This window comes from Canis lupus, chromosome 15 (assembly GCF_048164855.1).
Source record: "Canis lupus baileyi chromosome 15, mCanLup2.hap1, whole genome shotgun sequence".
Taxonomy (NCBI): domain Eukaryota; kingdom Metazoa; phylum Chordata; class Mammalia; order Carnivora; family Canidae; genus Canis; species Canis lupus.
In genome coordinates this window covers 59,785,981-59,896,793 of record NC_132852.1, presented here as the reverse complement: position 1 = coordinate 59,896,793, position 110,813 = coordinate 59,785,981, and the positions used below count along the sequence as shown (strand labels likewise).

The 110,813-nt window shown below is 43.1% G+C and overlaps 1 protein-coding gene and 1 non-coding gene across 14 annotated transcripts; one reads left to right on the top strand and one right to left on the bottom strand.

Annotated features, from left to right (window-relative positions):
• Positions 1-3,619: 3,619 nt before the first annotated feature.
• On the bottom strand, positions 3,620-3,726 carry LOC140605559 (U6 spliceosomal RNA). The gene has a single exon (XR_012008200.1). It is a non-coding gene; the product is annotated as a U6 spliceosomal RNA (small nuclear RNA).
• A 40,743-nt stretch (positions 3,727-44,469) lies between these two features.
• On the top strand, positions 44,470-110,536 carry EZH2 (enhancer of zeste 2 polycomb repressive complex 2 subunit). 13 transcript variants are annotated; one of them, XM_072777594.1, is made up of 22 exons: positions 44,470-44,543; positions 70,678-70,801; positions 71,401-71,502; positions 79,821-79,929; positions 80,026-80,204; positions 83,663-83,779; positions 87,229-87,349; positions 88,158-88,298; positions 89,276-89,378; positions 89,890-90,068; positions 98,602-98,693; positions 100,120-100,360; positions 101,068-101,237; positions 101,605-101,699; positions 102,932-102,972; positions 103,345-103,470; positions 104,185-104,363; positions 105,827-105,922; positions 106,524-106,605; positions 107,229-107,309; positions 107,468-107,552; positions 110,208-110,536. In XM_072777594.1, exons 2-22 carry the CDS (start codon positions 70,685-70,687, stop codon positions 110,266-110,268), a joined length of 2,517 nt encoding a protein of 838 aa, XP_072633695.1. In that variant the 5' UTR covers positions 44,470-44,543; positions 70,678-70,684; the 3' UTR covers positions 110,269-110,536. The 13 variants fall into 13 exon arrangements, with proteins under 13 accessions (XP_072633695.1, XP_072633694.1, XP_072633691.1 ...); XM_072777593.1 differs by having other exon boundaries at positions 71,401-71,529; positions 89,890-90,053; XM_072777590.1 differs by having other exon boundaries at positions 71,401-71,529.
• Positions 110,537-110,813: the final 277 nt, after the last annotated feature.

Below are 110,813 nucleotides of genomic sequence, written 5' to 3'. Positions count from 1 at the left end.
AGGTCAGAGTTCAGTGTCGTCAGTGCCTGGAAGGGGGAGGCCGGCAGGGCAGGTGAGGGCATGCAGGGCAGGTGAGGGCAGGCTCTCCATGCTGTGGCATGAGGGAACCATTTTAGGGGTTTCTCTTCAATAACCTTTTCTAAAAAAAAGAGGATACCTTTCATGTAGAAAAATTAGAAAAAAGAAAAGAGAGAGGTCCAAAGAAGAAGTTATAATCTTGTTTTTTAGAGCCATTTGCGGTCACTTCCTTTTTATTTATTTATTTTTATTATTTTGGTGGGGGGCGAGGAGATACATTATCCAAGTGATATTTTTAGGAGTTCACATGAGTTCACAATTTAAAATATACCAAGGGAAGGGCTAAGGCAGGGAGACGATTTAGGAGGCTAATTCATGGGTCACTGGGCAAAATAAAAATGGTGGTGGTAGCAGTGACCAAGGGGAGGAAGGGGCAGAGCTGAGGCCAGTGAGTCTGGATGAACTTAGATGTGGCCAGAGACTGAGATAAAGTTACAGGTGACATGGAGAGTCCCACTGGATGGCAGCAGAATGCATCATTCATTCATTCAGCAGAAATGGATTGAGTTCCTACTATCCTCATGGAATTTGTAGCTCAATGGAGGGAGGCAGACAATAAAAGAAAAATAAATAACTGGAAGACATAGCATGTTAGGAAGTGTTATGGGGAAAAATGAAGCAAATTGAAAACAACCTGCTAATAAAAAGCCAAGGTCATAACCAGGAACCATAGGTCAACCACAGCATTTCCCCAAGAAGCCTTGACTCTACAGGGGCATCCTCATCTTGCGATCTACCCTGATCCTTCTGAAGGACAGTTTATGGTCCTGTCCTGTTACCTTTATTTTTTATTTTTTAAAGATTATTTTTAAGTAATCCATACACCCAATATGGGGCTCAGATTTACAATCCTGAGGTCAAGAGTTGCCTGCTCTACTGACTGAGCCAGCCAGGCGCCCCCCGCCCCCCACATCCCCACCTTTATTGTAATGGATGAATGAATGAGTGGCCAAATTAAATCTGACCTTTGACCAGTGTTGACATTCAGAAGATAGTCTAATATTTAAAGGTTCTTATACCCTTTTTTGTGGAGTCAAGAATGCCCTTGGGAATGTGGTGGAAATGTATGGATCTCCTTCCCCATAAAACTAGACTTAACTCTCATTACATGCAATTCCCAGGGATTCACAGATGGAGAGTCAGCCGGGCCATGAGGAAGGGACCCACTGAGCACCTGAAGGTAAGGCCACATTTTTCTCATGACAACTAGTTGGAACCTCAAATCTTTACCCCAGAAAACTGTCCAGCCCACTTCACCTCCTATAGCATGAAAAAAATTTGGGCCTGGAAGTTATCAAGGACACTAGAGTGCCAGACGGCTTAGAGCAGGGAAGTCCGAGCCAGGCAGTCTGGTCGGGAGATGGCATGCATGCGTGATCCATTGCAGCTCTGGGGAAGGTCAAAGCCAACACATGTTCAGAAAGGGCGTAGGCAGTGGGCTGCCTGCAGAGAGTGAAGGGTAAAGGATATAAAAAAGACACTGGGGGTGCGCTTGGTTGGCTCAGTTTCTGGAACATTTGACTCTCAATCTCAGGGTTATGAGTTCAAGTCCCATGTTGGTCATGGAGTCTACTTAAAAAAAAGGAGGGGGGCTTGCAAGCCCAGAACAAGCAAAAGAGGCCCCGTGTCCTAAGACAAAGAAGGGAACAGTTTTCATGGTAGGTTCCATTTGTTGCTCATAGAATGTTCATAAAGCCCATATTCAGTTTGGAAACTTTTTGCCCTAGTCCCTGAACTTGTAGACATGATCGAAATAATAGACTGCATTCATAAGCACTTTCAACTTTTCTCTCATGGCAAACATGGACTTCATTGCTCTTAGCTTCAGAGGTATGGCTCACCTCTTGTCTACAACATCTGTTTTCATTTGTCCTGGGACCTGCATTATAGTGCACATAGTTGTGTAATGAGAATGCCCTAGAGTTAAATGAAAATTGCTTTTATTTTTAATTTTATTTATTTTTTTAAAAGATTTATTTATTTGAGGGATCCCTGGGTGGCGCAGCGGTTTGGCGCCTGCCTTTGGCCCAGGGCGCGATCCTGGAGACCCGGCATCGAATCCCACGTCGGGCTCCCGGTGCATGGAGCCTGCTTCTCCCTCTGCCTGTGTCTCTGCCTCTCTCTCTCTCACTGTGTGCCTATCATAAATAAATAAAAAACTTAAAAAAAAAAGATTTATTTATTTGAGAGAGAGCAAGCAAGAGCAAGAGCAAGGGAGAGTAGGGGCAGAGGCAGAGGGAGAAGCAGACTCCCCGCTGAGCAGGAAGCCCGATGTGGGGCTCGATCCCAGGACCCTGAGATCATGGCCCGAGATGATGGCAGATGCCTCACCAACTGAGCCACCCAGGCGCCCTGCAAATTGCTTTTATTTATTTATTTTAAATTTTATTTATTCATGAGAGACAGAGAGAGAGAGAGAGGCAGAGACATAGAGGGAGAAGCGGGCTCTATGCAGGGAGCCCAATGTGGGACTCGATCCTGGCTCTCCAGGATCACGCCCTGAGCCACCCAGGCGTCCCTGCAAATTGCTTTTAAAGGATAGTTTCTTTCTTTTTTCTTTAATTTTTATTTATTTATGATAGTCACAGAGAGAGAGAGAGAGAGAGAGGCAGAGACACAGGCAGAGGGAGAAGCAGGCTCCATGCACCGGGAGCCCGACGTGGGACTCGATCCCGGGTCTCCAGGATGGCGCCCTGGGCCAAAGGCAGGCGCCAAACCGCCGCGCCACCCAGGGATCCCTACAAATAGTTTCTAATGCATCCCCTGCCTAAATCATAACAGCTCGAAATTCTAAGAGCATAATGTGAAGATCTTACCCTGTGATAAAGTTCAGATTGAATATATAGGCCGGGGATCCCTGGGTGGCGCAGCGGTTTGGTGCCTGCCTTTGGCCCAGGGCGAGATCCTAAAGACCCAGAATCGAGTGCCCACGTCGAGCTCCCGGTGCATGGAGCCTGCTTCTCCCTCTGCCTGTGTCTCTGCGCCACTCTCTCTCTCACTGTGTGCCTATCATAAAATAAAATTAAAAAAATTTTGAATATATAGGCTGTGTTTGGGAGGAAGGACAACCTATAGGCTTTTGGAGGGGTAGGTTTAGAAAGAGAGTGATATTTTACATACTCTCTGTGTGCTTATGAACATGTGTGAGTGTGGAAATGCACAGGGAAAGCTCTCAACAGGCCAGACCTGTGGCTAACAGGGGCCACCCCTGGGGAGGAGGGTGGGAATGGGGTGAAGGGAGGGGATTTTCACCTTTTCTCCCACAAGCTCTAGTATCCTCTGAATCTTTTATTTATTTAAAGATTTTATGGACTTATTTGAGAGAGAGAGAGAGAGAGAGAGAGAACATGAGCAGGGTTCGTTGCACAGGGAGAAGCAGACAACTGGACGGGGAGCCAAATGTGGGGCTCGATCTCGGGACCCTGGGATCATGATACAAGGCAGACGCTTAACTGACTGAGCCACCCAGGTGCCCCCATTTGAATCTTTTAAATGGAGAATATGTTTACAAATTACTTGTGAAATTTATTTTATTTTATTTTTAAATATGGAACTCTTCATGAATTTGCATGTCATCCTTGCGCAGGGGCCACGCTAATCTTTTCTGTATCGTTCCAGTTTTAGTATATGTGCTGCCGAAGTGAGCACTCCTTGCGAAATTTAAAGCAAAGATAGATGGAGGCAAAATCTCAAGGTCAATGCAGTTGGTGTAAACAGACACCTAGATCTTCTAGAAAGTGGTAAAGGTCAAATTACCTTCAGAATACTGTAGGTAGACTCACCTTTTTTTTATTTTTAAGATTTTATTTATTTATTCATGAGAGACACAGAGAGGGAGGCAGAAACATAGGCAGAGGGAGAAGAGGCTCCTCACGGGGAGCCTAATATGGGACTCGATCCCAGGACCCTGGGATCAAGCCCTGAACCAAAGGCAGACATTCAACCACTGAGCCACCCAGGTGCCCCAGGGTCAGGTCAAGTTCTCTGAGACTCTGGGTAGAATCCTTCCTTGCCTCCACCCATTTCTGATGTGGCTGGAAACTCTTGGTGTTTCTTGGCTTGCAGTCACATCCCTCCCATCTCTGCCTCTGTCATGTCATCACATGACATTCCCTTGTGTGTCTGTCTTTACATGGTGTCTTCCCTCTTCTGGTAAGGACACCAGTCATAGTGGATTAAAAACCTACTCTACCCTGATATGACCTCATCTTAACAACTCACATCTGCAAAAATCCTAATTCCAAATAAGGCCCCATTCTAAGGTATTGGGGGTTAGGACTCCCACGTTTCTTTTTCCAACCTATGATAATATGCCAAAGCTAGAACAAGAGCTCCCATCTTTACTCCCCACCAAACCACCTTATAATGATTCACTTCCTACGTCTCCTCTTTTTTAAAAAAAACCATCATGTGTAGACCTTGGTAACTGATAGCATCAAGTACAATAGGAAAGTTCTGGAGGAAGGATCTAGGACCTGCTGGGGGGACCCTGGTCAAGCAGAGAGGAGAATTTAACTGTGGAGGGATATCCTGGCAGAAAATTGTGGTACCAAACTGCTTAAAACACTTTGGGCTCTTCATCTCCAGCTTTTGCCAGCCCATAAAACTGTAGTAGCTGTGGCTGACGTCATTTGAAATTCTGTAGGCTTGACACCTCATAAGCTGAATGTATGTGTGCGTGAGTGTGTGTGTGTGAGAGAGAGAGGTTGGGGTTTGTGTGATGATGGTGTCAGTTGACTGTCTCAGAATTTCTACAGACTTCTCTTGCTAAGGGAAGCTTTATAACTTCCCTTAAGTTTCCCTGTAAACTTGAATATTATGGCAATTATACAGAGTAGCTTAAGTGATTTTCTTCTTTTGGCAACTAGTAGAGCTCAGGATTTTTTTTCTTCACAGACTCCGAGGTGTCCACTGGACATAGGCTTTTGTCTATAAAGTTTGAGGGGAAAAAGAAAAACAGAGATAACTAGGAAAAGGCTGGGCCACCACTGCCTTCTAGAGCTGCATGCAGAAAGGGGAGGGAGGGGAAGAGATGGGAGAGAGAGACACCAGGCACCGACCTGAATTGGAAAGAACATGGGCCAGTGTTGCCCGCTGGGAACTGACATCACAAGTAGAATGTGGGTGAATTACAAAGGTGACCTTTTATTTTTTTATTTTGTTTTATTTAGAGAGGGAGGGGGGAGGGGCAGAGGCAGAGGGAGAGAGACTCTCAAGCAGACTCCGCGCTGCGTGTGGAGCCCAATGCGGGGCTCAATCCCAGGACCCCAAGATCATGACCTGAGCAGAAACTGAGTCTGACACTTAACTGACTAAGCCACCCAGGGGCCCCTAAAGGTGATCTTTTAAATAAAGGTCTGGAATAAGAGGGGAAAGAGCATAAAAACCACTATGGGAAAAGTTAAGAAATAGCAGAAAGGTTTGTTTATGTGTCATAGAATTAGTGTTAATTTCAAAATTTGTTTTGAAAGTGGGTCATCTTAAATCCGGCACTTCCTGTAGTTTTAAACATATCTACCTGAATGTGGAAGGGGGTATTTACTATAAGACTGCAGTTACGGCATCTCTGATCACCTGATGGTGATGAAAACTCAGGATGCTTCAGGGCCGTCTTTCCAGTGAGAGCAGTGGTGGTGTCTGTTGGTCAGATTCACCAGATCCGTAAGGAGAAAGCTGTGTTTCTAGAAATCAGACCACTCACACTGAGGCTTGGATATTGGAATTCCATAGCTTTAGGAAACTAACCAACTACCCACTTACCTCCTTACCGAATACATTGGTAAGACAAAAGTAAATTCTAGAAGTGAATTAAAGCAAAACCTATAAAAAATTGCTTTGGAGACACAGCTGAATATGGAAGTTTAAGGGTCAAGTAGAACTTCACTAAATCCCAAAGCTCCAGAAACAACAATTTTCACAGGGGGACTGGATGGGAATGAGACCCATAGTTATTGTCAGGGGTACTGGATCGTTTTGGGTATGTTTCCTTTCGCAGTGATGGTTGTGTTGGCATTTTCTGAGTCAGACTTAGGAAGTGGATGAGCCCTTGATGGACAAAGGGGAATCCAAAAAGCATTGCCAATATCAGTATCATTAATATGTTAATTCAACAGCAAAAATATATTGAGTGCTTGCTCAATGCTGCACACTGGGAAGCATGCATTTTTGTGTGATTTTTAGACACCTGCTTTTTAAATTATACTTCTCTTGCATATCCAGACAGTGCTTTTTTGCTTTTATTTTGTTTAGTTTTTGGAAAGCCCGTCTGATCTTATAACGGAAGGGCTCATTTAGCAGAAATTCAGTTTAAGGAAACTAAAAAATTGTGTTCTGTGTGAAGTGAGAGACGTCTACACTGAGAAGGTTTTTTTGTGTTTGTGTTGTTTTTGTTTTTTGAGAGAGAGAGAGCACACACATGTGCAAGTGGGGTGGGAGGGGATAGATTTGGGGCTCAATCCCATGACCTTGATATCATGATCTGAGCTGAAATCAAGAGTCAGATGCTTAACTGATTGGGCCATGCAGGTACCCCAAGAAGGGGGTTTTCATGTGCACCTAAGCAGCAAAAATGCTTAATTGGTATCCAGTCTATGAGCTTAAATCACCAAGGAGTAGAATCTTTTACACTACACTCTTTCTGAAAGAGGGAAATTGCATCCTAAGAAATCTCTGCAAAGACAGAGACCACATCCTCACCACTTTCGTGTCACCCACAGCCCCCAGCTCAGAACTTGGAGTAGAAAACACGCTCAAAGCATGTTCTTGGAAGGGCTGTTTCATCTGTGGGGCCAAACCTGAAAGTGTCATTTCTTGACCTACGATTGTCAATGGTGGGTTTTTTTAAAAAGTGACATTTTCTCTCTGTGATAATTAATGCTCAATTCAGACTGCGGGGGGTGTGGATGAGGAAATCTGAACAATAGCTAGACAAGACAAAGCGCATTAAATCTTCTGCAGCCTTCTCCCTCTACTAATGTGGTTTAGAATTATATGTTAGGAGCATTGTATACCAGAAGAATATTGATTGCATTTCAGATAATGCAATTTACAGTTAATAAGATGGTTAGGTTGGGCCAGGGAAATATTTGTTTTGTTCAATAATGTTAGACAGAAAACATACATTTTAATAAATACTGCATGAGAACAATCCTTTTGGGTGAACTTTAAGGAAATAAACATACAACCATATGGCTACACATTGGCAAAATTTTCACATGTCTGAAATCTGGAGAGATGTATTCTCAGTAATTCTTCGCTTTACAAATAGATGATTTTAAGTCATTCTTGTAGTATCAGAACCTTTGTCTGGCATTTTCCATGTAATCTTTAATATCTAGGGACAATTGTTATGGAACAGAATACACTGCATGATTCCATTTGTTTAAATACATATATATGTAACATATATATACAGACACATACATACATACATACATTTATGGTCACACGCACATGCACGCACACACACAACTCTGGAAGATTATCTAAGCGCTTCACCGTGGTCATGATGAGGACCAGGGCACAGAGGGATGACAGGTATTTTTACATTTGAGTTATAGATTGTTATGATACTCGAGTTTCATAATAAGCATATATTTCTTTTATAATCAGAAAAAGATATATTAATATACAGAGCTGACGTTGATGACACTGACAATAAAAAGTCTTGCCAAGAGCCTGAAAGTAATCTAGTTGCAGAGTCATCTATCAAGATTACTTCCTTCCCGTGTGCGTGAGGATACGCGCTGTGACACCACCTGAAGTGGCAAGAAAGCTGCCACAACTTGAAAGTCCGTGGTTAGAGGGAGGGAAAGAGGACATATGAAGGTCTGTCCGACTGCTCAGATGGGGAAAAATCTTGTGTGTGGGGGCAAGATGAGAAGCCGATAACCATAAGAGGAGCCGTATGGTGGAGGGGTGGGTGCCTTTCCAATTTTGTACCATGTGTCTTTGCCACATGTTAAAAAAAATTAAGTATTAAGAGTCTCTGTTCAAGGCCACACCCCACAGCTACTGGTCAGAATAGGACAGGATTCTGGTGGGGTGGTTCCTGTTTTCCCCAGTGGCCTCTCACAAGGCTGGTTCTTTTATTATTATTATTATTTTTTTTTACAAGGCTGGTTCTATATGCTTCCCCCTAAATGGGGCTTCTCCAGCCATCGATGGGGAAAGACTGGTTTTGTTTTGCTTTTAATTTCCCCAATGCCTTGCAGACTGATCCTTTAATAAAATCAATAAAAATGAATTACGGGAAAAATGAAATTAAAAAATACAAGGAAGACATACAAAATTCAGGGTCCAATATTTTTATTATTAGATTGAACAGACATAAAGTCCCTCAGGCAAATTGCTTTTAAAAAGGGGTTTTTGGGATGCCTAGGTGGCTCAGTTGGTTGAGCGTCTGCCTTCAGCTCAGGTCATGATCCTGTGGTCCTGGGATCAAGTCTCCCATCGGGCTCCCTGCAGGGAGCCTGCTTCTCCCTCTGCCTGTATCTCTGCCTCTCTCATGAATGAATGAATGAATGAATGAATGAATAAATAAATAAATAAATAAATAAAATCTTTCAAAAAAAAAATCACAACCAGAATTCTTTACCTCTTGAAATTTCTGAGACTTCCTCATAATATAATCAAATGAAACATGAAAAAACGATTTTTGTAGACAGGCAGGTGGGGCTATTTGTATCTCAGAGCTATCATTTTCCTGGGAATGCTGTTAATATCCCTGGGCTCCCATCTGTGAAATGGGAATACCGCCCTCTTCATAAGGCTGTTGTGAGGATGGAGTGAAGATACTAGGATGTGAAAGGGCCTAACCCACAGTGACACCCAACACCCAGCCCCAGGATTTGTTCTCTCTGCGACTCCTCAAGGCTCCCGACCAAGGACCTGGCCCACCCAGGTCACTGCCAACCTCAGAGCATTGTCCCTTCTTCTGTCGGTCTTTTCTTTTCCGTGGTGGGGCTGCAGGCAAGGGTCCCGACATTTCCCCTCCTTGGGGGAGACAGGGACTCCGCAGATGCTTTCAGCCTCCAGACCCCAGAAGGAGCAAAGGGCGGGAGTGAAGCTGACCTCTCCCCCCAGGAAGATGAAAGGAACCACTGATGTGGAAAGTGCTAGGCGGCCGGGGGGAACCACGGAGGGTTATTGGGCCCTTACTAGATGCCTGAAATAGAAAGCAGTGGGAAAGGGAACCCAGAGGAAAGAAGAAAGTCTGCAAAACTTGCCGCCTGCCAACAAGCCATCCATTTGGTCCCACCCAGAGCCGTTTGCAGAGCGGGTCCGGGCCCCATTTGCTCACTGGCAAAGAGCAGCAGAGAGGAGCAGACAATTAGTGGAGAAGCTTCTAGCAGGACCCACGAGGCTGCCACAGTGCAGCCAGCTCGGGTTTTGGCAGGAGAGGTCTCACCCAGCAAATTCCAGCTGCACCTTCACAAGTGACGTCCAGCTGGCTCCCGGCCTTGGGTGCAGAGCGGGAGCTGGCACCTGGCACCCGGCACCTGGCATCGCTGACCACGCTCCGGGGACCCAGAAAACCCAGGCCCACGTTGTCCCTGATCTCGGGCCCAGGGCTGAACCACTGTCGTCTGCGGGTCCCCAGAGAGCTGCAGCTGGGATAGGAGATGGGGTGAAGCCGGGGCAGAGCTGAAGGGGGCCCTCCCTTCAGGGCAGAAAGGCCCCCGGCAGGAGTACGTCCCAACCAGGCGCAGTGGGATCTCTGCTTCCAAAACTCTTCGAGGAAACGTCCCTCTCCTTCATCCCTGCCACGTCTGAGTCCTGCTCCTGGTCTCGGGGGAAGCGGTTGAGAAAGGATCTGTCCCTGTGCTCATGGCCGGAGTCTGTGGCAGATGCTCCGGAGACACAGCTGCCCTCGGGCCGCCGTCAGGTGGCGGGTCAGGAGGACGTGCCCAGCAGCCTGGGGCCAGAAGGCACCACCCAGCCGAGGAGGGCTGGATGGGGAGAGGTATGAATGAATAACAGATTTGTTAGGCTACGCCCGTGGCTGCCGGGAAGGAAAAATCTGTTCTGTTCCAAATCCCCATTATTTCAGCTCCCTCTTCCCGTCTGCATCACCCCCAGCATCTCTGCTGCTGTCGCTGGAGGGGCTGGAGAAAGATTGCTCATTGATCACCTCTGTACCCCAGGCACGGGTCCACGAGACACTTAAGACATAATTTATCTCCCACAGATGTTCACAGCCTAGACAGGGACATGAGCTATAAACTAATAATGACCACGCGGGGGTCAAGTGCAATAAAAATGCATTTAACCAGGATTTGGGAACAGAGAGCAAGGAGCCCAGGAGTGTCCAGGAACAAAGAAATGATCCCTGTGTGCTCCTGACACAGGCTGCCAGCACCTGGAGCTCTCGGTGATGGATACCGTGCTCTGCCTAGGGAGCACACACTTTTCTCATTTTATGACTCTTTAATTCTGATTCATATTCTCAGGTTTTGCTACGGTGGCCGAACATAGAGTCTAAAACTGTATCTTAATCCCACTTACCCAGATTTTCTCCTGATGCATTATTAAAACATCTTTTTACCCAGCACATGCTTGGTGTCACCGTTAACTTACATTCTGCATGATGTGCCTTTCAGTTCCAAAAGCAATTCATTCATATAAATGCTCCTGCAGGTCATTAAGTCTCGTACTCTGGCACTGGGCATAATTGGAGGATGAATCCAATATGCATCTCAAGCAAACAGTTCCAACACATATTCATACCACATTTGAGATGTCTTCCTATTTTTTTTTCTTTTTTTTTTTTTTAATTTTTATTTATTTATGATAGTCACAGAGAGAGAGAGAGAGAGAGGCGCAGAGACACAGGCAGAGGGAGAAGCAGGCTCCAGGCAGGGAGCCCGATGTGGGATTCGATCCCGGGTCTCCAGGATTGCGCCCTGGGCCAAAGGCAGGCGCCAAACCGCTGCGCCACCCAGGGATCCCGTCTTCCTATTTTCAAGTTTTTTTTTTTTTTTAATATTTTATTTATTTATTCATGAGAGACACACAGAGAGAGGCAGAGACACAGGCAGAGGGAGAAGCAGGTTCCCTGTTGGGGGACCTGATGTGGGACTCGATCCTGGGATCCCGGGATCATGACCTGAGCCAAAGGCAGACGCTCAACCACTGAGCCATTCAGGTGCCCCTCTTCCTATTTTCAAAGAAAATGATATATGAGTATGTGATATATATTCATATGTGTGTACATGTATATATGCATATATATCATATATCTTGTATGTATGATGAATATTCATATTTTTTCCATGTTAGTCTCAAATTATTATTTTTTCTATTAAATCAGGCAATGAGGGATGCCTGGGTGACTCAGCGGTTAAGCACCTGCCTTTGGTCCAGGACGTGATCCTGGAGTCCCAGGATTGAGTCCCATATCGGGCTCCTTGCATGGAGCCTGCTTCTGCCTCTGCCTGTGTCTCTGCCTCCCTCTCTCTCTGTGTCTCTCATGAATAAATAAATAAAATCTTAAAAAATAAAAAATAAAAAAATAAATCAGGCAACGAGTGCCTCTCCAAGGCTGAGCTCTTGGTAGATGAGCCCTGTGATTCAGCTTTGCCACAAGGAGGTATTCTAGGGGCTTTTGAAAGTATGAAGACATTATTGGGATTAGTAAAAACAGGATCTTCAAAGTCATGCAAACTGAAAGTACAAAAAAAGCCATTTTAGCTTTTGATGGTTTGATGAAACTTTCTATTCATTGGCTTCGTAATTCATAAGCATCAAAGTCAAGGAAATTGTGGGGACATAATTTGGCAGTCACAACTTCTGAGTCTCAGAAATGCATCAGTTGAATTGAATGTAGTATTTCTTTTTAATTTAAAATGAGTAAAATAGAGATTCATGGTTTTAGAATCAGAATCAGTGTAATGACTGGAAAAAGCCTTTGAGAAAATTTGCCCCAAACCCGTCATTTAACAGATGAATACTATCAGAATACATCTGCTTTATGACTGGAGGCTCCTTTAACCCACCATGGCTCACCTTCCTGGTCTGTGAAATGAGAGACTGGGCTCTGTGAACTCTTGATCCCCTACCTCTGCCAACATATTGTAGGATTCTAGTAAATGTTGGTTGAATGGATGCAGCTAATGCCCAGAGAGGCTGGTTGATTTGCCTGAGATCACACAGCTAGCCAGGGACAGATACAAGTCTGCTGACTCTCAGCCTGTGATACTTAAATAGAATAGGCTTAGAATGAAGACCTTGACATTTGTACGTAGATATTAATGAGGAATACACCCTAAGAAAGATCTTATTTGAAAATAAGATCTTTGGGGCACCCGGGTGGCTCAGTGTTGAGTGTCTGCCTTTGGCTCAGGTCATGATCCTGGGGTCCTGGGATCAAATCCTCCATCAGGCGCCCCCCAGGGAGCCTGCTTCTCCCTCTGCCTGTGTCTCTGTGTCTCTCATGAATTTCTATCGGTTTAAGCCATGCAGTTTGTAGTACTGTGGTAAGGCGGCCCTAGGAGATGAACATAGCTCTCCTATTTCTGTGGGTTTATGGCTCAGTTGGGTCCTTCTCTCTCGGGAGTCTCAGATGGTGGCTGGGACTGGAGCCATCTGCAGTTTGCTCACTGCAGAGCCAACTCACCTGGGTTGGTTGGATGTCCAAGATGGTGCAGCCATATCACCACAGCTAATGCTGCGTGTGGCTGGGGGCTCAGATGGGGCTGTGGACTGGAGCACCAGCACGTGGCCGCTCCATGTAGCGTGGATCTCCGGCAGCATGGCAGTGACTCGAGAACAACCATTCCAAAGAGGCAGAAAGTAAAAACTGCTGAGCCAATAAGACCTTGGCCAGATATTGGGATGGCATCTGTTTTGCTGCATCCTATTAGTCAAGCACATTGAGGGGATAGAACTCAACTCAAAGCCAAATGTTAGGGATCCCTGGGTGGCGCAGCGGTTTGGCGCCTGCCTTTGGCCCAGGGCACGATCCTGGAGACCCAGGATCGAATCCCACGTCGGGCTCCCGGTGCTTGGAGCCTGCTTCTCCCTCTGCCTGTGTCTCTGCCTCTCTCTCTCTGTGTGTGACTATCATGAATAAATAAATTTAAAAAGAAAAAAAAAAAAAAGCCAAACGTTAGTGATTGAGGGGTGGTGTTTGGAGGTGTTCTGAGCCATTGCCTCCTGCTGGTAATATTGATTAACAAGATTAGGTTGGAAGAAACATTATTCCTCAGGATAGGGGCTAATGAAGAATGGTTCCAAAGGGTTCTAAACTTTAAGGAGAGTTTCTTCAATCCACTTGCCTCCATCAGAAATTTTCTCATCCCTGGGTCACAGCTTAGGAGGCTGAAGGAGACATTTCCACTCTCCTTGCTTTTGAATCATTTATAGCAACTGTTTTTTTTTTTTTTTTTTAAGATTTTATTTATTTCAGAGAGACACAGAGAGGCAGAGACACAGGCAGAGGGAGAAGCAGGCTCCATGCAGGGAGCCTGACGTGGGACTTGATCCCAGGACTTCAGGATCATGCCCTGGGCCGAAGGTAGGCGCTAAACTGCTGAGCCACGCAGGGATCCCCCCATTTATTGCAACTGTTATACCATGTTCAGGAGTCCCTGGTGGGTGAGGAGAGAGTCTCCCTAAATGCCTCAGAATTCTTTATTCAGTGTGCCTCTGTTAAATGCCTCTGGGGGTCCACGTGTGCTGACTGTTGACACAAGGAAATAAACAGGAGTTTTAGAAGTTAAAAAAAAAAAATGCCTGCCATCCAGGAAGATGGAGCCAGGAAGCCTCTCTTAACATTTTCTTTCATTCTCCTTTCTGAACTGTAGAAGGTGGAGCAGCTCTGGGTCTTAGAGCTGTCCTGGCCATGTCTGTCTCTAGACATTCTTTCTTTTCCCTCAGGGTGGCTGGCTTGAGAAGCTGCCTGGGCCAGAGGAGACCCCAGGAGTTCACAGCACTGGGGCAAACACATTCCAGTCACGTGAGCTCCTTATGTCCTAAGAGGTTAGCACCTGGAGGAATCACTCTCAGAGAGATTCCTGCTCTGCATTTGGGGGAAGAGACCAGGAACAGAATTCAGAGTGGTTAGAAGAAAGAGCTGTACTGTACATCTGGTGTGGAGTGCAGAGGGCTGCTTTTGGGTTCTTCCCAGAAGGGGTTGCCTCTTGTGGTGATGTTGGCCTTTCTACCTTTATATTGCCTATGCCCTTGAAGGACCCTCGAGGGCATCAAGGACCTCCAAAGGGAAGAGTGAGATGGCAGTCAAGGAGAAACTCAAGGACCCTCGTCCTTTTTAAAATAAAAGTCATAGGGGTGCCTGGATGATTCAGTCGGTTAAGTGTCCAACTCTTGGTCTTGGCTCAGGTCATGATCTCTGGGACTGAGATCAAGCTCCACATCAGGCTCCATGCTCAGCAGGGAGTCAGCTTGAAGATTATCTCCCTCTGCCCCTCCCCCAATGTTCTCGTTCTCTCTAATAAATTAACAAATGTTTAAAAAAAATAAAATAAATTTACAGGGGCTCCTGGGTAGCTCAGTCCATTAAGCAACTAATTCTTGATTTTGGCTCAGGTCATGATTGCAGGGTTGTGAGATTGAGCCCAACGTTGGTCTCTGTGCTGGGCATGGAGCCTGCTTAAGATTCTTTCTCTCCCTCTCCCTCTCTCCCACTCTTAATAAAATAAAATGTACAGAGACTTTATTTTTAGAGTAGTTTTATGTTCACAGCAAAACTGAGAGGCAGGTACTGAGATTTCCCATATCCTTCTGCCCACATACATGTACACCCTGCCTCCCTCCCACCATCCTCCTCCAGAGTGGGACATTTGCTGCAAATGATGAACCTGCACTGACACATCATCATCACTGAGTCCACAGTCAACTTTGGGGTTCACCCTTGGTGGTGTACCTTCTATGGGTTTGTTCAAATATACAATGACATGTATCCACCATTACAGTGCCATACAGAGTCGCTTCTCTACCTTAAATTTTCTCTGTGCTCCACCTATTCATCCCTCCCTCTCTGTAGTCCCCCAACCCCTGATTTTCTTACTGTCTCCATAGTTTTGCCTTTCCCTTTATTCCTTTCTAACCAGAGCAGATCTGTTTTTTCAAGTGTATTTATTATCTATTTAAGTAATCTCTACGCCCAATGTGGGGTTCAAACTCATGACCCTGAGATCAAGAGTCACACGCTCTTTCAGCTGAACCAACCAGGCACCCCATGAGAGCAGATCTGTTTTATGTACTGGGCCTTTGTTTAAGATTTCATTTGAAGACTAGGTTATGCTGCTTAACAGAAAAAAAAAAAAAAAAGAAAAAGATTTTATGTTAATGGGCAGTGTCTTGACCCCTTTCTTGTTAGCTGTGTGACCCTTGGCAAGTCACTTCACCTCTCTGAAACTCGATTTCTCATCCATAAAATGGGGCTAATGAGGGCTGCCTCGCATAAATACTAATATGTATGCACAGCATCTGGCTCACAGTAGGGCCTCAACCAGGGCGAATGGCCTCTCTCTGCATCTCGTGCTCACTTCTCACATTTAGTTCCCGAGGTCTGCCTGTTTCATCTCTAGAATTCTAGAATCTCTCTCTTCCTTTCTAGTTTAGGCTTGAGCTGATTCAGGATTTGAAAACAGTGGTTAGGCCACACACCTCTGCCAAATGCTCACCTTTAATGAAACAGAACAGGGAGACATTATTTAGCAATCTGGAGATGAACATGGGCAGAGCATAGGCAGGAGCAGGCAGGCGGGCTCTGCAAATTGTTTCCTAGCAAAGCTCTCTGGGACCCTTCCCCCTAACCCCCCACGGCCCCCTGACAAACCACCAGGAGTTACTATGGTGGTGAGATTTAGAGCTTTGCTTCCAAGTAGCTTTCCTACTAACCTATCTCTAATTCCTGCTAGCACTAACCTCACAAGATACAATGGTACAGAAGCAACCACATCCGCAGGACTACCCTGGCTTCCCCGGGGAGCTTTCTGGACCACATCTCCTTAAATCCTTATCTTTAAGTCTCTGAATTAAGGCTCTGAATACAAAGTCCCCATGTCTGTCTCCACTGGATTGGTCCTGAGCTCTCCTGAGCAATCAGGGTCCGCAGTCTCCCAGCTGAGCAGAACCTGGTGACTGTGATCAGAAGTTGGGAATGAAAGACAATTCTGAGGAGGCATCTCAACTCCCAGAATTAGCGACAGTGTCACCAAGTAGAATAGAGAACACAGGGAAACGAGCAGACTTAGGGACTTCGGTGTGAGCTAGTTGAGTATGTGGCACTTGTGGGACCCGCGAGTATGGGCATCAGTGAGTCCCAGATGGGCAGGTGGCTTTGATCCATCCCCAGCTGATTTTTCCAGGTCTACCTCTTCAGGTCTACATCAGTTTCCTCTTATTTTCCATTTCTTGGGCAGGGGCAATCCACTCTTACTCATGTCCTATTTACAAGCCAATTCTTGGAGTTGGCATCTAGCCTGATGTTTTTTTTTCTTGGAAATGTGAAGTATTTGCATTTGAACTATTAGCTTATCACGGGGCTAGGTTGATTATTGGTGTTTTGATACTGTGTATGAATACATATTACAAATACTATGAAAAAATCTACCTTAGGGGCACCTGGGTGGCTCAGTTGGTTATGTGTCTGTTTTTGGCTCAGGTCATGATCTTGGGGTCCTAGGATCGAGCCCCACATTGGGCTCCCTGCTCAGTGAGGAGCCTGTTTCTCCCTCTCCCTCTCCTGCTGTTCCCCCTGCTTATGAGCACACTTTCTCTCTCTCTGTTAAATAAATAAATAAAATCTTTTAAAATAAAGAATTTATCTTTATACAGCGATAAGATTATAGATTCCTTAGAGAAAGAAAATTAGAGATCTGATAATTCAATATCCTCAAGAGACCAAGTAACTCAACATGCATTAATTGAGCACCCTCTGTATGTATATGTATATATGCAGAAGGAGAAACAATGAATGTAAAATGCCAACATTCAGGGAATCTCAGTGAAGGGTGTATAAAAATTCTTTGCACTCTCTTTTCAACTTCTTTCTGCCTAAATTTTTTTTCGAATTAAAAATAAAAAGAAGTTAGTGTAATACATACCAGTATTGCTACCATACCACCTTAAGGATTGAGAGGGAGTGTGGTGACGGGGTATGTTAGTGATAGGAAGCAACAAACCTCAACAGTGTTTCCAAGCAATTGGTGATCACACAGCCAGATTCTCTATACTCAGCTCAACTTCTCAAATGTATTGAGAAACAATCTTTTTGGTTTTTTCCTAGATGCAAAGAGATACAGTTGAATAAATCAGATGAGAAAATGAAAAGATTCTCTACTTGATGTGATAGTGGTGATGAAATATGAATAAATCTCAGCCCAGAAGGAATTAATTTGACAAACATAGATGTAAAATCAAAATTACTAGGACTATCATCCCTCAAGGGATCTGTATTTGTTCTGAATGCTCTTATCAAATGTTTTGGGGACACAGGACACAATATTATCGTTGAGATACACGGTGGGGTTGGCCATGAGTTAGATGGAGGGAAGATACTGGTGATCACGCGCTTCCCTTGCTTGAAGAAGCCCGATGAAAGGTTGAGATACCCACCAGAGGGCTTGGACTGCAGAACCAGGAACCTGACCCCGGGAGTCTCTCACAGATATGTTTACCCGGACCTGAGACACAGATATGGCCAGAGCATGTGGTCCTGATTGGTATCAGGGAACTGGAGTCTTATGGCTGATCCCCTGCCTCAAAGGAAAAGGAGAGCGCTCCTAATTAGTTAAGGTCTCCTTAAAGTCTAGCAAGATCTGCTCCCAAGACCTACTAGGAAGATGGTCAGGGGAGGGCTGCTTATTCAAGTGTTCAAGCGAGTGCCTTCTATATATGAGGCATAAGGCAAAACAGTGGGATAATGCTGAATAAGAGAAATGGGATCTGCCCCATTGGCTGGCTTATGAACTGAGGACTGGCTGACAAAGAGTTTTCAAAGAACTCTGTTCCCCCATCTGTGAAAGGGGAAGACCTACATCCTTCATGTACGAAACCCGAAGATGAAACCAACTGGTGTATGCAAAGTGATTAGAAAACTGGGCAGGTATTGGGCACGCCGTTGTTACTGGTTCCTCCTCTTCTTTGATGCAAGAGCCGGAGTTGTCCTGGGTTACTCGGAATCTCGCCCATTCTGGCCTATCCCCAGAGTTCCATGGCCCCCACTCTAGACCTTCTTGTCCTAACCCAAATGTCCTAAGGACCTCTGAACTTGCCCTTCTGGTGCCCTCTAGCCCCACACCAAGACTGCTCACTAGAGGGCAAACATTTATTTGGTTGAGGAGGCCACGTAGTTTTAAAATGTGAATATATTGGGGCCGCAACGGTGATTTCAATTTGTAGATTTTACCACGGTTGTGCTAGCGGGCGGCGTTCAGGTTTATTAATTTTATATGCATCGGAGTCTTTGAAATTGTTGGTTCATATGTATGGAAATAAATTTTCATGAAATGAACCAGAAGCTCTGTTACACAGGACATCTTTAATACTGGAGTAAAATAGCTTTTAAATTACTAGAATGGCAGGTTTCTGCTGTAAATTTGTACGGAGGAAGGGTGGAGGAGGGGGGAAGAAAGCACAGATAGAACAAAAAGAAGAGAAGAAGAAAAGAAAGTAGATATGAAATCGCTCTACTTTCAGTTATGTTTTGGGGAAAATTTCCCCCAGGAACCCAGGCCTTTCCCCACCCTATGAAGCCTGGCAAAGGTGGGGGTTCTTTATGCTCAGGAGGAGGTTGGGACAGCCATCCATGTTCCTCTTGAGCATAAACAAGCCTTTGGAGCTGAAGCTGAGCTAGAAGGAAATGATAAGGGGCTGAAGTAAGGTTGGGATTGCAGACAGACTCCAACAAGCATCTGCTTCAGATAACTGGGTTCAGACAGAGAGGAAATAGGATCTCACAGTCACTGGGCTGAAACCAGAGCCCAGAGCCTTCCCTCGATGGAACCCAAGGCTCTGCTCTCCGAGCTGAGGACCAGGGGAAGGAGTTGATGCCTCTGTTCTATGGTTCTCGCTGAGATCACACCGACAGCTGTCTGCCTGGGAATAAGACCACTCACACTGCTCTTTCCTCTGTTGAGTTAATTCCTCCGTCTTCCCTGGGCCACAGCTCTATGGGAGATATTTCATAACTGCTTACAGAATGATCCAGATCATCACAAAATCAAAACTCGTGCAAAGTACAAGATCCCTCAGCGACCATAAGAAGGAGCCATTGGAGAATGTCTGTTGGTAGAGAGGAAATGTGGTAAGTTGAACCAGAAGCTTTGGGTTTTTTTTTGAAGCATAAAGTTGCACATGATATTGCTTTACTGGACTGACAAAGAAGGAGATGAAATTGAAAAGCAGGTTCTTAATCTAGGCAGAAAAAAGAATTGTTTTTACATTTCCCCCACACTTTTCTGTTCTTTTCCTTTCCTCCTTGTTTTTCTGCCCAAGAATGAAGTTTGAATTGCTGTTCCGTTATTTTTAAAATATTTAATTTATTTATCCATGAGACACAGAGAGGGAGAGAGAGAGAGAGAGAGATAGAGAGAGAGAGAGAGAGAGAAGCAGAGACACAGGCAGAGGGAGAAGCAGGCTCCATGCAAGGATCCCGATGTGGGACTCGATCCCAGGACCCCAGGATCAGGCCCTGGGCCGAAGGCAGGCGCTCAACCGCTGAGCCACCCGGGCTGCCCTCGCTGTCCCGTTATTACTAGAAATCTGTCTGACAGTATTTCTAGGGGTGACTGCAGCGTGAGGATTCTAATTCTGCCGGCTGTGCTTACAAATCACTGTCCTCATTTCACAAATCAAATCTGTTTCTGTAGAGTATCAGGTGTGACTGAGGCCATTGCTGGCAATCTCTGATTCTACTGGTTGGAACATGGAGTGAAGACTTAACAACTGATCCCAGAACTTTGCATTTCCAAGGGCATTTACACGTCCAGAAGCAATCACATATTATTTAATAACTTAATGTCATGCCCTCCCCTTTGATGACTCAAATGAGATTATTACCAGATTGTCTGGGATTATAGATTTTCAGCAGCAAGAGCCAGGCTCATGCAGTTTCCCGTGTATAATATTCTGTAATCAGAGGCTTGATAATGAATATGCTTTGAAGTGGAGAACTCAGGTTTTAACTTTTGGTCTCTTTATTTTCAGCATAATCGACCATGAAAATCTAATTTTTCTTGTTATACCACTTTCAATGTTAAGTCTCCTCAGTTGCAAGCTCAGTTATGGAGAGATTCTACAAAGTTCAGAATCAGCAAGCAGCAGCCCCAATGCACGGCTATACCTGAAACAGGAGAGTGGAACCTAGAGGCTGCGTACTGTGGGGGACCAGCCTAGGCTTACAAGACTGAGTTGATCTTGATTGGATTTCCTAACTTAGTCACCCATGGATGGGTTTCAGGGCCTCTAGGCACTCCCTGGAATGCCGTTTGGACATTTGGGAGTAGGGCAGTATATGCTACTTATTCAGATGCCAAAAGGAGTTCAAGTTGTCCAGGATGGGGGAAAAAAAGGTAAAAGCACAATTCCACATCTTATTTATTTTCCTGCCTCCAGCAGGTTGAGAAGACCAGGTACGCAAGGGCAGCTAAGGCAATGTGGCAATGTGCAAAATGCTATTTGCCCAGATCCATTTCCTCCCTTCTTCCTGTTAACAGAACCCAGATTTTGCTCACAGTGACAGTGTGCCCAGTCTGGGAGGATGATTCATGATATTTCAAAACCTAGCATGACAATCTCAACCTGTTTCAGTAGAGAGTCAATTTCCTAGTCTCCCTCTTAGCGAGTAGTGTTGTGGGTGTGTGCTCCATTTCTTGCCAATGAGACGCAAGAGGGAGTCTCAGATAAGCTTCTAGAGCTTTTGCTTTCCTGCTACATGTTGAGAGTAGGGGGGGGACTCAGTAGTGGCTTTCCCTTCTTTCTGCTTGAACTTGTATGTGATACTTGGAACCGCGGCAGCCATCTTGCAACCATGAGGTGACATGTGGGGGTGATAGGCCAATATGCAAAGTGGAAAGACAGAAAGACTGAGTTCTTAATGACATTGGTAAACTGGCAGACCTGTCCTGAGGAGCTGTCTTTGATTTTCCTGTTAGGTAAACAACAGATACTCTTATGGCTTAGAGGAGAGTTTCTGCGAATTGCAGCCAAATGCCCCTTGATGGACACAGTGAATTATCTCTTCAGCTTAAAATCTAGCCAACTGGTTTTGTCTTTTCAAAATATGCCAAAAGCATCTGATTTCCATTGCATGGCACTAACCCTATTATTATGCTAAACATACATGTAGGAAGTGTTTGTATAGAATGAGGAGTGAAAAGAGTGAGCTTCTGAGCCAAATAATATTGTTTCTGATATAAAGGATAGTGGATTTTACCTTATTTTTGGTTAATAATACTTAAATCAGGGGTACCCGGTGGCTCAGTTGGTTGAGCGTCTGCCTTCAGCTCAGATCATGATCCTGGGGTCCCGATGGAGCCCCACATTGGGCTCCCTGCTCAGTGGGGAGTCTGCTTCTCCCTCGGCCTCTGTCTGCCACTCTCCCTGCTTGTGTATTCTGTGTGTCAAATAAAAAAATAAAAAATAAAAAATAAATAAATAAAATCGTAAAAAAAACTTAAATCAATAAACAGAAATGATTATAGGCAAAGAGATGTAGTTAATTAATGTAATTAATTAATTTTAAATTTACAAGCTTTTCTGCTCCAAACATTACTATTCTGATAAATTTTTGTGCTATTTCCCATTGCCTACAAACTGACATAAAAAAAACTAACCCACTAATTAAAGAGTAGATTTTTGTTTGTATCATGTTTGATTCATACTCTCATAAAGCCATTTTGACTCACTTGGAAAATTTGAGGAAGGAAAAAGCATATTCTCTAGTAAACTTGGTCACATGTATTTCTCTGCTATTTATATAAACTTGTATATTACCTCATACATATCTGTATCTGACAATATTTGTGGATTTTTTTTTAAGCTGTGTTTATAGTATACCAAAGACAAAAAGGACTGGAGGTTTACCAGTTAGCTTTGGCTGCGTAACAAACCCCTCCAAAACTCAGTGGTTTAAACAGCAAAGACGTTACCACTCCTGTGTCTGCAGGTTGCACAGTCCAGCCTGTGCTCGACTGGGTTTGGCTCCAAGCTGAAGGCTGGATCTGTGTCTACTTCACATTTCTTGGACCAGCGGGCTGGCTGGAACGTGTTTTTCCCGTGGCAATGACCAAAGTGCCAGATGCCGGAGGGCGAGCCCAAACACACATTTCAAGCCTTTGCTTGTATCACATCCACAAACATGCCATTGGCCAAACTGAGTCATAGGGCCAAACCCAACATCCACGGTGTAGGAAAGGGACTGGAGTAGTGGTGGGAGGGACCACACAGTCACCGGGCAAAGGGCACAGCAGGAAGGGAGCAGAGAAGAGTGGGGAGACAATGCCGTCCTGTAAGGGAAGACTGTTGGCAACAAAGGAACAGCCTCTGACGTTATTCTGACACAGTACTTAGAACCCGACAGAACTAAGAATTAAAGGAATTATCTTAGGGGACAGAAGATGCCCAGCACTACTACTGTGGGAGATACAGTTGCTCATACTGAACATGATTAGGCTATGCTTACAAGAATGATCTCAACAATGCTTTTAAAAAGATCACCATCCAGCCTTGTCGTGTTCATGCACCTTCTTAGAACCGGCCTAGTGTTTCTGCAGAAAGAGACAAGTTATTATGTCACTATGATTGTCATGGTCACTGTACTGTGGGATTATAGAGAGAGTGTATTTACAAGATCCATGATGTGCTAATGACCCATGTTTCTAGCAACAGTAGCTAAAACAATAGCCATATTCTTCACATGCATTTTTTAAAAAGATTTTATTTATTTATTCATGAGAGACACAGAGAGAGAGAGAGGCAGAAACACAGGCAGAGGGAGAAGCAGGCTCCATGCAGGGAGCCCAATGTGGGACTCGATCCCCGGGCTCCAGGATCCCGGGGCTCCAGGATCCCGGGGCTCAGGATCACACCCTGAGCCTAAGTCAGATGCTCAACTGCTGAGCCACCCAGGCATCCCCTTCACATGCATTCTTTTGTTTAAATCTTCACCACAACCTTTGGAAGTAGCAATTGTTCATTATTTCCATTTCCCAGAGAAGGAAATTGAGGCCCGGGGTAAATAAGCTGCTAAAGATCACAGCTCCCAGAGCCAGTGCGTGAACCTAGTCAGGCTCAGGTAGCTCTCACAGGCCTACCAGAACACTCAGCTCCTTCCACTTTTCCTGTGTGCTCTTGTTCTAGCCCCGTCTGGCATAGGAAGCTGCTGCAGCCAAATTGATATCATGAAATATAATGCTGTGAAATAAAACGAATTATGCATCTGTACTGCCTTTTTGTGTGCTGGAATATAGAAAATCGCCTCCCTAAATTGCTTTTGAGCACCGTATCCTGAGGATTTGGGTTGATTGCTAGCAAAAGAATGCATTTTACAAAAAAAAAAAAAAAAAAAAAAGAAGAAGTGAATTTTTTTTTTTTTTTTTTTTAAGAAGTGAATTTTTGAATGCTCTGAGCTGTCTCATTTAGCGGGGCCATGATTTTCACTGGCCTCCTTGGCTTCTCAAATGAGTGTGGCGTGGGCCTGCCATGCTCACCGTGGACTAGCAGCATGATGTCTTACTCCCAGTCATCTTTGGCTATTCCTGCCCGGCAGGTCCCAGCCCCAAGGTCCCTGGTGCCCCTGTAGACCACTGAGAAGCATGCTGGTGGCTCTTTGTGTCCCATTGGTGCTTATAAGCCTTTCATTTTTGGTCTCCTTGATTCTCCTTCATGTTCTGCATACTTTTCTGAAGCCTGGTGTGAGCACATGGAGCCACATTTGAAGAGTCTCCAGAATTCAGATCCACAAGGAGCCTCTTTTTGGATCTGATTTTATGGCTCCATTTTCAAACTCATCCTTTGTTCATCGATCTGAACAAAATGAATCTCTGGACTTTTAAATGACTTCAACAGCCATTTGAGTGGTTGTCCTTTTTGTTTGTTTGAAGCTATACAAATTCCTTTAAAAAGGATGTTTAAAAAAAAATTCTTCTGGGGGACACCTGGGTGGCTGAGTCTGTTAAGTGTCTCCCTTCAGCTCAGGCATGATCCCAGAGTCCCAGGATTAAGCCCTGCATGGGGCTCCCTGCTCAGTAGGGGGGAGTCTGCTTCTCCCTCTGCCCCTCCCCCTGCTCATGTGCTCTCTCTTTCAATCTCTCTCAAATAAATAAATAAAAATAAAAATAATAAAATAAAATAAAATAAAATAAAATAAAATAAAATAAAATAAAATACTTTTAGGACAGCTCCAGTGGCCCAGCGGTTTACTGCTGCTTTCAGCCCAGGGTGTGATCCTGGGGTCCCGGGATCTAGTCCCACGTCGGGCTCCCTGCATGGAGCCTGCTTCTCCCTCCGCCTGTGTCTCTGCCCCCTCTCTCTTTGTGTCTGTCATGAATAAATAAATGAAATATTAAAAAAAATACTTCTGGTATGAACTGGAAATAGTATAGCACACCCCTGAAACCCAAAAATGTTTTCCTATAACCCACAAGTCAACAGTTATTCCTTCAATGAGTATGTATTTTTGTTTCTTTAACAAGACTGGCATAATTGGGGGTGCTTCGGGGATGGCTAAAGGTGATCAGGTCCCCTAGGAGGTGTGAGATTCAAATTATTTTTATTTATTTTTTTTTAAAGATTTTATTTTTGGGACACCTAGGTGGCTCAGTTGGTTAAGCATCTGTGTTTGGCACAGGTCATGGTCCCAAGGCCCTGGATCAAGTCCTGCATTGGGCAACTTGCTCAGCGGGGAACCTGCTTCTCCCTCTGCCTGCCACTCCCCCTGCTTGTGCTCTCTCTCTCTCTCTTTCAAATAAACAAATTTTTAAAAAAGATTTTATTTTTAAGTAATCTCTACACCCAACATGGGGCTTGACCTCACAACCCTGAGATCGAGTCACATGTTCCACTGAAAGTGCCAGTCAGGTGCCTCTCAAATTTTTTTATAACTGAGGGTGCCTCGGTGGCTCAGTTGGTTAAGTGTCTGCCTTCAGCTCAGGTCATGATTCCAGGGTCCTGCTGGAATGGGTTCCCTGCTCAGTGGGGAGTCTGCTTCTCCCTCTCCCCCTCCCTCTGCCCCTCCCCTGTTTGTGCTCTCTCACTCTCTCTCAAATAAATAAAATCTTTAAAAAATTATTTTTATAACTGACATGACACAAGCACTGACCAATCAGAATGGAGACTGGTCACAAACAGCACATGTGGCTGGTGTCACCTCAGCAGCAGACAGGGCCGCTTCCTTTGGCACCAGCTCTACCATCCCAGCTGGCTCCAAATGCCTCTTAGGTGCTTCTGTAAATGGAACCTACTGTCCAGAGGAAAAGGTTTGTCTCCATTTAGGAGATTTGGTTTCTGAAAGCAATTTCAGAGGAGGGTTTTCAAAGAGATTGTGAGCAATGTCTGGAATAAATTCTTTTTTCTTGAAGTGGACTGCTGGTTGAGAGCATAGACGCTCTGGCTTATTTATTCAATGATGTGTATTTTTTTTAAAATTTTCTGACTATTAAAGTTTTTATTATTATTTCTTGTATATTTTTTTTTATTGGAGTTCGATTTGCCAACATGTAATATAACACCCAGTGCTCAAGGATGAGTATTGTTATGTTGTCATACTTCCTGGTGACTGATACACTTAGTAGCAGCTTCCAAGAAGTGACTATCATTTTGATGAACTGTCACCTCAGGTGACAGATATCTGACTTATTTGGAGAAACCCAAATCTAGAGAGAAAAGGAGATGATGGTTAGTTTAGAGCAGAAGGTATGAAATTACATGTTATGAAGGAGAAAGAATCAAACCTGGAAAGAGAAACCAGCTATCCCAGTCTGACCAGCAGTGGTAATGCTGTTTGTGATCAGTGAGAAGCTCGCAAGATTGATGGTGTCTATGGGAGAAGCCAGAGCCCCAGAACAGGATTATGAAAGGTCTAACTCTGGCTTGGTCCTTCTTCGGCCCTCCAGGCTTGCAATATTCTTTTCATAGTGGATTTGCAAAAAAAAAAAAAAAAAAAAAAAAGTTCTCTGGAAACAGAGCCAAGCTAAAGATGACATGGGAAATGTGGGCTTCGCTCTGGAGTTTATGAATATAATAGAAGTGATTCTACCAAGGAGACTATACCTTCTTTGTAGCAACTTTAAAATCTGTACCTAAAAAAAAAAAAATTAATAAATAAATAAAATCTGTACCTAAAAAGGAAAAGTAAGAAATGCTATTTGTTCTGAAATGCCCACTAACAGGGGACAAGTTGAATGATTACAGCACGTATATAATACAGAATATTAATCAGACACTAAGAGCCATGTTTCCGACAAAGCAATGCTGTGTGTTCTGTATATATGTGTATTATATGTAAAATGTCTAAAACCCCCATGGGAGTGACAGACACCAAATTCAAATCAATGTGTTACTTCTGGAGAGAAAGAAGGGAACATGAGGTTGAGGAGTGTGCAGATGGAGTTTATTAAATCTGTAATGTTTATTTCTTCAGCTGGGTGGTGGGTCCATGGGTGTTCAACATAGGAGTTTCGGTGTTTTTGTATGCGTGAATTATTTCATAATTTAAAAAACCATGTTTTCAAACTCTAATTACTTGATACTGTCATGATAAAATATTAAATGAAAAATCGATCAAGATATAAAATATATGCACAATATGATCTCAATTTTGTTTTAAAATAATATATATAGGGCAGCCCCGGTGGCTCAGCGGTTTAGCGCCGCCTGCAGCCCAGGGCGTGATCCTGGAGACCCGGGATTGAGTCCCACGTCGGGCTCCCTGCATGGGGCCTGCTTCTCCCTCTGCCTGTGTCTCTGCCTCTCTCTCTCTCTCTCTCTCATGAATAAGTAAATTTAAAAATAATAATATACATACACATACATACATATGTATATCTGTATACAAACACACACATATAAATGGAAAGGGACAAGAGGCTATCTGGTGATTTTTATCTTCTTAATTATATTTTTGCATTATCTGATTGTTTTATAATCACATATCTTTTATCATCTAAGAAGTGGTATTTAAAATAAATTAATAAGGTCTCTGACAATGAAGAAGTGAATTGTACAGTTTCATGTTTTAAAGTTATAGAAGTCGGGGCACCTGGCTAGCTTAGCTGAAAGAGCTGGTGACTCTTGATCTTGGGGTGTGAGTTTGAGCTCCACGTTGAGTGTAGAGATGACTTAAAAATAAAATCTTAAAAAAATTATGTAAGTAATACATGAATGCATTCCTCAAAAAAAAAAAGATTTTATTTATGTATTTGAGAGAGAGATAGCAAGAGAGCAAGAACAGGGGGGAGAGGGAGAAGCATACTCCCCGCTGAGCAGGGAGCCCAAGGCAGGGCTGGATCCCAGGATGCTGGCATCATGATCTGTGCCAAAGGCAGCCGCTTAAGCTTAACCGACTGAACCACCCAGGTGGCCCCGTGAATGAACACTTTTCTTATTGCAGAGCTGGGCCAGCCACAATGATCCAAAGCTGAGTGTCAGGCTCCCTCCCCTTGGTCCTGCCCCAGAAGGGACAATGTTGTGCACATACTTCCAGTCCTTTTCTGGGCATTTTTCTTTGTGTCTCTGTACATATGTGCATAGATACATACACATAGAATACCAGAATTTCTCTCTTCCATTTCATACTGCAACTCGGGAGATTGATTGATTTTTATTTACTTTTTAAAGATCTTATTTAGGGCAGCCCTGGTGGCACAGTGGTTTAGTGCCGCCTGCAGCCCAGGTTGTGACCCTAGAGACCCTGGATTGTGATCCTGGAGACCCTGGATGGAGTCCCACGTTGGGCTCCCTGCATGGAGCCTGCTTCTCCTTCTGCCTGTGTCTCTGCCTCTCTCTTGTTCTCTAATAAATAAATTTTTAAAAAATCTTAAAAAAAATAAAGATCTTATTTATTTATTTGACAGAGACAGAGTCCAAGCAGGGGAGAGTGGCAGGCAGGGAGAGAGGGAGAAGCAGGCTCCCTGCTGAGCAGAGTCAATGCAGGGCCTGATCTCAGGACTCGGGAGCATGACTTGAACTGAAGGCAGAGGTTTAACTGACTAAGCCACACAGGCGCCCCAGGAGATTGTTTTGTTAAAAGATTGATTGATTGATTGATTTAGAGTGTATGTGTATGCATGTAGGAGCAGGGAAAGGAGCAGAAGAGGAGGAGGAAGAGGGAGAGAATCTCAAGCCAACTCCACGCTGAGAGCAGATCCCTAGGCTAGGCTTCATCTCAAGACTGAGTCAAGATCTGAGCCAAAACTATGAGTCCCAGGCTTGACTAACCGGGCCACTCAGGCACCCTTTGGGGAATTTTTAAATATCAGTGTACATTGGTTTGCTTCATATTTTTAATTTAAACATTTAAAAAGTAAATTTCATCTCATTCATATCAATAGCAGCACGGTATTTATAAAGTATATAAAAGCTGTATCACCACTGATTTAACTATATCCTTAATAAGAGAGATTAGGCTGTTCACTAATTTTTTTCTATTATCAACAATGTTTCAGTGACTGTCCTTATCTTAACGTGCATGCACAAGAATCTTTGTGGGGGGAAAAAAGAATTTTTGTGGGAAAGATTCCTACATGGAGTCTCTAGGTCAGAGGGCCACACATATTAGTGATAGAAACTGCCACACTGCCTTCCTAAAAGATTTGTCACTTAGCACTCCCAACAAGTGTGAGTCCAGGTTCTTCAGATTTTTGTATTTCACTAGCATGATATTTTGAAAAACACAAGTTTGTCAGGAATATATGATGGATTTCTTGAATGAACGTGTATTCATAGTAAGGGGCAGCCCAGGTGGCTCAGCGGTTTAACGCTGCCTTCGGCCCAGGGTGTGCCCCCAGGGTCATGGGATCGAGTCCCACGTCAGGTTCCCTGCATGGAGCCTGCTTCTCCCTCTGCCTGTGTCTCTGCCTTTCTCTCTCTCTCTGTGTCTCATCAATAAATAAATCTTAAAAAAAAAAAAACAACAACACACAACAACATAGTAAGAAAAAGTTTTAAAATTATCAGGGAGCCAGGCTGGCTCAGTTGGAAGAGTGTATGGCTCTTGATTTTGGGTTTGTGAGTTTCAAGCCCCATGTTGGGTGTAGAGATTACTTTAAAAAAAAAATCTTTTAAAGGAAATTAAAAAGTTGCCTTCTAAGATTGGAAACAAATGCACCAAAATGGTAAAAGTGGTTCTCTCTTTAGAAGATGGGCTATGGGCAGTTTTCATTTCTTTTATAATCTGAAGCAAAAAAACCCCACAGTTAATTAAAACAAGAATGTTAAAGACTCCTAACTCTGGGAAACGAACTAGGGGTGGTGGAAGGGGAGGAGGGCGGGGGGGTGGGGGTGACTGGGTGACGGGCACTGAGGGCGGCACTTGACGGGATGAGCACTGGGTGTTATTCTGTATGTTGGCAAATTGAACACCAATAAAAAATAAATTTCTTATTAAAAAAATAAAAATAAAATAAAACAAGAATGTTAACAATCAAACATAAATGTTACAGAAAACAAAACAAGAACAAAGAGAGGAGAGAGAGAGAGAGAGAGAGAGAGAGACATCATAGGTCCTGTCCAGTTAGCTACTGGATAGAATAGAACTGGTTTGTTTGTTTACACTGCAAAGCAATGCCAGTGAGGGCATTTGGTACACAAAAACAGTTAACTAGAATAGACATTAGAGTGGATTCTTTAAAATAATATTAAAGCACATATAATTATTATGCTCTGAAAGTAGTAATGACTTCAGAAAAAATTTAGTAATCTCATTTTCTGCTAGAATCCAGCCTACTTTAAAAGGACTTTGGCTTACAAAATAATATAAGGTATGAGAAATACTAAAATTATAGGTGAAATAAATGTCTTTTTCCTGAGAAGTTTCTGACAGTGTGCATCGACTGTTACATACTATTCTCTTTTGCATTTATAACATATAAAGTATTGAGTAATTGATCATTCTTTGAAGGTTATCCTAGGATAATCTTGGTATGAAAGTCTTCAAAAAGTAACTTATGAGGTTAATTTCCAGTGCAATGTTTTAAGCTTAGGGATTGTTTTTTTTTTTTTTTTTGCTTAGGGATTGTTTTGCAAAAGATTTTTTATTTCACAGGTGAGATGGGTGTGAGCACAGTGCAAAATGAAGCGAATCAGCTCTATCATTGGTATATTGTCCTTAGTTTAAGATGGCTGCTTTTTAAGCATATGGTTCTGGCTGACATTTTATCACTGCTATGGTTTTTCTTCCCAAAAGATTATATATACCACGTTGATAAATTTCATCAGTGGGAAAATATTTTCTCCTCAAGTTTAGGAGTGAATTTCTGCAGTTGGAAACATTCCTTAAATTAAAAATATTGAATTGTGGGATGCCTGGGTGGCTCAGTGGTTGAGTGTCTGCCTTTGGCTCAGGGTGTGATCCTGGGAATCCAGGATCAAGTCCCACATCGGGCTCCTTACATGGCACCTGCTTCTCCCCCTGCCTAGGTCTCTGCCTCTCTCTCTCTCTCTATGTGTCTCTCATGAATAAATAAATAAAATCTTTTTTAAAAAATAAAAAATATTGAATTGAAACATACTCTTCTTATAATGGTGGGAATAAGTGTTTAGTCAACAGAACACTGAAGTTGTTTGCAGTTGCAAAGCTACATGACAACAGATTGTCATGGACTTTGTATAAAACCAGTTACTGGACACCTGGGTGGCTCAGTGGTTGAACATCCCCCTCCCCCTCCATCCCCACCAGTCATAGGAAGGGGCTTCTGAATGGGTCCAGTTCACTCTGCTCTTGGGAGTGGGTCTAGCTCACTTCTTTGCTGACCTGGCCAACTTCTCACCTTGGCATTGCTGACTCTACTCCTCTGTGCCAACCCCACATTTCTTCTGTCCTTGCTTTATTCTTGTTTGTTTGTTTGTTTTTAAGATTTAAAAAAATGTTTATTTGAAGGAGAGAGAGAGAGAGAGAGAGAGAGAAACAGAGGGAGAGGGAAAAGCAGACTCTGCTGAGCGCAGAGCCCAACCTCATGATCCTGAGATCAAGACCTGAGATGAAACCAAGAATCCCACGCTTAACCAACAGAGGCCCCAGGTGCCCCTTTTCTTGCTTTCCTGAGAAATAATTCTCTGTGTTGTCCCCCTCCCCCATCTGTATTCCTGACCTGGTACAAATAGGGCAAGGACCAAAGCAAATATTAAGTAAATGTCTTTTGGATGAATAAAGGATCATGTATGGCTGAGGCTTTTAAACATTTATGCCAACATTTTATTTTATTTATTTATTTTTAAATTTTTATTTATTTATGATAGTCACAGAGAGAGAGAGAGAGGCAGAGACATAGGCAGAGGGAGAAGCAGGCTCCATGCACCAGGAGCCCGACGTGGGATTTGATCCCGGGTCTCCAGGATCGCGCCCTGGGCCAAAGGCAGGCGCTAAACCGCTGCACCACCCAGGGATCCTATGCCAACATTTTAAATCAACTCTTTTATGTTTGTTTAATTATACTGTATTTTTGGGTAAGGAGTTCCTTAAGCTTGTTACTTACCAAACGAAGTAATTCTTAATTGTTTTCAATATATATTGTCAAGAATGCAAGCAGTTTTTAATTGAAACATCTTGGGATTCTTTGAGAAAAAGAAAAGAAATCCCTAGCCTGGATTCACTTTATCCAGATCACATGTGTTTTCAGAGAATTTGAACTCCTGATTCATTTCTCAACCTTCGTATCTTTAGCCTGAAGAGTATAGATCCATCGTCCGTCTTTATCTGGCAGAGCCACTTCTTTTTTTCCTCCCCAGGCTCTGCCTCCCTCTCATCCCCTCTTAATCCTTCCAGGTACAGTGATCAGAAATGCTTGCAATGTTTCCTTTTGTGGACACCTTGGAGATTTTTTATTTTTGTGTGTGTGTTTTTGTTTTTGTCTTTGTGAGCAGCCCTACACAAAATTCCATAGTGCCTAACTGAATATTTCATATAACTAAGAGAGAATAAAATATATCACACAGTTAGGGAAAACTGTATAGAAAAGATACTGTATTTCTTTAGCTATTGAGTCAGATCTATCTATGAAAAGGAGGCATAGACACAGGGGATTTTTTTCATATAACTTATTCTTTTATTCACTGACTCACTCGTTCATTAAGTCCTTTATTCAGTTGATTGTTACCAAGCACATCCTATACACAAGACACAACATTAAGTACAGCCAAGGATACGGAGATGAATGTAACAGGTCCCCTGTCATTAATAAGTAGAACATTATCGGGAATTGAATTTGAACTAGTATGTAACTGGTAGTGAGATATTTGAACCAGCTAAAACGAGGATAAAGAGTTCTGTGACAAGAGTTTATATTCCTGAATCACGCAGGGATTATCTCTGAACAGATTTTTTTTGCCTCAGAAATTGTATCAGGTTTTGCTTTTAAATTTGGTGGTAAGACAAGCACTGTTTTGTTGTCATTTAGGGCCTAAGACCTCATTTTCAAACAACTGCCTTTCCAAGTGCCTTTCCTTAGGCTTCAATCCATGCCTCAGAGGTCTTCTTTTAATGCATGGAGGGTTTCTTTTATCCCTAAAGAAGCTGTCTTAAACTTTCCTTGTGAGCAAATATTATTTTTCTAGAAGTAGAATCTTTTGGGAGAAAGGACATCTAAATAAGTTCTCCTAGCTTCATTCCTCTGAGTGATCACCCCTTTCTTTTTTCAAAAAAAAAATAAAGGAATTTATATAGAACATACATATTTTAAAGTTTTTGCTTTTAGACTGTGCTTTTTAGTGTATTTAGAGTTGTAAAGCCATCACCATAATCTAACTTTAGAACATCTTTATCATCCCCTAAAAGACCTTGTACAATTTAATGGTCCCTCCCCCTTCCTGGCTTTTCCCTCTCCAGCCCCAGGCAATGACTGATTTACTTTCTGACTCTAGATTCACACATTCTAGACATTTCACATGACTGGCACCGTACAATCTGTGGTCTTTTCTATCTAGCTTCTTTTCTTTTTTTTTTCTTTATTTTCATATTATTTTTTTTTTCTAGCTTCTTTTCTTACCATGATGTTTTCGAGGTCCATCCACGTTGTAGCATGTATTAAAACGTCATTCCTATTTGTTGCGGAATAATATTCGATTGTATGTATGTATCACATTTTTGTTTATCCATTCATTAGTTTTTTTTTTTATCTTTTCACTTTGGTTTATTTTGACATAAAGTTTTAAATTTTTATCTAGTCATCTCAGTCTTTTCCTGTATTTCATTCCATTGCAACCTTATTTGGAAGACTACTTATTTCAGATATTTACTACTAGTGCGTTGTTATCCATTCATTAGTTGATGGATATTTGTGTTGTTTTCACCTCTTGGCTTGTTTTCGCTATTCAATATAGTGAGGATTGCTGCTACGAATGTTTATGTACAAGTCTTTGTGTTGATATGTTTCCATTTCTCTTGGTTATACTCCTAGGAGTGTAACTGCTGGTTCATATGGTGACTCTGCCTAACATTTTCCACAACTGCCAGACTGTTTCTCTTGGTGGCTACACCTTTTGATTCTTCACCAGTAGTGTATGAGTGTTCCTATTTCTCTACGTCCTTGCCAACACTTGTTATTGTCTTTTTTTTTTAAAGATTTTATTTATTTATTCATGAGAGACAAAAACAGAGAGAGGCAGAGACATAGGCAGAGGGAGAAACAGGCTCCCTGCAGGGAGCCCAATGCCAGACTCATCCCCCCCGGGAATCCTGGGATCACGCCCTGAGCCAAAGGCAGATGGTCAACCACTGAGCCACCCAGGTGCCCCTATTGTTTGTCTTTTTGGTTATAGCCATCCTAGAGGGCATGAAGTGGTATTGCATTGTGATTTTTCATTTCCATTTCCTTAATGACTAATGATCATAAGCTCTTTTCATTCATATCTTCTTTAGAGAAACGCTATTCAAATTCTTCCCATTTCTTTTTTTTTTTTTTAAAGATTTTATTTATTTATTCATAGAGACAGAGAGAGAGAGGCAGAGGGAGAAGCAGGCTCCATGCAGGGAGCCTGATGTGGAACTCGATCCCGGGTCTCCAGGATCACACCCCAGGCTGCAGGCGGCGCCAAACCGCTGCACCACCGGGGCTGCCCCAAATTCTTCCCATTTCTAATGGAGTATTTGTCTTTTTATTGTTGAGTTGTTAGAGTTCTTTATATATTCTGGATATATCTCTTCTTTCTTGATGAACTATTTTCTTTTTTTAAAAGATTTTTTTGTTTATTTATTTGAGAGAGAGACATCAAGCATGAGTGGGAGGTGGGGGATCGGAGAGAGGGAGCAGGAGAAGCAGACTCCATACTGAGCAGGGAGCCCGGCAGGGTTCCATCCCAGGACCTCAAGATCATGATCTGAGCCAAAGGTAAACTGAGCCACCCAGGTGCCCCTTGATGAAGTCTGGTTTTCTTTCTTCTTCATCGTTTGCCTGCTTCAGTCTTCTTGGCTGGTTCTTTCTCTTCTCCCTAATCTTTTTTATTTTTTAACTTATTATTGAAGTGTAACATTGAAATTGAAATGGCTTACGTGAGTCTTCATAAGGGGAATGAACCTGTTTAACCAGCACCCTAGAAATGGGCCTCCTGTTCTCTCTGGTCTCTACCTTTGCCACGGATAACCAACTGTTCTGACTTCTAACACCATAGATAAGTTTTGCCTGTTAAGGAACTTCAAATAAATGCAATCATGACCTATACTCTGCTTTGTCTGATTTCTTTCACTCGCTGTTATGTTGTTCAGATTTATTCATATTGTTGCATGTAGCCATAGACTGTTCTTTTGCATTGCTGTAGGACATCCCATTATGTAAAGTTACCACAGTTTATTCATTCTACTGTTGATGGGCATTTGGATAGTTTCCAGTTTGTGGCTATTAGGAGTAGTTCTCTTTAAAAAAAATTAATTAATTAATTAAAAAAAAACATTGGAAACCTTAAAAAAAGGGAATAGTACTCTTTTTTTTTTTAAATTTTTTTAACTTTTATTTATTTATGATAGTCACAGAGAGAGAGAGAGAGAGAGAGAGGCAGAGACACAGGCAGAGGGAGAAGCAGGCTCCATGCACCGGGAGCCCGATGTGGGATTCGATCCTGGGTCTCCAGGATCGCGCCCTGGGCCAAAGGCAGGCGCCAAACCGCTGCGCCACCCAGGGATCCCGGGAATAGTACTCTTAAGAACATCTGGGTATGTGTCTTTTGGCAATATGCACACATACCTACCTATATCCATGTATACATATCTGCTAGATCTATACCTAGGAGAATTGGTAGGCTATAGAGTAGTCAATATTTGTTCAAGTTTATCTCTTCTCAATCTTCCAACATGGTTGTACCAATTTTTACTCCTTGTTGGAGGGGGTAATGAAAAGGCTGTGACTATGGTTGACTTGAGATCTGGACCTGGGCAATTGGAGGCTCCTCCTCCATCCTTCCCCTGTCCTTGAATTGACTTTCTGAGCATCGTTCCCACTTGAGAGAGTGGGGTGCTGAGAAGACCATCTGGACAGCACAGGTGCTGAACCCTGTGAAGGCCTCTCTATAAACTTTTAAGATTCTGGCAAGTGGATGCAGACATCTATGGCTGTTCAAGACGAGCCTCGTATGTAAATTCCCTTGCGTATTAGACCTGCCACCCACCAATCTGGACTGGTTTGCCTCTTTTTTTTTTTTTAAGATTTTAATTTATTTATTCATGAGACACACACAGAGAGGGAGAGGCAGAGACACAGGCAGAGGGAGAAGTAGGCTCCATGCAGGGAGCTGGACATGGGACTTGATCCTGTGACCTCAGGATCACGCCCTGGGCCGAAGACAGGTGCCCAACCACTGAGCTACCCAGGGGTCCCTGGTTTGCATCTTTGGTCTCTCTCTGCCCTCTGGGTACAGAGGCTAGTTTGCAAACCAACTCTCCTTATTAGCAGTGTAGTAAACATTTTGGTTGCTCCACGTCTTTGCCAACACTTGATGTTTTCTGTTTTTTGTTTTAGCTGTTTTAGTAGGTATGTAGTAGTATTTATTACATTATAGTTTTATTTGCATTTCTTTGGTAATTATTGGAATTTAGTACCTTTTTGTATGTTTATTAGACATTTGTGTATCTACTCTTTTAGGGTGCCCATTTAAGGTGTTATGTTGGTGGTTTTTGGTCATTTCCTAATGTTTTAGCTTTTTAAAAAGTTGTTTTGTGGGAGCTCTTTATATAATGACAGTTCTTTTGTCTGATAGGAGTGGATTTCTTCTATTTTTGGCCTGCCTTTTCAGTGCTTCATGGTGTCTTTTGAAGAATAGAAGTTAATAAAATTAAATTAATTAATTTTAATTTAGTTCAATATCATTCCCCCCCCCCATGGTGAATACTTTTTGTGTCTTGTTTAAGCACTTTTGCCTACTCCAAGATCATAAAGATGTTTCTTTATGTTTTCTTACACATTTAGATCAGTAACCCATCTGGTGTGAGGTGGAGGCCAAGATTTTTTTCCCCATAACGATATCTAATACTGATTATTGCAAAGACTGTCCTTTCCCCACTGCACTGCCAGGTCACCTCCATTATAAATCAGGTAACCATATAGGTATGGGTCTGTGGCTGGACTCTGTCTCCCATTGGCATATTTGTCCACATTTGTGCCAGTATCACGGTCTTAATTACTATGAATTTAAAAAACTTGGTTTGATATCTGGTAGTGTTGTCTTCCATCTTCATTCTTCAAAAGTGTCTTGGCTCCTCTAGGCCTTTTTTTTTTTTTTTTTAAACATTTTTATTTATTTATGACAGTTACAGAGAGAGAGAGAGGCAGGGACATAGGCAGAGGGAGAAGCAGGCTCCATGCACCGAGAGCCCGACGTGGGATTTGATCCCGGGTCTCCAGGATCGTGCCCTGGGCCAAAGGCAGGCGCCAAACCGCTGCGCCACCCAGGGATCCCTTCTAGGCCTTTTGTATTTCACATATATTTTAGAATCAACTTGTCAATTTACACGTGCACACACACTCACATACATGCACACACACTCACACATGCAGCCGTAAACCCTGCTGGGATTTTGATTGGCATTGTGTTGAGTCTCTGCATCTTTTAAATCATAAAAATGACATTTCTCTACTTACTTGTCTCCTTTTAGTTTTCCTCAACATCATTTTATAATATTCAGTATACAGGTCTTGCATATTCATTTTTCATCAGATTTATTACTAGGTATTTGATAGCTTTCAAAAGGTAAATGATTTCACTTTATTTTATTATTATTTTTTAAAGATTTTATTTATTCATGAAAGACAGAGAGAGAGAGGCAGAGACATGGGCAGAGGGAGAAGCAGGCTTCCCATGGGGAGCCCGATGAGGGACTCCATCCCAGACTCCAGGACCATGACCTGAGCCAAAGGCAGATGCTCAACCACTGAGCCACTCAGGTGCCCCTTGCTTTATTTATTTATTTTAGAATTTTATTTTTTTAAAAAGATTTTTTTAAAAAAATTATTCATTAGAATACACAGAGAGGAGAGAGAGAAAGAGAGGCAGAGACACAGGCAGAGGGAGAAGCAGGCTCCATGCAGGGACCCCGACGCAGGACTTGATCCCAGGACTCCAGGATCACACCCTGGGCCGAAGGCGGTGCTAAACCACTGAGCCACCCGGGCTGCCCGCCTCACTTTTGTTTTTAAAAAAAGATTTTATTTATTTATTTGAGAGAGAGCAAGCAGAAGCTGGGGAGGGGGCAGAGGGGCAGAGGGAAAGAGAGAGAATCCCAAGCAGACTCCCATGGAGCAGGGAGTGCATCGCAGGGCTCAATCCCAGCATCCTGAGATCCAAACCTGAGCCAAAGGCAGATGCTTAACTGACTAAGCCACCCAGGTGCCCCTAAATGATTTCACTTTGAACGTTTACTTTCCTCTTTGTTAATTGCTGTCATACAGAATTCAAATTTTGTAAACTAGCCTTGTATCCTGTGACCTTGCTAACTTTACACATTAATCTTGTTATGATCATTAAATGTTATAATCTATTCATTTGACTTGATCAAATTTCTCTTTAAGAGTCTTAAAATGATGGGATGCCTGGGTGGCTCAGCGGTTGGGCATCTGTCTTTGGCTCAGGTCATGATCCTGGAGTCCCAGGATGGAGTCCTGATTGGGCTCCCTGCGGGGAGCCTGCTTCTCCCTCTGCCTGTGTCACTGCCTCTCTCTCTGTGTCTCTTATGAATAAATAAATAAAAATCTTTTTTTTTTTTTTTAAAAAAAAGGGGTCAGGCTAATTTAAATCATGATCAATCTATCTCGCAATTTTTATTTTTTATTTATTTTATTTTATTTTTTTTTATCTCACAATTTTTAGATTAAGATTTCTTTGTATGCCACATTTTCCCTGGCCCAGTCGGGCTGTAGTGTGATGCCAGTCTTGTTCTCTAGGAGAGGTCATTTGTCCTTAGACCTTCAACTTCTTTGTTGACTAGTTCACATCTCTTATCCAAATTTATATCCCATGACTCTCCATTTGTCCTCTAAAACCTTTTACAGGGACGCCTGGGTGGCTCAGCAGTTGGGTGTCTGCCTTTGGCTCAGGTCATGATCCTGGAGTCCCAGGATGGAGTCCTGATTGGGCTCCCTGCAGGGAGCCTGCTTCTCCCTCTGTCTGTGTCTCTGCCTCTCTCTCCCTCTGTCTTTCATGAATAAATAAATAAAATCTTAAAAAAAAAAACCTTTTATAGTTTTTTACTTTTGCTTTGTACTCTATATGCAAAGTCATCAGTCGGTTAAATTAAGGCCAAGAAGAATGAATTGATATAAATGCAATGTCACAATATAATTTTTTACCCTAACACATGGTGTCCCAGTTCTCAGTTACCAGTTCTCAATCCCCAGTGAGTGCCTGCTGCAATCACATGTAAACTTCCATCCAATCTTCCCATGTACCTGCCTTGTGTCCACATACTCTCCTGTTCATGCTCCTGGCAAAGGCCAAATCCTCCCCTCAGGCTCTAGGACCCACCTCTTTTCACCTGTTCAAGGTCTGGAGTCCACCCCCCTTCTAACACACTCAAGGATGCTGCTCCAGCAATATTCTTTCTTTACTGGATCATCAATTTTCCCATATCCACTGGATCTTTCATCACAATACCAACATGGTATGTTCCTTCTCTTAAAGATCTTAAGAACTTTCTCTTGATTCCACTTTGCTCTTCCAGCTGTATTTTCTCTCCTTTCCTTTTTAGCAGAATCCTTGACTGTGCCTGTCACTGTTGTCTCTAGTCTTCTCTCATTCACTCTGGAATCCACTCCGACCATCCACAGAAACTCTCATCAAGGTTGCTGGTTTACTCCGTCTTCATGGTCTCCTTTTCATGTTTTCAAACCTCAAACTTCTTTTCTATCTACACATATTTCCTTGGTTTGAAAGGCTATTTATAAGCTGATGATTCATAAACTGATATTCCTAGTCATGACCTCTCCCCTAACTCCACACTTGTACAATGGAGGGACTTCTTTATACTAGAAAGGGTCTAGAGATGGCTTCAAAGTGAAAATATCTGAGCTACAGCAGAGGTTGAGAGAACTTATCTACACTGCCCTTACCTGATGAAAGCAGAGCCCTAGGAGTCTGCTACCTACTCTCCCAAGAACCCAGCCTGGGAGCTGAGTAGCCTGGGCCAACCTTGGACCCTGTGACGCTCCAAAAACAATTGTTTTAAACAAGCCTCTCAGAACCTTCCAGCGTTAGGAGGCTGAAGCCCCTTTGCTCCCCTCTCCCTTTATTAAGCAGACTCCCTGTGGGGCGCTTGTTGTAGGACTCAATCCCAGGACCCCGGGGACTAGGACCTGCGCTGAAGGCAGAGGCTCAACCACTGAGCCACCCAGGGTCCCCTCCTCCTTTATTTTTATTTATTTATTATTTATTTTTTCCCCTCCTCCTTTATTAAGCAGGCTATCTAAACCTTTACTTCTAGCTGTTTGGGGAGTTATTCTTTCCATAGAAACTCCTGCATGCATGATAAACTTTTTTCCTGTTCATCCCTTGTCAAGTAATTTGCAGGCTCCGATAACTAGGGCATAAATTGTTACGGGAACAGATTTCTTCCCAACAAGAACTTAGCACCTACTTTGAAAGAGGACTTTACTACCTCCATTTTGGCCTCAAGCTTCCTAATTAAGTTCTTCTTTCCAGGTTTCACCTTATCTCAGGCAAGACCCTGAGGGCAAAGCAACCCCTGAAGGGAGCTGAAACTATCCCCTCTAGCCCTGATTGGCCCCAATACAATAGTGACCTGACCTTCCCGGCCCACCTGCCTGTACTCACCGACCCTTGTTCCATATTCTGCTGTACACCCAGAAGTATTTTCAGCACTTCGGAGGCAGTCTTTGAGAACTCAGTCCACTGTCTTCCTCGTGGTGGCCTCACTGCAATGAATCCGTGTTTCACCACTGCTGGCCACTCTGCCTTTGGATTTTGTCAGTAGTAAGTGGCTAAACCTGGTCTGTTGGGCACACACCCCTGGGCTCGGCTACGACCTGACATCTCTGCTTGGTTGAACATAGGCATCTCAAACTCACCATGTCCCACACCAAACTCTGATGGCCAAACCTCCAATCCCCATAAGCCCTCCTGCTCCTCTTGCCTCGGCAGCGTCCAACTCAATTAAGCTTGTCACTTGCTTATCCACAGGCTTGTTTTTAACCTCTTTTGCATCCTACATCCAATCTGTCAGCAAATCCTATTGCCCATTCCTTCAAAATATATCCAGAATCTAATGTTTTCCTACCGGTTCCGCTGTTCCCGCTCGGGCTCCCGGCCACAGCACGGTCACTTTCTGCCCGGCTTGTTACACGAGACTCGTGACTCCTCTTCTGGTCTGGTCCCCGCTCCACTTCTGGCTACCGCACAGCAGCTGGGATGATCTTGTTTTAAAGGCTCAGATCACCTTTCTGCTCAGCATCCTCTCCCTTAAGTAAAATGTAAAGTCCTAACAATGGCCTAGCAGGCCCGACAAGGTCTGTCTGTGCCCTTCATCTCTTTGGCCCCCTTTTCTGCTCCCTTTCCCTTCCAGTTCCCAAAACACACGAGGCAGGCTCCCCCTTGGGGCCAGGCACTCATCATTCCCTCTGTCAAGTTTTTCTTCAAAGGTCCCCTTCTCGGAGACGTCTTCCCAACCGAGCTATTTTAAAATTGTTGCCTTTGCACTCAATTCCCTTCCTTCCTGCCAAGTTTTTCTCCATATTATTTCCCACCACCTCATAGGCCCTGTCATTTAGTTTGTTTCTCTCCACTAGAATGTCAGCTTCACTTTGGCAGGGATTTTTGTTTTGCTCACATTGTATTCCTAGCTGCAGACCGGTGTCTTTCAACTAGTAAGCCTTCCATAAATACTTGTTGAATGCTGAGTGAATAAATGAGATGTGTGAGAAGTAAATCCCATTCATGGGGTTGAAAGGAATGCTCTGTGATGCTAATAGCCTTAACTTTGCACTTGACCTTCTCCTGTTCCCCCTGAGGATAAATTGTGTGCCCGCAGTGACCGGCCCTGAGAGTATAACCTCCACTTAGGTAGAGGTACGTCCTGACTTCAGTGCTTAACTCCCCATTTTTGGTTTCTTCCTGCAACTCCAACAGTGCATCTGTGTCTTTAACGGAGGATGGACTGACCTGCTGGTAGTAGCACAGCTGTAAGCTGAGCACCTTTACAGAAATGGAAAAGCTTGGTGATGCTCACCCTTCACGTTCACCTCATGATCAGCTTGGCTTTTTGCTTCTTTAGGCCCCCTCTTTAGTCACCCCGATGGTGACTAGCATTCACCACCCTGCCACGCACACATGCAGGCACACGCACATTGTCTTGCTTTCCCTGCTTGGAATCTTCAGAAATTTATTCTTAGTATGGAGAACAGACTTCTCCCTCCCAACTCTCCTGTATTTGTCAATATACAAAACTGAGTTGCAGCACACTGTATGCCCTCCATATATGATGAAATCCTTTGGCAGTGTTTTCAAATTATCCCTTTCTCCTGCCATCACTGTGACCTAAAATGTCTTGCTTAACTGAGTAATGAATGTCAGCACTGAAGTAAGTATTGTGATCCACCGGTGTCCCTACTTCCTGCTCCAAGTCAGCCTGCATATTCTATTTAGCTTAAATATGTATCATAAACATACACATTATATTTAATACAGCCTCACTTAACTCTAATGGACTCTCTTACTCTACCAGTTGGAGCTCTCAGCTTTAATTCTGGGAGTAGATTTTCATTTCCATCTCTGCTGTCCTCACTGCCTCCTCCATCTAGAGCTTATGCTTTCTTCAGGGTCCAAGTAAAACTTCCTGTTCTGAGATTTGTGTGCATGTGTGTGTGTGTGTGTGTGTGTGGCAGTGGAAGCACCTTGATCCAACATCGTTCCTTGATTCTAAATGCCCTAGCGATTCCTATGACCTTTCACACTATGCTGGATGTGTTCATATAGGTCTTTGATTCGCTTTCTGATAACCTCGGTTAATGTTATTTTCTTGACCTTTTTTTCAATAATGAGCACATTGTTTTAATATTTAATAGAGTACAGGTAAAGCTAGTAACTTGACAAGCAATTTAGGGATAAGTAGTTAACTTCTGAGGTTTAAATTGCTGTTTAAAAAGGGAGTTGTAAATCGCTGGTCTAGATGGGAACCTTTCACCTCGGAGTAAGAATGTATTGGTGGCTGTTGGGTGTTTGGTAGATGGATTTTTGCGTTATTTCACAGTTACATCTCACATGCACAACCTACTCTTGCACTTATTCTATGTTCATAACCGTGCTTCCATTTGGGCACACGGTTATTTTCCTCTGTGGCTTCCCGCCGCATGTAATCCTGACATTGAATTGGTCGGGAATACAGCTGAGCAACTGGACGATGATTTAGGAAAAGGTGGGAAAATTATGGCTTAAATCACCAGACCAAGACTTGAGTCATTAAAAAGTCTGAGCTAATTAAAAAAAATCATACATATAATATATAATATTATGTTAATATATTAAATTTACTATTAACATAATATTATATTAATATATGATAATATATTACAATATTATAATACTAAATATACATATATAAAAGAAACACGGTGTCCTTAGGGTTTTAGACTCAACAGTTCGTAGGTGACCCGGGGTCTGACTCTCAGCATGGAACCCCAGTTCGCATGAGTGATGTTCGCATCCTACCACTGCACAGTTGCATCCTATAACTAACTATATAACTGCGTCCTGCTAAATAAATTCGGCCCAATCTTGACTTCCTCGACAGACGAGAGCCAAAGGGGGAGGAGACTGTGCCCTAAAACCCGACACGTCCCCGATTCCTCCCGGTGCGACAAGGTTTTCCTCCAAGATCACCTAATGATCATCGAAAAGGGTTTTCGTTTTCCAGAAGCATTAGCAGGAGGCGAGGGAACCACAGCGGTCCTTGAGCAAGGATTCTCTTTCATCTTCCCTGCACGCCGACACGCGCGCTGCCAGGGTCCGGGCTCGGCGTCTGCCCCGGGCCCAGGTGCGGGGCGCCCCTGCAGCCCGGGTCTCTAACCCGGTGCGCCGCCCCCGCCCCCGCCCCCGCCCCCACCCCCGGCCCCGGCCCCGGCCCCGCGCTCCCCGCCCGGCCCGGCCCGGCCCGGCCCGGCCCGGCGCGCGGGGAAAAGAGCGCGGCAGTTGCAACCGTTACCACCCCCGAGTTTTGAACTGGTTCAAACTTGGCTTTCGGCCCCGCCCCGCCTCTCGGGCCCGGGAACTCCGAGGCGGCGGTTCCCGCCAAGCGCCGCGAGCGCGCCGTCCCGCCCTCCGGCCGGTTCCCGCCACCCCGCCCTCCCCGCCCGGGCCCGGCGCTGCGCAGGCCCCCGCGTCCCCGCCCGCCCGCCCGCCCGCCTTCCCGCCTTCCCGCCTTCCCGCGAGGTGCCGTGCGTTCCGCCAAAGAACAAAGAAACGGCGCGGCGCTTCCACTCGGCGGCCGCGTCCCTCAGCGCCCGCCCGCGCCCGCGCCCGCGCCCGCGCCCGCGCGCACGCGCCGCCCGCCCGGCCCGGCCGAGTCCCGCGGGCGCCTCTGCGTGGGGCTGGCGCGGCGCCTCCGAGCCCGGCGGGCCCTGTGATTGGACGGGAGCCCGCCGCGGCCCGCCAATCGGGGCGGCGCTTAGTTGGACAGGGGGGGCCAAATAAAAGCGCTGGCGATTGGGCTGCCGGGTTTGGCGCTCGGTCCGGGAGCGCCCGACACCCGCTGGGACGCAGAAGGCGGTGGGGCCCCGGCGGCGGCGGCGGCGGCGGGAGCGGCGGGAGCGGCGGGAGCGGGAGCGGGAGCGGCGCGGGCTGGGCGCGGGGCGCAGGTAACGCGCCGCTGTCGGGCCGGCCGGCGGCGGGGCCCTGGAGCCCGGCGGGGGGCGGCGGCGGCGGCGGCGCCGGGACATCCCCAACGCCGCGCTGCCCGTGCGGGTGTCGCCCCGAGCGGGGTGTCGCGGGCGCCGGCGCGGCGGGCGGGGGGCGCGGGGATGCCGCGGGGCGGGGGCGGGGCGGGGGCCGGGCGGGGGCCGCGGGCGCCCGGGGCGGGGGCGGGGGCGGGGGCGGGGGGCGTGCGGAGGGGTCGTCCGCGGGCGCCGGGCTGGCTGGGCTGGGGGCGCCCGCCGTCCGCCGTCCGGGCGCGCGGGCTCCTTTGTGTGGAGCGCCGCGGCGGGGCGCCCGGGCGGGACGGGGCGCGGGGCGCACACAAGTTGGTGGGACCGCGCCGCCGGGCGCGCACGCAGACAAAGGGCGGCCGGCGTCTCGGGGCAGCCCCGCGGGCCTGACAGCGGGCGGGGGCGGCGCGGGGAGCCCGGCGGCGGGCGCTCGGCCCCTCGCCTCTCGCCCCGCGCCCCCTCCCGCGCCCCGCGCCCCCTCCCCGCGCCCCGCGCCCCGCGCCCCCTCCCCGCGCGCGGGCCCGGCGAGCGGAGCCGGGGCTGGGGCGGCCGCGCGGACGAGGCGGTGCCGGGCCGCCCTTCTCCTAAGTTTGCGGGCAGGGCAGGGCAGGGCCGGGCAGGGCCGGGCAGGGCCGGGCCGTCCGCCCCGTCTCGGCTTCCTGGGCCTGCGGGGTCCCCTCTCGCCCTCCCTCCCCTCCCCCGTCTCCTCGTCCCCACGGAGTCCGTGCCGCGGGGTCCCTTTCGGGAAACGGGACGAGCCGAGGAGCGTGCTCTTTTCGGAAAACTTGGGTGAACTCGGCGCGTCTCGGGGAGTTCCCACTTTGCAAAGAATCGCCGTCCCCAAGAGAGAAAAGCAGCCGCGGGCCGCCCTGGCCAACCGGTGGGGTGCGTCGGAGGGGGCGGCAGGTGCCGAGGAAACCCGCTGCCCCGCAGGCGGCCGGCCCCAGGCCCCGCGGCGGGACGGCGGCGAGCACCCTGCGGGCGGGCGGAGGGGCGGGCGGGCGCGGGACCGACGCGCGTCTGGAGGCTGACGAGCTCCTTCCCACGGACGGGTCTTAACTTCCCCCGAACAATAGGTTTGGGGAGGCAGGAAAGCCTGGACGCAGACAGCGTGTGTCGCCTAAGAAACCCAACGTGTGCTGCCCGCAGTCAAGCTAAACTTCCTTTGTTTGCAGCACAGGACCCGTAAAACTTAAAAGATCCGTGTGGAAATAACAACCCGGCTCTGGAATTGAAAAGTATTCCACACGGTTTGCTTTCTTGGTTCCGGAGCTCAGCGGTTGCATTCTTTGGCGTTTGAAAATTACCTAAAGCAACCTTTGGGGAAGAAGAAGAAAAAAAAATCTTAAAAAAAAAAAAAGTCCAGTGCTCGTACGGTTGAATTATGATCTGTACTTCTCTGGGGCTTTGGAGGTGGTTTTTCATCACTCTTCTTTCCGTGAGCATTAGCAACTCTTTTTCATATTTAGGAATAAAGTGGACAGGTGTTCAGAGCCTGACCACTTTATTGATGATCTTATATGCAGGAAGACGAAAATGGTTGAGATGTATCTTGATGTTCTTTTCGTAGGGTCTAAGTTGGGGCTAGATGGGATTCTAGTCCTATGTGTAAAGATTCCTGTATGTGTTTTTGTAGACCGATCAGGATACGGGATGTTTAAACTCTTGGAAACTTAGGAAAATTGCATCTTCCTTTCTGATTTTTGTGGAAACCGAACATATTCAAAGAAAAGGAATTTAGAGACCCACAGGCACTCTTCTTTATTTGCGTTCTGATAAAGAGCTAATGTGCACCTACTGTCTTCTGGTTGCATAAAAATGGAGACAAAAGAAACGCAGTGTGAAAGTCTTTATTACGAATATTTTGCAGAGACTGTTGGACACCGTTGAACGGACGTCCCAGGTGCTGCCTCAGGGTTGAGATGCTTAAATGATGTTTACATTTAGTTGCTGATAATTATCTATTAAAAAGTCCTGATAGTTCTTGCCCACTGTTAGGAGATGAGTTATGCAGATCTTGGCAGAAATTTGGATCTTTTAGGATAAATTCTAGTTTTTCCCTTGTGTATTCTGTAATTGATAATTACTGTCCTTATACGTGCCACAAAAATTTTTTAAAAAGCCTTTTTGGGGCTTTGGCTTAGATTTTTTTTTTTTCTGGTTGAATTGTGAGTATATACAAGTCACTTTTAAGTAGCAGTGATTAAAAAAAACACTTGTTGATTTAGGGCAAAATAAAAGTTCTGAGACATTTATGATAGACATAAAGAGAGAGAGACAGAGACAGAGAGAGGCAGAGACACAGGAGGAGGGAGAAGCAGGCTCCATGCTGGGAGCCTGACGACAGACTGGATCTGGGGACTCCAGGACCGAGCCCTGGGCCAAAGGCAGGCGCTAAACCGCTGAGCCACCCAGGGATCCCCAGTTCTGAGACTTTTATGCCAGCTTTGGCTATTTAAAAATTTTAAGCAGATTTCTCCAAGTCCTAGTGACGTTTTTCTAGATTATCTGCCATCCCTTGAGCTGGCATGCTCAAGGAGTGTGAATTTCTGTATTGGCCTAAATAGTGATTAAGAAAGTTGATCTGCTTCTTAGAAACTGACAAATGAAGTTCTTCTAGCGTCTAATGTATTCTAAGGTCAATTAGAAATGATACACGGATTTGCCTTGGATTCTTTATGTCCCTACAAACGATGAAAACATTTTCTGTGCATTATGAAAGATTGCATATACAGGTGAAATCTTTCGGGGAGAGCATGAGTGGAGATGAACAGCTCATTAAATTCAGAGAGAGGTTCACAATCAGATGATACCTTTGCCTTCTAGAGGCCTTCCCCGAATTCCCAGGCACCCTTGTGTTCCACAGGGCTTTGTTCATACTTTTATTATAGCGTGTATCAAATTGTATTGTAATCACTTGTTTATGCATCTGGCACCTTCACTGCGCTCTAAGTGCTTTGAGGCAGAGGCTCTGTCTTGTTTTTCTTTGTATACCTAGTAGTTGCTGGAGAATAGAGGGTTTAATAGTTGAATGAAGGAAATATGGGGGAATAATTTGACAAAGGAACTTTGCAAAGCATACTACAGGTTATGTTAATGTTTATATTGTGATGGAACTTTGGAAGGTGTTTTTCTCCCTCTTTGAGATGCAGCAATTGTAAAGAAAAATAATCATCAATGTGGGTAAGTTTCAAGGTTTCTCCTAGTTGTAATACTCTAAGATACTCAAAATTCTATATCCTTTAGGTATTCTTTTGCTATTCATATTTGGTATTTCAGGCAGCTAGAGAGAAGCTTGATGAGTCGTCTGGATACCTTGCATATAGTATCTGCTTAATTTGATTTGATGTCAGTATTGATGGTCCTTGTCCAAAAATAAAAGGAGAAAGTGTCGGAGACAGTAGTAAATCTTTTAACTGAAAGCTGTCTAGTTAAAATTGATGAGTTCTTTACTGGAATAATTCGTGGTAGGTTTTGAAGCTAAAACTGAAGGAAGTAGTGTCAGCGTAATTACACATCATTTATTGGGATGTTCTTCATTCTTTTAAAATGATAAGTGTAGATTAGCAATAACATCTCAAAAGGCATAGCTGATATGTTTCTAAAATGGTTCCATATCTTGCTACTACATGGTACAAAAATTTGACAGAGACAAAGGGAAAAGACAGTAAAGCGCCTACTATTTGCCAGATGCTTTATTCATTCCTTTGGTTTATTTCTTATTGTGGTATTATTTACATCTGATGCTTTATATTTAATTATTGTTAAAACCACCCTGCATCCCATCAGCAGATGAACGGATGAACAAAGCCTGGTGTACACATACAGTGGAGTATTATTCAGCCATTAAGGGCATGGATTTCTTATATGTGCTACAACGTGGATGAACCTTGAAAACATGCTAATAAGTGAAATAAGCCAGACACAAAAGGACAAAAATTGTGTGATTCCACTTATAGGAGATACTGAGAATAGGCAAACTCACAGAGATAGAACGTAGAATAGATGTTTTTAGGGGCTGAGGAGCGAGGAATTGGGGAATTAGTGTTTACCGGTACACAGAGGTTCTGTTTGTGATGATGAAAGAATTCTGGGCATGGGTGATGGTGATGGCTGGGCAACATTTTGAATGTGCTTGATGCCATTGAATTATGTATACACACTTAAAATTGTTATAGTGTTAAATTTTAGGTGTATTTTATAATGAAGAAAAGACCCTTTAAACAATGATACGGGAACCACTCTGCAAACCTTTACAGATGATAGAAACTTTGGTTTAAGAATTTGTCCAGGATTATCCAGCTGGGAATTTGTAGTCAGGATCCAGATTTAAATTGTTTGACTCCATAATTATCTGCTTCATGTTATCTGCTAGTCTGGATGATTAATGACATGTTGGTCCCAAGAAGAGTTTATTTGACTCAGTCAGAGGGTTATATTTAAAAGTAGATTAATTTGTAGTTTTATGGGAGGGATGGTCTAATGCCCTAGACAACCCAAAAGGTATCTTTGCAGATTTCTTTCTCAGGCACAGCTGTAATGGTGTGTGTACTTCAGGGAGGATACAGGTGAGTTTTAAGTGTGGTCTTTGGAGTCACTTTGCTTGGGTTCCGCCTCTGAGCTGCCAGGTTATGCCCTGGGCAAGTTATCCTTGATGCCTAAGTCCTCTGTTTGTATATTGATGATGATAATGACAGTATTCATTCCAGAAGGTTCTTGAGAGGCTTGAATGAATTAATACATATGAATCCCTTAAACCTACACCTGGAAAAAATGTTGAATGAAAGAGTTTTAGTTAGTGTGCCAGTATTGTTTTTCAGAATCAGTAGACTTTTTCATGAATGGAATTAAACACTTCTCAAGTTTAAATATGTGCTTAGGACCTGTAAGTAAAGTAAATGGTTTTATTTATGTCAGAAATGCCTATTGATACCAGTATAATAGGTGTTCAGTTTAAAATACTGAAACATTTTAGAGTTACAAAGTGAATGCTTGCTTTCTTGATCTGTTTAATCCCATTCCCTAACCTTAACAGTTGGTGTATATTTCCCCCAAACTTTTCAATGTGTTTACATGAGTATGCATTTAAACATCTATTTTACAAAAGTGGGATCAAGTTATTTTGTTCCAGCACGGTTTTGTTTTAGGTCAATACAGATAAATTTTGTTTTTTTAAGATTTTATTTATTTATTCAGAGAGAGAGAGAGAGAGAGAGAGAGAGAGGCAGAGACACAGGCAGAGGGAGAAGCGGGCTCCATGCAGGGAGCCCGACGTGGGACTCGATCTCGGGTCTCCAGGATCACACCCCAGGCTGCAGGCAGCGCTAAACCGCTGCGCCACGGGGGCTGCCCAATACAGAGAAATTTTGTATGGAAAAAAAATAGCTGATACTTCTTTAGTGCTTGCTATGTCTTGGGCACTGTGCTCATTGCTTTCATTTATTTTATATTGATAGTGCAGTAATAAGAAATAGAGTGGGTAACAGCCTGGTAGTTGTAGAGTTGGGGTTTGGATTTGCTCACTTTGTTTTCGGAGCAATGGTCTCTCACTCTCAGCCTGGGTTTTGTTTTGTTTTGTTTTGTTTGTTTCGGTAGGGCCTGTGAACTGCCAGTGATTTTACTGTTTATTGGAGTTGTAAAACAACAACAAAACTCCCCAAAAAAGAATACTTGAGGAGACTGGATGTAGCCTGCCAAGCTACTTATGATGTGGCCCTTCATAGAAAAAGTTTGCTGTTCCGGCTCTGTGCTATTAGGCTGTTTTGTTAAGTAGAATACATAGTATTCCAGTTTATGAATGCGTCATCACACCCTCTGTGATGGACATTGTGATCTCTCCTCAAAGGAATAGAACATACATACCTTTGAATGTTTGTGGGACAACTTTCTATAAGGAGACACTGCTGTTTCAAGATAATGCACATTTCAAGTTTTAGTAGACATTGTCAAATTGCTTTCTAGAAAAGTATCAGTTCTTCAGTTTAAAAATCGGCTTTATTGAAATAGAACTTTATTTACAGTAAGATGCACACATTTGAAGAGTATGGTCTGAAGAGTTTTGCCAAATGTATATACGTCCATGTCACCCCCACCTCCTTCCAGGTGTAACTTGGCTGTCCTCCATTCTTTGTATGCTCTTGACATCTTTCCCTCCCTGCTGCTGATCAGATTGTTTCTGTTCAAGAATGTCCCATCAGAGGAATTACACAGTCTATACTCTTCTGTGACTGGCTTTCATCCAATGTGTTTTTGAGATTTATCCATGTTGCTTGTTTCAGGAGTTTCTTCTTATTTTTGAATAGTATTCCATTGTATTAATATGCTATTTTTTTATTTACCTGCTGATGGACAGACATGGGCTGCTTCCAGTTTTTGGCTATACTAAAGCTGTTATGACCATTTGTGTAAGTCTTTTGTGGACATCTCTTTTTTAATTTCTCGTTGGTGGGTTAAATACCTTAGAGTTGCACTGCTGAGTTATATGGTATAGGGTAAATGATGATTGAATTTTATAAGAAACTGCCAAACTATTTTCCCACATGGTTTGCCATCTTACGGAGGGTTATGGTTTCATTGGCGGCTCTGCAGGAGTTAGTGTGTCTGCTCACACTTGGTGTTGCCAGACTTTTAAGTTTGGGCTGACTAATTAATGAGTGTTGAGTATCTCATTGTGGTTTAAAATCATATTTCCCAGGTGATCAGTGATGTTGAATATCTTTTCAAGTGCTTCATTGGCCATTTGTGTACATTTTTTTGATCAAGCCTTTTACCCATTTAAAAAAAATTTTTTTTTTTGGTCTAATTGAGTTGTAAGAGGTCTTTGATATTCTTGGTACACATTCTCTGTAATATGTATTGCAAATGTTTTCTCCTTTATTCCATGCTTTGATTTTGTGTATTATTGACAATGTATAGGTCAAGTTAAGTCAGGTTAATGTGGGAGGTGGAATTATTTAAATTCAGTTAAATTGTGTGAAAATGAATTTATACTTAATCCACAAGTTACTTAGTTCGGAGTATAACAAAGTGTTATGTGTTTGCAGAAGCATGGAAGTGAAAAAACCAACTTTTTATATAAACAGTTGTGTGGCTTGGGAATTTTTATTTTTAAAAGATTTTATTTATTTGAGGGAGAGTGTGTGCACGAAGGGGTGGGGGCAGAGGGAGAGGGAGAAGCAGACTCCCCGATGTGGGGCTCAGGTTCCCAGGACCCTGAGATCATGACCTGAGCCGAAAGCAGACACTTAACCAATAAGCCACCCAGGTGCCCCTGTTTTTTGGGAATTTTTAAATTAAGCTGTTTTCAAAGTAATAATATTTAGTAATTCTTTAAATTTTCAGTTTGGGTAATTCAGACCTTTTCATTTATTAGAGGATAAATGAGAATGTTAAAAGCAAGTCAAAGGTAACCTTGATCTTATAACCTGGTATGTAAAAGTGATGGGATTGCAAGCTTGGTCTACCTATTTTGACAGTTAAGTACATTTTTTGTTATACAAACAGGATGGTTTTTAAGAGGTTATATATACTTGATTTCTGCATCCTATTTATTTCTGCACAGTTTCAGTTCTTTTGCTCAGCACCCAGTTTACCCTCACAATAATTTTCAGTTTTTCTTCATTATAGGAGTCATACATGACTCCTCCTCCTTTAATATTTTAGTAATGTGCTGCCGAAGCGAGTACACCTCCTTTAATAAGGGGTGGGGGTGGGGGAAAGCAAGCCTCTGGGCCACTTTTGGGTGTCAGACACCACTGTGGGAGATCATGCCATTGCCTAGCTCAGTCTCCGCTGGCTGTCATTTCAGGTAAGAAACTCCTGAAACTAGGCAGTCTGCAGAACAGCCTGCACTCTCCTAATTAGTCTCATCTCTGATAATTTTCTTATACCTTTCCCTTTGTTGAACTTGATCGGTCTTCTTACTAGTGTCCGGGAAGTTGTACATAGAATTCTTTTTTTTTTTTTTTTAAATTTTTATTTATTTATGATAGTTACAGAGAGAGAGAGGGAGGCAGAGACACAGGTAGAGGGAGAAGCAGGCTCCATGCACCGGGAGCCCGATGTGGGATTCGATCCTGGGTCTCCAGGATCGCGCCCTGGGCCAAAGGCAGGCGCCAAACCACTGCGCCACCCAGGGATCCCCGGGAAGTTGTACATAGAAAGTGTGCTCTGTCCTCTTTTTTGGAATGTCTTCCCTACCATTTTAGCAAGATACTAAAGTTTAGCTTGTTTGGCTCAAAACACCCTTTCCCTCTACCAGCTAAGCTATACAGTTTATCTTCTGCAAAGAGAGAAATACCACAACACATCTCTTGTGTTTCATTTCCCTCTCTTGCTTCATTTTAAGCTTTATTTTACTCATCTACATGGTGACCGTGGAAAAAGTCTTGTACATAGTAGATAAAAATAAAATTTTTGAGGAGTGGATTCAGGACCATAGCCATGAAAACTTGGGCGATCAGTTCTTTACAACTCAATACATAATTATTTAAATAGTACCCCTGCCCCTAAAGCAGAGCCTTGGAGATTTTATCCAAGTGAGTTTTGCATGGCTATACTATATATCACCCAGTGAACTTTTCTTCCTATTAGATACTGTTGTAAAGTCTTAATTTATACTCTTCATATACTGTTGATTAAGATCAAAAAGGTTGAGAAACTGGAAAAAAGTGAGGAGTGTAAAACAATAATTCTGTAAATTTATCTCAGGATGATTTTTATCCCTCACATTCACGTGCACTAAATTCATATATCCAAACGTCTATTAAGTTTTAAAAACGTGTCAGAAAGACAAAACATCATGTCTATTTTGTCTGTTTTTTTGGTGCCTTGGTTTTTGATACTAAAGACCATCTGAGAAGTGCTTTTTTATAAGCAAGCCCCCCAAATTTAAGAAAATTAGAAGATTTTCTTTAAATAGTTCAAGTTTTAGTCACTAAAGGAGCTTTCTATGTTTTCAGTGCCAAAGCCTAATAGTGAAATATCACTGTATTTTGTTTGTAGGTGCCTAAGCACCTACCCTGTGCCTTACAAATCGTAGAACTGATGACTGTTTATTGAGAAACCTGCCCTGTGCTTAATAGACATGGAGTCTCTAAACCAAACATTTTACTTTTCAAATTTGTTGGAAATCATGCATATGAATTATTTAAAATAAGCACCATATATTATTTGGTAAATGGAAAAAATATCTTTTGAATATTTTAAAGATTCTATTGAGATGAACTTTTTTTTATTAGTATACTGATCTATCATACTAAATGGAAAAAACTGCCATGTGAGTATCCTTAATTATAAAATCTTGATCTGAAATGTTTTCACATTGAAATTATTTAATAGTACAAATTAAATTTGCAAAAGTGATTAATACCCCCCCCCCCGCCATGGATACGGTGAGATATGTTGCCGTGCAAAGTATTGATGGGCCAGAAAAGTTTGGAAAATGCCCTTCTAGAGTAGTAATCAAAGACTTTTATGTAGTAGAAATGTTGCTTGAACAGCAGGCTAGGAAGGAAATGAGTTGCTGTCCCACTTTGGCCTGTAGGTAGTTTTGCGTTTGGATAATATTTGTCTGAAATACAGAGCTGGTTAGGCTGTAAAGATATTTTTATTTATTTATTTATTTAAAAAGATTTCATTTATTTATTCATAGAGACACAGCTAGAGAGAGAGGCAGAGACACAGGCAGAGGGAGAAGCAGGCTCCATGCAGGGAGCCCACGACGTGGGACTCGATCCCGGGTCTCCAGGATCACGCCCTGGGCTGCAGGCGGCACTGTAAAGATATTTTTAAAGGGCACCTTCCCATTGGCTACTGGATATTCTGCAAAGAGCTTAGGCTCTAAGCTAGACTCTGCCACTAAACTAGTATTTGTAGCAAGTAGCTTTTGTGAATTTCATCTTCATTGCAAAAATAAAGATGAACAAGTAACTGAACAATTTGTAACTATTGAGGATTTACCATGTGCTTTCAAAGAGGAGATGTCTGTTTTGCAGATAAAGAAATAGGAACTTCATGAAATAACTTACTTGCTGAGGTTCACACAACCAGTAGGACCCAAGTCCCTTAGAGGCTTTTGCTGCCTCTAGAGTCCTTTTTAACTCAGATACTGAGACTCAAGGTGGTTGGTTTCTGTTACCCACTTAGAGCGCTTCCTCTGGAGAGTTTGAGAAATATTGGACTGGAGTTCACCTCACCACTACAGGTGATTGTGATCCCCCTAGCTGGCATTTGAGTTGTTACATTATATGCATTTCTCTGAAATTCTTGTGATCAATTAATTCATAAAACCTCTAATGCTGATTAAAAGCTTATTATTTCTCTCTCTCTCTCTCTTTTTTTTTTATTGTCCCTTCATTACAGGCATAATAGCATAAAGCTTTTTAGGTACTATTATGTATCTGACTAAACTAGCTTTGTAAACAATCAGGTTGGGATGTTGTGAATTACAATATTTACCCTGTTTCTGGCACAGAGGCCCTAAAACTCTAGGAATTTCCTAAGTGATAAGTGTGATAAAGGTGTCTTGGTGTTTGTAACAAAACCCTTTGAACAGTACCTGGGTTTGTGCAAATGAGATGGCTTGCGGAAAGCCCCCAAAGATGGGCCTGGTTGCCAGGGTAGCTACTCGAGGCGTTAGAAGGATTGGGACTTTTATTTTTATTTTTATTTTTTTACTCTACAAAGAAAACCCAAAAGCCTCCACCCCAAGATTGCTAGAATTCCTACAGCAATTTGGTATCATGGCAGGATACAAAATCAATGCCCAGAAGTCAGTGGCATTTCTATACACTAACAATGAGACTGAAGAAAGAGAAATTAAGGAGTCAATCCCATTTACAATTGCACCCTAAAGCATAAGATACCTAGGAATAAACCTAACCAAAGAGGTAAAGGATCTATACCCTAAAAACTATAGAACACTTCTGAAAGAAATTGAGGAAGACACAAAGAGATGGATTGGGACTTTTAGACCTGCCATTTCCCCCACCCCTGGGGAGGGAGGGGGCTGGAGCTGGAGTTCTGTCACCCATAGCCAAAGGTTTAATGAATCATGCTTACGTAATGAAGGCTCCAGAGAAATCCTAAAGGACGGGGTTGGGAGACCTTGTGAAGCAGCTGGGAGAGGTCCTGCTGCGGAGGGAGCCTGGAAGCCCGCACCCTTCACACACACCTCACCCTGTGCGTCTCTTCCATCTGGCTGTTCCTGGGTTACATCCTTTTCTAACAGACTGGTGATTTAGTAAAGAAACTGTTATTCCTGAGTTCTGTGAGCTGTTCTAGCAAATTAATTGAACCCAAGAGGGGATCATGGGAGCCTACAGTCTGGAACTGGTTGGCACAGAACTCAAGTGACAGTCTGGACTTGGCATTGGCATCTGAAGAACGGAGGGGAACAAGTCTTGTGGGATTGAGCCCTGAACCTCGGGAAATCAGATGCCCTCTCTAGGTAGATAGTGTCACAATTGAGTTAAATTGTAGGACACTCAGTAGGTGTTGCCACACCTTTGGTGACTGGAAGTATCAGAAGTGAAGTACTATTTAGAGTACTGTGTGTGATGTAAATGAAAATAGTTTCTCTTTACAAGTACCTGCATTGGCAAATTAAAAGTTATTTTCCGATTTTTCTGATAGAATTTAGTGTTGAATTTAAAGAAATAAAATCGTTTTCTTTACCAGTTGCCACTTGTTAACCCGCTAACAGCATGTAACCAAACAGCTAGCTAGACCTAACATATATACATTTTCTGGAAAAGAAAATTTCTTTTTTTTTTTTTAAATTTTTATTTATTTATGATAGTCACAGAGAGAGAGAGAGAGAGGCAGAGCCACAGGCAGAGGGAGAAGCAGGCTCCATGCACCGGGAACCCGACGTGGGATTCGATCCAGGGTCTCCAGGATCGCGCCCTGGGCCAAAGGCAGGCGCCAAACCGCTGCGCCACCCAGGGATCCCCGGAAAAGAAAATTTCTTAAAACTATTGGCTGCCCCAGTCTTCACCCATTAGAACTATTCAGATAAAGGGTGAGATGTTCTCCTTCTTACCCTCTATAAGGAGACATTCTGTACTAGTGAAAATATCAGTGTTTCAAGCCGGACTACCAAACAAAAGCCCTGTCTTTCCTAGCCGCAGAGTCTAAGAGGCCCAAATGCTAGGCACTCATCCTAGCCTTCTTGTTCTCCTTTTCTGCATGGAAGTGCTGGGATGAAGTCGTTTTTTCCTGCCTAAAAACTTTCATATTAGTCTGGAAATTGCAGAGTGATAACTGCAGGGATTATATAACTGGTCTCCCTGCGGTTGGTGAATTCTTTATAGCATTTCCATAGGTATTTGGAGGCTGAAAAAGATTTTCCCAGGGCTTTAACTTTTAGTGACAAGTGATGTTATACTAATAAATTCAATAGACAATATCTTTGGTAAAACAAATACTGAAAAGTATCATTGGTTGTCAATTATACTGTAAAGTTTGAAGTTTTCCAGCAGCTCAGTGTCTTTATGTTCCTGATGGACCTTACGGATAGGAAACTCACAAAAAACGCTTGTAATTTATAACTGTCCCTACCTCTTTTACTTTCATCTTGTCCGTAAACTGTTAACTATTTTCAGCAAGAAAGTGAACTTCAGGGTGGAGATGAGCCCAAGAAGTTTCTGAAGGGTCTCACTCAGTGAGGAGTTCTGTTGGTGTCCACAGATGAAAGAAATGGCACTTGAAGACATTTTTCCCCGCTGTGGTGTACACTAAACTCAAATGCTGAAACCAGCTGATAACAGTCACTTGGTTGTAGGATGCCTGCAGACTCTGGGAGGTGCTGTAAATGCTTTGGGCTTAGTCTTTTTTTTTTTTTTTTCCTAATTCTGTCTTCAGAATACAGAGGAAACTGCATCTCATTTGGGGGCTAGGACGTAAGGACAGGGTGCAGACAACAATAGTATGTATGTCAGCAGGGTTATGCATTGAAAAGTTCTAGGAAGATTCCAGATCATAAATACTTCTCTTTAGGCCCTAAACCAGCCCGTCTCTTGTCTACTATGAGGAATGCATCATTGCTTTTCTTTTGAGCACAGAGTTGTTGGTTCGTACTTCAGGGCCAGTGCTATCTGAAAAATACCCTTGAGCGCTGGACTTGAGTGGCTAACCACCGCATCGGAGGCAGGTGGAGTGGGCTGTGGGAGCTGCAGATTCCTGGCAGCTAGTTCCTGCACTTGTTGGCTGGAACAGTGCAATACAAGATCCTTTCTATTTACCTGACTCGAGTTTCTCTTAAAATTTTGCACAATGGATGTTATTAAATTTGTGTTAGATGTTGACTTATCAGAGGTGTAAGATTTATTTTTTTTTTTTTTTTTTTTTTTTTTTTTTTTTTTGAGGTGTAAGATTTAAAATCGACTTTCTAGAGGGAAGAACGTCTGGCATCAGACTTACCTACGTTTTTGCTTGTATCCAAACTTTTTTTTTTTAATTTTTATTTATTTTATGATAGTCACAGAGAGAGAGAGAGAGAGAGAGAGAGAGGCAGAGACACAGGCAGAGGGAGAAGCAGGCTCCATGCACCGGGAGCCCGACGTGGGATTTGATCCCGGGTCTCCAAGATCGCGCCCTGGGCCAAAGGCAGGCGCCAAACCACTGCGCCACCCAGGGATCCCCGTTTTTGCTTGTATCAACTAGTAGTGAATAGTATATATCTTAAATGAATAATATGTATTTTGTGTTGTCTTTGAATCATGAGTTATATATCATAGTTTTAGTTTCTGAGCCATAACTTTGTCTTTCATTTCCCTCCAGCAGTATTTCAGTTAAACTGAGTACACACCCAAAGAAAGGAGAGGTTTCAGCTAATAAAATGGATTTAGTATATTTTCAAAGAAGACTTTTATTTCTAAATGTCAATTTAATCTGTCTACTGTTGAAGCAAATTTGTTTTGTTTTTTTTAAAGATTTATTTATTAGAGAAAGCGGGAGTGGGAGGGGCTGAGAGAGAGGGAGAGAGTATCTTCAGTAGTGCTCAGTGCAGAGCCCCATGTGGTGCTGGATCTCACAACCTGAGCTAAAAACCAAGAGTCAGAGGCTTAACTGTCTGCACCACCCAGGTGCCCCTGTTGAAGCAAATTCTTGACATTTATGACATTTTTATTTATTTGTTTTTTATTGGAGTTCAGTTTGCCAACATATAGCATATCACCCAGTGCTCATCCCGTCAAGTGCCCCCCTCAGTGCCCATCACCCAGTTACCCCAACCCCCCGCCCACCTCCCTTGCCACTACCCTTTGTTTCCCAGCGTTAGGAGTCTCTCATGTTCTGTCATCCTTACTGATATATTCACTCATCTTCTCTCCTTTCCCCTTTATTCCCTTTCACTTTTTTATAGTGACCCAAATGAATGAGATCATATAATTCTCCACTTGGTTTACACTTGTGAAACTTTTTAAAAAAGTAATCTGTAATCTGTATGCCCAGTGTGGGACTTGAACTCAGGACTCTGAGTTCCACGGACAGAACTAGCCAGGCGCCCCCTCCAATTGGTTTAAATTTAGATGGCCATTTCTTTTCCAAGACATATCTTTGTAAACTGATAGCATTTCGGATAAACACAGGAATGCTGGTCTGTAGATTCCACGTTGAACTTGCAGTTGAGTTTACTCTTCTGCTGGAAGGAGGAGCGTGATCTTATTTTTGTGGAAAGTGCATTAGTGCAGAATCTACTCACTTTTGCTGTGACAATCAAGTCAGTGTTTTCTATTCTGCGGAGACTGCCATGTCACTATCATTTTCCTGTGCTGTTGAGCAGTACTGTGCCTTTTTTAGTACTCCTTCACTTCGAGCTACAAATAAGATCTGTATTTGCCCCCTTATTTTCTCCTGATCACTAGTCACTGGCTCATCTGTTTCCTAAAGACTCTTGAGCACAAACGCTGTTCATGATGCTTGCTCATCTGTAGCTGTATGTACAAGTGGTCTGCTAACGTTTAGGCACCGAGATGCCCGTCGTGTTACAGGATTTAGCATTTTCTGAATACTTCATAAATTCTGGTTGATAATACCTCTCATTTTGGTTTAAAGGACTTGGCCTCCCCAAGTCCTTCAAACCAAAACTTCAGAAGTTTCTTCTAGAGTTTTGCAGGTTGTTTGGGTGGAATACTTGGGTCCAGCACTAGTGAGCTTTTGTATATTTTTGTCATTTTTCTCCTAGATACAAATGGAGGCATTCTAGGAATTGAAAAGGTCCCTGAACAATATTTTTATTTTATCTTTCTTTTATGGGGGTAGGTTCAGGTCTCTATGAATGGGGCATTACTTGGTAGGATGAGGTGGTTTTAGGTTTTAGAATCAGAAGAGAGTGACCATGACCACTGATCCCTTCTTACAATGGTGAAGGGTGGGACAGATGGGTGAAGACAAGCAATTTGTTTAAAATGCATTTTGTTAGACACTAGTCTCTTGATTTGGCGCAGATGTATGGCATACTACCATTTAGATTCTATAGTTTGGCAGGGCAAAAGTATCCCCCGTTAAATAAGCTTCATATTGATTTTGTTTTTAGTTGCAAGAATGGTGATTTCTAGGCCTTCATTCTTCTAAATGTGTATTTTAGAAGTATATAATTTGAATATATTGCTCATTCTAGGTGCTTTGCTAGGCAAATGAAAAGGCAGGAATTGTTGCGATTTGATTTGTATGGTGTCTGGATACACTTACAGCGCAGCACTCTTCTGAGAGCATGGTCTGTGGACCTCAGAGAGCCTGTGAGGTTATCCTCGTCACAGTACTGAAATGTTCTTTGCCACTTTCTTTTCGTTCCTTCTTTTTCTTCCTTCCGTGTGTTGACATATGCACCAATGGTGGAAAAGCCATGGTAGGTTTTTGAAACCATTGATGCCTTAGCACTTGTGCTCCAAAACCCAAAAAACAAGACACCAAAAGGCAGTTCTAGGGAATGTTCTTGATGAAGTAATAAAAATTGTTAATTTTGTTAACTTGTGAGCCCGGGTGCACACTTTTGAAATGTTCTGTGCACCAAGATGGGGCCATGTGTAAATTGCTTCTGCTGCATACCAAAGCAGGATGGGTCTTAGGAACAGCACTGCACTGGCTGTGTTCTTCATGGAGAACAGTTTTGCTTGGAAGAGGGGTTGACAGACAGACTAAGATTATTCAGACGGGTATTTGGCAAGCACTTTTCAGTGAAAGGAGCCTTCAAGGAAATCAACAACTGTATTTGTCGCCGATGATAATGTTTTGAGCATTCAAGCAAAAATTAGGATTTTTGGAAAACTTGTATCTGTCACCGCGAACTTGACAGTTTCCCGATAAATACTTAAAAGACTTTTCAGATGAGATCGGTGGATTTACCAAATACGATTTTTGGAAATAATGTCAGTTTTGGGGAAATCTGCATAACCCCAGTGGGCCAGTATTTTTCAGATACGAGGAATGATGATCATATAAAACCATGCACAGGTTAAAGATCCATTCAAAGTGAATAGACCAATGAATTTTAACGTAGCAGAGTTCAAAAAGTTTATAATTTCAGATTCTACATTGCAACTAATCTTACAAATCTATCACTGCTTACTGAAGAATGGTGTTGTCTTGAGGAAAAGCTTGAATTGCAAGCTCAGCCACTATTTTCACAGAACAGTTTTGGTCTAATATCAAAGCATGAGAGTCACAATTACCTCAAAGGCTGTTCAAATAGTCTTCCATTTTCTAGCTAAATGCCTGTTTGGAAATGGATTTTCTTCATATTCTTTAACCAAAACAACATACTGGAACAGATTGAATGCAGAAGCAGATAAGATCCAGCTGTCTTCTATTAAGACGGATAGTAAAAATTGGCAAAACTGTAAAACCATACCACTCAGTGATTGTTTTTTTTTTTTTAAAGGAAAGTAGTTTTTAAAATGTTATTTCTATTAACATGTAATAGGTTTGCTGTTACTATCTTTAAATGAGTTGATGTTTTAAAAATTCCTCAGCTAGTATTCCTAAGATCCTACATACCCATCGTTACAGCCCAGGTAAACTAAAGGGGTCCTGAGACCAGACACTTGTGAAGGATGGTGTGTTTCCTGTGAACTGCCCATCATTCTGTTTGTGCTAGGAAGGGCCCAGTAAGTAATTAACATCTGATAATCTGCATTCTAAGTTCCAACTTCTTTGTTGTTATAGTGGCTCACTTAAGGCCTCTTTTGATCCCCAAGGGCCCCCCTACCCCCAGTGTATATGGGCATCTGGATTTTTAATTTAATTAGTTAATTTATTTTTAGGTTTATTTTTGGATTTTTAATTTTAGTGTCTCTTGGTATCTCTTTCTTCATTCACATTGCCATCAACCTAGTCAGAGCTCAGATCACCTTATTCCTGAATTACTTCAATGCTCCAGTTTTTCCTAATATATTTTTCAAACTTGAGTGTTAAATGGGATCTGAGGGTTGCCTTGACCTTAATTTTCTTTATATGTTCCTTGAGAATGTATAGATAAAATCAAAGCAGAGTTACAAATGAAATATACTAGTCATATCAGCAACACATGTTTAATGATGCTGTTTGGTTAAAACTGAATAACCAACAGTAGAGCTTATAACAATGCCATAGCCTTGGGACCAGTTTTATAATGTTTCTTTAGTTTGGCTTACAAATACTAACACAGATAATGGCTATTTGCATAAACAGATTTTATAAAATGGCTTGTTAACTTCCAGAATAATCAGACCTCATAGTTAACCTGAACAGCGGCACCTAGCAATCTTTGAATACTAGTTTTAATGCCAGTTGATTATCCTGTCAAGCTGTATTGATCACTAGAGCATTGTGGAGTGGTGAGATCTATATTGGATATATACTTAATCCAATTATTTTGGAATCTTTACTGGGAAATATTGTGCTGTGTGTTTTACTTCTGGGTTTGCTGGTTGGTGGGGGTCTCGGTATCCCATTGGCTTTGTAACACAGGGAGGGTGCTAAGTGGTCCAGCCCAGGTTCCTTTGTTTGCGAGCTTATCATACCTGCTTTACCATACTTACCTGTTTGGTTTCTTTTATAGTGCTCAACATTGTCTGCCACACTAAAACATTTTCCTTTTTTTTTTGGGTCATTTCCATCCAAGTAGATTGTAAGTTTTATGGGATTACAGAATTTTCTCTCTTTTATTTACTGCTGAGCTTTCAGTTTTTATAAATAATACCTGGTATGTGTTGAATGAGTAAATGTATATTATACGACACTTCTCTCTATTCAAACTCTAAACTCAAATGCTCTTTTTCTGTGTCAGGTGCTTAATGCTGTGTTCCCCGCTGGGGCAGAGAGACGATTCTCTGACCATCTTAAGCACAGCTAAAATGGACTTGAGTTTTATGGAATCCTTTTGTTTCGGCTGATCAGTGCACGTGTAATCGGGGCACGATTACTTTCGTTGGTTCAGGTTCTGTGTTTTGCTTAGTGCAGCCTAAATGTGCGTTATCTCTTTAAGTAGACACCATCTTAAGGCATTTATGGAGGGTTTTTTCCTTTTAAATTGTTCAAGTATAATGTTAATCTGAGTTTTAAAATAGTACAATTGTACGTGTGAATTTTCCCCTCAATTTTGTTTTAAGGTTTGTAAAAGTACCAGCTGCCTTAATTACTGCCTGTTCTTTTTAATTTTTTTTCCTTAAGATTTATTTATTTATTTATTTATTTATTTATTTATTTATTTATTTATTTATTTATTTTAGAGAGAGTGAGCTCACGTGCTGTGGTGGGGAGGGCAGGGGGGAGAGTCTTAAGCAGATTCTGGGCTTGAGCCTGGAGCCTGACTTGGGGCTGGATCTTCCACCCTGAGGAGTGGAAACCAAGAGCTGCTTAACCGACTGAGCCACCTAGGTGTCCCTTGACTTGATGTTTTTCCAGATTTCTAGTCATTGGTGCGTTTTTTTGTCCCCCTCCCTTAACATTTTCTATCACATTTGGACATTTTTTATGTGTTTTCGTTCTGTTTATCATTTTTAAAAGTGGGTGTCATTTATTTTTAAAATTTACGTATTTAAAATTATTTAAGATAAAGGTTTTTTTTTTTTTTTTTTTTTTTTTTAAGATTTCTGTTTTTAAATAATCTCTACACCCAGCTTGGGGCTCAAACTTAAAACCCTGAGATTGAGAGTCACATGCTGTATCAGCTGAGCCAACCAGGCACCCCAAAAGTGGAGGGGATTTTAAAAGTGAATGTTTTTACATTGGGTGGTTGTATAACTTACTCGTCTCTCTTTTCTTTTTAAACTTTATTTTGGAATAAGTTTAGATTTCTGTAACCTTGGTACATTTTTAAAAATGTAGAAACCGACACCAGTATGTTACTGTTAATTAAACTAGAGACTTTATTTGGATTTTACCAGTTTTGTGTCCTGGGATCCAGGCCAGGGCACCACGCAGCACTTAGTTATCTCCTCAGGCCTTCAGACTTCGATGGTTCCTTAAACTCCTCTTGTTTTCATGACCTCATGATAGTTTTGAGGACTATTATCAGGTATTTTGTAGAAGTGTCCTTCGGTATGGGTTTGTCTGATGTGTTTGTGTGCTAAGACTGAGGTGTGGGTTCTGAGGTTTTGGGTGAAGAAGGCCACAGAGGTGAAATGTCCCTCTTCCCTCATGTTGAGCGGCACACGACGGCAATGTGGCTTGTCCCTCATCTTTTATCCATCATTGTTTGGTGTGAGGTGGTGCCTTCTGGGCTTCTCTGCGGTGATGTTACTGTTTCCCATGCCAGGCTCTCTGCCATGGAAGTGAGTTACTGAGTCCAGGCCCTGCTCAGGGGGAAGGGACCTGAGGTCAGGCTCCCAGGTTAGAGAGGTATACATATGTCATTATTTGGAATTCCCTGTAAGGAGGACTGCCCCTCTTCTCCCGTTTACTTATTAATTACTTATTTATTTTATGGACTCCTGGATACTTGTTCATTCGGTTGTAATACAATACCATTGTGATTTATTTTGCTCTTTCTTCAGCTTGTTGCAGCCTTGGGTGAGCTAGAACGTAGCCTGGCCTCAGAATCTGTGTAGACCTAACACTGGAGTGATGGCAGGAGGTGAAATCTTGTCTGTCTGGAGTCCTTAGTGCAGCAGTACGGCTGTGCCACGGGGACCCCTCACTCTTGGTCTTCTTTTCGAGGTGCATTGCCTTTATTTCCCCTTGGGCATAAGATCTGCTTCTCAGATAATTGATTTTTACCTCTTACCAAGGGTAGTATCTATATGTCTAAATTCTCTTTATATGTTTTTCCCTTACCTACAAAGATTAATTACTGTTAATTTATTTTTGAGTTTATTAAAGCAGTGGGTTTTAACTTAAGAAATAAATGAGGGGCATTTGGGTGGCTTGCAGGGTTGGGTGGCTCAGTTGGTTAAGAGGCTGGCTCTTGATTTTTGGCTCTGGTTGTGATCTCAGGGTCCTGGGATTAAGCCCTGCCCTGGGCTTCGAGATCAGTGCTCAGTAGTGAGTCTGCTTGAGGGTACTTTCTCTCCCTCTGCCCTTTCTTCCTGCTTGTGTGCTCTCACGCTCTCTCTCAAATAAATCTTAAAAAAAAAAAAAAAAAAAAAAAGGAACTGGGGTCCTTGGCTGGCTCAGTCAGTAGAGTATGAGGTTTGATCTCGGGGTTATGAGTTCTAGCCCCATGTTGGGCACAGAGCTCAACCTAAAAAAATAAAATTGTTAAATGAGATGAGCAGCTGCCCTCAAAGAATCTTAAACATAAGCACTGCTGCAGACTGGCAGTTTTTCAAAGTTGGCAATTTAATGGCTCACTGTGAAGTAAAAAAAGACATTTTAGTTATGGATGGACATCAAGAATATTGGAATCGTATTACTTAAATTTTGTTAGGTTTGGATTTGACCTTATAGAGTCTGGTAGTCAGTAAAGAGTCAGAGTTCATGCTATTAATTTAGTTAGGGAGGATGAGTAGTACATGTAGTTTATTATTTAGTTTTCTTAAGACAAGTAGAAAACAGAACCCTGCAAGACTAAATAGGCACTAGCACGTGCCTTGAGCCATCATTTAGGAATGAAGAACCTTTAAAGAAAGGCCTCAAGGGAACTGAAAATGCCTAGGGAATTTATTTTTAATTCTTCGTCATTGGTCACTGAGTAAGGAGGGGCAGGGGTACCAACCCAAGGAAAGGCCCCTCACAAGTTGGACCTAAGAGAGAGCGGAATGCTCGTTCTTTAGGCTTTGTGTCCTGGTCCCCTGAGGGGTGGAGATGTGTCTCCTGGCACATCACAGGGGCCGTAGAAACCTGAGAGGATGGAGGAAGCTCCTTACCAGGTGGGCAGGACTGCTGTAATTGGTGTCTCTGGTGATGTCCTTGATGAGGTGATGTCCTTGGTGAGGAAATGGTCACCAGAACACATTTTCTGTTAATTCAGGCATTATTGTATGTGTAGTCTCAATACCAAGAATATATCTCAGACCGCTTTATATTTCATGTGGCAAGAAAACCTTATCCAGACCGGTTTAAGAAAAAAAAAAAAAAAAAAAGCGTTTCTTAGCTTATGTAACTGAATGTTCTAGAGTTGGGTTTGGCAAAGCTCGCCCGGTTCAGGGCTCGCTCAGTGAGGTGATTAGAGTCCATTTCTTGGTTTTGGGTGTTTTTTCTTTTTTGTCATTGACTTTTTTTGCAGACTCTTCTCTCAGGCTTGCGGAGAGAGAGCATGAGATTGGCTTCCAGTGATTGTTGGGGCATTGTATATCCAGGTTCGAATCTAAGTGGAAAAGAGTGCGCATTCTTGTCCTGACTTAGCAGGGAGCCTCCTGAAATCTTCCCTGTGACCAGACCAGTCTGATCATTTATCTAGTGTGTACTGGTGCCTGTCAGCAGGGAGCGGTGTGCCCTGGCACCCTGTGGATGGTAGTCCTCAGAGAAGGGTTGGTGAGCTGATGCGGGTGGCACAGACACCTTGTCTGCTCTGGTGGGACAGAGCGGGGTTACAAGGGCAATGGAGTTCAGGATATTAGGATAAAGAGACTGTGAACTATGTATTTTTCCTTACTTTCCTTATGTAACCTGTATCTGTGTTATTTTGTAAGGTTCTGCTGCATTGTACAAAGGTTTTGATGGTCTCCTGCCATAATTTGCTTTGTCTTTTGAATTAAAGAATACCTGTTGTTTGGGTTTTACTGTATATGGATAGAGTCTTGTTTTAATGATTAGAGTTGTACTGTTTTGAGTAAGAGAAGTCCTTTTCATACCCTGGATAAAAATCCCCCTAGTGCCATTTCACCTATGAAACTAACAAATCTTTTGAATGAGAAATGTAAAAATTGGGTGTATTCACAAATCCTCATTCATTTAGTGGCTCGTTATTCTAATAGAGGCTTTTTTCTGCCAACATGTAGATATTTGGAACTGGATTCTAATACTGGGCAGTGGTATGGTGGAAATCAGAAGACCTGATTCGAGGCTGCCATTCGTGGGAAGGGTGCGGGGCTGGCTGACATTTGGAGGCTTACTGCTTGCTCAGCACTAGGTGAGGCAGTGTGTTTGGTGTTTGTAACCAACTTGGAGGTACTGGTGTTATCCCTATAGTTTGGAAAAGATCCTTAAGGTAATATCAATTTCCTTAGTAAGAAGAAATCCCAAACGCTCCAGGTTTTATACTCAGGATATCCTCTCTTGATTGGTAGGGCTTCTGGACCATGGGGTCTGAGTCATCCCTGAGACTCCTCTTCCTTGGGGCTTTTGTGGTAGTGGGGTGCATTTTCATGCCCACTCACAGGAGGCCCCACCCTTCCTTTTCATACTTCGTGGCATACCTAGACTTCATGAACAGTTCACCATTAATGTTCGTTAGGAGATGTGTTCTGTTTTTGTTTGTTTTAAAATGTATTTGCCAGGCACACAGCCAGGCTCTGAGATCTTATAAATGAGTAAGAATGGTTCTTGCTCCTGAAGAACTTACAGTGACAGTGGGGATGAATTGGAATGAAAAATATGAAAACATTTTTTTTTTGAAAACATGATTTTAATATATTGTAAATGCTGTGAAAGTGGGTTTATTTTATGTAAACCAGTCTTCTAAATGGTGACTTAAATTTTATTACTTTTTAGTAGACCAGCCTACTTATCCCTATGTATTCAAAGAATGGTCCACACATTTTTAGATCTATTTCTTAGGTTGCCTTTTTTTTTTTTTTTTAAGATTTTATTATTTATTCATTGAGAGACAGGCAGAGACACAGGCAGAGGGAGAAGCAGCCTCCCTGTGGGGAGCCCCGATGTGGGACTCAATCCCAGGACCCCGGGACTACGCCCTGAGCCGAAGGCAGTTGTTCAACCACTGAGCCACCAAGGTGCCCCTATTTCTTAGGTTGTTCAGAGGTTATGATCCTTATATTTGAATCCATAGGTGAGTTACCATGCTTTTTCTTATTTCATCTCTATTGTGCATATTGACCAGATAATCCTATAGTTTCATAGCTTCACTTTTATACTTCTGTATCTGGAAGAGCTGTGTGAAACTTAGAAACGTAGAAATTTTTCCGTACACGCTGTCTTACAGAGATGCTGGTTCTAGAATAATTTGAAAAGTGGTGGTGTTGACCTTGCAGCTTGTACAGTTTTGGTCAGAGAGACTATTTTGTTGTGACATAATTGACCAAAGACGTTGTCGCTCATGGTGGGAGTGCCATGGAAGGCACTCAGAATATCTGGCAAGGCGAGTTCTAGTGTGCAGACATGGGATGCACACCTCTTCACCAAGCACATAAGATGCGCATCTTACAGAGATGAGCCAGGGTCACATCCGTCTTGCCCCACATCCCTGCTCCAGGGTTCGGCAGGTGCGGGCGGGGCCCAGGGGTGCTGCTGCCAGGGCCCAGGAATTTGTCAGGGCAGTAGATGCACTAGTTGTGATTAGTCTGTGAGCTAATGAAGCAAGATAATCCCTTTTTATCTGATGGTTCTCCCTGCTAGTTCCTAGGCCTTTGAAGCGCTACACGGCTGAAAAGAATTTGCATAGAATTACTTGAGCTCCTCTGTTAAGTAGCAGGTAAGAAAGCAAAGGAATGGCATGGAGGTTTCTTAAATAACCACCCCCCCACCCCCCCACCCCCGTCTTTTTGGCCTCCCTCACCATCTTCTGTCTTCCTCACTTTGTACTTTGCCTCAGAGATGGGGTCGTCTTCCTCCGTCCAGTCTTTTCAGGTCACACTTAGAACCTTTTCAGTTATATCTCTGTGGCCTCATCCGACCGACTTGGCTCAAGTTCTGAAATCTCTTCATTCTTCTCATTCCCTCAGTGGTGTCTCCAGCTGGCTAGGTGTCCCTCTCTGTTAGTGGAATCTGCCAGCTGGACCTCTTGGCCTTCAGAGCCCCATCTCCAGCCGTCCTCCTGCTCATACCTTAGGGTCAGAGTCTCTTCTGATCTTTCTTGGCCTTTTGAAATCCAGCTCAACTTCTAAGGTTCTGTTAACACCTTTCCTGCCACTCCCCACCCCCGGAATTTTTCCTGTATATCTCCTATTCTGTTTTCTTGTTTTCAGCCTTGTTAGGTGGCACCTAAGCTCCATCAGGGCAAGTTCTGTGTCATTGATCTTTGTATGTTCAGGGCCTGGTTCCTAGTACTCGATGGTTATCCAGTGCTTATCTTGCCCCTCTTTCAGCCAGAGTAGTCCACGAGGCTGCTTTCCTTGTCTCTGGTGGGAGGCTATCCTGACAGGAAGTTACCCACTGACCTCTGGGCTGCCGCCCTCTAAATCTTGTCTCTTTAGGCGGTTTCTCTGTGCCCAAGGGTTTTATGTGGACAGGTAAATGAGGTTCTACTCTGTTACCAGGTATTCAAGCCAGAATATCATCCACTCCATTTTTTTTTTTTTTAAGATTTTATTTATTTATTAGAGCACAAAAAGAGGGAGCAACAGGCAGAGGCAGAAGGAAAGGGAGAAGCCGGCTCTTTGCTGAGCAGGGAGCCTGAGATCATGACCCGAGCTGAAGGCAGATGCTTAACCCACTGAGCCACCCAGGTGCCCCTGTCCACTCATATATAAGCCATCACCAAATTTTCTGTTAAGTGACTCTTGAATTCCTTTGCTTTACTTTTATCACCACTGTGGTGGGGGAAGCTACCCTCCTCTCTTGTGCGAATGCTGTGCTGCAGTCCTAACCTCCTCTATTGGTCACCTGCTCTTTCTAGAATGTCAGTCTCCCCCTTCTCTTTTATTTAAAACATTCTGGCTTTCCTTTGCTCTTAGATAAATTTACAGCAAACATCCTTAATGCAGCCCTTTGTACTTTCTGGCAGAGAGAATGTCCTAATTTTTTAGGATACAAGTATGATTTTTATACTTTGAGAGGTGAATGTTCTAGAAGGGGACACTTGTTTAGACTTAAAATGGGGACTCTGTACTTAGGCATCTGGGGAACTATAGGCTGTCCCCACGTTTAAGCGTAATTGGTTACCTAGAGCCTGCAACTGAAGATAAGCCTGGAGAATTTGCTTGGCATTTGCTGCATTTTTGGTTTGCTAGTGGAAAAACCCCTCGTGTGAGTAAAAGGGGCACAAGAGGCAAAAGTACAGACTTTTATCACAGTGTTTAAGGTGAGAAGCCTGGTAAAAAGTGTGTGCAGGGGGAATGCTTTAGTTTGTACATTCGTTATACTGTGTATTTTTTACTTTTAGTTCTGTATGTAAATTTTACATTTTCAGATTTCTCTTTTTCAATCATATTCTTCATTTATGCTAACTTGATGAAAAACTTAGAGTATGTGTCTACATGTGTGGATCTCATAGGCTGAAAACTAGCATGTTATAGTATGCTTAATTTCTGTAATGGGATCACGTTTCTGTAAAGACGGCTGCTTTTTAGGAGTGGAAAACCTTTGTCAATAAAAATCTCTCCTAAAAGTTGTATTAAATAAAAACTCATATTTTGGATGAAATGTTTTAAGGATAAAACCCCACAACTCGAATGAGCATCCTTGCAAATGTCATCAGTGTCATGTATTGTTTATTTTGCTGATTGTTAGTTTGCTGGGGATTAAAACACAAATGATCATATTCAGGCTGGTTAGATTAGTGATTTTAATATGAAACCATTGCTTTTAGAATAATCATGGGCCAGACTGGGAAGAAATCTGAGAAGGGACCTGTTTGTTGGCGCAAGCGTGTAAAATCAGAGTACATGCGGCTGCGGCAGCTCAAGAGGTTCAGGCGGGCTGACGAAGTTAAGGTACAGCTTTATCTTTTGTGAAGCACACCTACGGTTAAGGGTAGTTCCCCGCCCCGCCCCCCAAAGATAAGTTTCAATTTGCAAGGGTCCATTTTCAGCCAAGGTCATATTTATAGTAAGATACATGAAGGCTTGGAAGCCAAGGGCCTTGATCTGTCTTAATTAACATAAAGATTGTCCCAGGCACAGTAATGGGAATGGAAAGATTGAAATCTAATGGCCAGTCAATCTGCTTAGAAATCACTATCTTTTTAGTGTATCTTTTGTATTACACGTGCAGATTTGGGACCCAAATATAAAGGAATGTGTTTCATGGTTTTATGTTTCTAAAGTCATTGTGATTTTGTTTTTATATGATGTTAACAAAGAAAGGATGCAATGATTTTCTGTTCCCTGCCCACTCTTAGTAAAATAATAGGTGTGGTGCTTCTATGTGATTCGAATGTGGGAAGCCACAGTTTAGTGTAAAATCTGTATGTGTTTGAAGGAACGCTCCTGATATTTTTGAGAAATCACTAGATGTTAACTTGCATTAGAGATACTACACATTTTCTAACGATGAACAATTTCTCTTCTCCTCTCCTTCATTTTTTTTAAAGAGTATGTTTAGTTCCAATCGTCAGAAAATTTTGGAAAGAACGGAAATCTTAAACCAAGAATGGAAACAGCGAAGGATACAGCCTGTGCACATCCTGACTTCTGTGAGCTCATTGCGCGGGACCAGGGAGGTTGGTTAACTCACGCACTGTAGTAATTATCGGTGCATTCTGGTGTTTGCTCTTGCAATGTTGGTTGGTTATTGATAGGAAGTCATTCACCTCAGGATGTCCGTCTTTTTATTGCTCTTTTAGTGACTGCCTCAGGCCACTACTAGCTGTCCCTATAAGAGAGCTGTAGTGTTTAGCATATATTTTACTGTTACCAGGTAGGTTCATAGATTTTTGAGGATTGTTGGTTAAAAAAAACTTTTAACTTTAATACTCTTTAATGGCTTCATCAGATCACTGTTTAGAGCAAGGCTTTCTGACTCATAGTTGTCTTTTTTTTGGTCCCTTCTGAATTAGCCATGCTATAAGAAATATTTCCTTTTCATTCATATTCATAGACTAAGAAAGTTATTTATTATTTGAACATTTTGTTCAAATTCTGCAGCTCTCTAAGAATTTTTAAATTCAGTATTGAGATCAGAAGTCCTTTTTTATAGTATTTTTTAAAAGAAAGATCTTTGGAATAGGTCTTAATCCTATTTCGAAAAGAAGGCCATACATGTATGGCAGATTTTATAATTAAATGGCACATAAAACACAGTGGCAGCAAAATGAAAAGGTGGCAGAAGCCTGGGGCACCTGGATGGCTCAGTCGGTTAAGCGGCCGACTCTTGATCTCAGCTCAGGTCTTGATCTTAGGGTTATGAGTTCAAGCCCCGTGTTGGGCTCCACGCTGAGCACGGAGCCGTTTTTAAAAAAAAAGAAAATGGCAAAAGCTGAAAAACAGCATAGGACGGATCAGTAGGGTTTGGGTAAAGCACTGTGGTATAAGTACCTGTCATATACAGGAAAACATGGTATAGGAGGGGGAATGTTACTGGAATGGGTGCCTAAACAAGAAGGAGGAAGAAAGTTATTTGGGATTTAAGTTAAACTGCACAGTGGATGGTTGTTTCTCTGTCTAAACGGAGGAAACACCTAGACAGTGGGATCTATGCTATAATGTTTTCAGTGACGATATGATACTTATGAAAAATTGTAATATGAAGTAATTTGTTAGTGCATGAGACACCCTGGCCTTGGAGACTTGTCAGTACTGTCACAGTAGCATGGTCCTAGTGATGATCGTGATCATGCTGTGATGGTCTTGGAGACCCATGACTTGGAATGGTTCTTAGTCATTTATTCATTTTGTCAGGTAACAGCTCTTTAAAGCTTGGGCTTGCAGTTGTATAAATATATATCCTGTGCTGCTAACACTTTCCACACCATCTGGGACAGGTCAGGGACTACATATTAGAGGTAAATGACTTTGTGTTAATATACTAAGGGTGGAAGGGATTTGTTTTTACACTAGTTAGAAAGTTCTCAAAGGGAGAAAGGATGGGGCTTCTCAGTAGTTCTTTCAAAAGTTTTATCTGTGGTGACCATTTAGAAATTTTGAGGGTAAAGGAGAAGGAAACTTTTCTTCTCATTGGAAGAATAAATCTTATTCTAAAGTAAAATTTGGAGAAATAAGTAGGCACACATGGAATACTTAAGTTTTGCCACCCATTACGACTCCAAATGCTACCGAAAGCCCATCTGACACTTATAAGTAAAAGTTAACAGCAGTAATGATTTCCGGCCGGTGGTAGGTACTGTGCACACACATGAACCTTCTTTAATCTTTGTGACAGTTGTATTAGGCCTTTTTCTCCCTGGACAAGGACACTGGGCTTCGGAATACTAGTCAGCTTGCTCCAGTGATCTGATGTGGGCCCAGAAGAGCACCGCTTTGCTCAGACACCTTAGGAAATGAGTAAAGGTCATGGTTGATATACAGCTTGAATTGTTCGTAATATAATTGCAAGTACAATTAATTCAAATTAATATTGACTAATTGAATTTTGCTTTTCGTTTTGTCAAATGGAGAGAAATCATTGAATGTAAAGATCTCTAACTTTGTAATGTGAGTTTATGTGAGAAGTTGTAAGAAGAAATGAGAATTGTAATAAAACAAAATTGTTTTCTAAACTTAGTACCCCATGCAGGTTGAGAAAAACCATTTTCACAAAATAGGAGGGGAAGGAGGGAATTCATCCCTTGCCTCAGGAACTCAAGTGACCTGGTCAAGGCTGTTAGTTTTTGAGCTACTCTTGGTAGCTGATTCTGCTCAAGTGATTCATCTTTTACTTCCCAACCTCCAAGCACCTTTAAAACCATCATCACTGACTTCAGGAAGCTGCACGTTTATACAGTTTGTGATAAGCTTTTTGGTATTCTCATAATAAAAATAATAAAATTTTAAGACTGAGAAGGACTTTAATGATATCTGTCTAATCTCCTTACTTTGTAGATGAGACTGTATCCCTGTTTATTTTTCTGCAGTTTGAGCATTCTCAGCTGTCTGTCAATTTCTTTTATATGCTTTAAAAGTTGGAGCCCGAAGTAGGTCAGAAGCAGGAGGATAAATAAAAGTTAGTGTGTTTTGCAAAGACTTTCCTAGTAGTAGGCTTGGCAGGAGTTCAGACTGCAGTGTCGGTCCAAACACCTAAAGTCTGTGGCTTTCAACATTGGGAAGTGCTGTTATAACATTGTTTTAATTAACTGCTTATTTTTATAAGCCGATCCTTTGTAAGTGCTGTCTTTGTTTAAATCCTTTGCGGCCTGAGGACCGTTCAATGACAGTTTTCATTTTTTCACTCAGTTCTACATTAATCCCTTCTGTGCGTGTAAAGTAGATGTGCTCAGTTTTAAAATGACTGGTTTTTATCTAGGTTATTTTAGTGAAGAACGGCTGGCAAAGGTCACTCTCTGATCTAACGAAGCGGCTGCCGTAGATGCTGATTCAGATCTAGTGAGCCCTGCAGTTGAACTCAGAGACCCTGTCTTCACTATAGTGTTTTCTTAACGTATGTTTTGAAGATAACTTGTGGGTGCTTATTTTTTGGTGTTGAGGTTACAGAACCTAAGCGGTGTTGCCTATGCAGTTTTTATACATTATGTGTCAATATTTTTCTTTATAAGCTACTCCTGACTCCTGACTTCTTGTAGGCAGTGATGGTATATTTTACATTTATTTCCTTTGCTCTTCAGTTAATCTCTTTAAGGAACATTCACCTTAGAAACGTCACCAAGTGATAAACACAGACCAAGGGATGCACACCTTACTGATAGGGTTTGTGGTTGTTTTTAAAAACCATGGCTTCTAGGTGACTTTCATTACTTTGTCTTATCGGTAAAACACTTTATCTTCTGTAAGTCTTCACGTCGGTAGTCCTGTTCTTCAATGTGTCTGTTTCTCCGGTTTTAATGAAGAGCCTGGTTTATGAGTTACTCTTGGAGTTCTTATGGGTGCATTGCTTTTTGTATATTTGTCCATTTCTTGATAAAAACCACAAGGTGCTTTCCTTCATTGTTTCTTCCTATCAAGATTTTTATTACCTGTGTGTATTAGGACTGAAAGAGAGGCTTGCTCAGATGTCTGTTTTTCTGGGCAAGTGGGTGTGATTCGTATAGTAATTTAAAAATATCCTGCCAATCTGCATTTCTAGATTCCCAGGAGAATTTAATGTTCTTGTAGGAATTTTGTGTCTTGTCTACTAATGAAAATAGAATTTTTAGTGTATATTTAAACATGCAGCTTCTTCAGGATGTCTAACGCAGCAGCATCTTTAGAAAGCCATCATAGTCCTCACATTTAAGAAGAATTAAAACATTTTAATACATACAGATTTGATCCTAGTAATTGAAAGAATTGTGAATTCATCATCTGTCATTTGATATTTGCAAATTTTGGGGGGGTGGTAGTGGTGAAGAGGCTTCTATGAAAATAACAATGTAGTCAGTTTATAAGTTTGCAGTTTGGACTTATTTTTATTGAAGGAGAAGGATAACATTGTCTCATTTACACTTAAGCACTTGCATTATTTATTGACTCATAATGCAGTTTCCTCAGTTAATTGTAAATAGAAATTTTTGTTACTATTTACAAAGAAAGAATGATATGCTAGTGCACCCAGTATGTAATTTAGTGCTCTTAAATACCTTTCAACTTTCAATATAGTAGCATGCTTTCTTTCCTTTGTAAATTTCAGAATTGTAGAACCAGTAGGTCTAGATTCTCATGAGCCATTTGAGCAAATATGATGGGGAGTGAGGTCATTTCTCTCATGTCTTAGAAATAAACGGGTGGTTCTCAGTCTGAACACAGCCAGCCTTTCTCAGGGAACTAGTTTCCAAGTTGGCTCTCTGTAGCTCTTTGCTTCTTTTTAACCCTTTATTGGTATTTGTTTGGGGAGTGGAGTCCTTCCCCACCCTTAGAACTTTTCAAATCATTGCAGCCTTTGCTTCCTTTCTGGCTTTCTTTAGGCTGAAATAGATGGAACATTTCTTAAATGACCATAAAGATGGCTTTCCTTATTTTTTTTTTTTCTTTGAAAGGAAACTAATGTGTCCTATGCTTTTCCAAAACGACGTTTTTAAAAAAGGTCACTTATGTTTGAGTTTTTATATCATTATCCTATTAATTATATATCCTCTATTTGACGTCTGAGTTTAGTTTTTGAACTTAATTCACTTTTCAAGTGTAAGATACAGAATCTTTTAAAAAATGTCAAATGTTTACTTTGTACAATAAACCAGAAATTGCTTCCAGTTCACTGTTTTTCTCCTAGACCATTGTTTATATGGTTGGTGTTTTACATATGCAGATAGTCAACTATTTGACTATGAGATCATTGATCAAGATCAAAGATCACTGATCTACAAAGATCAGGTCTTTTCCCAAAATGCAAAACCAAATTTTGACAGCTATTTTAAGAACAGATTGAACCAGAAGAAATGAAAGTCTAGCCTGCATTGTTAAAAGTGTTTATTGCTGTGAAGAAATAAAATGTTATTAGACCTAGAACTTCTAGGATAACATGGATTGACTTAATTAAATTCACTGCTTAGGATTCTGTTTTATCTTCTCTTAATTTTATGAAAGAATATTAGGGGGGGGAGTACCATTTTTGGGAGGGTTGGACAGATTTCATGAGCTACCTTGTATTGATTGAGGGAGTTTTATACCAGGTCATGTGAATATCTGTCGGGTTAATGAAACTCTTTTAATCGTTCTCTTCAACTAAAAGGCCATTACAAAATGACTCTTGAGAATTCAAACTACACTGAAATATATAAAACAGAAGGCAAAAAGTTCCTGTAGTTCAACGTCTGTAATTTTTAATCTTTCCCATCTCTTTTTCTACATATAACGTGTTAATAGTGATAATATATATTTTATTTCAAATGGTTACTGGCCAGATAAAATGTGCCTGCCAATTTGAGCCGTCACTTAAAAAAAGATTTTTTTTTTTGAGTATAGTTCACACCTAATGATTAGTTTCAGGTGTGGGACATAGTGATTCAATTTCTCTGCACCTAGTGCTGTGCTCACCACAGGTGTGGCCACCTATCACCATACACTGTTTCAGTATTACTGACAATGTTCCCTACGTTGTACCTTTTATTTTTTAAGATATTTATTTATTTGAGAGCATGTGTGGATTTGGGGGAGGGGCAGGAGGAGAGGGAGAAAGAATCCCAAGTCGACTCCCCACTGAGCAGGACCCTGAGATCATGACCTGAGCAGAAACCAAGAATCAGATGTTCAACCAACTGAGCCTCCCAGGCGCCTCTGCTGTGCCTTTCATTCTCATGACTTCGTCATAAGGAAGCTGTGTCTCACTCCCCTCATCCATTTAGCCCATCTCCCCACCCCCTATTTTGGGCCATCACTACAACCTCTGTCCAGGTCCCCAATCTCTAAGAATGCAGTGTTTGATACTGTGGGATATACCATAATTCATTGCCCTATTCTTAATTGATGAATATTTTAGTTAAATTTTTCTTACTCTTGCAGTTAGTATTTTGGTTAATACCTTTCATCTGTATTGTTGTATCCTTGAATGATTTTGTAGGAAGAGTTCCTAGAAATAAAATTACTTGGTTAAAAGGATACACATACTAAAATTTTTATGGATGTTAGCACATTGTTCTCCCAAAGGATTTTCCATCCAGCTGTTTATGGTAGTGTCTGTTTATCTCTGTTCCCAATGCATAATATCAGTCTTTGGATCTTTGTCAGTGTGAAAGGTAAAAATGTTACTACGGTTTGTTTGCTTTTCTTATTCAGTGAAGTTTCTATTGTTTATATTTCTTTTATGAACTGGCTATTAGGGTGTCGGATCTGTTAAAATTAGGTTGGATTGTTTCTTAGGATTTTTGAGGACTTTTGTAAACTCTTAAATATTCATTATTTATCATGTTTTGCAGACACCCCCTCCCCCCATTTTGATATTACTTCTGGTATATTTTGGCTTATAGAAATTTTAAAAGTTTATATATCAGGACAGCCCCGGTGGTGCAGAGGTTTAGTGCCACCTGCAGCCCGGGCCGTGATCCTGGAGATCTGGATCGAGTCCCATGTCAGGCTCTCTGCATGGAGCCTGCTTCTCCCTCTGCCTGTGTCTCTGCCTCTCATTCTCTCTCTGTGTCTCTATGAATAAATAAATAAAATCTTAAAAAAAAAAGTTTATATATCAAATTATAATTTTTTCTTTTGATTTCTGTGTTTCTAAAGGCTTAGAAAGGAAAGCTTATATAAATTACCTCTCCATCTTTCTGTTTAGTTGTTTTCACTTTTATATTTTAATATCATTTAACCCATCAGCAATTTCCTCTGGTATAAACAATGAGTGGGGGATTTGGTTTTTATATTTTTATAGTATATTTCTGTTTAGCTTTCTGTTGTTGCAACACTGAACAGCCAGTGGATAGTCAAGAGGCAGTTATAAATCTTTTCTGCAAAGGTCAGCAGACTTGGCTGACCTGATTGACGGTCCCCAGAGCAGATCTATCCTTGAGCCAGGAATTAGTGCTCATCCTCAGACCAGGGCCTGGTGCCAGTCTCACCTCTTCACTGTAATTCGTGCCTCTACTTCCCTGTAGCGTTCAGGCCTGTGCCCACTCTCGGAAGCAGGGCTATGGAGCGAGCACGCCGCCACGGCATATGGAACCCAGGGGCTTCAGTAGTGCCTGGCTTCCATTTCTTAGTTTTTGCTTTCTTTTGTTCTTGATTGTTTTGTTTTGTTCTCAGAGTCAGAAATGATCTTATTTCCCACTCCTAGGACTATTCTTGAATTAGGTGTTTTGAGTTTGCATGGCTTCAGTTAGCTGCTTCATGTCCCTTTTGGGTGTTTTGTAGTTTTACCAAAACTTACGTATTGGCTCTTGTTCAATTTCTGATTTCTGGTTTTAGCAAAATAGAGTTTGTAGCAAAACTGCAGGTTATGAGGAATGATTTAATTCAGCCCATCTGACCCCAGACTGCATTGGGTTTTTCCCTGTGCATTGGGTTTTAATGGGATTACTAAGTTGACACATTTATGGTTGCTTTCATTCGGGATCAAGCTTTTGAAATTAGAATGCAAGGAAGAGTTAAGGGTCTAAACTTCCTGAAATTACATTCCATGTGTTCTGTGTTAAATGCGTGTATGTGTATTTTTCTTCTGAAAAGAAGTGTAAGAACTGACACACAGGATACGTTTCTGTAATACTTAAGTGAACTCAGAAGTAAGAGCCCTACGTTGCAGGTAGGGGTTCTTCCTCCAGTCTGGGATGGCTCTGTAACATATTTAAAAACAAAAATGGAAATAATTTATAATCTGGTTATGAGCCACTCTTTGATTTCTTAGTTCCAACACCCTCGATGAGCTGCTTGTACTGACTATGTCTTTGTCAAGATCTGATGAGTTTGTCTCCCTGATTTTTATTTCTGACTCTATCTCACCGGACCCTCTCGTGTCTTGTGCTCCCTGGTCTCCTCATCAGCCCCCGAGGCGTGGTTAGGGACTACTTCTGTCCAGCTTCTCTTGATCCAAACTTGATATTTGCTCATTTCGTTTTTTTTTTTTTTTTTTTTTTTTCTTTAGAACTTCTTGGCCAAAAGCAGTCTGAAAGTAAATTATATACACTATCATTTTCACCAGAAGGGCCAGCTTAAGATTTGGGTGTGTTACCTATTCTCTGCTGTGATTTTGAAGAGTAGAGGCAGTTTCAGAAATCATCCTCTGCTTTTCTCTAGATCTGGGGGACAGTTGATGTCTTCTTTCCTACCCCTTAGATATAAGATGGTTCCTTATTATTTTTAATTGGAAAGATTGAAGGATATTAGACAATATCAACAGTTCATTGTGTCTCTGGCATGAATTAAATGGACCAACCAGTATCCCAGAATATTTTTTAACTTGGCTAACTGTATTTTTCTCCCCCCTACTATATGGAAGTTGGACTTCACCCTTCTGATGTCAAAGATTGTTCAGAGACCAGATGGCCATAGCTCTTTTTCCTTTGGGATGTCCCACTGTAACATGGGGAGTCGTACCAACCTCCTAGGTAGTGGTGAATTTTAAAGAAGTTAATTTTGGTAAAGTCTCTAGCACAGTGCTTGGCACATAGTAGGGTGTGTTAATTTCTTTCCCTTCCCTGCAGGCCATTCACCTGCTCTTCCCTCTACGATTTTCCATAACACAGTTTTTACTTGGAACCAGCCTTCTGCCAAGAGTCTCAGTTTGGTTGTGTACTCCTACAACTACTATTTTTGGCTTGACTTCCCTCTCCAGCTCCCAGTGGTCCAGCCACACAGTCGCCTATTGTACCAGCTGGTTGATGTAAGTCTATCCATCCTCAGAGGAACCCGGTTACTTACCAGTAAGCTGTGTTTCTCTGAAAATGTAGCATCCTTGATAACTAATAGAGTTTTTTTTTTCCTTCTTTACCATTGATGATGAATCACCTCTAATAATGTCCTTGTGTGATCCTCAAGTAGGAACTAGAATTGGAGAATTCTATTTGTCGATGGTAGGTCTCCTAGTGAGTTCCTGAGTCCAGGACGCTTGACTGTGATCAGGTCAAATGCTTTGGAGACCCAGGAGGTCAAAATCCTTTTCAGTACTTTGAGTGATATGAGACTTAATTGCATAAACTGTCAAGGATGATACATTTTCAAAGAAAAAAAGTTACTGGTAAGTAACTGGAATTTTTTGAGTTATTTTCCTGTTAAGTCAATAAATAAGAATTCCCAAACTTGTTTTACCAACAAATGCTTTTGCATTTGAATATTATTTTGTAAATGGAAAGGAATATGGTTATTAGTTAAGGTTTAATAGGTAAGGAATGGAATAGGTTTCTAGAGATGCTACATAGATAATGACATGGGTGTAGACCTTCAATTTTCTAAGTAGATGCCCTCATAGCTTTAAAGAGAAATTGGAGTGAAATCTCCATTAGGCAAAATCAGCAAATGCAGTCTGTTCATTCCAGAAACATTTTTTGAGTGCCTACTCTTTTTTGAGACACTGTGCTGAGTATCATTGCAAGACAGAAGTGAAACCACACCGTCTCAGCTGCTTTTTGCCCTCAGAGAGCTTCCTTCTGACCCCCTGGTGACTCTCATAGGACTCAGAATTGAGATGTTGGGTCATGGGATGGCGTTGGAGGTAGTACTTTAGTGCTACAGCCTTTGCCATCTCATTTTTGTGCTTCTCGGAGCTCTTTCTATTTAAGGGAAAAACCAGCGGACCCCATTCAATAGATGCAGAGCATTGTCTGCATCTTTAGAGCAAATAGAGGAAGCAGAGTCCCTCCTGTCTGGTAGTTGAGCAGCATACCATTAAGCTGTCTCTAACCTTAAGTACGGCCTCAGGTTCAGATGTTAGGTAAAGCCAGATGGGTAAGTCAGAGCTGGAGAGGCCACACGCTCTCCCTCACCCCTCAAGCTTTAAAGGAGGCTACTCTTCAGAATTAAAGTCACAGTATCAATTTACTTCTCCCACCCCTCCCCCCCCCCCGAGTATAAAGCAAAACCCCAAACTCTAATTTTTTTTTGCTAAGACATTACGATTACTTCGCACTTAATGTTCCCTGGACAGCATATAATACTTGATTCAGTAATTAGAACCCCTCCTGGCCCCAGAGCCTACCCAGTTAGGCAGGGAGGAGGAGAGGCAACTTGGTAGTAACAGGAGTAAGAGAAGGGCCTGGGGGAGAGGGCATCTCGGCCCAGCAGCACCCCGCACATAGCTGTGCTCGTCCTTGGACCCTGGGAGCCTCTCAAGGGCAGGAGTGGAGCACAGTGATGAGCGCTTGGCTGTTGGGAGTCAGACTTAGGCTTCCATCCTGGCTTGGGAAATTAACTACCTTTCTGACTAGGCAAGTTAGTTAACTTCTGTGAGCCTCAGTCTCATTTGTGAGGTTGTGACACCAAAGGCAGAGAGGAGCAGTGGTTAAGATAAGGTATACAAAGCACTTAGCACAGTGCCTGCAACATAGTACGTGCTCAATAAATGTTAACTGCGATTATGACTGGATTATTGGATGGACGGATGGATGAAGAACCGTGTCAGAGACCAGAGTGCGGCACAGGGAGAGATTGTGGCTCTGGAGTAGCAGGGAACCGTTCACACCTCCTCATTGACTTGAGCTACGAGCTTTCTAGTATTATTATCTTTATCTTTGCCCTTTTGGAAAGCAAATTAATGGATTAATCACTGTCACAGTTCTTTCTAACTACTCTTATCTTTAAACCTTCACTTCCACCAGGAAGGTGCTATTTTGTGCTGCAGTGACTGTGACCATTGCAAGATTGTCCCTCTGGCCTGATGAGATGCTGAGGGCCAGGTGTGGCCTGTAAGCCAAAGATTTTCACTGTAATTTCACCAAATCTAGGCCTGCTATTTTTCAGACCTCTCAAATAAAAATTTAACATATAATAATTATGCGTGTGTAGACATGATTTTTTGGTTTCATTTTACTCCTTCAATTCTTCTTTTTGCTCTATTTTCACTGATTGTAGATTATGAATATATGTCCAAGGGTATTTTTGAGAAGGTTCTTGGAAGCCTGCTAATTGGATATTGGATAATGGTACTCTTTAAGAAAAGCTGGATTCCTAGACAGGATAGAAAGTGCTGTGGTCATCATTTGGGCACAGATTTTTACCGTATTTCATAGAATCAAGAGATGCAAAATTTTGACGTTTTAACATCTGAAACTGGAATGCATCTTAGAATTACTGTGATAAGAAAGCTTTGTTACAAAAAAAAAAAAAAGAAAAAAAAAGAAAGCTTTGTTACAGTTTAACTGGCAACATTATTTTCTTACTGATACAGAAAGTAATGGAATGCCTTGAAATTAATGTCATCATAGGTTGGATGAAATACGGTATTTCCAGAGAGTCTATGCACTTAAACATGATAGAGATACAGTATCGTGGCAGTATGTATAGTGGGTAAGAGCAGAGGCTCCAGAGTCAGACTTTCTTTCTGGATTTAAATTCTAGCCCTGTCTAATGTATGGCTTTGGGCCATTTACTGACCTTTGTATTCACCAGAGTTTTCTCACCTGTAAAATGGGGGCTAAGAATTAATCCCTATCTTATGGTGTCATGAGGACAAAAATAAAAGACATGGAATGTGTTTAAAATAGTGCTTCGCACATAGAAAGTGCTTAATAATATTACCTATTATTATTATTACTAGTTTAGAGATTATACTTTTGTAGAATGGATAGGAATTTCTTTTGTTGTGATTGAAACTCAGATCTGTTATGACCCTTCATCTTTGTTTAACATCTGGTAATAGCAAATGATGCTTGGGTTTTTTAAGAAGGGAAGATAAAAATAAGAAAGGTGAACCTAATAGTTTCCATATTATTATTAGTTGAGATTTAAGAGGCATATTTGGTATATATAATATTATTCCAAGTGGTGGAGATGTAAAAGAAACTAAGCATCAAGCCAAGAAATTTATAGTGAAAGCAAGGAGCAGTTAACCTGAGGCTAGCAAATATCGTTTTTGATTCTGATCGATATTGGTAAGTATGGGAAGGGTCGTTGGAGGCTTTTAAAAAATTTGCAAAATCTGAAGCGTTTTTTTTTTTTTTCCCACCCTAAGTAAAAGAAAGTGAGAAGGAGAGAGAATCCTTCATGGTTTTTAGAAACCTTTCTGTCTTAGGTAAAGGGATTTCCTTTTCAAAATTATTTAAGTGGGCTGAGTTCCTTTTTAATATGTCTACCACTTGAGGTTGTCCTTTTATTCTTATGAGTCAATTTTATTTTTTTCTGTTCTAGTGTTCAGTGACCAGTGACTTGGATTTTCCAACACAAGTCATCCCATTAAAGACTCTGAATGCGGTTGCTTCAGTACCCATAATGTATTCTTGGTCTCCCCTTCAGCAGAATTTTATGGTATGTACATCTGTGATCTGCTTACTTTATTATCACTTATTTTAAATAAAACACACTTTTCTTGTGAATCAAGAACAAGTAAAAAAAAAAGTTACTGAAATGATAACACTCAGTGATTTTTTTTTTTAACTGATACGTATATTTGAATAAGCCTTTGTGGTGTTGCTCTTTTTCTAGTCTTTCCAAGTTAAAATATTCTCCAAAGAAAAAGTGTTGAGCAGGAATTCTACCTGGGATTTATTTTATTTTATTTTATTTTATTTTATTATTTTATTTATTTATTTTTATTTATTTATGTATGATAGTCACAGAGAGAGAGAGAGAGAGAGAGAGGCAGAGACACAGGCAGAGGGAGAAGCAGGCTCCATGCACCGGGAGCCCGATGTGGGATTCGATCCCGTGTCTCCAGGATCGCTCCCTGGGCCAAAGGCAGGCGCTAAACCGCTGCGCCACCCAGGAATCCCCTCTACCTGGGATTAAAAATATGTTTATTTTTAAAAATTTTTTTAAAAGATTTTATTTATTTATTCATGAGAGACAGAGAGAGAGAGAGAAAATGAGAGAGAGGCAGAGACACAGGCAGAGGGAGAAGCAGGCTTCATGAAGGGAGCCTGATGTGGGACTCGATCCCTGGTCTTCAGGATCACGCCCTGGGCTGAAGGCGGCGCTAAACCGCTGAGCCACTGGGTCTACCCTAAATAGTTGTTTCTAATGTCTTTAGTAACTGAAAGATTTTACAGTGAGTGATTAAAGATAAACTTCAGATACTCTTCTGTAATTGCCTCATGTGTTTAAGGCTTCATGCAAAAAACATTTAGTTTAAGAATTGCAAGAATTTATGGGAGATTTTATACTTTCATAGACTACAATTCTGAAAGGATCAAGTGTTTAAAATTGTCATTATTATTTAGAATTATCCATGGGTTTTGCTGGTCACTGACCAAGGCACATTAGGCAGACTATATTATGGTTAGGATATGTTTTGGTGGGGAGCAGAGCTTACATGGATACAGTTGGGAAGACAAAATAGCCAATTATAACTTAATTTTGGCCTTTATCCAAAAAAATTAACACTTCTAGTTTAAATGGGATTAGTGAAAGTGAGATGTGGCACAAACTGGACTCTTTAGTTGTATGTAAGTTTGACTCTAGATAGATCAGTGCATTAAAATCTAAATCTTAATTTTATATCCCTTATGTACTTTCTTCCCCAACTTCCCTTTCCCCTGTTTTTCTAAGATTCTGTTGTCTTTCTGAACTTTGCAGTTGTCCTAAATTTGTCATCTGGGGATTAGTTGAGATTTTCCTGTTCTCCTCGTTTTTCCTGCCTGCTGCTGCATGACAGTCCCCGGTGTGTCTCATGGCCTTTTCCTGGTGTATTCTTCATTTTGATTGTGCTCTGTGCCTGAGGCACCTGCCGGAGGCACCTCCACAGCCGCACCTGTCATGGCCTCCTGTCCTCTTATCCAGTCCACTCTGTTAATCAGATTATTCTCCTAAAATTCTGTTTTTTTTTTTTTTTTAAAGATTTTATTTATTTATTCATGATAGACACAGAGAGAGAGAGGCAGAGACACAGGCAGAGGGAGAAGCAGGCTCCATGCACCGGGAGCCTGACGTGGGATTCGATCCTGAGTCTCCAGGATCGTGCCCTGGGCCAAAGGCAGGCGCCAAACCGCTGCGCCACCCAGGGATCCCTAAAATTCTGTTTTTAACCAATACCCTGTTTACAGGCTTCTTAAGATACACCTATCCTTACTTTAGTCTCTTTAAATATGGACTTCAGAACCCTCTAGTCTTTTATCTGTCATTACTGTCTTTTTTATTCTTTATTGAAGATTCTCTCCCTACCATGCATGTCTGCTTCCAGTCCCTTGTGGGTTTTTTTTTTTTTTTTTAGATTTATATTTATTAGAGAGAGAGAGAGCCCCCTCCAATGGGAGGGAGGGGTAGAGGAAGGAGGAGAGAGAGGGAGGGAGGGGTAGAGGAAGGAGGAGAGAGAGGGAGAGGGAGAGCAGCAGAAGCAGGCTCCTCGTGGTGGGGCTTGATCCCAGCATCCTGGGATCAGAGCTGAAGGCAGATGCTTAACCCACTGAGCCAGGTATCCCCAGTCCCTTGTGTTCTTAAGTTCTCCCTTCTCCAGAACTTTTTGTGGATGGGCTCTTCCCGGCTAAGTTAGCATCTTCTTTTTTCTCTGTTGTCTTCTAAACCTTCGTAAACTCATCTGTCATCTTGATTGGAATGATAATTTTGATAGGCATCTTGTTCTTTTCATCATTGAAATATTGTATTTTTTTTAAAAGATTTTATTTATTTATTCATGGAAGACACACACAGGCAGAGACACAGGCAGAGGGAGAAGCAGGCTCCATGCAGGGAGCCTGACATGGGACTCAATCCTGGAACTCCAGGATCATGCCCTGGGCCAAAGGCTGGGGGCAGGGCCCAAACCGCTGAGCCACCCAGGGATCCCCCATGTATGTTCTTACTTTATATATAAGAGCAGATCCTTTTGGCATAAACTTTTTACTTATTTTTTTTTAAAGATTTTATTTATTCATGAGAAACAGAGAGAGAGAGGCAGGCAGAGACATAGGCAGAGGGAGAAGCAGGCTCCATGCAGGGATCCCAACGTGGGACTCGATCCTGGGTCTCCAGGATCACACCCTGGGCTGAAGGCGGTACTAAACCGCTGAGCCACCCTGGCTGCCCTATACTTGATTTTATATCCCTAGATTTTTATTATTTTGAAGGTCTCTGAATAACTAGATCATCAAGTGAAGTTTAGAAATCCTTACTTAGGGATCCCTGGGTGGCGCAGCAGTTTAGCGCCTGCCTTTGGCCCAGGGTGTGATCCTGGAGACCCGGGATCGAATCCCACATCGGGCTCCCGGTGCATGGAGCCTGCTTCTCCCTCTGCCTGTGTCTCTGCCTCTCTCTCATCTCTCTCTGTGTGACTATCATAAATAAATAAAATTAAAAAAAAAAAAAAAAAAAAAAAAAAAAAAAAAAAAAAAAAAAAAAAAAAAAAAAAAAGAAATCCTTACTTATGTTATCTTACGGTGTACAGCTCTTTATAAGTGGTTTTGGTAAAACCACATTTCATCAATTCTAAGACACGGGGTGTATCTTAAAATTGATGAGTCATATTGTAAAGCACAACATTTTTCCTTGAGGTAAATGAAATGTTGGTAAGTTTTAATGATTGACATGTTGGATTAGGTGAAGAGGGTATTTTTTCTTAAAAATGTTCTCTTAACAGTTTGATTTCTGAGATAATTCTTATTGGTAGGAGGGGGTCTTTATGTTTTAGAGTTTCCTGTCTAAATCTGGAGAACTGGGTAGAGACATCTACTTAGGAAAAAATGTATTTTACATTACATGACATTGATTTAAAAAATATTTTGATACTTCAGATTAACTTGCTTTTAAAATATGTTTATTTTTAGGTGGAAGATGAAACTGTTTTACATAACATTCCGTATATGGGGGATGAAGTTTTAGATCAGGATGGGACTTTCATTGAAGAACTAATAAAAAATTATGATGGAAAAGTACATGGGGATAGAGGTGAGCCCTGTGTTTATTCTCTTCAAAAAAGGGGCCAAAGAATTGAAAGATATTTTGAATTTTTTAAGCATACGTACTAAAAACACATTTTTAAAATATTAAAAGTAAGTTTATTGCTGGAGTGGCCAGGGCCTGTTTTCAATCCTAAACATTTTAATGTTTTCTCTATTTTTAAATTGAAGAATCTTTTTTGATACTTAAAAGATGCGCAGTTGGTTATCACATAAATTATAGTGCCAGTAACATGTAAATGGAGTTGTTTGAGTGTATGTAGATTTTAAGATTCCTTCATAGTAAAATTAGGATCAGGGCTCTGCTTATGTGATACATGTGCTACAGAAGGCCCTGTGCTCAGAAATATGTCCCACTTTGCTGCTGCAGGACCTGCACTTCTGTCTCTGTGGTCACAGCTGCTGTGCTTCACGTCCAGGAGACCCGTCAGAGTGTCTGGCAGGAGGGGAGCATGTGTAACATCATCATCACTGTCCCTTTCTTGGGGAGATGAGGGTCTTCACATGCATTGTTGGGAGGAGGCTGAGGCCACAATTTCTAGAGTATATGGGAATAGCAGCGGGTATTTGGGGGAAGGTGTGAGCAAAGAGAAAATGACAGGTGTTGAAGAGAAATTCCTCCTAAGTTTGCCTCTGGCCGGTCTTGAAAATGATCCTCCTGCCTCATTTTAACTACAGTGTTCTAGTGTTAATTAATAGGCCCTGGCTCTTCTTCCAGATTAGAAAAGGCATACATAAAGTTTTATCATTACTACTTTCCTCTGTGTGTTTCTGATATTTGACTTGATGAATTTCAGAATGTGGGTTTATAAATGATGAAATTTTTGTGGAGTTGGTGAATGCTCTTGGTCAATACAATGATGATGATGATGATGATGATGGAGATGATCCTGATGAAAGAGAAGAAAAACAGAAAGATCTAGAGGAGAACAGAGATGGTATGTCTGTTTATCAGGTTTGTGTGTAGCCTTGACAGCATTTTTCAAAAACAAAAAATCACAAACTGTTATTAATTCCTTCTTTCTCTTTTTCTTTTTTTTTTTCTGAAATATCCTATCAATATGTAATAGAATCAAACTGTAACATATCCTGTATTCGGGCATCTTTATTTCCTTTGGCTAACGAAAGAACGTTACTCTGTTTTTGGGATTTTGCTGGGTAATCATCATAATCATCGTTATGACATAACATATTGATCATTGACTACTTATAGGCAGTGAGTCTGCCAGTCACTTTATGTGCTGCACCAGCTCATTTACGCTCGTAATGCCCCACAGTGTATGGCTGTTGTCATCATCTCTCTCTTATGGTTGAAGTGATGGGCTCAGTGCAGTTAAGTAACTTATTTAATATTATACTACTGGGAAGAAACAGCCCAGAACATTCTGACGGTAGCTCCTCCAACTGACCGGAGAGCCCAGGCTTTTAACCCCTATGCTAGTGATGGCTTATCAGAAAGCTAGAGGACCCCAGACCAGGGCCCATAGTTGGAGACAGGCAGAGCTCATTGTTAAATAGCATAGAAAAATGCGGGGGAAAACTGCAATCTGAGAGAAGCACAATGTTGATGTAACAGGCAGTGATCACGTGTTCCTTTCCTTCATTTTACACTGAAGAAACAGACCCCCGTGGGTAGTGGCCAGGCAAGGTCACAGACCCAGTCAGTGGCCCAGCCGGGATTAGAACCTGGGTCTCTTGCCTTCCGGTGCACCAAAAACTCTGTAATTGATTTTGAGTTTTTTTTTGTTTGGCTACCCACACTCCGTGGATACATGTAACATAGTCAGAAGTAAGTGAAACATGGAGATGATAGTTTCTTAGGAAATCCACTTTGTTAGATGTGGTTGCATGGAGAAGGAAGGTTTGAAAACTTGTTTGCTTTCATCTTTTTTCCCTTTCATATTTCCCCATTTAGATAAAGAAAGCCGCCCACCTCGGAAATTTCCTTCTGATAAAATTTTTGAAGCCATTTCCTCAATGTTTCCAGATAAGGGCACAGCAGAAGAACTAAAGGAAAAGTAAGAGTTGTTCTTTTGAGGCAATCTTGCCTTGTATGGTATGTTAGCTCAGCATTGCGGTTGATGAGAAACGGAACTAATTTAGCTGGTGAGCCCCTGGGCTTCCTTGGTTGACAGCACCACAGGGTTCTCGAAGCTGTGTGTGTGGGCTCTGCTGCAGGACACTTACTGTAGGGAGAGCAAGCACACAACTTCATTGACCGTAGTACGCGGAGAGGAGAATTTGTCTGGACACTTGTAGAAACGTTAGTGTCATTGAAATTTATTTTAATTCATATGGTGACACTTTCCATGATCTGAATCCTTTCTGTGAACTTGTCTCTTGATACGCCATATGCATAATTTTAATTGGCTCTTCATCTCCATCAAGATCGTTGAAGGTTAGACCTTTACTAGTGTGTTGTGGGCAAGGCGAACATCACAAATAATACATGGCACCTTTGAGAAACTGTATTTTCAGAGAAGCAGGTTTTGCTACAGCTTCACTTGCGTTTTTCTTGGTCAATGTCAGGTATAAAGAGCTCACCGAGCAGCAGCTCCCAGGTGCGCTTCCTCCTGAATGTACCCCGAACATCGATGGACCAAATGCTAAATCTGTTCAGAGGGAGCAAAGCTTGCATTCATTTCATACGCTTTTCTGTAGGCGATGTTTTAAATATGACTGCTTCCTACATCGTAAGTGCAGTTATTGTACGTTTTCTTTTTCTATCTTTGTTGTGGAATTATGTCTTAAAGCAACTTGGAGAGTACTGTCATTTGTTATAACTAGGAATTTATCATTTAATCTGGCAGTTATGATTGAAAAGTATGTTAGTGTCAGAGTATTGTTCTTACGTACTTTGTTGCCTGAGGGTTGCTGTGAAGTTCTTCTACATGTATTTAATTTGGACCGCCTGTCGCCCGCTAATTTGGAATACAGGTCAGTGGTTTTTCCATAAATGCTAACCAAGCAGTTGTTTTGTAATAAAGCTATTACTGTGAACTCGCTGATAGCCTAGAGCAACACTGCGACATTGATGAACAAATTTTGTTGACTAAGAAATCGGCTGAAAAGATGCTTATATATGTTCTTGTCTATTTAGTATTCTTTTTTTTTGGGGGGGGGCGTCCTCTGAGAAAGTTACTTTAAAAAAAATCTGTATTTGGGGGCGTCTGGGTGGCTCAGTCGGTTACGCGTCTGGCTTTTGATGTTTGGCTCAGGTCATGGTCTCAGGGTCCTGGGATCGAGCCCACATCTGGCTGTGCACTCAGCGGAGAGTCTGCTGGAGAGTCTCTCCCTCTGTCTGTGACCCATTCGCCCCCCTTGCCCTCCCTCCCTGTGCGCACGCACTCTCACTTTGGCTCTCTCAAAAAAAAAATCTGCATTTGAATATAGGGAAAGCATAAAATGTTGTAAATGAAATTTAAGTCTGTCACATAACAATGTTACTTTGCTTTTCTGACATTGCTGGGGAATGAGATTTCTTAGGTTTCTTAGGACATTTTTTCCAGGTAATAGGAATTTTTTAAGTACAGTTTAAAAAGCACCCAACTTTTTTTGAGGTGCTTGTTTTGAAAACATATTTGATATCTCTTTGGTTTCCTAAGCAGAGTTTACTTTAATGAAGGTTAGCTTTTTCCAGAATACATTTTAGTGCAACCATCTATGGCCAGGTCACACCTTCAGGGGCTTTTGACCTATGTAAAGTTGGCTCCGCTATACTGAGTGGCCCTTAGCAGTGCTTTGCCCTTTTGAGTTCCTATGGCTGGCTTTTACAGAATTTTCTCCCTCATTATCCAGTGGTACCTCTTAATATTCATTAGCCTGCCCAAGCAGATAACGTCTTGTGAGTTTTGCACTATCACCTTATGTTTGCTGTATCTCATACTTTGTTATGTGATATGTATCATGACCTGGAAATGGTTTAAGAGAGAGAGAGTGTGTGTAGTATTAGTGGTGTAGTTACCTTCAATTAGAAAAATTTCAAGTAGATTTTTAGAATTATTATATTTCCCATGTCCTTGCTATGTGGTTAAACCTAGTACCTTCCTAGTCTTGATGACTTGGTAGTTTTAATAATCTCTGGTATGCCAGGCATTGGACAAATACGAAGTGTCAGTATTATCTTCATACAGCCCTTGAAATAGTTGCCTTGAATTGCATTTAATTTGCCTTTACACACAGTCATTTTATAAACTATGTTCAATTTTTATTAAAAATAATATAAACTGCATTCAGTTACCACTATCACAAAAAAGTTGGGTGTTCGAACCTCTGCTTGAAGTCGTGAAATGTTTCCTCCAATTTGACGATAGATGTAGCATTTCTTGTACCTTTCTTTACAGACAAATCAAAGGAAGTAGGATACTACTTTTGAACATTTATTACAAGAGTTACTTCATTCTGTTCTTCAGATTTGAGTATTTATCTCCTTATTCAGGCTGGGGAGATAGAAGATAGATAATTAGTTCACTTTAGTGAAGTTTGCTTCTGTGGAATGGCAGACTGTTCATTTGGAGCACTCGGGAGCAGTGGGGTCTCTTCATAATTTAGCCTTAATGATTCCACAGTATTCATTGCATTGCATTATCCTTGACAAAATATCCCACAACGTAGGTTTTTCCTCAGTAAAATGAGTCAGTAAATACATTCTTAAACATATGTTAAATGCAGCATTTTGTGCTTTAATTTTGGTTTTGTCTATGTCAGAGGAGAATAATACAGTAGGTCATAAGCTGTTGGTTGTGGGGATTAAATTTAGTACTCTGTGTAAAATACTTAAAACAGTATCTGGCTTGTTTTTAGTTAACACTGTTTAAACAATAACAACAACAAAAAACAAAAACACTGTTTAAACAGAACATCATTCACATGATACACGTTTCAGAAATGTATTAAAAGGTGTCCAGTGCCCTGTCCCTGCCACTTCTGCCCCCATCCTTAAACCACTAATGTCAGTTCCTCTGTGTTTCTATAGTTTTTTTTTCTAGCAAAATGCAAAGATAGTCTTCTTTTTCTGACTATCCTGTTAAAAAGGTGCCATGCTATTCAGGCTTTTCCCTGTTTTGACTTAATCTAGGGTAGGTATTATTCCTCTCCGGAGAGCTGCGTTGTCTTCCACTGTAGGAGGTGGGAGGACTTACTGAACTGATTGCTGAGGGGCAGTCAGCATTGGGATGGTTTTGTGCCTCTTGCTGTAATAGCACTACAGTGAATGACCATGACCATGGCTGTACCTGTATATCACTTCCCACGAGTGCAGGTTAACCCAGGCCCCTGTGTTTGGATAGGCTTCATTCTTTTGCATCTAATTTTGGGTGACTGGAGTTTTATTCTTACAGAATTTTGGATCCACTCCTCCTCCCCACCTCCAAGGCTACCAAGCTGTTTCCATACCACTTACCAAAAAATTCCCCTTTCACTGCGACGCCATGCCGTCTTCATCACCCATCACCATGTGTGCTTGGGTCTTTTTTCTTTGCATTTGTTCCTTGGGTCTTTCTGTCTAGGAGGCTTTATTCATTGATCTCCTGGCCATTCTTGCTTGTTTTTTCATGTAAATTTTAGAATCTTTAGTTGATCTAATTAAAAAAAAGTTCAGGTAGTATGTTTATTGGAACCTCATTCAATTTATTAATTACCTAAGGGGAAACTGACACTTTAAAATGAGGATTAAGGGGGCACTTCAGTTAAGTGCTTAAATGTAGCCATATGACCAAGTTTCATTTTGTGTCATTTAATAACCTCAAATTTTCTTCTTGTAGCTCTTGTGTGTTCTTTCTTAAGATGATCTGTAGCTATTAATAGGTTGTTGCTGGCTTTTTCTCATTAAATTTTATATATTTTATACCTTGATACCATACTCAGTTGTCTTTGTTTTATGATAGTTTCTCAGTGGATTCTTACTTGAGTTTTCCAGCTATGTAAGTAAACTATATACACAGTTACTGATATGTTCTGCTTCCAGTCATTAGGACTTTATCTTCTTGTCTCATCACATTGGCTTGCATCTTCAGTACAGCGTTAAATAATATTGGTACTAGTAGATTTTCTATTGCTTCTGGATCACTTTTGGGAATTATCGGTTTCACCCAGGTTTTGAAATTTATTTGTATAAAGTTGATCTAAGTGTTCTAATGATTCTTTTCTTGCTCAAATGTTTTTTTCTCTCGTTTTTCTTGATAAGCTTAAGTGGTTTTTATATTTTATTTTTAAAATCTGTTTATGTGTATTTTTCTGAGCTTACTGTATTAGTTTTACTATTTTTCTCTTTATGAATGTGATTTTTGCATTGTTCTCATTCTTCCCTCTGTTTTTTGGATATATGTGGTTAACACGTGGTGAATTGTCTCTAGAGGACTGTTCCAACCTCTTAGGTTCTGATATTTGGTATTATTTTTAAGGAATGTTTTGTGTTTTTAACTCATTGTTTGAGAGAATTTGTTAAACTTATAGGTGAAAGAGCCTTTTTGGATGTTATATATTTTTATTATTCCTGTGTGATAATTAGTTACTTAAGTGTTAGGACTGTCTACCATTTTTATCTGTAAGGAATATGTTTTGATAGTAGGGGTTTGGCAGTTCATCTGAGCCAGCAGCTCAGTATATGATCTTGGATCTTTTCTGTTAGTGGGACTTGTGTATTCTAATGAACCTTGAAGGATAAATGGTTTTGGTTTGGGAATGAATCCCACTTTGTATTCCAAATAACTTTCAGACCATGATCATTTTGTAAATTGGAATCAGGCTGTTCTGCAAATTTGGAATCGTGTAATTTCTTTATAAAAAGCCTCAGCCTAAAATTGGCTGCTTGGTATGTCTTTTGACACTTGTTAGAGGAACCAGGGGTCAGCTCCTCAGTTGACTGTGGGTGGGTATGGAGAAGTAACATCTTTCTGATCCAAGGAGGGAAGGAAGGCAGGCTGGGAAATTAAAGTTGGGAAATTTTATGTGCTTAAATAGGATAAAAAAATAGAGCCTTAGAATAAATGTTTTGCTAGATTTTCTGTCACCTGTATGGCCTACAGAAGAATCCATTTTAAGCATAAAACCCAACTCTGTCATTTCTGATATTATATAAAAAGTCTGTTTATCCTTTTTGGAATGTGTATTAATGCGTATTGTAGAGTTCTTAACATTATAATGGTTAGAATTTCAGAAACAGTATTCCAAAGTTTGTAGTTGATGGTTGACTTTTTTAGTATTTCAGATGTGTAATGATTAAAATTCGATATACTGAATTCATGTTTACCATGTAATTAGAGGGACTTACCTCCCTCAATCTCAGTTTTTCTTGTCTGTAAAATGGGGATGAGGGTTAACACCTAATCAATCCCTGGGGGATTTTGTGGAGATTAAATGAGGTAATCCATAAGCCTCTTAGTGTGTGCTTTGAACACAGGAGGTTTACTGTTAGCTGCAGCAACTGCCTGTTATTACTACTCTGTGCTCTGAATATTGACACTTTCTCTAAGGTACTTAGCATTAGAAGTCTGAAATGTGTGATATACACAAGAATTTATGTGATTCCAGGTATAAGTATATTCAGTAAGAAGGTTTTTTTTTTTTTTTTAAAGATTTGTTTATTTGAGAGAGAGAATGAGGGATGCACATTTGTGGGGAGAGGGGCAGGGGAGAGAATTCTCAAGCAGGCTTCCTGCTAAACTCAATCCCACATCCCTGAGATCATGACCAGAGCCAAAACCAAGAGTCGGACACTCAACCAACTGAGCCACCCAGGCGCCCTTCAGTAAGAATTATTATTAATACCACCCCCCCCCCTTTTTTTTTTAAAGATTTTACTTATTTATTCACGGGAGAGACACAGGCGGAGGGAGAAGCAGGCTCCATGCAGGGAGCCTGACATGGGACTCGATCCCGGGTCTCCAGGATCACGCCCTGGGCCGAAGGCGGCGCTAAACCGCTGGGCCACTGGGGCTGCCCTTAATACCAATTTCTAATCTGAGCAAACAGGATCAGTACTTTGAGCAGAAGTTAATGTATAAAACTGACACTTTGTATTGATCTGTGTTCATTAATTTTGTCATTTATTACATGACAATGAATGAGCTGAAGTATTTAAGAGAAGTGTTGCATTACAGAGAGGGGAGGTGGCTCTTCCTCCTTGGGACAAGCCTTGGCACACCTGCTGCCAGCTAACTACCTACACAAATGATTCTGTTTAGTCCTGTTTCCTATTTTGTAAAGTCACCACTGGAACTAGGTGATTGCTGAGGTTTGTTCTCTGTAATTTTCTGGTTCCCCAGTTCTGTGCTTGAGGCATCATTATTTTGGTGAAACATTAAAAGATTCTGGGGGTCTACTTGATATTTTTAGCCATTTATGCCAGTTTGCTCACAGGGATGGGGAATGGCTGGAACTGTGTATTATAACAGGGTTTTTTTTTACCTTTGCTTGAAAACCTTTTAGATAAGATTTTTCATCAAGATTTTATATGTTGCTTTTTGAAATTAAAATAGAACAAAACAAAACCTATCAACATTCCATGTTCTTTTTGTAAAAATTTTTTAAAAAGCACCTTGCTTAAATTTTCTTAATAATAATTTTCTTGATCAGATAATATAATTTTCCCCTCATTAAGCTTAAAAATATTTTCGTAGCTTATTTGAAGTATTAGTATTTCATGGTGAAAATATTAAGCATTCTGAAAATCTCAAATAGTCAAGACATTTCTCGAAGAGGGAATTCTTCATATACCTGGTTTTCTTAAATAATTGAAGTTTGAAATTCTGCTGAGAAAGTCTAGTAATGCAAATAGTTCTCTTTCTTGAGCTAAATGCAATGTGAAATTAAGAATAGTACTTTAAAAAATTTTTGCCTGGGATCCCTGGGTGGCGCAGCGGTTTGGCGCCTGCCTTTGGCCCAGGGCGCGATCCTGGAGACCCAGGATCGAATCCCACATCAGGCTCCCGGTGCATGGAGCCTGCTTCTCCCTCTGCCTGTGTCTCTGCCTCTCTCTCTCTCTCTCTGTGACTATCATAAATAAATAAAAATTAAAAAAAAAAAAATATAAATCTTTAAAAAAAAAAAAAAAATTTTTGCCTTTGGTGATCATCAAAGTATCTTTGATTATTATTAGTGTGTTTAATTCTTCCTTTAGAGCCAGAACTTGGCTTGTTGAGTGTTCTGTTACTTTGTTACTTTGCTCTTCTGTATCTCCCAGCTCAGGACCAGCAAGGGGCTACTGTCCTCACTTGTGTTTGTGTGTGTATAGATACATATGTGCCTTTGTATTATTCACTGAATCAGGTGAAATCCAGAACGTCAGCCTATAAATAGGGGAACATACACACTAAAAATGAATTTTGCCAAATTGATATCACTTAGTTTGTGCTGCTAACTGGCTGAGAACGAACTTGTTTTTTGGATTGATGGAATTCCTTGCTGCTGATGTGACCATAACCTTTTCCGCGCTCAGACTTTGTATTTTAGAGGTCCTCACGTGTTCAGAAACGTAATCCATTGTGAAATTAGTCGTGGCATCAGTCTCTCATTCCAGGGAAATCTAATACATACTTGAAACAAAATTTGAACCTTGAATTTCTACTTCAGAGACATAGTTTTGTCTTTTTTTCCCTTATTTCCCTCATCAGTCTGTATTTCTCATTTAAGTTACAGACTTTTTTTTTTTTTTTAAGATTTTTTGGGGGGCTGGGGGAGAGAGAGCATAGCATGTGCTTGAGTTGGAGGAGGGGCAGAGGCAGGGGGAGAGAATCTCAAATAGACTCTGCACTGAGCACGGAGCCCAAGACTCACCAGATCAGGACCTGAGCTGAAATCACAAGTTAGGTGCTTAACCGACTGAACCACCCGGGTGTTGCTGCAGAGGTTTTTAAAATGGTTTTGTGAATATGTCACCTGTTTTTATCTAAATTAAGATATATTTTCATCTTGTGTAATTCTGAGCAGGGCATTTCTAGTATTTGCCTTGGTAGCTGGAAGCAGACTTTCTCGAGGGTTTCTGCAAGTTCTCACCTCTGTGCATTCACACTTGGTTCACCCGTGTACTAGAATTTGAATCTTTTTGTTATCACATTATTTGGGGATTTTAAGTTTCAGAGACTTTTCTTTCTAGAACCTGTTTTATGTGACCACGTGTTTCCTAGAGAAGGGTAGTGACTGCAAGCTCTCACTAGATTCTTGAATTTTGTCTGATCTGGAGAAATGGAATTTCAGTAGTCTGAGGCTGTCCTCTTTATTTATTTAAAAGTTTATTTATTTAGTCTCCACACCATGAACTCATGACCCTGAGTTCAAGAGCTGCATGCTCTTCCAACTGAGTCAGCCAGATGCGCCCTTGTCCTCTTTATTTTCACAGATTTATTTTAGAGAGACTGTGCAAGTGGAGGTGGAGAGGGAGAGGGAGACGGAGAGAAGTAGACTCCCCGCTGAGCGTGGAGCCTGACGCCGGACTCCATCCCATGACCCTGAGATCATGACCTGAGCCAAAATCAAGAGTCAGCTGCTTAGACTGAGCTGCCCAGGCGCACCCTGTCCTCTTTACTTTTAAAAACTAGTTTTTTGGGATCCCTGGGTGGTGCAGCGGTTTGGCGCCTGCCTTTGGCCCAGGGCGCGATCCTGGAGACCCGGGATCGAATCCCACATCAGGCTCCTGGTGCATGGAGCCTGCTTCTCCCTCTGCCTATGTCTCTGCTTCTCTCTCTTTCTCTCTCTCTATCATAAATAAATAAAAATTAAAAAAAAATAAAATAAAAACTAGTTTTTAACAAGTGCTGTCCTTTATTTCTCCATTTTGACAAGCTGATTACTAACCTTTCTTTAGAAATCAAGAAACTGTAGATATCCGAATTCTTTTGGTAAAAATAGGAAATCTGATTTCCTTGTAGAGGGTATATATCAGTTGTTTCTATGGATATATTAAAGACTAAATAAATGTTTAAAGAGATTTCTTTTAATGTTCGTAATGAGAGTTTAGAGTTACGTGCATCAGTTATGCTTGTAAGGAGAAAAGTGGGCAATGACTAATTATTCCAGAGTTTACTGTTTCCTCCCTGGTTAGGGGCTGGTGGAGAGGGAGTGGCGGTGTTCCACTGAGTCTAGGGAGAACATGGAGATGATTCAGTGAGAGCTTTGAAGGAAGGTTCTGTTATGGAAACAATATATTGGCAAGTTTCTAATGTATTAATTGGCTTTTTCCACTGAAACTGTGGAGATGAAAAAGTAAATATAATTATACATGGATGTTTTCTGTTTATTTTGCAGCATTTCATGCAACACCCAATACTTACAAGCGGAAGAACACAGAAACCGCTCTAGACAACAAACCTTGTGGACCACAGTGTTACCAGCACTTGGTAAGCTCGGGTGCTGCGTGATCCAGAGGGCATTTGAGGAGTTTTGTGGTGAACTGTGGCGAGGTCCATGAAGGCAGCGTTGGCACTGTTGCTCCTGTGCCTCGGCCATACTCTAGGCAGAGATCCTCACCCGGGCGGTCTCCTTCCTAGCTGCTGTGTACTGCACATTGCAGGCCTCCATTAATCCCGTATCCTTTGTCTGTCTGTGTTAGTCTGTTCCGCAACCTTTCAGGGCCTTGAGGATCAAGGACTCTTACACCTGCCACCAAGTCTGTGAGAGTGAGCAGCACAGGTAGTCACTCAGGCCCCAGAAGCTCGGTAATTGTAGGCAGTACTTCCTGAGCCTTCCTCAGAGCCTGGCCGCTCTCGAGATCTAGACCTATGGTAGTTTGAGTCAGCTAGTAGGTCCCACAGATTTTTTTTTTTTTTAAATGATGGAGAAAAGGTAAGGGTTTAGGAGAATAGGAGGTAGAAAAGTTGTTTTTTACAGGTACTATCTTATTTTTACCCTTTCCCCTCTTTGAACCAAGCCACTCCTACCTAGGAACTAAACGGGTATATATTGCCTGTTGGATTTTGGACAGAAGATTCATTGAATGGCACCTGCAGAAGGTATCCTATTTTTAAGCAATTTGGTTTCTGTAGAATGAAGTGTAAAACTGTTGGCTGCTCTCAAACTTCTCCCTTCTCCTGCCACTGAACCTGGAATTCTTGAGCACTATTTTATAATACTCTCTACAAGGCAGAATTTTATTTGGCTCGTCTAAGAGGTTTCTGTGGTCTCTCTATAATCCACGATCTTGCTGTTGTTCATACTCTGTAAGACTGGATTATCGGATGTGCTGATGCAGAATGTCCTGCTCACAGCCTCCCTCTGCAAGCTCCTTTCACGACTTCTGGGGGCTGTGCATCCGTCACGGGGCAAAAATTGGATGTTTGAATAAACAGTAAGACAGGAAGCGACAAGTCTGGCATGCTTCTATGTTCTGTATTCTTCTTGTGTACTTTCAATATTATCAGAGAGAGGTATCTTAAGAAAACCTAAAATAGGAAAGTCTGACTCTGGATGCACATTAGCTATGAATCTTCTCATGAAAGTTCATGTTTAAAGAGGCTTACATATTTTTAAGTATTTTATTACATTTTAACTTGTAATCAGTTAGTGTTGCCCACAAGTTCACATGGAGTCATCTTGCGTGATGTCATACTCCTGTAGCGCAGAGAATCTACACTGACCTTTCTGAAAGTTCCAAACTGTCAAAAGCAGATAGAAAACCAAGAGCATCGAGATAGGCAAACGATGGTTTGTAAAAGTGGATAATGTGATAAATTTATTGACTAACTTGCTTTATGCAGTCCTTTTTTTCTCATGCAGCAAAATGAGTCTAAGAACTTGACTTTGATATCTCCATTTTTCACTTTGTAGGAGGGAGCAAAGGAGTTTGCGGCTGCCCTCACTGCCGAGCGCATCAAGACCCCGCCCAAGCGGCCCGGCGGCCGCAGGAGAGGCCGGCTTCCCAACAATAGCAGCCGGCCCAGCACCCCCACCATTAATGTGCTGGAGTCCAAGGACACGGACAGTGACAGGGAAGCGGGGACTGAGACGGGCGGGGAGAACAACGATAAGGAGGAGGAGGAGAAGAAGGACGAGACCTCCAGCTCCTCGGGTGAGATCCGCCGCGGGTGCAGGAGGGATCGGAACTCGGCTCCCTGGGTTAGTGCTCGCTGTGAGGAGAGGGCCGAAGCCAGAGAACTCCCTCGGGGGTGTGGAGCTGCCTTCTGCCCTCACCCCGACCCCGCACTCCGACCCCAACCCCAGCCTGGCCTGTGCAGACCGCCTGCCCGGCTACTGGAAGGTCAGCGATGCGGTGTGTCGTCCTTCTCCGTCTCTCTGAGACAGGGCATCGTTCTGGTCAATTCTGTGGCTGTGCTGGGGGTGGTTTTGGTTAGAAGAGCCCGTGGGAACTCCCGACCAGTGTTTTGCTGCTGGGGTTTTCCATGTCCATTCAACCCACAACTCGCATCCTGAGTAGCAACGGGAGATACTCCTCAGCTTTCATTTTGATTTAAAATTTCTGTATTAAGTAAGCTTTACACCCAGCGTGAGGCTTGAATTCAGGACCCCGAGATCCAGGGTCACGTGCTGCCCTGACGAGCCCCCCGCCTGTGAGCCAGCCAGGCGCCCCCTCAGCATCTTAGAAGGTTGTGTCAAAGGGAACCAGCCCTGAGCTCCACGGGAGACTTGCAGATGGTTCCTGGCTGAGTTTATTCTCAGCACAAGTCGCTTCCTGCTCTTTTCTTCAGCACAGCCCTGAGGTTTACTTATTGACTCTAGTCGTCCTTTCTTGACCAGTGCTTCACTTTGGTTTTCCAGAAGCAAATTCTCGGTGTCAAACGCCAATAAAGATGAAGCCAAACATTGAGCCTCCCGAGAACGTGGAGTGGAGCGGCGCTGAGGCCTCCATGTTCCGGGTGCTCATCGGTACCTACTATGACAATTTCTGTGCCATTGCCAGGCTCATCGGGACCAAGACTTGTCGGCAGGTGAGCATGTCTGACACCGCAGTTTGAGAGCTTGAGATGGGGGATGAGCAGTCACTGTCCAAACAGACCGTTCTCGGTTCCTCTTGTGCTCCTGCTCATGTCCCGAAAAAGAAGTCAATTGGTGGTGTTTTCCACTGGGAGGGACCTGAATGAAAACGATTCTAACGACTATGGATATGTCGGGGTGAGTCTGCAGCCCAGTAGGGTCAGGTCAGCCTCGGGCGCCTACTGAGAGTGGCCCAGCCCCTGGTAGCACCCCCACCCCTGGCAGCACGGAGAGGCCAGAGAAGCTTCCAGCAGGGGCGGGTCTGGGGCGCTTTGCCGGAGCTGCCAGTGCTCACAGCCCTGTGACCACACCTCTTGTTAGGTGTATGAGTTCCGTGTCAAAGAATCGAGTATCATTGCTCCAGCCCCGGCCGAGGACGTGGACACCCCCCCAAGGAAGAAGAAGAGGAAACACCGGTAAGGCTGGGTGGGTGGCTTCTGCTGTGGGTTGGATGCCAGAGTCATGTGGCCGCACACGCTCGCTCGCCAGTCTGTTCCTCTGCCTGCAGTGGCCTGGGGTGCGGGGAGTCGGGACAGCGACGCTCACCGCGCTGCCCTTCAGTTCAGGGAACCTCTGCACTGGCTGCTGACCACAGGCCCCACCTGCACGAACCGAACCCGTGCCCTGCGTGCGGTGTTGAGGGTGATGGGAGCACCAAGCTGCTTGGAGTCCCAGGAGCCTGAATTTTCTTCATGCGAGTCACTTCTTTTTTTTTTTTTTTTTAAGATTTATTTATTCACGAGAGACAGAGAGAGGCAGACACAGGCAGAGGGAGAAGGAGGCTCCTTGCAGGGAGTCTGATGTGGGACTCGATCCCGGGACTCCAGGATCAGGCCCTGAGCCAAAGGGAGATGCTCAACCACTGGGCCACCCGGGCGTCTGTTCTTGACAGATGCCCCGCTGACGCCCCTGGAAGCGGGGGCGCTGAGGGAGGAGGGAGCGCGGCCGCTTGGGTTTGTGTGAGGAGCTGCCCACCACACCGCCTGCCCCCCCACACCCGCGACTAGGGGTGCAGGACTGCACTCCGCAGCTGTGCACCCGCTCATGTCCCCTTTCTTTCGGGAGGTGGCTAATTTAGAACCGGAAGAACTTAGCTGTGGTAGGTCCAGCTGAGTTTCTTGGTTGAATTTTGATCATACAGCTCTGTCAGTGGTTAAAGATGCCTGAATTAGAGAAACGGTACTATTTCAGGCTCCTCCCATCCCCAGGAGCCCAGGTTGGGGTGAGTCCTCCTCGTGGTCATAGCTGAGCCTCCAACACGGGGCCACTTAACATGGGTTTTCTGATACCGCAAATGTATTTTCTCAGGATTTTCTCAACAGTTTCTTCTCTCTGGCTTGCTTTATTGTAAGAACACAGTATAGAATACGTAGGACGTAGAAAATCCGTCCTAACCAGTCATCAGTAGGGCTTATGGGCCACAGGCTAGCAGTAGGTAAGTTCTGGGGAGTCAAAAGTTACTTGCAGATTTTGGGTGGCGGGAGGGGTCTGTGGCCCTAACCCGGCGGCCGGGGGCCGGCTGTCCTTGGATCCAAAGTGCGGTTATGTTCAGGGCACGCATTGACTTGCGCAGGCAGCTTCTGTTGGGTTTGTGCCGTGACCCGACTCCTTAGCCTCACAAGGATGGCTTCTGTTTTGTGTCTTGCAGGTTGTGGGCGGCACACTGCAGAAAGATACAGCTGAAAAAGGGTTAGCATCCTCCGTTCATAATTAACTTAAAAATGCCTGCTCATTTGTTTGAGAATAGTAACTGGATTAGCGTTTGGGATGTTCTGATGTAATTGACTTCAGTACCCGAAGCCCATTTAGAGGGAGGCTGTCTGCGGAGTAACTTCCGGGTGGGTGGCGCGGGGTGGCCAGTCAGTTACGGAAGTGTTTGGGGGCCGGGGTGACAGTGCTCTGGCCTTGGCCGGCACTTGGGGGTGGGAGGTGGCGTCTCCAGTCACTCGGAACAAACAGTGTGGAGGACGTGCCGCAGCCCGCAGGTGGCGGGGAAGGCCGGATTCGCGGGCGTCGTGTTCCCTCGCCTCTGGATTGACCCGCGCTGCTCTCCTTCCGCAGACGGCTCCTCTAACCACGTTTACAACTATCAACCCTGTGACCATCCACGGCAGCCTTGTGACAGTTCGTGCCCTTGTGTGATAGCACAAAATTTTTGTGAGAAGTTTTGTCAATGTAGCTCAGAGTGTAAGTATTTCGTTTTGATGACTTGTGTGAGTTCCTGTTTTATTTATTTATTTATTTATTTTTGAGTTCCTGTTTTAAATTGCTGACCAAAAGCCTGTGGAAGCCAAAACAAGGCCATGGCAGCTCTTGCTTTGTTGTATCCTTTTTAGGAAACGCATTTACCCCACAGGGATTTATGGGGCCCCATTAAGGGGTTGTGTGCTAGGGGCCTGCGCGGGTCTGTGGGCAGGTTAGAACTGGATCATGGAAGTTAAGTCATAGTAGAGTTGGCACAGAACGTGGAGGGCATCTGGAGGTGGCCCCCAGGTCCTCTGGCCCCCAGAAAGCGTCAGCGCAGTGGGGCGTGAGCATAGTGCCATGAGCGGGTACTGAGGGCACAGCTGCGTGGATACCGAGGAAGCGTCTAGAGCTCTGCGCCCTTGGGATGGTCGAGAGCCGTGACTGTTACGTAGTCCAAACCAAACCCTGCCTTCACACCTGTCGTTTAAACCAGAGGGCTTTCAGGACACGTGCTGCCTAACAGATCCGGATGGAGAGCTCGGGGGTGACCGGGTACACCTCCTGTGCCTTCAGTTTCCTCCTTGGTCCGAGGCTGGAGGGGAGCAGGGGGGCTGGGGTGACCCAGTGTCGAGGCTCGCAGGGCTCAGGGCTGCACAGGGCTGTGCGCGGTGGGATCCACGAGGTTCCCGCCTGAGGACCACCCTGTCCCTGAAGGTCAAAACCGCTTTCCTGGGTGCCGCTGCAAAGCGCAGTGCAACACGAAGCAGTGCCCGTGCTACCTGGCCGTGCGCGAGTGCGACCCCGACCTGTGCCTCACGTGCGGCGCCGCCGACCACTGGGACAGCAAGAACGTGTCCTGCAAGAACTGCAGCATCCAGCGCGGCTCCAAGAAGGTACGCACCGCCCCACTGGCTGGGGGCGGGGCAGGGGGCATGCCCTTAGGCATTCGTCCCTTCTCCGCCGTGAGGCGAGGCGCAGGACATTGTGACACGCAGCCCTGGATGCATCAGACCCGGGTGGGGGAGTTTTCTAGTTCACAGAAGTCAGTCACATCAGAACAGACACCCCCCCCCCCCCGCCTTATCACCACACAATATTCAAGGTGCCTCTTTCATGCAGAGAGAAAGATGAGTATCTCCTACGGGACCCTCTAGTTCCTGCGAACTTTGTTCCCGTTTCTTTAATGATCTTGAACACAGTGCAGCGGGGGTTCTGGAACCGGCGCCTGCGAGCTGCAGGCAGGTGCTCGTAACCGTAGCTCCTGGGAAGTTTCTTACTGAGCAGAAGAGACTGCCGGCACCTGCTGGGGAAGTCCCCTACCTTATTTTAGGGTGGACCCAGGGCTGCTGCTTCGGTTGATAAACGTCAGCCGTCAGAGCAACGATCAGGGAATATATGGCAGGCCCCGTCCTAAGTGCGCGCGTGTCAGCTTACTAGTCCTGGTACCTCTGGGAGTTAGGAATAACCACAAAACTCCTTTTAGGTAAAGAAAGGAGCAGTAGCTCCGATCCAGGTGTTGTGGCCCCCGGACCCCCTGCTGCTGACGGCCAGGACCTGTGCTGCCCATGAGTGTGGGGGTGTGCGTGGGGGACACCGGAAATATGGGTGATGTGCGCATCTTAGGTTCTTGAGGAGCCCTTGGATGTGACTGGGGTCACACTGCGGCCCATAGTGCCCTTCCACCAGTAGTTCTGTTCGTGGCAGCATCTTTGTTTTTGCTGTGATGGTCTCAGGGGCTCGGTGGTTTTAAGAGTCCAGATCTTTTTTTTTTTTTTTTTAAAGATTTTGTTTATTCATGAGAGACACAGAGAGGCAGAGATACAGGCAGAGGGAGAAGCAGGCTCCCCATGGGACTCGATCCCAGGACCCTGGGATCAGACCTGAGCTGAAGGCAGATGCTTAACCACGGAGCCCCCCGGGCGTCCCTAGGTTGTTAGTCATCCCATCACAGTGATGTGCGGTACAGTCCCCAGGGCACACCTGCTCAGTCCTAAGACTCATTCCTCCCCCACCCCCACACTTGTCAGGTCCTCTTAGTTTGTTCAGAAACTGTTCGCGTTGACGCCTTTTATGGGCGTCTTGTAGAACTCCTGAGACAGAAAATAGCATACTTTAACCACTTGGGTCTCATTTGCTCCACAGTATGACCAGAGATCGCTTTATTTACAAAAGAAACCACTGTTGTCCCATACCTGGGACGCCGGGCCCTGGTGCAGCGCGCTCGGAGCTTTCCTGCTGGCGGCAGCGGGTTGTGTGACTTTGGGACCTGGCTGAGGACAGCTCTGGGCTGTCACGTAGCTAACTCTCCGTCTTTGCTCTCCTTCGGTGATGCGATTGTGTGTGTTTCCTTCTCTAGCACTTGCTGCTGGCACCGTCTGACGTGGCAGGCTGGGGGATTTTCATCAAAGACCCTGTGCAGAAAAATGAATTCATCTCGGAGTACTGTGGAGAGGTAAGGCAGGGGGACCCAGCCCCGGGCGGCGCCGCACGTACGAACCACATGGGTTCGGGGGTGTCGTGTGTAGTAACTTCCTTTGTTTTGGATTGATTTCATTGGACCAGTCTACTGGGTCTGATGAGAAGTGAATTAATTTAAAAAATGCCTTTTCAGCTTGGACTTAACTCCTGCTGGTAGGTGTGGCTCGCTTGGTAAATGAGCGCTTCAGTCGTGGCCACAAGAGTTGTGCTGTGGAGTGTGCCCTGCTCAGTCCACAGCCTGATGGATAAGGATCTAGAGACGACGGTGTCCTTCATCCTGTGGCTTTCAGTCGTAGAGTTAGGGAACGGCCATCGGGCTGGCTTCATTTTGGAATTAAGCCACCCAGTTTGTCTCTTCTCTTCAGTAGAGACTTGTTAATAATCACTTTCTGCCAGCACGATTCCTTTCTCTGTGAGAATGAAGTCCTTAAAAGACCCTGGTCCTGTGACACCAGCATGTGGGCCGAATGGGGGAGCAACACCAGCCGTAGGGACCATTCGTTGGGGTTCCTCATGGGGGTCTGAGGTTGTCCTGATCACCTGATCCAGGTCTTGTCCTCTGCCTATCTTTTTAGATTATTTCTCAAGATGAAGCAGACAGAAGAGGGAAAGTCTACGATAAATACATGTGCAGCTTTCTCTTCAACTTGAACAATGGTACGTTTGACTTGGGGGCCCCCGGGACGCATCGAGGAGCCCCTTCTCCTTATGAGCTCCTGGGATCCCTGACTCCCTGGCACAGTTTGTTGGCAAGCCAGCCAGGCTGGGGCCACTCCAGACGGCTGCCCTGAGCTTGCCTGAGCTTGCGGCTGTGCTGCTGCTGCCTCCCTGCTGTGTCCCCTGCCTCCTTAGTGCTCCGTCTGACCTGGGGAGGGAGGGGCTCGAGCCCCCAGATGTGCAGCTTCTCTGGGGCTCCCCTGCCTGTTGTCAGAGGCCTGGGGGGAATAGGAAGCTGGTTTCTAGATGATGATCTCAGGTTGGTGAGGCCGCAGTAGGTGTTGCTGCTGGGGGTGGGGATTCACTCCCAACATCAGGTTAACTTGGGGCAGGGACAGTCGCGTGAGGTCTCTGTGAACATGTTCCACAGAGAGTGCAATGAAAAAGGTATTTTAAATGTGAGATGCTTATTCTTGAAGTTAAGAATGCACACCCTGTGCTTTATAAAGGCAAGCCCTGAAGAAACTAGGGCTGGGGTGTCTCCAGAATTGTCAGAACTTTGTGTTTACAGACCTAGGACTGAACCTATTCACTGGACTATACTTACTTTTTCTTCTTTTTAGATTTTGTGGTGGATGCAACCCGCAAGGGTAACAAAATTCGTTTTGCAAATCACTCAGTAAATCCAAACTGCTATGCAAAAGGTAGGTGCCGATGGAGTCCGAATCCCCAACAGAACTGCTTGCAGACCAGGGAGGGGGGACTGGAGCAGCCTGGGACTGACGTGGACTTTGTGCGTGAGTCAGGTCTTCCCCGTGGCCTGTCTTCATCCAACTCACTGATACTGTGTCTCTCTCTCCAGTTATGATGGTTAACGGCGATCACAGGATAGGGATTTTTGCTAAGAGAGCCATCCAGACCGGTGAAGAGCTGTTTTTTGATTACAGGTTGGTAACAGCATATTTCTGTGTGACCTGAGGGCTTCATCTTCCTGGACTCTGGGCTGTGGACAAAGGCTGTTTTCTTACTCTTTGTCAGATCTCTTTTTAGAGGAACTTATTTTTGGTTGTCGGGGCGTGGCTGGGTAGTTAGGCTACACAAGTAATGGGTATATTTGAGATACAGGCGTACCTCAGATACTGTGGGTTTGGGTCCCGACCACTGCGGTAAAGGAACTGTAATCTTTCTGCTGGCGGATGGACTTGGTGCTGCCGTGCAGTTTGCCACATTAGTGGCTCTTCCAGCACGAGCGGTTCCCTGCAGCCGGCGATGCAGCTCGGTGCACGGTACCCCCCGGAGAGCCGCCTTCAGAACAGTGTGTCCTCGGGCCCGGCCGGGTCCACCAGCTAAGCCGCTGTCGTGTTCCCAGTCCTCGGTTGTAGTTTCAACCGTCTTGACAGCGTGTCCACCAGGAGGAGGCCAACTTGGGAAACCACTTTCTTGGCTGGTCCCTGAGAAGCACCTGCTCGTCTGTTCACGTTTGGTGCTGAGCTCGCTCGCGGCCGTTCAGTCCCTCTCTGGGCTCCACTCCTCGTCCTGTTGTCTCGCTGTTTCTTTGTTGCTCCATTTGGAGAACACAGGCACAGCCGACTTAGCATCATCGCTAAGGACGCTGAGATTTTCAGGATGGTCACCGAGTACCAGCTTCAGCCTCGTCACCAGCTGCACTAGCCCCTCACGAGAGGGTCAGCCGGGCACTGACCTTTCCTCTCCGGCTGAAAGTCCTAGCTGATAGCTTCTTTGGTAGAAGCTGTTTCGTCTACACTGAAAATGTGTTGTTTGGTGCAGCACCCTCATCGGTTATCTTAGCTAGGTCTTCTGGAAAACCTGCTGCTTCATGTTGCACTTCTGTGTCGTGGAGGTGGCTGCTTCCCTTAAACCTCCCGAACCAGCCTCCCAGCCTCAGACTTTCCTTCCGCAGCCTCCTCCCCTCTCAGCCGTCCTAGATCTGAAGGGAGTCGGCCTTGCTCTGGATTAGGCTTTGGCCTAAAGGAACTGTGCCTGCTGTGCTCTCCTGTGGGAACCACTGCCGCTTTCCCTTTAAATCAGAAACTAGAAATGATGAAGCTCTGGGCCTTGCTGCTGGTGTGCAGAGACACGGGGGCCTGGGTGGCTCAGCCGGTTAAACGTCAGACCGTTCATTTTGGCTCAGGTCATGATCTCAGGGTCGTGAGATGGAGCCCCACATCCGGCTCTGTACACAGTGGGATCCTGCTTGAGAGTCTCTCGTCTCTCTCCCTCTGCCCCTCCCCTCCTCACTCTCTCAAATAAATCGGTCACAGGTCTGTTTTTCACTTGAACACATAGAGGCCCCTGTACGGTTATTAACCGGCCTTACTTCAATATTGTTGTCTCAGGGACGAGAGGGGGACAGATGGGGGAACAGCCGGTCGGTGCAGCAGTCAGGGCACATGACCTCTGTCCATCCGATCTGTCTTCTCAGGAGGGTGCAGTTCGTGGCGCCCCAAAACAATTACAGTAGTAACATCCAAGATCACCTAATATAAAGTCTGAAATTCTGTAAGAATGAAGGACCACAGTGACAGGCATGAAGTGAGCAAATGCCGTTGGAAATGGCACTGGCAGGTGTGCTCGATGCAGGGTTGCCACAAACCTTCAGTGCTTAAAAAGTATTTATTTGCAAAATGCAATAAACTGAGGCGTGCCTGTACGCCACAGGGACGTGGAGGGCCCCATTCTTCACCCCTCTGGGAGGAGCTGGGGGCCGCCGCGTGCACGGTCCTGCTGGGCCGCCTGCAGGTGCATTTTCAAGTCCGTGTGATCACGCTGTATTCACATAGGGTGTGCGGCATGCTTTTACTAGAGGTTGTTTCTAACCCTGGTGTATTTAGAGACTCCTTACTATTAGCCAAAGTACTTACTACATTGTTCGTATTTAGTATTAACGGTTAAGGCACGGTTGGCGCATTATCCTTCCTGGTCACCGCCTGGGTCCTTGTGGGGGAAGTCGCGCCAGCTGTCTGGGTGGCAGTGTGGTCCAGCTCTTTGAGGTTGACAGCATATATTTAAATTGCAACAGAGGACGTTTCAGCTGCATAAAATCCCATGTCTGAGTATTTGTCCCATTTAGAAGCTTCGCTTTTGAGCAGAGTTGTCTGGAACAAGCCATGTGTTGTAGCCCTATTCTTGGGGATGTGCTGCAGGGGTGAGGGCGAGCTGGATACCATACATGACGGGAGCCCAGGACACCCCCCTTCATGTGTGCACAGCAGCCGAGGCTCCCTTGGGGGCACCTTGGGCCTCCTGTTTGCCAGGTTCCGGTTCTTCACTTGGAGGCTGGGGCTGCTTTCCTGGCCCGACGTACGGTCTCCTGCCCTCCCACCGTGATGCATGCCCGCCCCCCTTCCGAGCCTTCTCGGGCAGGCCGGGGAGAAAGCGCGGGAGGGGCTGTGCTGACAGGTGTGGGCACGTCTCCCCTGCGGTAGAAGTAGTGCCACCGCCGTAGGCAGCGCCCACGGCCGGGCCTGTCCGCACGCGGGCCTTCGTAGATGTTTTAACACACACGCTGAGCGGAGCGGCTTGGTTGTGTGGGTCTCCCCCTGTGCTGGATGCTCACTCATTCCTTTTTCCTGCTGTTTCAGATACAGCCAGGCTGATGCCCTGAAGTACGTGGGCATCGAAAGAGAGATGGAAATCCCTTGACGTCTGCTACCTCTTCCTCCCCCTCCTCCTTTCTGGAACAGCTGCCTTAGCTTCAGGAACCTCGAGTACTGTGGGCAATTTAGAAAAATAAAATGCAGTTTGAAATTCTGAATTTGCAAAGTACTGTAAGAATAATTTATAGTAATGAGTTTAAAAATCCACTTTTTATTGCCTTCTCACCAGCTGCAAAGTGTTTTGTACCAGTGAATTTTTGCAATAATGCAGTATGGTACATTTTTCAACTTTGAATAAAGAATACTTGAACTTCCCCCTGTTGTTGGGTCATCAATGGTACAGATCTGTCCGCGGATTGATTTTAGAAAAGGGATGCGTCTCTAATGGGAGAACACGCTCACATTCAGCTCCCGGGATGCTTGGTCATTCTGTGAAGCTTAAATAGAATATATAATTACATAATCTGTGTATGCTACGTAACACGTGCCTATTTATAATTGACAATTTGTCTAATCGTAACTTCAGTATTGCCTATTAGTGAAAGATTCCCGCAAGCGACCGAGGCTGGCATCCTGAGGCCGCGGCGGGCG

Excerpts from the sequence above, each read along its gene's own strand:
- EZH2 (XM_072777590.1), top strand. The coding sequence starts at position 70,685 with ATGGGCCAGACTGGGAAGAAATCTGAGAAGGGACCTGTTTGTTGGCGC. Across the intron at positions 79,930-80,025 it reads GAGTCGTACCAACCTCCTAG|GCCATTCACCTGCTCTTCCC; the intron begins GTAGTGGTGAAT and ends CCTTCCCTGCAG. Across the intron at positions 100,361-101,067 it reads CGAGACCTCCAGCTCCTCGG|AAGCAAATTCTCGGTGTCAA; the intron begins GTGAGATCCGCC and ends TTGGTTTTCCAG.